Source organism: Jaculus jaculus, chromosome 2 (genome assembly GCF_020740685.1).
Source record: "Jaculus jaculus isolate mJacJac1 chromosome 2, mJacJac1.mat.Y.cur, whole genome shotgun sequence".
NCBI classification, from domain to species: domain Eukaryota; kingdom Metazoa; phylum Chordata; class Mammalia; order Rodentia; family Dipodidae; genus Jaculus; species Jaculus jaculus.
This window is the reverse complement of record NC_059103.1, coordinates 112,017,895-112,162,073: the sequence shown is the minus strand read 5'-3', so window position 1 is coordinate 112,162,073 and position 144,179 is coordinate 112,017,895. Positions and strand designations below refer to the sequence as shown.

General features: G+C 40.4%; 1 non-coding gene and 2 pseudogenes across 1 annotated transcript; 2 read left to right on the top strand and 1 right to left on the bottom strand.

Annotated features, from left to right (window-relative positions):
• The first annotated feature begins 59,350 nt into the window (after positions 1-59,350).
• Positions 59,351-67,209, top strand: LOC101602418 (annotated as a pseudogene).
• A 7,666-nt stretch (positions 67,210-74,875) lies between these two features.
• Positions 74,876-74,979, bottom strand: LOC123459091. Its single transcript, XR_006636010.1, has one exon. It is a non-coding gene; the product is annotated as a U6 spliceosomal RNA (small nuclear RNA).
• Positions 74,980-83,190: 8,211 nt separating this feature from the next.
• On the top strand, positions 83,191-128,275 carry LOC123458682 (annotated as a pseudogene).
• Positions 128,276-144,179: the final 15,904 nt, after the last annotated feature.

Sequence of the window (144,179 nt, the reverse complement as noted above, 5' to 3'; positions counted from 1 at the left end):
AAGAAAGAAAGAAAGAAAGAAAGAAAGAAAGAAAGAAAGAAAGAAAGAAAGAAAGAAAGAAAGAAAGAAAGGAAGGAAGGAAGGAAGGAAGGAAGGAAAGAAAGAAAGAAAGAAAGAAAGAAAGAAAGAAAGAAAGAAAGAAAGAAAGAAAGAAAGGAAGAAAGAAATAAATAGAGATGGCTCAGTAGAGAAAGTGCTTTCTGTACAATCATGAGAACCAGAGTTTGGATTCCCATACCCCATGGAAATGCCTCCAGGGCAGACCAGCCCACTTGTAATCTCAGTGCTCAAGAAGCAGGGATGGGAAATCCACAGGACAAGTTGGCTAGTGAGACTAGCCAATAGTTGAGCTCTGAGTTCAAATGAGAGACCCTAACTCAGTAAATAAAGTGGAGAGCAATCAAGAAAGACATCCAATGTCTACCTGTGGCCTCCACATGCACACACACACAAAAAAATAGATTACATTAAAATTTTAAAAAGAAAATAACAACAAATGCTAGTGGGAGTATAAACTCATTCAAGCACTATGAAAATCAGTAGGAAGTGTCCTCAAAAATGCCAAATAAATCTACCACATGGCCCAACTATTTCACTTCTGGGTATTTACCTAGAAGACTCCAAGTCAATAAATCACAGAAATCCCTGCACAAAAAGGTGTATAGGAATGGAATTTCAAAGGGGAAAGTGGGGGGGGAGGGAGGGAATTAACATGGGATTTTTTTTATAATCATGGAAAATGCTAATAAACATTTTAAAAAAGAGAAGAACTAAAAAAAAATGTGTATAGCACCATTCACAATAACTAAGTTATGAAATCAACCTAATTATCCATCAACAGAGGAATGGATAAAGAAAAATAGATATTTTCTCAGCCACAAAGAATGACTCCATATGCTTGGACTGTAAGGTTATTGAGAAATCAAGCTGGTGCTGAGCTAAATACCTCCTCCCTATAGACCAGCTAACAGAATGCTGAAAATGGTTATACTGCATGCAGCACCATGGAAGAGAGAGGAGTCATCAGTGGAGATAAAGAGCAGTGGACACTGCAAGCCTTCAGTTTGGCCAGCCAGGCCAAATGAGCTAATGGATGCAATAGTGGCACGTCTGTTAGGGGGAAACCAACCACTCACTAATTAGACTGGAGGACTACTCCATGAAAGGAAATACATTCCTGGTACTGAAAACTTATGACAGGGAAGGTCATGAGCCCTAGAGGTATAATGCCTACTAGTGTTTGGCTAAATGCATATGTTATGTTCACCAAACTGCCCAGTAAGCACTTCACTTAATGTTCTTACTCATGTATTAATGCTATTCTCACTTTTCAGTTAGAGAAGCTTCTCTTTTCAGATGGCAGTGACCTCTGGGATGACTCAGTAGGTACCATAGTGCTGAGAAGAAGTAAAAGAGAAGTGTTAAGCACCGAAACATCTCTATCACACCCTCCAAGGCTCATTGTCCATTGCGGAAGAGGTGGTGGCAAGAATATAAGAACCCAAGGAAGGTAAGATGGCTTAATATGTAGTCTTTCAGACACAAAATGTCCTGGATATCCATGAACTTGCAATGGTACTAACTACACAGGACTCTCATCATAGGAAGAAAAGATAGTGACATTAAAATAAAAGAGAGACTAAATGAAAGGGAGAGAGGATATGATGAACCTTAGCCTACATCTCTTTTTTGTTGGGGAAGAAGAGGGCACTGAAATAGAACAGAGGGCTCATCTGTGCTTGACAATTACTCTATCACTGAGCACGACTCCAGTCCCACACACTTCAACATTTGTGTGTGTGTGTGCACATGCTCACATGCATGCACATGTGCACACACACACATGCATGCATGCATGTATATGAGGATGGGTACACATGTGCTCCAGCACACATGTGGAGGTCGGGGGACAACTTTGAATTTCCATGTTTGCCTTTTATCTTGTGAGGGTCTCTCAACCACCACTGCATTCACCATGCTACCTGGCCTGCAATCTTGCCTAGATGTGCTAGGATTACAGATGCCAGTACTTCAGTGTCTGGCTTTTATATATATTCTGGCAATGTAAACTGAGGTACTCACACTTGCACAGAAAGTCCTCTATCCAGTGAACCATCTCCCCAACCCAAACATTAACTCTTGATAGAAAGATAATGAAGTCATGTTTCCAGTAGTTATTGTGGTGGTTTGATTCAAGTGTCCCCCATAAACTTAGGTGTCCTGAATGCTAGGTTCCCAGCTGATGGAGATTTGGGAATTAACACCTCCTGGAGGCAGTGTATTATTGAGGATGGCCTTATGGGTATTATAGCCAGTTTCCCCTTGCCAGTGTTTGTCATACTCTCCTATTGTTGTTGTCTACCCAATGATGGCCAGGAGGTGATGTCCACCCTCTGTTCATGCCATCCTTTTCCCCTGACATCGTGGAGCTTCTCCTTGAGTCTGTAAGCCAAAACAAACCCTTTTTCCAACAAACTGCTCTGCCAGGTGATTTCTGCCAGCAATGTGAACCTGACTGCAACAGTTATGGACAGAGAAGAAGAAGGAATTATTGTCAGTTAATGATTTTAGTTCTTTACCAAAATTTGTCCACCCTAGGATTTATGTGGCTATTGTAAATATATTCAGTATTGTATTTTTATTAAAGTATATAAAATAATACTTTTCAGCCCAATTTACATATGCAAAAACTATGAATCAAGTACCTTCTCTCCTTAGTTTCTGAATTATTTTATTAATACTTCCTGTAGTCCATTGGTTTATTTCAATCAAATTGACCACCTTTTTAGACTAATGATTCTAAAATGAGGCAGAGACTGATAAATATTGCTTTATGAATAAAGAAGTATACAAACTAATTGTGCACTATCTCATTTTCCCATTTGTGGTACAGGGTCAAAAATAATCTCACCATCTTAGCACTTTTATCAAAATGAATAGCTGATGGATTGGGGGTATTAGTAAAGGAATTAGAGGCCATGACTGGGCTTGATCTCCACCCAGTGTCTAGGCTCAAACCCAAGGAAGCATTGAAGGAAGAAGGTAGTTAGTAAGGATTCTCAAATTAGTGTTTTTTTCAGCTGAAGCCAATGACATTTATGAGTGAGAAAAACTAAATTCTTTTTTTGTTAATTTTTATTTATTTATTTACTTATTTGAGAGTGACAGACACGGAGAGAAAGACAGAGGGAGAGAGAGAGAGAGAATAGGTGCTCCAGGGCTTCCAGCCTCTGCAAATGAACTCCAAACGCGTGCACCCCCTTGTGCATCTGGCTAACGTGGGACCTGGGGAACCGAGGCTCGAACCTGGGTCCTTAGGCTTCACAGGCAAGCGGTTAACCGCTAAGCCATCTCTCCAGCTCCGAAATTCTTAAAATAAATGTAACAAATTATAACAACATAGAAACTGTCAATGTATAAGACCTGGAGAAAAGAGGCATTTTTTTTCCTCCAAAACTTTATTTCAAAGAGATGTTTGCACATTTATGTTTGTACACTGAGTCAGGATATCAAATATATTTTAACAATGGATTGTAATCAATAAACTTCATAGTCACCAATCTAAATATAAAATATTTGCAGGCAACAGAACACATAGGCTATGTGCAATGTTTAAATATTTAATAACATATTTCCACCAGCTCTCATCAGCCAGAAAAGGTAACTCTTCAGTTGTCCATTTTCCTCCAGCATTATCTTAGCAATAGAGATTCAATACTCACTGGGCTGCATCCTTCTAAAATACAAAATTTGCAGTGGGATCCTGACAACTCTTAGCTTAGTTAATGAACTATATTTATTTGGTTGTCCTCTTATTGAGCTAAATCAAAATAAACTAATATTAGTATCAAAGCTCTCTTAAAGCCAGGACTATCTAGCTGATGCAGTGTTATCTAAAAGTGATTATGCATTATGAACCATATGAGAGTTGATATCTGACATTAAACTTAATGCTTAGATCTACCCACAATGTTTGCCTCAAAGATTATAATCATGGTATTTTATTTTAAATATTTTTACAGAAACTAAAGCCAGTTTTCCTTGTACTTCATCTTTCAAGACAAACTCATAGAAAATTTAAGGAATATCCTGTAGGAACCGGGAACTTGGAGAGCATGGCTTTCTCTCCTGTTACCTGGAGATGTGAATATAGAGTCACGCGTCTAGCAGTCTCAGTCATGCTGGCCCTGAAGGTAAACGTAGAGGGCTCTGAGTGTCCTGAATGCCCAAAACAAAGTCACAAAATTTGAACATTAAAATCCTTTTAGTTTCATTAGAACAGTGTTACTGGTTTATGTCTATATTGATTTTTTCTAATCACAGCACATTTGAGGAAAAAGACTATGAAAGAGGGTGCTGTTACAGGCAAGTATATGAGAAAAATAGTCATAATAGCTATACATTCAATGAGTTGCAAGATTAGAAATCTCTCACAAAACTGACAAGACACAAAGCCCACAGCAGCCTCAAGTCCCTTAGTAAAAAGAACAGTGTAGTCTTTTCTCTTAATATTTTAATTGTGTTTTCCAAAATTTCATATTCTAACAGTTTTATTGCTGGTCTATAGAAATAAAATTTATTTTATATGTTGGGCTGGAGAGATGGCTTAGTGGTTAAGCGCTTGCCTGTGAAGCCTAAGGACCCCGGTTCAAGGCTCGATTCCCCAGGTCCCACGTTAGGCAGATGCATAAGGGGGCGCACGTGTCTGGAGTTCATTTGCAGTGGCTGGAATCCCTGGCATGCCCATTCTCTCTCTCCCTCTATCTGTCTTTCTCTCTGTGTCTGTCACTGTCAAATAAATAAATAAAAAATGGATAAAAAAAGTTTTTTAAAAAATTATTTTATATGCTGACATTATATCCAGTAATCTAAATAATTTACTGATCAATTCTAAGGTTCAGTTATAAACTCTTCTGCTTCCTCTCTAGCCACAATGTTTGTTCTCTTATGGCTCCTTTCAAAATTCCCATGTCATTTTTCCTTGCCTTGTTTTCCTGGATAGGACCTAGCATAAAAGAATAAAACAGAGCCAGGCGTGGTGGTGCACGCCTTTAATCCCAGCACTTGGGAGGCAGAGGTAGGAGGATCGCCGTGAGTTCAAGGCCACCCTGAGACTCCATAGTGAATTCCAGGTCAGCCTGGGCTAGAGTAAAACCTTACCTCGAAAAAAATAAATAAATAAATAAATAAACAGAAGTGGAGCTAGAGAGTACTTCCTTGTCTCCTTTCTCATATCAGGTTAAAAAAAAAAAGAAAGCTTTCAGTATTTCATCATTACAAATAGTGTTTGCCATAAATCTCTTATAAATACTTTCATTAAATTCGGGAAACTCCCCTTTTAGTTGGCTGAGAGGTTTTGTCGATATTTCTATCAAATATTTTTCTTACCATTTAGATAACTGGATGGATTTTCTCTTTCATTCTGTTATTGTGGGAAATTACATCAATTGAAAACTCAAATGCTAAACCCATTCCAGAAATAAGCCAAGCTGGGTTGTGGTAAATTATCTTTTTTAGCCTACCAGATTCTACTTGCTAATAACTTAAGATGAAAGAGATTAGCCTGTAATTTTCCTTTACTATTATATCTTTGTCAATTTTACATAAAGCATGCATGATAAGAGGAAATGGAACACTTGTACACAGCTACAGGGACTATAGCCACTTTGAAAAATTACTTTGTAATATCTTCTTATATTGATCACATATATAATCTATGATCTAGCAATTCTTCTCTTAGTGTCATATGAAACAGGAATGGGTGCATGCACCAGAAAAACAGGCCTGTAACTTCCAGTACCAGCATGTGGCTATCATCCACAATGAGCTTTTGATCAGAGAGACCTACAAGGTTTCCTAAAAAAAGTAAATAAAAAAAAACAGATTTCTGTCAGAGTACTTGATGACCTACCAAAGGTTAGTGGTAAGACCCTACTGCTGAAGATGCCTTATGTGGTTGGCATGTAAAATGGAATGGCATGGCTGGAAGCTGGAAGAGAGTCAGTCCCCAGACAGTCAGCGTGTCTACTGCCAGAAAGTGCTACATGGGCAACTGGGGGAAAATGACCAATATCTGTCCAAGCAACTCATGGTCTAACCTACTTAGCAGCAAATAACCAGTCGTGATGCTCACACAAGCGCAATAGTGGCGCACAGCCATAGTGGGAAACAAACTGCTCTTGATTTGGCTAACTGATCCCCTCAGTGGTATGGTACCCATAGCTGGATCTGGGAAACAAGTCAAAAACATATCCAAACATAAGCCCACTCTCTATAAACAAGCTACCACCAATCATGGGCTACAAGAGGGCCTACACCTATTAAATTCTCTATTAAAAAAGTAAGGGTTATCTCATTTGTCTGGTGTTAACTTACTCTCCATTGGAGAATCTGCTTCTCTTTTTCAGATAGATGCAGATCCTAAGGAGAGAGCCACCCCATCATACCTCAAAAGGGCTCCTGCTGAAACTAAGAAAAATTGGCGAAACAAGCAAGGGTGCTGCTTTCTTGGTGAACCAGGTACCAGCACAAGGGTGAAGGAGATCAACACAGAGAAAATCAACTAACAAATCAGAAGTCCAGAGACCCAAAGGCCTCCAATACCTCATCACTGAAGCAGACCAAAAATGAACCCAACATGGCTCAGGGAAATTTTACAGATGAGGGGGCAGAAAGAATGTCAGAGCCACATGTTGGGTCATGATATGCAGAGATATTTATCCCACCCATAACTGTGGGGTAACTCCAGAATGCATGACCCATATACCTCAATAAGGAGGAGCCAGGGGGAGGGGGCAGGACATGGATGAGCCTAACAATGGTACCAAATTGACTATATTCACTGAGTACAAAACTAATTAATTAAAAAAAAAACATCTCTAGAACTCCTCAGTAACAGAGTTACTCATGTGGAAGACAGACTTCTAACCTGGAAGAAAAGACATAAGAAATTGATTGGGAGGCCCAAAACATTGCTAAGTTCAAAAAATCAAGTGAACAGAATATAAGAAAACTGTGGGATACCCTCAAACAACCAAAAATGTGGATCATGGGCATACCAGAAGGAGAGGAAATCCAGGCCAGAGGCATAAGGAACATTTTCAACAAAATTATTGAAGAAAAATTTCCCAATCTCTCAAAAGAAAGACCCATCAAGGTACAAGAATCCCACAGAACACCAAACAGACAAGACCAAAGAAGAAACTCTCCAAGGCATATCATAGTTAAGACGCTTAACAATGAAAATAAAGAGAGAGTGCTTTTAAAAGCAGCAAAAGAAAAACAGCTCACTACGTACAAAGGCAATCCCATCAGAATTGCCTCAGATTTCTCAGTGGAAACCCTGAAAGCCAAAAGGGCCTGAAATGAAACACTTCAAAGTCTAAAAACTATGGCTTCCAACCCCAGCTACTTTACCCAGCAAAATTATCCCTCACAATAGATTGTAAAAGGAAAACTTTCCATAAAAAGTCAAGTCTATGATTATATGAACACAAAGCCAAACCTACAGGGAATACTTCACACAGAAGAGTCAAAACACCAATCTCAAGAACCAACAAGAAGATCGCAATAACCAAAAATAGACCAGGCTCAAAAAAGTACAAAACAAAAGGAAGCACAAAACCCCATCATGGCAGGGCTTAATTCAAGCCTTCAAGTAATAACTTTAAATATTAATGGTCTTAACTCACCCATCAAAAGGCACAAGTCATCAGAGTGGATCAAAAAAGTTGACCCTTCTAACTCCTGTCTTCAAGAAACCCACCTCAATACTAAAGATAGACACATCCTCAGGGTGAAAGGATAGAAAATGATATTCCAAGCAAATGGCAATAAAAATCAAGCTGTTTTAATAGCTGATAAAATAGGCTTTAAATAAAAAGTAATCTAAAGGACAAAGAAGGCCACTTCTGACTCATCAAGGGAATAATCCAACATGAGAACATCACAATCATAACTCTATATGTGCCAAATGCAAATGCACCACAGTTTAAAAAATGAAACCTACTTGACAACAAAACAGAAATAAACACCAACACCATCATAGTTGAAGACGGCAATACTTCACTATAATCAATAAACAGATAATCCAAACAAAAAAACAACAGGGAAATAATAGAGCTCAACAACACCATAGATCAACTAAATCTAATGAACATCTACAGAACTCTCCACCCCAGCTCTACAGAATATACATTCTTCTCAGTACCTCATGGAACCTTCTCCAAATAGACTATATATTAGACCATAAAACGTGCTTCCGTAAATTCAGGAAAATTGAAGTAACTTCCCACATCCTATCAGATCACAATGCTTTACAGCTAGAAATCAATAACGAGAAACTCATCAAGAACTCCACCAGCTCCTGTAGACTAAACAACACATTTTAAAACAATAAATGGGTTGTGTAAGAAATCAAAAAAAAGGAATTGTAAAATTCCTAGAATTGAATAATAATAAAAACACAACATACCAAAACTTAGGGACACAATGAAGATAGTCCTAAGGAAAAATTCATAATGCTAAATGCCTTCATAACAAAGACAGATCCCAAATTAATAACCTAACTTTCCACCTAAGGGCACCAGAAAAACAAGAGGAATCCAACCCTAAGAGTTCCAGAGGGAAAGAAATAATCAAGATCAGAGCAAAAATTAATGGATTGAAAACTAAGAAAACAATTAAAACATTGATGAAACAAAGAGCTGGCTCTTTGAAATAACAAACAAGATGTATAAACCTTTGGCCAATTTGATGAAGCAAAAAAAGATAAGTTCAAATTAACAAAATCAGAAATGAAAAAAGAGAGGTCACAATAGACATCAGTGAAATTAAAGAATCATCAGGGTGTACTTCCCAGACATCTACTCCACAAAATTGGATAATCTGGAAGAAGTGTATGAATTCCTAGACACATGCCACTAAACTAAACTCAACTCAGAGAAGATTAACTCCCTAAACAAACCTATCACATCCATGGATATTGAAAAGGCAATCAAAAGCCTCCCCAAAAAGAAAAGACCAAGACCAGATACCATATCAGTCTAATTCTAATTCTACCAAACCTTCATTAAAAAACTGAACCAAGGGGCTGGAGAGATGGCATAGCGGTTAACTGCTTGCCTGTGAAGCCTAAGGACCCCAGTTCGAGGCTCGGTTCCCCAGGTCCCACATTAGCCAGATGCACAAAGGGGTGCACACGTCTGGAGTTCGTTTGCAGAGGCTGGAAGCCCTGGCGCGTCCATTCTCAATCTCTCTCCCTCTATCTGTCTTTCTCTCTTTGTCTGTTGCTCTAAAATAAATAAATAAATAAAAGTTTAAAAAAAAAAAAAACTGAACCCAGGACTTCCAGTTAAGATGGCAGCGTAGGTATCACACCAAAGCAGCCTGAGGGGAAAAAGACCAAAAAAACTCAGCAAAATACACACTTTTTTTTTTTTTAACTTATGTGAGAGCGACAGACACAGAGAGAAAGACAGAGGGAGAGAGAGAGAATGGGCGTGCCAGGGCTTCCAGCCTCTGCAAACGAACTCCAGACGCGTGTGCCCCCTTGTGCATCTGGCCAACGTGGGACCTGGGGAACTGAGCCTCAAACCGGGGTCCTTAGGCTTCACAGGCAAGCGCTTAACTGCTAAGACATCTCTCCAGCCCAAAATACACACTTTTAATAAAAAGTGAGGTATAGAGGAAATTGAAACAGCAGCAAAGAAGTAGAAGACATCCAGAGTATCCAGAGCTGGCATAGGCAGGCAAAAGCGGCCCGGCAGCTCCACCAACCACAGCGGCGGCGGCGCACCAGAAAGCGGCCAGACTCGGCTCCAGCCATAGGAAAAGCCAGGTGCGGGAGCTTCCCCTCACACCAGCGCTCTCCGCAACTCAGGAAACATGAAGGGAGAGCAGCAGTGAGCAACGGAGGAGCAGACCACAAGGTAGAAGAACACAAGGAACAGTGAGAGAACCAGAGCAGCTGTGGCTCCTTCCCCTCCCCCACCGCCTGAGCCCAGCTCCAGCAAACAGAGCAGCATCCCGGGACCTGGCCACGCCAACTTGGGCTGACAGCAGGACCCAGCAGCTCCGGCACCGGTAACAGAGGCCCCAACAGCAGCAGACCCAGGAGTGGCAGCAGCGGCAGACCCAGCATCAGCAGCTTCAGCTGCTGAAAGACCCAGCAGAGGCAGCTTTAGCAGCAGCAGTTCCAGCAGTGGGGGTGCTGATCTGCAGGGCCACAGTTGCCAGGCTCGGTTTGCCCTGCAGGAAAAGCCAGTGCCCAGCTCCAGAAACCAGAACAGCAGCCCAACGACCAGGCAGCAACTTGACTGAGACCAAAATCATCCAAGGTAACTGGGATTGCACCAGGGAAGGGTCCCACTTGGTCACAAGCTGACTTGGATCCCTCAACAGACCAGAAATCTTAACCTCTATGTTGATAGAGGACCTGGTTGTAGTAATAACCACTCTGGCACACATACTTGGAGCTGTTTTTGATTGAATGGGTACAGTGTTTAGTTAACTTTTAGAATCTACCTGTATTTTATTCCACTCAGCCTACTTGAATACTCCCATAGCAAGGAAATTCAACCCCTAGGAGCACCTTTGTAGATACTCTGTGAGTCTTAAGAGCCACATCTAACACCTTAAGCTCCTACCCTGAAAATATATAACATCAAATCAACTGATACAGCTAAGAATACCCAGCTAGCTAGAAAATACAAGCATTAACTTAATCTAAGATGCAAAAATATATACATTATAACACAAGAAACACTAAAAAGCAAGATAATATAAATACACCTAAAAGTATTAATGCATCAGAAATGACCTCCAGTGAGAATGAGTTAGAGGAAATGCCTGAGAAAGATTTCAAGAGAATGATTGTAAATATGTTCAAAGAAGTCAGAGAACAAATCAAAGGACTCAAAGAGGAACTTAAAGAGGAAATCAAAGGAATCAAAAAAGATGCAGGACACCAATTTCATGAAATAAAGAAGGCAATACAAGACATAAATAAGGAAATAGAAATAATAAAGAAAAACCAGTCAGAATTACTAGCAATGAAGAACACAGTTAATGAGATAAAAAAAAACTGTAGAAAATCTCACCAGTAGAATGGATGAAGGAGAGGACAGAATATCTAAGCTAAAAAACCAGGTGGCAGATCTAATACAGTCCAACAAAGAGAAAGACAAACTTATAGAAAAGTATGAGTGGGAATTACAAGATATTCAGGACACTATGAAAAGATCAAATATTAGAATTCAGGGCATAGTAGAAGGAGAAGAATTCCACTCCAAAGGCATAGTAGGTGTCTTCATCAAAATCATAGAAGAAAACTATCCCAAAATTGGGAAAGAGGTGCCAATGCAGATACAGGAAGCCTTTAGAACCCCAGCCGGACAAAACCTGGAAAGAACCTCTCCTCATCATATTATAATCAAACTACCAAACACACAAAGCAAGGAAAAAATACAGAAAGCAGAGAGAAAAATCAAGTTACCTACAAAAGCAAGCCCATCAGGATTACAGCAGATTATTCAACACAAACTTTTAAAGCCAGAAGGGCTTGGAGTGATATATTCCAAGTTCTGAAAGATAACAAGTGTCAACCAAGGTTACTGTATCCTGCAAAGTTATCCATTCAAATAGACGGAGAAATAAGGACATTTCACGACAAAAGCAGGTTAAAGGAGTATTTGAAAACAAAACCAGCTCTACAGAAAATACCTGCTAGAATCCTCCATGCTGAAGAAAGGGAAAAGCACACATATAAGGAACCTAGAAAAAACAAGCAATACTCAAATACTACTTAACACAAGAGAGCAAAGGTCAATGAAGAAATAAAGAAGGAAATCAAAAAATTTACAGAATCAAACGATAATGAGAACAGAACATATCAAAATCTCTGGGACACAATGAAGGCAGTTCTAAGAGGTAAATTTATAGCCTTAAGTGCCTATATTAAGAAATTAGAAAGGTTGCAAGTAAACAACCTAATGCTTCACCTTAAAGCCTTGGAAAAAGAAGAACAAGGCAAACCAAAATCAGTAGGCAGGAAGAAATAATAAAGATTAGGGCAGAAATTAATGAAATAGAAACAAAAAAAAAAGAACAATCCAAAGAATTAATGAAACAAAGAGTTGGTTCTTTGAAAGGATAAACAAGATTGATAAACCCTTAGCAAATCTGACCAAAAGAAAGAGAGAAGAGACACAAATTAATAAAATCAGAGATGAACAAGGTAACATCACAACAGATTCCAGAGAAATTCAGAAAATAATAGGGACATACTATAAAAGCATATACTCCACAAAGTATGAAAATCTGAAAGAAATGGATGCTTTCCTTGATTTATATGACCTACCTAAATTGAATCAAAATGAGATTAATCACTTAAATAGACCTATAACAAACATGGAGATCTGAACAGTTATGAATAATCTCCCAACTAAAAAATCCCAGGCCCAGATGGATTCACTACTGAATTTTACCAGACCTTTAAGGAAGAGCTTACACCATTGCTTCTTAAGCTATTCCAGGAAATATAAAAAGAAGGAATTCTACCAAACTCCTTCTATGAGGCCAGCATCACCCTGATATGAAAACCAGGCAAAGATAGAACAAAAAAAAAGAAAATTATAGACCAATCTCCATCATGAACATAGATGCAAAAATTCTCAACAAAATATTGGCAAACAGAACACAACAATATGTCAAAAAGATCATTCACCCTGACCAAGTAGGCTTTATCCCAGAGATGCAGGGATGGTTCAACATACGCAAATCTATAAATGTAATACTTATAGAAATGGGTTGAAGGACAAAAATCACATGATCATCTCATTAGATGCAGAGAAAGCATTTGACAAAATGCCAACATCCCTTCATGATAAAAGTCCTACAGAGACTGGGAATAGAAGGAACATATCTCAATATAGTAAAAGCTATTTATGACAAGCCTTCAGCCATCATATTACTAAATGGAGAAAAACTGGAAGCTTTTCCACTAAAATCAGGAATAAGACAAGGGTGTCCACTGTCCCCACTTTTATTTCATTTAGTTTTGGAAGTCTTAGCCATAGCAATAAGGCAAGAGACACACATAAAGGCATACAAATGGGAAAGGAAGAAATCAAGTTATCATTATTTGCAGATGACATGATTCTATACATAAAGGACCCTAAAAACTCTACTAGCAAACTGTTAGAGCTGATCAAAACCTACAGCCATGTAGCAGGATACAAAATAAATACACAGAAATCAGTAGCCTTCATATATGCTAACAACAAACAAACCGAGGATGAAATCAGAGAATCGCTCACAATCACGATTGCATCAAAAAATAAAGTACCTTGGAATAAACCTAACCAAGGATGTAAAGAATCTCTACCATGAGAACTTTAAAACACTCAAGCTAGAAATTGCAGAAGACACTAGAAAGTGGAGAAATATCCCCTGTTCCTGGATTGGAAGAATCAATATTGTGAAAATGGCAATCTTACCAAAAGCAATCTACACATTTAATGCAATCCCTATCAAAATTCCAAAGGCTTTCCTCATGGAAATAGAAAACACAATCCAAAAATTCATTTGGAATCACAAAAATCCTCAAATATCTAAAATAATACTGAGCAACAAAATTAAGGCTGGTGGTATCACCATACCTGATTTTAACCTATACTATAGAGCCATAGTAAAAAAAACAGCATGGTACTGGCACAAAAACAGACATGTAGATCAGTGGAACAGAATAGAGGACCCAGCTGTAAGCCCAAGTAGCTATAGCACCTGATATTTGATAAAAATGCCAAGAGTACTCATTGTAGAAAAGACAGCCTCTTCAGAAAATGGTGTTGGGAAAACTGGATATATATCAGCAGAATGATGGAAATAGATTCTTCTCTCTCGCCATGCACAAGAATTAAGTCCAAATGGATTAAAGACCTTAACATCAGACCTGAAACTCTGAAACTGCTAGAGGAAAAAGTAGGGGAAACCCTCCAACATATTGGTCTTGGCAAAGACTTTCTGAATACAACCCCCATTGCTCAGGCAATAAAACCACAGATTAATCACTGGGACCTCATGAAATTACAAAGATTTTGCACTGCAAAGGACACAGTGTAAAAAGCAAAGAGGCAACCTACAGAATTGGAAATAATCTTCGCCAGCTATATATCTGATAGAGGATTAATATCTAGGATATACAAAGAACTCAAAAAGTTAAATAATAAGGAATCAAACAAGCCAATCAAAAAATGGGCTATGGAGCTAAATAGAGCATTCTCAAAGGAAGAAATACAATGGCATATAAGCATCTAAAAAAATGTTCTACATCACTAGTCATCAGGGAAATGCAGATTAAAACTACATTGAGATTCCATCTCACTCCTGTCAGATTGGCAACCATCATGAAAACAAATGATCATAAATGTTGGGAGGGATGTGGAAAAAGAGGAACCCTTCTACACTGCTGGTGGGAATGCAATCTGGTCCAGCCATTGTGGAAATCAGTGTGGAGGTATCTAAAACAGCTAAAGACTGACCCAGCTATAGCACTCCTAGGCATATATCCTAAGGACTCATCTCATTTCCTTAGAAGTACATGTGCAACCATGTTTATTGCTGCTAAATTTATAATAGCTGGGAAATGGAACCAGCCTAGATGTCCCTCATCTGATGAGTGGATAATGAAGATGTGACACATTTATACAATGGAGTTCTACTCAGCAGTAAAGAAAAATGAAATTTGCAGAAAAATGGATGGACCTGAAAGGATTATACTAAGTGAGGTAACCCAGGCCCAGAAAGCCAAACACCACATGTTCTCCCTCATATGTGGATCCTAGCTATAGATGACTGGGCTTATGCGTGAGAATACTTAGTAGCAGAGGCCAGTAAGTTAAAAAGGAGACATAAAGGGAAGAGAAAGGATGGGAGGAGGGTGCTTAATAGGTTGATATTGTATATATGTAAGTACAATGATTGTTATGGGGAGGTAATATGATGGAGAATGGAATTTCAAAGGAGAAAGTGTGGGGGGGAGGGAGGGAACTAACACGGGATTTTTTTATAATCATGGAAAATGCTAATAAAAATTTAAAATTAAAAAAAAAACTGAACCCAATTTTTCTCAAAGTGTTTCACATAATTGGAAGCCAGGGAATCCTCTTCGACTCCTTTTACAAAGCTAGCATCACCCTAATACCAAAACCAGAAAGAGATGCAACAAAAGAAATAAGGCCTATATCCCTAATGAACTGAGATGCAAAGATCCAGAACAAAATACTCACAAACTGAATTCCACCAGCACATCAAGAGCATTATCTGCCTTGATCAAGTAGGCTTCATCTCAGGAATGTAGGGATGGTTAAACATGTGGAAATTGGTCAATGTAATACATTACATAAATAAACTTAGTTATAAAAACCACATGATCATCTCAATTGATGGAGAGAATGCCTTTGACAAAATTCAACACCACTTCATGATCAAAACACTGGAAAGAATAGGCATGGAGGGTTTATATCTCAACACAATAAGGGCTTTATATAAAGCACCCAAAGCCCAAATAATACTTAATGAGGAAAGACTCAAGGAGTTACCACTGAGATTGGGAACAAGACAGGAAGTACCCAATCTCACCACTGCTCTTCAAGAAAGTACTAGAAGTACTAACCCAAACAATAAGACAGTAGAAAGAAATAAAAAAAGGGATTCAAATTGGAAAAGAAATCAAGTTAGCCCTATTTGCAGATGACATGACCCTATGTATAAATGACCTAAAAGTCTCCATCTCAAAACTTCTAAAGGTGATTAATTCCTTCAGTAAAGTGTGGGATACAAAATCAATGCACAAAAGTCAGTAGTTTTTCAATATACAAAGGACAAATATACAGAGAAAGAAATCAATGAGGATGTCCCATTTACAGTAATATCAAAAAAATTAAATAACTTGGAATAACACTAACCAAGGATGTGAAAGACCTATGTAATGAAAACAGTTTAAAAAAAAAAAAAAACTCAAGAAAGAAATCGAGGAGGACTTGAGAAGATGGAAAGACCTCCCATGCTCCTGGATAGGTAGAATTAATATGGTGGAAATGGCAACCTACCAAAAGCAATATACAGATTTCCTATAATACCAATAAAAATACCATTATCATTCTTCACAGAGTTCGAAAAAAATGGTCTCAAACTTCAAACAGAATGGCAGCAGGACTCAGACATACAAACATATCCTCAGCAGAAAAACACCTCTGGAGGTATCACCATACCCAATCTGAAGCTATATTACAAAGCCATAGTAACAAAAACATGGTATTGGCAAAAAAACAGAAACATAGACCAATGGAACAGAATTGATGACTCAGACCTTAGCTCAAGCTACTTGATCTTTGACAAAGGAGCCAATAATTTAGACTGGAGAAAAGACAGCATCTTCAACAAGGATGAATTTGATGACTATATGTAGAAAAATGAAGCTCTCAAAAAAATACACAAAAATCAAGTCCAAATGGATTAAAGACCTCAATATAAGACCTGAAACTCTTCTACTAGAAGAAAAAATAGGAGGTACTCTCCATGATATAGGAGTGGGGAAAGACTTCCTGAACAAAACCCCAGTAGCCCAAGAAATTAAACAGTCACTCAATCAATGAGATCTCATGAAGCTAAACAGCTTTTGCACAAACAAACACACCATAAGCAGAGTCAATAGATTACCCACTGAATGGGAGAAAATCTTCACCAGCTATATGACTGACAAAAGCCTAATATCTAGAGTCTACAAAGAACTCAAAAACTAAACAATAAAAAATCAAATAACCCACTCAAAAAGTGGGGCAGAAAAAATGAACAGGGAGTTCTCAGAGGAAGAATTACAAATGGTTAATACACACTTAAGAAACTATTAAACCATTCATCCCAAACCATTAGGGAAATGCAAATTAAAACAACCATGAGATTTCACTTTACTCCAGTAAGAATGGCAATCATTAAAAAATCTAATAATGACAAATATTGGTGAGGACGTGAGGAAAGAGGAACCTTCATCCACTTTTGGTGGGAATGTAAACTTGTACAACCCCTATTGAAATCGGTTTGGAGATTCCTAAAAAAGATGAATATAGAACTACCAACAGACCCTGTTATTTCCTTACTGGACATTTATCCTAAATTCTCTATGCATCACTACAGAGAAATTTGCTTATCCATATTTATAACTGCTCAATTCATTATAGCTAAAAACTGGAATCAACCCAAATGCTGATCATTGGGTGAATGGATAATGAAGTTTTGGTACATTTACATAATGGAATTCTACTCAGCAGTAAGAAAAAAAATGATACAATGAAGCTGGGCGGGGTGGCACATGCCTTTATTCCCAGCACATGGGAGGCAGAGGTAGGAGGATCACTGTGAGTTCAAGGACATCCTTCGACTACATAGTGAATTCCAGGTCAGCCTGGACTAGTGTGAGACCCTACCTCGAAAAACAAAACAAAACAGAATGATACAATGAAATTAAAAAAAAAAAAATGGACAGACTTGGAACAGATCATACTCAGTGAACTCACACAATGACAGAAATACAAACACTGCATGGTGTCACTTACACGTGGTTCCTGCCCTGGACCTGGATGAGTTGCTGTCATACCTCACAGGCAACTCAAGGCCCAGACAATAAGGATTGAAGGGTTTTGGGGAAGGAAAGGGGAAAACAAATACAAAATTAAGTCCAAATTGAACTGATAGCATAGGAACCTTTATCCTTGGAGATAGCCTAAAAGATGTAACATTCCAAATGAGTAAGAGGGGAGCACCTGGTAAGTGGCTCTGGTGAGCGTGGGATGAAGCTTAAGCTTAAAAGAAAATTTTTTGTTTGTTTGTTTGTTTGTTTTCTGTCTCTGACCTGTAACTCCCAGTACCAGAGATTGGTTGCTACCCACATTAAGCTGTTGATCAGAGAGACACTTGGGGTCCCCAAATCAAGACAGCTTTCTGTCAAAGCACTTGATTACCTGTCTGAGGCAAAAGCTAAGACCATAGTGAAGACCCCATATGCTGCTGACACAGAGTATGAAGAGAACTAGCTGGAACTCAGAAGAAAGCCAATCCCCAGCCAGCCTGTCTAGTGCTGGAAAGCACTACATGAGCTACTGGGGGGAAATGTCCAGTAACAGTCTGAGCAATCAGAATTCTAAGATACTTAGAAGTAATCACCCTGACAGGATGTACACACCAGTGCAATAGTGACACACAGCCTCAGTCGGTAACCAATAGCTTTCTGATTGGCTAAGAGATCCACTCAGTATAAAAGAACCCATATTTGGAATTGGGAACCAGATTAGAATCATATGGAGACAAATATTATGTACCCCAGGGTCAAGCAGTCACTAGTCTTTGGCTAAAAGAGGGGTTACATGCATCAAATTCTCCCTAAATTAATAATGCTTATCCCACTTAAACTATGCTGACTTCACTCTGCATTGGAGAATCTGTTCTTCTTATTCAGAAGGTAGCAAAACCAGAGGAGATAAACTACCCCTCACACTTCAGCCAAGCCACAGCTGAATACACAGAGAAAAGGGGAGATGAGCAAGAGTGCTGCCTCCCTTGCTATTCATGATAATCAACTCCAGGAGACAGATCATGAGGACATTCATCGCCTACCATAGCAGAGACCCAGAGGCTTCTAAGCACTCATTACTGAAGTAGATTTAAAACTCACCCACCACAGCTCAGGGAATTTCATGGAAGAGGGGGAAGAAAGATTGTAAGAACCACATGTTGAGACATCCTGCCCAGAAACATTCCCTACCACCAGCGCCCCGCCAAAAAATAATTGACTACTGCTCCCATAACGCATAAACTACAACCCCATGGGAAATACTGGAACATCCCCAATGGAATGGAGGCAGAGACGAGGGAAAAGAGAGTACTAACACATGATGTATCCATATGAAACATCTTCTTAATAATAATAATAGTAAAAATTAAAAAACATATTTTATTTTTATTCATTTGAAAGAAGCAGAGAGAGAGAGAGAGAGAGAGAGGCACACTGAGACCACCAGGTGCCAGAAACCACACACATGCTCCACCTTGTGCATCTAGCTTACTTGGACACTTAGAAATTGAACCTGAGACCTTTGACTTTGTAAGGTAAGAACTTTAACTGCTTAACCATCTCTCCAGACCATTTTCCTTTTTTATTGAAGTAGATCTTTTTGAACTTTAATATTTTCTAAATTTTATTCACTGTTTAAGTTAAAATATATATAGTAAGGGCTGGAGAGATGGCTTAGTGGTTAAGCACTTGCCTATGAAGCCTAAGGACCATGGTTCAAGGCTTGATTCCCCATGACCCATGTTAGCCAGATGCACAAGAGGGCACATACATCTGGAGTTCATTTCCAGTGCCTGGAGGCCCTGGCATGCCCATTCTCTCTCTTTCTCTCCCCCTCTTTCTCTCGCTGTCTGTCGCTGTCAAATGAATAAATAAAAATACTAAAAAAAAAAATTTAAATATATATATTATATAGTAAAATTAACTCTTTGTTTATTCTTCCATGAGTTTTAACAAATGCATGTAGTCATATAGCTACTATAACAATTAAAACACACATCAGTTTTCTCACCCTAAAAGTTCCTTCATAGAATATATCTAAAGTCAACCGCTCACATTCCTACTCCAGGCACCATTGATCATTCCTTTCCTAGAATAGAATTGAATCACATATATTATGTACTCTGTTGAATGTTAAGGCATTTGACATTAAATTATATTATTGTATAAATATTACTAAATAATATTCCATTGTTTGTTTATTTTATAATTTTTAAATACATTTGTTAGAGGACATGGGTTTGTTTCCACTTTTTTCTTTGTTTTTTTATAATTTTTATTAACATTTTCCATGATTAGAAAAAAAATTCCATGGTAATACCCTCCCTCTCCCCACACTTTCCCCTTTGAAATTCCATTCTCCATCATATTACCTCCCCATCTCAATCATTCTACTTACATATATACAATACCAACCTATTAAGTACCCTCCTCCCCTCCTTTCTCTTCCCTTTATATCTCCTTTTTAACTTACTGGCCTCTGATACTAGGTATTTTCCTTCTCACACAGAAGCCCAATCATCTGTAGCTAGGATCCACATATGAGGGAGAACATATGGCTCTTGGCTTTCTGGGCCTTGGTTATCTCACTTAGTATAATCCTTTCCAGATCCATCCATTTTTCTGCAAATTTCATAACTTCATTTTTCTTTACCGCTGAGTAGAACTCCATTGTATAAATGTGCCACATCTTCATTATCCACTCATCAGATGAGGGACATCTAGGCTGGTTCCATTTCCCAGCTATTATAAATTGAGCAGCAATAAACACAGTTGAGCATGTACTTCTAAGGAAATGAGATGAGTCCTTTGGATATATGCCTAGGAGTGCTATAGCTGGGTCAATCTTTAGCTGTTTTAGGCACCTCCACACTGATTTCCACAATGGCTGGACCAGATTGCATTCCCACCAGCAGTGTAGAAGGGTTCCTCTTTTTCCACATCCCCACCAACATTTATGATCATTTGTTTTCATGATGGTAGCCAATCTGACAGGAATGAGATGGAATCTCAATTAGAACTAAGGTCACAGATAACACCAAACACACTGGTGGTGGGTGACTTTAATACCGCACTCTCATCAATTGGCAGGTCATACCGGGAAAAAGTAGCACCGAATATTTATGCAAGAGTAGTTATTATAACAACCAGATCCTCTATCAACAAAGAGGTTAAGATTTCTGGTCTTTTGAGGGATCCAAGTCAGCTTGTGACCAAGTAAGAACCTTCCCTGGTGCAATCCCAGTTACCTTTTTGGATGATTTTGGTCTCAGTCAAGTTGCTGACTGGGTTGATGGGCTGCTGTTCTGATTTCTGGAACTGGGCACTGGCTTTTCCTGCAGGGCCAACCAAGCCTGGCAACTGTGGCCCTGCAGATCGGCACCCCTACTGCTGGAACCACCACTGCTGCTCCTTAAGCTGCCACTGCTGCATCTGTCACCTCTACTGCTAAAGCTGCTGCTGCTGGGTCTGTCGCCTCTGCTGGGTTCACCACTGCTGCTGCCTCTGCTGTTACTGCTTTAGCTACCACTTCTGGATCCTCTGCTGCTGCTGCTGCTGCTGCTGCTGCTGCTGCATCTGCGACTTCTGCCTCTGAAGCTGCTGCTACTGGATCTGCCACTGCTGGGGCTACTGCTGCTGGTGCCAGAGCTGCTGATGTTGCTTCCAGACTTTGCTCCTTCTTGGGTGCCACTGTCGGCTCAAGTTGGCGTGGCCAGGTCCCGGGACCACTGCTCTGTTCGCTGGAGCTGGGCACAAGTGGTGGGGGAGGGGAGGGAGCCACAGCTGCTCTGTTTCTCTCACTGTTCCACATGTTCTTCTACCTTGTGATCTGCTCCTCCATTGTTCACTGCCGCTCTCCCTTCACGTTTCTTGAGTTGCAGAGAGCTCTGGTGTGAGTGGAAGCTCCCCTCACCTGGCTTTTCCTGTGGCTGGAGCCAAGCCTGGCGGCTTTCTGGTGCTCTGCCCCTGCCGCAGTCAGTGGACCTGCCGGGGCCGCTTTTGCCAGCCTGTGCGGGCTCTGGATCTCTTCTACTTCTCCACGATTTCCTATACACCTCACTTTTTAGTAAAAGTGTGTATTTTGCTGAGTTTTTTCAGTCTTTTTCCCCCCTAGGCTGCTTTGGCATGGTACCTAAGCCGCCATCTTAACGGGAAGTCTCTTGTTTCCACTTGTGAGAAATTATTCTTGAAAAACACTAAAATTACTTGCACACATATTTTTGTGGGGGCCAAATTTTTGCTTTCTTCATAGATAAATACATAGAAGTGGGATCTCTGGGTTTTATTGTAAATATGTTTCATGTTAAGGAAACTACAAGGATGGCAGAAAACACCAGGAAGACCCAAGATCCATCAGTATGAGCAGAAAAGAAAGCCTAAAGTAAGACAAGCCATGTCTACCATATCTTCCAGGGCCCAGGAAACATTACAAAGGAAGTGGCAGATTACATGAGTGTTGCTCTCAGGCTAACCTTGGACCCTTCTCCAGGAAGGTGGAGGTAAACACTAAGGAGAGTCAAAACTCAAAACACAATATCAGAGGCTGCTAAGAGCTTAACATTCAAGGTGATTTATAACACACCTTCCAAGGCTCTGGGTTGTGGAAGCGGGGGGTTGAAGATAGGGTGAGAATATTATATGGATGGGGGTAAGACTGATTGATGCATTCATGACTCCAGAGTGAACACTGACAAATCCACTGAGGAGGGCCATCAGTGGCATGAGGGTGGGAGAGAAGAAACACAATAGTATCATCCAGGTAGGTATGGTAGCAAATGCCTTTAGCCCAGCACCCAAGAGGCAGAGGTAGGAGGACTGCCATGAGTTCAGGGCCACTCTGAGATTACATAGTGAATTGTAGGTCAACTTGGGCTAGAAAGAGACCATAATTGGAGAAGAAAAAAAAACATAGTATAACCCAATGGGAATATGACCAATATGCAATATGTCCTTACAGTAAAGTTCTCAATTAATAAATTTAAAATTAGTTGTGGAGAAATGGATCAGTAGTTAAGGTGCTTATAGCAGTCAGATTTGCATTACTGGCAGAAAACACCCAATCAAGAGCATTTGGTGGGAAAAACAGGTTTATTTTAGCTTACAGACTCGAGGGGAAGCACCAAGATGGCAGGGGAAAATGATGGCATGAGCTGAGGGTGGACATCACGTTCTGGGCAATATCAGATGGACAACAACAACAATAAAGTATGCCGAACACTGGCAAGAGGAAGCTGGCTATGACACCCATAAGTTCTCCCAACAATGACTCTAGGAGGCTTTAATTCCAAAATTGCTATCAGCTGTGAACCTAACATTCAGAACACCTAAGTTTATGGGGGACACCTGAATCAATCAACATTCTGCCCTGGCCCCCATAAACTGATAACCATGCATAATGTAAAGTGAAATGCATTCAGTCCAATTTTAAAAGTCCCATAGTTTATTAATCATAATGATGTTCAAACATCTCTATAATCCAAGGTCTTTCAACTGAGCCATAATACCAAAAAATGCCCCCAAAAACCATAATGGCACAGAATAAACATTCACACTGCAAAAGATGACATTGGGCATAGCAAAGAAATTTTCAACCAATACAAATTTAGACAGGACAAACATCAAACTCTGCAGCTCCAAGTCATACAACTCATTGACAAGTCTCTGAAGTTCAATTCCATCCCTCCAACTAGGCTACTTACAGTTCTGGAAAACTTCATCTGGTACCAGCAGCTCTCCTTGGCAGCCATCCCATAGTCTTAGCATCTCCACCTGGCCGCCATTGCAACTCATGGTCCATCCACATGCATGGCTCCATCAGGCATACATGCAGGTAATCCCACAAGCCTGCTTCACTCTGCCCATGGCCATTTCCAAAATACAAAATCATGTTGCAAAGTCAATAACCCTCTCTTTCCTGAGTTTGCTATACTCCATAATACTAAGTAAGCTATCAACTTGCTAATTCAGGGGGGGATAAATCAAGTTTTGAAGAATGGGACACACCCTCAGCATTCAGTCCCCTTCCAAAGAGTCTGCACTCTTCCTCTGTCCCAGTGCAGGTCAGATGGACCAATATCTGCTCCAAAGCCACAGAGTCAGGTTTCTAGCAGCAATGATCCCATTTCTTGGTACCAACTTTACTGTTGTAGTCAGGTTCACATCTGGTAGAAAACACCCGTCCAAGAGAAGCTTATGGGGGAAAAGGGTCTATTTTGGCTTATAGACTAGAGGGGAAGCTCCATATTGGCAGGGGAAAATGATGGCTTAAGCAGAGGGTGGACATGATCTTCTGGGAAATATCAGATGGACAAAAGCAACAGGAAATTGTACCAAACACTGACAAGAGAAAGTTGACTATAACAGCCATAAGCCCACCCCCCAATAATACACTAGCTCCAGGAGGTTTTAATTCCCAAATTGCTATCAGCTGGGGACCTAGTATTCAGAACACTTAAGTTTATTTGGGGCACCTTAAGCAAACCACTATAGTACTTGTCTGCAAAGCCTAAGGACCTGGGTTTGATTCCTCAGTACCCATGTAAAAACAGGTACACAAAGTGACAGATGTGCCTGGAGTTTGTCTGCAGCAAGTAGAGGCCCTGGAGCACCCATTCTCTCCCTCTCTCTCTCTCTCTCTCTCTCTCTCTCTCTCTCTCTCTCCCTCTCTCTCTTTCTCTCTCCCCTTGTAAATAGAGAAATTTTAAAATAAGTAAATAACATTTAAAACAAATAAACTTCATATATATATTATTATTATTAAAGAAAAAGAAAAAAACTGTCTGTTGTTCCACATTCTTCTTAGCCCTTGGCATTGTTAGGAGGGTTGTTTGTTTTGGGTTTGTAATTTTTAGCTATTCTAATAAGTGTGTAGTACTATCTCATGCTGTGTTTAATTTACATTCCACTAATGACTAATGCTACAGAGCACCTTCTTTTTTATTCATTGCTGTTCATGCATCTTCTTTTGTAAAATAACAATTCAAACAATTTTAAGTACCAGTAGCATATATTTCAATCCATGAATAAAAGTCATCTTTCTATCCAGAAAATATGTAAAGTTCTGAGTTTCAGGTGTTCATTTTTATCTGAGAATCCATGGAAAAACTTTTTTTAATTTTTTTGTGTATTTTATTTATTTATTTGAGAGTGACAGACAGACAAAGAGGCAGAAAGAGAGAGTGAGAGAGAAAGAGAGAGAATGGACACGCCAAGGCCTCCGGCCACTGCAAACGAACTCCAGATGCATACACCACCTTGTGCATCTGGCTTACATGGGTTCTGGGGACTCAAGCCTTGGTCCAGGGTCCTTAGGTTTCACAGGCAAGTGTTTAACTGCTAAGCCATCTCTTTAGCCCTGGAAAAACTTTTAAATACAGTTTCCTTATCTCTGTTTAGAATATAAATCTGACAGTGCATGCAATTTATATGACTTGTTTATAGGGCTGGTTCTCAAATTTAAGCATTTCAAGTCATGTAACCACAGCATAGCACACGCACTGAACAAGCAAAGCAAATAGTAGCTTTGGACTGAATGTGCATCCATGCCAGGAGACATTAGCAAGAATTAGCCCTGGCTCATGCAACACATCAAAATCTTCAAAAATGTATACTTTTGATGTTTGCAACTATAAATTTTATATTTAACATTTATTATAAGGGCTTAATTAAGAGAGTATAGATACATAAACAAACATATTTATGAACACATACCCACACACATATGAGTGATGAATATAATATAATGGTCCAACAGCATCAAACTGTTGAAATAAACTATATGACTACAATGGTGTATCATGTAATCATTTAAAGAGGTGCCTCATCTTGGTGTGGCAGCACACACCCTATAATCCCAGCACTCAGGAGGTCAAGGTAGGTCACAAGTTCAAGGCCAACACGGGCTATGCAGCAAGCCCTTTAACAAAAAACAAGGGGATGCTGGAGAGATTGCTTAGTAGTTAAGGCACTTGTCTACAAAGCCAAAGGACCCAGATTTGATTCCCCAGGACATATGTAAGCCAAATTCACAAGATGGCACATGCATCTGGAGTTCATTTACATGGCTAGATGCCCTGTTGTACCCAATCTCTCGATATCTGTTTCTCTCTCCTTCTCCTTCTCTTTCTCTTTTTCTTTCTTTCTTTCTTTCTTTCTTTCTTTCTTTCTTTCTTTCTTTCTTTCTTTCTTTCCCTCTCTGCCTCTCTCTCTCTCAAATGAATAAATCAAATAAAAATATAGTAAAAAAAAAAAAAAAAAAAAAAAAGAGTTTGAGCCTGGTATAAAGCACATTAATCCAAGAACTGGTGAGCCTCAAATGGGAGGGATAGATAGGTGGAAGCTAGAGTGAGACTCTAACTGAACTCTGTGTGTGTGTGAGTTTGTGATAGATAATTAAGGTAATTAAGTATGGTTCTACTGACATTAAACAGAAATATTCATGATAATGCACAAAGAGAAAAATGTAAATGGCAAAAGATGCTGTATGTTCCTATATGCTAAAAAAGACGTGTGCAAATGTGTATGTATGGAAATATTTGTACAAAGAGCAATGAGCATAGTAAATGATGTTTTCTTTTGGTATTTTGTGATTTTTAATGGTTATTTCTTTAGTGGTGGGCAGTAGGGGTAGATGAAAGCCAAGCATTACAGACAAATAAAAAATATAGTCAACTATTAATAGTGATGGATAAATCAAGAAAAAGTTAAAATGTGCTGGTATACTTGTTAACAATGAAGATTCACATGAAATATTAAACTGTTGGATCTAATTTAGTTTCATTTATGTCATAAAGTCCTCATTCCTCGGCCAGTAATGGAGACCAAATGAGTTTTTGAGTATATGTTTGCCTGTGAAACCATGATGTTTGTGACTATCTTATTTCTACAAAATAAACCTGAAACAGACTTTTTCCTTAGCCATAGAGAAAATTTGACCTAGAATGTAATTCATTTCAAAGCCTACACCAAAATTGTAAAAATGTCCTGATTTGGGTTTTGCTACCAGGGTTGTGTTCACAGAGTAAACTCATGCTTCACCAGCTTCCCTTCATTTAGGTCCAGAGAGACCTACTTTATATTTCATAGTCAGACAGACCAGATGCACCTTTCAGCCACAAAGATGTGTCCCAGGGACATGCTATTCAACTATAGAAATTCCAGGCTTCCAGTGGTGGCTTTCATCACTTATAGAACTGTGTAAATGTCTTTCTACTTAAAGCTAGAAGGGTGATGCCCAGGGGAATTTGTCTGTTTTTTAATAATGTCAGCCTTGCTAACAACCAGACTCAGAACAGCAAGCATTTTGCTAAGTGTAAGGTATTTTCCATGTCATTCAAAAGCACTGTACTTTTCATACAAACCCCAAACAATGTCACAGCCAGTTACTTCGCTGTGAAGAGTCTAGTGATGTAAAGAAATGTGACCCAGGATGTCAGTCAAATCAGAAACACCACCCATAGCCGTGGACCAAGAAGATGCAAGATGAACAAGGAAGGAGTATCAGGCTCTCTCTGCTGATGCTATTGAAGGCTCCCCTGGTATTCTGAACAGATAAATGAATGGATAAATTCTACTAGGAGATAAAAGAGATTTGTAATTAATTCTAGTGGCACAAAATTGGGTGTCTCTTTCTAAATTATTAAGTACAGAGACCAAAACTCAAAAATGATTACATTCCCTGGGCAATATTGTTGGAAACAATCACAGCCTTTGACTCCTTTCTGTAAGTAAAACTTAGGCTTTGTCCATTTGCCCTTAATCAGCAGATTACAAAAATCAGAAATACTCATGGAATTTTGGAGTTAAATAATGGTTACATTAAGGAGTGCTAATAATCAACTTTGATGGCATAGGGTAGAACTTGCTATAATAATAATCCATGTAGTATAATTCTCAAAATTGTCCAAAATATTTAAATATTTCATAATGATTTCTCTTTCCATTTTATAAGGAAACTTTTTTTAACTTTTTTTTTTAATTAGTCTTCTATTCTGCAAGTACAGGTAGTTTGGTACCATTATTAGGCTCATCCGTGACCTACCCCCTCCCCATTGGCCCTTCCTTCTTGCGGTATTTGGGTCATGCATTGTGGAATTAGCCCACAGTTATTGGTATGATAAATGTCTCTGCATATCATGACCCAACATGTGGCTCTAACATTCTTTCCGCCCCCTCTTCCATAAAATTTCCCTGAGCCATCTTGGGTTCATTTTTGGTCTGCCTCAGTGATGAGGTATTGGGAGCCTCTGAGGCTCTGGGTCTCTGGTTTGGTAGGAGTTGATTTTTCTCTGTATTGGTCTCCTTCCCCTTTGTGCTGGTATCCAGTTGATCAGGAAAACAGCACCCTTGTTTGTTTTGCCAATTTTCCTTAGTTTCAGCCAGGGCCCTTTTGAGGTATGGTGGGGTGGCTCTCTCCTTCTGCATCTACCTGTAGAAGGAAACTTTTAAATATTTTTATTTATTTTAGAGAGAGAGAATAGGTACATCAGGGCCTCCAGCCACTGGAAACGTACTCCAGACACATACTCCACCTTGTGCATCTGGCTTACATGGGTTCTGGGAAATTGAACCTGGGTCCTTATGCTTCACAAGCAAGCGCCTGAACTGCTAAGTGATCTCTTCAGCCCTAGGCTGAAACGTTTAAGTATATGTCTGTATGTTGATTAATCTTTGCCTCACAACAACTGTTAGACAAACATTACTACTGCTCCAATGCCAAGGAAAACTAATGCATGGAAGATAGTTCATTAGCTGCCTAGGGTCACACATACTTAACAGGCATTCATCTTGTAATGTATTTGGCTGAAATCTTTGATTCCTTCCAGAAATGCAATCTTACTCACACAGTTGAAGTACAGTTTACTCCTCATATTCCCCAAAGAAATCATTATCCTGAAGATGGTTGGTGCCCTTCTGGCATGTGCTTGTTCTTACAAGCTGGTACGGAGTTATTTTGTGTGGTGCATTCTGCAGCTGCTTTTTTCAACATTCATTAACTGAATTATCATATTCCATTATACAAAAATGTCATAATTTAGATATTCATTATGCTAATAATAGATATTTAGGATGTTTATAATATATAACCAACTCGATAGCAGTCACTACAAAAAGAAGAAAACATAGCAGTAATGTCAGTTTCAATGACACTGTGTGTATGTATTTGTGAATTACACAGCCACTGTGATTTTTCCTTCACAAAGTACCACTATGAACAGCCTTTCACTGGTCTCCCTGAGAACGCGGATGGAAGCATTGAGTAATAGTCCTTGGGAGAACCTTCCATTCTGCCACAGCAGGCTTTGCATTTCCACCATGAACTTGTGGTACGATATTTGCTATTTTTTCCCATACTTAGATACTTTCTTCAATCAAGCTTTTAAATTTAAGGTAATGAACTGATATTTCTCATGTGAATTTATCATCCCCTAATTATTGATGCAGTTAATCATTTGCATATGTTAGCCTAAAGTTCCTCCTCTGTGAACTCACTGTTCATATCTTTGCTTAGGTTTCTTTTTGGTTGTTTGTCTTTTACTGGTGTTTAGACTCCTTTGTATATCCTCAGTAATCGCTCTTTGTTGGCTCAATGTATTGTAAATATCTTCTCTCACTTTTGGAACTTAGCTTTTCACTTATTTATGATGCACGTAAAATTTTTATAATGTAAACTGTCGTTGTTATATGGAAGTGAATTACTTGCAAAAATGTGCCATATAAACCAGGCTCTTGAAATATTCTTCCCTGGGCGAACTGCTTCTGTTTTGTATTTCCTTTCTTTGCTATGTATGCATAGCAAAAAAAAAAAAAAAAGAATCAAAATGAACAAATTTATAAGCATAATAGTAAGTCTTCCTCCTTCTCTTCCCCAAGATGTTCACTCAGTTCCTCTCTCCTGACAAACATTCATGTGGGGAAGGTTGTGTATGTGAAGAAAAGGTCGTGTATGTGTTTATAACTATTTATAAATATATAAATATATTCTTTTCTACAAAAGAATAGAAATATGCTTTCCTATTGCATTTTTTATAATCCTTTCACATAATATGTATCTTAGAAGAATATAGATGTGTATATATATATAGTGCTCTCCATTATCAGTAGAATACATAAAGTGTATTTTTCCTTTTTTTTATGCCTGCCTATAATTTCACAAGCCCAGAGAAAGCTATGACAGTAACAATGTACCACCTCTGGAGCACAATTAAGTTTCAGTTTCATTTGTTCACTTTGTTAGATGCAAGTTGGTTATCTGTCTCGATGTCTTAGTTTCCCTTTTGTAAAATGAGAATAATAAGGTTTTCTAGCTCATATTCCTGTGAGAGTTAAATTATATTATATAGGTAAAGAGTTGAGTATAATTCTTGATACACAGTGAACACACAAAAAGTTAGCAGCTCTCATTCTCACAAACCACTAACCAATATTCTATTACAGGACATTTGAATGACTTCTAAATGTTTTTAATGTACAAACAAAACTGTTGGCAATATTTTGTGCATATATTCATTTTGTACATATATCAGTACACTGTCAAGCCAATACACAAGAAATATACAGGGCTATAGAGATAGATGGCTCAGAGGTTAAACTTCTAACCAGTAAAGCCTAACAACCTGGGTTTGATTTCCCAGTACCCATGTAAAGCTAGATGCACAAAGTGGTGCATGTGACTGGAATTTGTTTGCAGTGGCTAGAGGCCCTGTGACAACCATTCTCTCTGTGTTTGTCTCTCTTCTTTCTGTCTCTCTCTGCTTGAAAATAAAATAAATAAAATAATTTTTTAAAAAAAGAAATATATAGTATGATCGAAAGCTATAGCTCCTTACAAAGGTAGTGCTGTAATTCTCCAAAGAGTTTGCATTAATTGATTCTACCACAAGTAATGTTTGAGTATGTTTTCATATGTCTTCCTAACCTTATATTATCAAGCTTTTCATATTTGCCCCCTGTAGCAGACAGATTCAGGTTCGCTGAGATAAACTTCCAGACCAGGCACAGTTATGGAGGAAGGGATTTATTGAAGCTTACAGATCCAGGGGAAGTTCCATAATGGCAGAAGAAACTGGCCTGCCTTCACAGGACCAAACAGAGGCAGAGAAGTATAAGCCTAAAGCCAAAAGCCACGCAGCACAGCACACTTCAGGAACTCCAGCTAGGCACACTTTGTGTATCTTTAGATTGTAATCTGAAACCCACCACAACACCTTAAGGTCCACCCAGTGATACTGCATCCAGCCATGTGTAACTGCAGATGCAAACTACAACCAAACAACTGAATATATTGGGGCCATCTATTCTATTCAAACCACCACACCCCCTTAACATATAATTATTATTTTTTTTATTTTTTTAAAATTTATTTATTTGAGAGTGACAGACACAGAGAGAAAGACAGATAGAGGGAGAGAGAGAATGGGCGCGCGCCAGGGCTTCCAGCCTCTGCAAACGAACTCCAGACGCGTGCGCCCCCTTGTGCATCTGGCTAACGTGGGACCTGGGGAACCGAGCCTCGAACCGGGGTCCTTAGGCTTCACAGGCAAGTGCTTAACCGCTAAGCCATCTCTCCAGCCCCCCTTAACATATAAATAGTAAAAATATGGGATGGGGCGAAGGCTCAGTGAGTAAGAGCACGTGGCACAAGCATGAGGGTCTCTGAGAGGACCTAAAACCACTTGAATTCAGTTCCCCTGAACCCATATAAACAGCTGGGCATGGCCATATGTGTCAGTAATCTCAGTACTATGGGGAGCAGCAGAAATAAGAAAATTGATGTAGCTCACAGAAAACCAAGCTCCACGTTCACACAAAGACTAGTTTCACGGAAATACACAGATAAGTGGTAGAAGTACACTAGATGTTCTCCTCTGGCCTTCTCATGCCTGCAAGCACGTCTGCACATATGCATGTAAACACCCACCATACATCTCACACACAGAGACACACACCACCACCACACTAGCACACGAAGAAGTGCAAAAAGTATGGGGGGGATTAAGAGAAACTTAACAAGAAGACAATGAGAACTAGATAAGCAGCTCTAGAACCTCTACAGACATCAGCCCACAACCTGCCAACCCCTTCCCCAGGAACACTTCTGGAGATTGCAGGACACCAAATGATCCTAGTCACCCCTCCCCATCCATACCAGCTGATCCAAAGGGTTGGCCAACCTAAACATCTCAGATGATCCCATCATGCACTAAAGAGGGAACTGGATTTACAACTCACTATAGGTGAAACAGAAATTTACCCCAAAATAGAAGCTTCACTTTTTTAATATTTTATTTTTATTTATTTATGTGAGAGAGAGAGATACAGAAATAGTCAGGTAGAGAGAGGGGAAGAAAATGGGCATCCCAGGGCCTTAGCCGCTGCAAACAAACTCCAGATTCATGCATCCCCTTGTGCATCTGGCTTACATGGGTCCTGGGGAGCCAAACCTGGGTCCTTTGGCTTTGCAGGCCTTAACCGCTAAGCCATCTCTCTAGCCCTAGAAGCCTCACTTTTCAGATGGTAGTGACTACTGGGGAGACTCAAAGTTCTGAGAAGTGACAGTAGAGTGGTTAGCAATGGGAGACATCTCTATTACACCTTCCAAGGCTTGGGGACCTTGCAGAAGAAGTGGCAGAAAGAATGTAAGAGCCAAAAGATAGAAAGGAGTATGTTGGGATCCTGTCTTCCAGACACATAGTGGCCATTGCTTTCTTGACCTCATGATGGCAGAGGCTACCTACACAAGACCTATGTAGAAAGAGGCAAATAATAATAACAACAATAATGACATCAAAATAGGAGACTAGTTGGAAAGAAGGGGTTCAATGGATGGCGAACAAAGGAGTATGGTGAGAAGCATTATATTATATATAATATGTGTATGGAAGTTGTCAAGAAAAAGATTTCTTAAAGAAAAATAAACGAAGCCTGGGCAGAGCACTTACCTAGCTCATGAGAAGCCCAAATTTGAATCACCAACACTGCCAAGAAAAAAAGAGGAGAAAGAAAGAAAACAATGTATAAAGATACAGTTTCAGTTCTCTTTTCTGTATCGGTCCTAATCATGTTTAGTTTGCTTCTTGTTGAAATTTAGTCACTTTTATGATAGTTCATAGCCTTGCTATTAAGGTTTGGTATATTTTATATATTAATAAATATATAAACTTTCAGAGCTGGGATGATAGCTGAGATGTTAAAGACACTTACTTGCTGATTATATATCACTTTTGCTAAATATATTTCAAAGGTTTGTCTAGATTTATTTTATTCTGCTTATGTTTTTAGTTTTTGTTTTTACAGCTTTCATTATATTGAGCTTAATTACTTTTGCTGGATTTCAGGCATTTTGTGTCATTTGTACAAAGGCTTTACAAAAACTAGGGTTGTAGAGCTTCCTCCAATTATTCTCATGCTAGTCTGGTTTTTATCGTGTTAATATTTATGCTTCTCACTCATTTAGACTTTTTTCAGAGGTATGGAAGTTAACCACTCTGTTTTCTTCAAGAAGCCATTCTTTTGTTCCTAATAGTATACTGAATAAAGAAATTTCTTTATACATCACTTTTTATTACAATCTCACATCTATATGAGTCACAGTTTTCTGTACTCTACTCATACATCAATACTACACTTTATTGTAATGTGTGTGTGTGTGTGTGTGTGTGTTTTCTACAAATCCTCTGGTTATTTTGTGGTTTTGGTTTTTGAGATATGGATTCATTTTAGCCCAGACTGACCTGGAGCTCCTTCAATACCCTGGTCAGGTCTCAAAGTCATGGTGATCCTCCTACTTTAGCTTCCTGATAACTGCAATTAAAGGCATGAGCCACTATGCCCAGATTTTCTGCCTTATTTATTACAATTTCCCAAGTGGCTATTCCTTGAGTCCTTATAAATTTTAGTCAGCTTGCCTGAGTCTTCTAAAAATCTTAATATTTTATCATACATTGATGGGTTAACCCCTCTAATACTGAGATCTAGTATATAAGAGCCATTTTTGTCTGCTGACTGTACAAGTGTTCTTTAGCAATTTTTGACTTTTCTTGTAGATATGATGATGTTTTTATTCTAGGTATTTCATTTTTATTACAGTTACGAACAGGCATTTTCTTGAAACTCATGTTCTGAATTGCCCTTTCCTTGTTCTTGGAGTCTCATTTTCTTAACTGCAGATCTCATCATTTGTGACATGTTCTCCCAAGGAAATTACCCCAATATCAAAGTCATCTGAAGGTTTGAATTTAGCAAGTGCTTAACAAAAGCACTAAAACCAGCACTATGGTTGTGAAGGCAGCAAAAGCCTCCTGTTTGTCATAGAGCCTTACATTCCAGCTCAAGAATGCTTTGTTCAGAGCCACAGACTGTCAGGATGGGAACACATGATAAGGAACAAAGATTAAAACCCTAAGGCATAAAAGAGTCATTTAATTAAATTATAGCAGAAAAGTTTCAAACCTGTAGAAATAAATGGACAAGTAAAAGACACATTTTGAACCCCAAAGAGACATGACTATAGAAGAAATGCTCTGTGACATACTGAAGTTACCATGATAAGACAGAAAAAAAGGAACAATGTTAAAACTAGCAAGAGCAAAATACCAACTTGCTTACCAAATAACAGCACACCTTTTAGCAGAAGTCCTACAAGTCAGGAAATCATGGAACAATATCTTTCACACCTTGAAAGTAAATAACCATCAACCAAGATTACCACATCCAAGATTGTTGGAGAAATAAAGACCTTCCAAGATAAGCACAAATTGCAGAAATTCATGATTACTAAGCTAACATTGTGTTAGAAACCTAAAGTAACCTGTAGCTGTTACCTTCTTGTTGCAGGAACAAAACACCCAACAAGAAGGCAGTTTATACAGAGAAAGGGTTTATTTTGATTTACAGTTTTGAGGGGACTTTTCATCATGGAGGGGAAAGCATGGCAAGAACAGATAGCAAGGTATCACATCTTGCCACACTAGCAGAGAGGAGATGGCAAGAATGAAGTGACCTGTACTGGCAAGTGGGTATGATTTATAAAATCCAAAGGCTAACCTCCCAGTTACTCTCTTCATCTAGCAAGGCTCCACCAGCTGAGGACCAGGTAGGAGGTTTAACCACAAAATGCATGAGGCTACAGGGGACATTTTACACTAAAATCACCACGGAATTCTACACACAGGAGGAAGAAAAAGAGAGTTATAACACAAAACCTCAGGAAGGAATACATTTATTGAGAGCCATAATGAGTAAAATGGAACCAGGGAAAAAATCTATCATGTCCAACTTAATAAACAGCAAAAATTAAATATAAAAAGAAAATAACAAATAATATTCAAAACAACAAAAATATTGTAGGGCTAAAAAAAATCTCTCTCATTAATAATCCTAATGTAAATGGTCTTACCCCTTTAATTAACAAAATAGAGGCTATCTGAGTAGGTTGGAAAACAATACCCAATGTTCTTATCCACAATAAGTACACCTCACTAACAAAGACACACATGAACTGAAAATGGATGAATGAAAAATTATGCATCAGGGAAGTGAAAGCTAAAAACAAGCATTATTAGCTAATCACACCTAACAAAGTAGACTTCAAGCCAAAATTAGTCAGAAGAAAATGAAAATATTATTAAAGGCAACTATCAAAAATTCCTCAATTATAAACACATATATGCTGATTGTTGAGACATAAAATTTCAAAAATATACCTAGACATAAACTGATACAGACATACAGATATAGAAACAGTGGGTGACTTTAATTCTCCAATCTCAGCTACAGATAGATATATAGTTTAGATTTAAAAAAAAAAAATCAACAAAGGAGCCAGGTGTGGTGGAGCATGCCTTTCATCCCAGCACTCAGGAGGCAGAGGTAGGTGGATTGACATGAGTTTGGGGCCACCCTGAGACTACACAGTTAATTCCAGGTCAGTCTGGGCTAGAGTGAGACTACCTCAAAAAACCAAAGAAAAAAAAAGTCAACAAAGGTACTTTAAACTATACCATATGCCAGATGGATTTAATAGGCCTATTTATACATGATATTTCATAAAATGCTATAGGATATATATTGTTCTCAGGAACATTCTTCAAAATAAATCACATTTTGAGCAATAAAGAAATGTAAACAAATTTTGAAAATTGAAGTAATCTCACATTTTATCAAACTATAATGAAATAAAACTAAATCAATAGTAACAAAAGCTCTATGGACAAAGTGCCACATGCACCTGGAGCTCATTTGCAGTGACAAGGGGCTCTGGCATGCCTATACTCTCTCTCAAACAAATACATAATTTTTTTAATTCAATAATAAAATGATGACACACCTATTCAGAACCTTTGATATGCATTAAGATCAGTTCTAAAAGGAAAGTTTATTGCTATGGTTGCTTATATTTAAAAATCAGCAAAAACTAAAGTAAATAATGATACATTCCAAAAGTCTTAAAACACACGCACACACAAAATCTAAGAATCAGATAATGGAAACCAATAATAATAAAAAAAAAACTAGGCAGAAATTAATGAAACACTAAAACATACAAAGAATCAATGAAACAAAAGATTAGTTCATTGTGGTGGTTTGAATTGGGTGCCCCCCATAAACTCATGTATTTGAGTAATTGATTCCCAGATGGTGGTACTTTGGGAGGTGGAACCTTGCTGGATGAGGTGTGTTGTTTCGGGGGCAGGATCAGGAGTGCTAAAGCCAGCTCTCCATCCTAGAGTGTCGCTCATTCTCCTGCTGCTGTTACCACTTACTATGGTAGAGGTGACGTCCAGCCTCTATTCATCCCATGCTTTCCCCTGTCACCATGAAACTTCCCCTCAAAGCTGTAAAGCATCATAAATCACTTCCTACCATCTACTGCTTCCTGTTGGGTGTTTTGTCCCAGCAATGCACAGGTAACTACAACATTCTTTGGAAAAAAATAAACAACATCAACAAACTATTGGTGAAACTAATCAAAAGAGAGATAACAATGTCTTCTGGACATGAGATGGCTGTTACATTCATGAACTCACCATGGCTGTCATTACCAACACAAGATTTGCACATGATAAGGCCCATCAACGTTTCTTCATGGATGGTGGAAGAGATGACCTCACCACTCCTTGAAGAGTTATTGATAGTTAATGGTTGATGAGGGAGAGGAGATATTATCCTTAGTATGTAGCAGCTGGTAAATTTTAAACAACTGTAACCCTCATCCATGCTAATGCAAGAAACCCTAAATAAACTCAGCATTCACAAAAAAATAAAAATAAAAATAGACATGTAACTAGTTAGGAAGAAGAAGTTCAGTGGAATAAAGGGGATAATAGGAAATAATTAGAGATTAATATGATTAAAATTCATTATATACATGTATAAAAATAAGAATGCAGAAAACAATGAACAGATATCAATAAAATCCAGAGGAACCTCATATAAAACTTTGAAAATCTTTATTTCAAAAAGCTGGAAAATCTAGAAAATAAATAAATAAATTCCTAGACACATATAACCTGCCATAATCAAATCAAGAGGACACATATAGCTGAAACAAAGACATAACAGGCAACAAAACTAAAGATGTAGTAGTTTAAAAAACATGCACTAGGGACTGGAGAAATTGCTCAGTGGTTAAATCACTTGCATACAAAGCCTAACAACACAGGTTCAATCCCCTGGTACCCACGTGAAGCCAGATGCACAAAGTGCCACATGCATCTCAAGTTTATTTGCAGTAGCTGGAGGCCCTGATGTGTCCATTCTCTCTGTCTCTCTTTGTCTGTCTCATTTCTCTCCATCTCTCTCTGCTTGAAAATTAAAAAGCAAACCCTAGGACTAGACAGGTGCACTGATTATTCCATGAAACAAAAAGAGAAGGAACACAACAAAACTCATTCTATTAATTTTTGATCATCAGAGAAATGCAAATCAAAAGAATTCTGAGATTCCATCTCACTCCAGGTAGCATGACATGCATCAAAATGTCAAATCACAACAAATGCTGGCGAGGCTGTGGGGAAAAAGGAACCTTACCCACTCCTTGTGGGAGTGCAAACTTGTACAACCACTATCAGTTTGGAGACTCCTGAAAAAGTTGAAATTAGAGTCACCATTTTATCCAGAAATACTACTTCTGGGCATAGACCCTAAGACCCCTCTCTTTACTACAGTGACATTTGCTCAGCCATGTTTGTGGCTGCTCTTATCACAGCAGCTAGGAACTGGAATCAGCCCAGATGCCCATCAACTCATGAATGGATAACGAAGATATGGTACATATATACAATGTAATTCTACTTAGCAGTAAGGAAAAATGAACAATAAAATTTACTGTAATGGATGGGAAAAAAAATCATTCTAAGCAAGGTCACACAGGCATAGAAAGACAATCACCACATGTACTCTCTCATCTGCGGTTCCTAACTGGGATCAACTAGAGGTGAGTGCAAATGGTAGTCAGCACCAGAAACATGGGCATAAAACTAGAATTAGACCAATAGAGAGAAGAACTAGGGAGAGAAGGGTTGCCTGACAAGTCAGGAGAGAGCAGAATATTGGGGCTGGGAGAGTCTTGGAAGGATAGAGAGTGAAAAAGGTGGGGAGAGAATTACATAAAAGTTAAGACAACACGAATCAGTCCCATAGAAATCCTAATTCTGGGTTGGAGAAATGATTTAGTGGTTAAGGAACTTGCCTGCAAAGCCAAAGTACCCAGGTTCAATTCCCCAGGACCCATGTAAGCCAGATGCACAAGGTGGCACATGCATCTGCAGTTTGTTTGCAGTGGCCAGAGCCCTGCTGTGCCCATTCTCTCTCCCTCTCCCTCTCCCTCTCCCTCCCTCTCTCTCTCTCTCTCTCTCTCTCTCTCACTCTCTCTCTCTCTCTCTCTCTCTCTCGTAAATAAATAAGTTTTAAAAAACAAATCCTTATTCTGACTAGCATTCTACAAGTTATAACCACCAATAAAGGGGGAGGGAAGAAGTCCAGACAAAGATAGAAAAGGCTTAAACTTCCTAAAAGCACAGATTCTCGACCATATCTCCCAGGCCCAGAGTTGGGTTTCTCTCCACAGGGAGCTGTTGGCAAAGGAGACCCAGGAGTTCCCCAAAACAATGTATAGCATTGCCAAAACACTTGATTACCTGCTAGAGCTAAAACGTAAGATGGTATTGCTAAAGACACCACAGACCATAGTCACAGGACATCGGAATAACATGCTGGAACAAAAGGAAAACTAGCTCCCTCCTGGCTAGCCCCCATAGTGTTAGAAAGCACTATAGGAGTGGCTGGAGAAAATAGTCTCCCATAGCATGAAGAAGGAGGAAACCATGTAGACTATAAAATAAACTAGCCGGACAAGAATTACACACTTGTGCAATAGTGGCACACAGCCTGTGCAAGTAAACAACTGTTTTCTGATAGGACATGAGGCCTACTCAGTGGGAAACAACTCATATCCGGTACCGAGAACCAAGTCAAAATCCTATAATTAGGAAACTCGGACTTCAAAGAGAAGCCCCCACTGTTCTCTGGAATAGAAGAGTGGGCTTTCACACCAAAAATCTCTCAAATACCTTTTCATATCTCCTTTAACCCAAGATACTTTCACTCTTGGTTGGAGAATCTGCCTTATTTTACAGATGGCAGAGAAAATGTAGGAGAGTCAAAATCCATGGATAAGACAAAAAGATAGCCATCTGCCCACCACAAGACATGCCACCTCTACCACATCTGCCAGGGCCCAGGAGAAATTGCAGAGGAAGTGGTGACATGAACACTGCTCTTATGACTAGTCTGACATCCAGTTCCATGGTGATGATGACAGATATGATGATCATATATCCAGAAGCTACAGAGAGCTCAACACTAAAGTAGACTTAAAACACACCCACCCTGGCTCAAGGAATTTGGTGGAAGGGGGGAGCAGAAAAATTGTCAGAACCACAGGATGGGAAGGAATATCCAGAGGCATTTCTACCCCCATAAGAACTGATTACTGCTCTCACAACTCATAACCCACAACACCATGGTGAACACCAGCAACCCCACTGAGGAGGGCCCTCAATGGAATGGGGGCCGGGAGGAAGGAAATGGTGCTACCAACACATGATGTGACCATACAAAGTGTTTACTTGATAGAAAAAATATATAACTTTAGTTTAGGTGAAAAGTTAAAAACCAAGAAGTTACATTAATATAATCAGACCCAAAATAAACCGTTAGTTTTGTTCATCAAAAAAAAGAAAAAAGTGTGTGCAGGGTTGGGGAGATAACTTAGTGGATAAAATATATGCAAGTATGAATAACTGAGTTCAGAACCCAGACCCTATGTAAAAGTCGAAAGCTATGGTTGGTTTTTTTGTAATGCCAACATGCTAATGACAAGAGGAGAGGTGGAAACAGTAGAATTTCCTGCAGGCTTGCGGACCAGCTAGCTGGCCTGGTGAACTCAGCAGTGAGCCACAAACCACAAGAAAGCCGGGAAGGCAAAGACTGAGCCCTGAAAGTTGTCCTCTGACCTGCACATGTGCCCTGTGGCAGACACATGCCTGCACTCCACAGCATAGATGGATACACATACACACATACATCTGCACACACTGAAAAAGAAAATGATAATAAAATGTTTCCAGGATGACATGAAAGGGGAAGTAGAACCCAGAACTGAAGACATCCAAGCAAAGACTTGAACTCATCAGAGGGAGGGTGACTTGATAGCACAGGTGCTTTGGTGTGAAACAAACCTCTGAATTTGGTACAATCTAAGGATCTGGTGACTGAGGAGGAGAGAGGTTAAGGGTCAGAGGAAGACACACACACACACACACACACACACACACACACACACACATACACACACACATACACACAGTGCTTCTTGGGGATGAGGGCATGTCTAGGGCCTGACTGTGAAAAAATGAAAAATAAGGGCTGGAGAAATGGTTTAGCGTTTACTCGCTTGCCTGTGAAGCCTAAGGACCCCAGTTCGAGGTTTGATTCTCCAGGACCCATGTTAGCCAGATGCACAAGGAGGCACACATGTCTGGAGTTTGTTTGCAGTGGCTGGAGGCCCTGGCACGCCCATTCTCTCTCTTCTCTCCCTATCTGCCTCTTTCTCTCTGTGTGTTACTCTCAAATAAATACATAAAAATAAACAAAAAAATTTTAAAAATGGAAAATAAATCTGAGACATGAACATGGAAAGACAAAAGTACACAGCCCTCACAATATTCCCAGGACATGGCTAGTGACGTTACCCCTGGTCACATGCAAGTGAAGAGTAGGACATACGGAAGGAGGAAATAGATGCCTGAGATGCTAGAGCTGATTGGATCTGGCCCCAGGTCTCCAGCTCACCCACTGTCTTATTAGATGAGACCCGAGGCAGAACTAAGCCAAACAGACTAGGCTGGTTATGGTGGGGAAGGGTATGCAACTGAATCTTTCTGTGACTTGGTGCAGCAGTTACATCAGTTACATTCTCATTGCTGGGACAAAGCAACTGACCAGAAGAGCTTAGGAGAGAAAAGGGTTGAGCTCAGGATTACAGTTTTGAGGGCAAGTTTCATCATGGTGGGAAAAGCATGGCAGAGCAGAGGCTGGGAGGTAGCAGCAAGTGTGAGGGAGCCAGAACTGGCAAGCTGGGCTAGTAAACTTCAAATCTGCCCCTAGCAACACACCTCTTCCAGCAAGGCTGCGTCTACCAAATTGCTACCCGCTGGAGACTAGGTATGAGGCTTAATCACAAACACATGAGATTTGGGGGGACACTTTAGATTCAAACTACTGCAGGTGGCAAGCAGCCATCCAGGCATTAAACTCTTGCATTTCATACTCCCTTTCACTCTCATCTTGTGAGGGAAAGAAATTATTATGGGCATGGAAATAGCTGTAGCAAGAGGGGGAGAGAAATCCTTCTTCCCTCTTCTTTTTCTCTCCCTAATTCTCACCTCCTACTTCCCTTTCACACACACAAACATAGACACACACTCAACACTGGAAGTTTCTATAACTTATTCCCTGATATTTATTGAGCATAACTAGAGAAAGTTGGCAGAGACATTAAACTCAAAACATCACAGCAAGCAAGTCAGACAGCTTCCTATAAGCTGATCTTGCCTATCAAAATAGCTTTAATAACAGCTTTTTAATTAGTTTTAAAAGCTATCCTCTACAGTATATAATTTGAGATTCTCTAAAAAGGCTTATATGCCACAAAATTATCTCCTTTTGTCAATCCAGGTATCATTATGTCTATCATCAGATCTTCTTTCATTTAAGTATTGCAAATTTTAAACTTTGAAGATTTCCTGTGGGTTTCAGCAGATGGAGGTACAGACTGTAACAACATGCAGAAATACTAAATAAAGGGCTAGGAATGGAGCTCAATGGTAAAGTGATTGTTGAGCATGCACAAGACCCTGTATTTAATCTCCAGCACTACAAACAAAGGAAAAAGAAATAATGGAAAGAACATACCTCCAAGCTCACTTAAGTACATAGCTAGATAATAATATGTTAGAAAGGTAAATCTTAGACTGCAGAGATCACTTAGTGATTAAGGCACTTGCCTGCAAAGCCTAGGGCCCAGGTTTTATTCTGCAATACCCACGTAAGCCAGATGGACAAGGTGACACATGCATCTGGAGTTCATTTGCAGTGCCTAGAGACCCTGGTGCATGCATTCTCCTCTCTCTCTCTCTCTCTCTCTCTCTCACTCACACACACACACACACACACACATATGTATACATTATTATTTTTAAAAACTAAATCTCCACAAAGCCTAAAGAAGCTGATACCATCTATGGATCTAGAGGGCAGGGCCTGTAGAGATGGCACAGAAAAACAAGTCCTGGGACAGGTTGCCTACATCATAGTTAAGTCAAGCAATCAGGGGAGTAATTCTTATCTTCATGGGGAATTAATATGTGACCATGATCACGTTTAAACTTCATCAAAAAGGGGACATAATAATTTAAATGTTAGTAGGACATTTAACCAAAATCGTAATTAGATTTCTATCTCATAGACTGCCAACTCTTCACAGGATATAAGAGTATTTTCATGGAATTTGGTTAGAGAACTATTTCTTAAACCTAGCAGAGAGAGGGGCTGAGCTGTTCCTCTTCACTGGACTTCCCTGTGGGAGACCATATATTCTTACCCCTTGTCAATGACTTTGAATAAAAAAAAAAAATGTAACAATAAAGCAATTATTGTGTCCAGCAATGAGAAAGTTCCCAACCCTGTCTGTGGGTCTTCTGTCTCTCTTTCTTCTCTGCCACAAAACTGGCAAACTGAAGATAGCAGCTGCTTTGCCACCTCCAGTCCCTGGAGGAAAGGGGACGTGGAGCAGAGCCTGCCAGCCCATGAGAATGTGAGGGATAAGTTCTCTGGTTGCCACAAATGCTAGGACGTGGGGTTCTGAGCCCCGGGTATGGTTTAGCATAAGCGAACTAAGACATCTGGGTACATTCAGACTAGTAAAGAAATATGAAAGAGGGCACTGGTGTGGAGTGAGCACCTGCTGCAAGTCCCAGCAGACAGAACAAGTCAAAATGGGGTCACTCGAACTAAAATGGAGTCACTCATGTTAGATGCCATGTAAATGAGCTACCTTCCCTAAAAGCAGGAGAATCACAGACCAATCCAGAGAGCCAGATTACCTGTGCAGGTGACAAAGAAGTTCCCCATTTGAACCCATAAGCAAAAGAAGATGATCAATTTGCCTTTTGTTTCCCATTTCTGTTTTCTGCTCTTTTTTCTGCCTGTAAAGTCAACCTTCTGTAACCTTTTCAGAACAGTTGTATTTGAAGGTATTGCTTGATTCCAGAATCAAGCAATTATGCACAAGTCAATTAAGTCTTAAGCCAAATTTGTTGCAATATTGCCTTGTGTGTGTAAGTATCTATGTGCATGTTTGCATGTTCACATTGTATGAACACATGTGTATGGCTCAGTATACATGCATGTGTGTGCATGTACATGTGGTGGTCAAAGGTCAACGTCAGGTGGGGCATCTTCTTCAGCTACCCTTCCCATCATTCTTTGAGACAGGATCTCTTGATGGACTCATTCAGCTAGACAAGCTAGCCAGCCAGTCACAGAGGTTCCACATCTCCACCTCCCCAAGACTTGATTACAGGGCCAAACCACCATGCCCAGTATTTGACCTGGGAGCTAGGAATCCCACCAGGTCTTCATGCTTCCAGAGTAAACAGTTTACCCACTAACCCATATCCATAGGCTCTAGTTTCATCTTCTAATAAAATACAGGAAAAACAAAAAGGTTGAGGTAGATGGATCTCAAATTTGAAGCTAGTCTGGTTTTCTTAGTTTGAGGTCAGCCTGAGCTATTTAGCAAGATCCTGTCAAATGAAAGAAAGAGAAAAAGAAGGAAGGAAGAAAGGAAGGAAGGAAAGAAAGAAGGAAGGAAGGAGGGACGGAGGGAAGAAAAGAAGGAAAGAAGGAGGGAAAGAAGAAGACAAATATATGAACATATGTATGCATATATATGCAGATATGGACTACATATTATATAATTAATGAATTAACTTATGAAAACCTTGAGGAACATATGGAAATCAATAAGGAAACTATACTAATTACTTTTCTCATTGCTGTGACAAAACGCCTAACAAAAGCAACTTAAGGAAGAGAAATATCTGTTTGTTTGTTTGTTTCAGGTTGAAGATACAATTCACTGTAGCAAGGAGGTCATGGCCGTAAGAGCTTGAGGCAGCTGGTCAGCCAGGAAGCTACAGACAGATGGATGCTCATGCTCAGTCCACAGCCCTCACCCATGGACTGGCACTACCCACAGGTAGAAACCATCTTCCCATCTCAATTGGCCTACTCTAAAAGCTGTCTCAAAGATATGACTAGAAGTTTTTTTCCTAGATAGTTATCCATCCTGTCAAGCTAACAATATTAACCACTACAATTAAAATAAATGACTATACAGCTGGAGAGATGGCTCAGCACTTAAGATGCTTGCTTGCAAAGCCTACTGTCCAGAGTTCAATTCCCTAGTCCCCATGTAAAGCCAGATGCACAAAGTGGTGAATGCATCTGGAGTTTGTTTGCAGGGCTAGATGCCATGGTTCACCCATTCTTTCTCTCTCTTTCTCTCTCTCTCTCTCTCTCTCTCTCTCCCTATAATAAATAAAGTAGTTAAATAAAGTAGTTAATCATGAAGCACATATACAAATCAGTAAGAAAAGAAAATGACTCAAAACAAAATGACAAAAGAATTCTTGTAGTTATGTAACAAATGAAAAACTAAGTGGTCTACAAAAATAAAATAAAATAAAAATAAAGGACTCGAGGTGCAGCTCAATGGTGTAAAGTACTTACTTGGGGGTATACGAAGGCCTGGGCTTAATTCCTAGCACTACAAAAACAAAATCACTAAAACAGTACATAGTAAAGTAAGCCCAACTTCATTACTAATCAAGAAAAAAAAACCAGAAAGTTGTCCAGATTCATTCTCAACAATATGAGGGAAATGAGTGTGTTATCCATAATACATATTTTAAAGTTTTTTTGAGCTTATTTCTTTTTTAAAAGTGCCTATCAGTAGGGTGGCTTTAAATATTTATTTATTTATTTATTTATTTATGAGAAAGAGACACAAAGACAGAGAAAGGCAGAGAGTGGTGGCCCATGCCTTTAATCCCAGCACTCAAGAGGCAGAGGTAGGAAGATCGCCAAGAGTTGGAGGAGGCCACCCTGAAACTACATAGTGAATTCCAGGTCAGCCTAAACTAAAGTGAGACCCTACCTCGGAAAACCAAAAAAAAAAAAAAAAGAGTCAGGGAGAGAAAGAGAGAATGCCATGGCATCTAGCCACTGCAAGCTAGCTCCAGATGCATGTGCCACCTTGTGCCTCCAGCTTTACATGGGTACTGAGGAAATCGAACTTGAGTCCTTTGGCTTTGCCTCAAGCTCCTTAAGTGCTAAGCCATCTCTCCAGCCAACATATTTCTTCTTAAAATGTTTTTGAACAAATATTTCAACTCTGAAATAAGTTTCCATTTTCTAAATTGAATGATAAACAGGAAATACTGGATTTAGATAAGCCCTGTGATCCTGGAATGATCAGAGAGCTCCTGACATCTTCTTCTGTGTTCCCAAAATGGATCACTGAAAAGACCCACCAGTCGTTGTTACATTATGTATGGTTCACAGCTGTACCCTTTGTTCATCTTTGGATGCACCTGGACACTCCAGATTCCCATTATCAACTCACAAATGAGATGTTCTGCTTGTCTCCCCTAATGAGTTGGTACAAAACTTTGATTTAGCTTCTCTCCTCCCGAGCTCTTTAACTTTAGCCAACACACATCTCCTCCCTTAAAGAGCCTATTAATACCTGCCTTTGAGGTGAAATGTTCTCTAATCTGTGTCTGATCTTGCTAGCCTCAACCCTCTTCCCCACAGCTGGATGCTTCTGGCTCATTTAGTCCTCTCTTTAAAAGAAAATCCCTATATGCCAAACTCTTCAAATGCCCACAGATCTTATGGAAAGCATCGCCCCATTGCGTCATCCTTTTGCCCAACAACCCTTCCTTTCAAATAAAGTTTTTAATAAGTCTTGATTTAATGTTTTATTTGATAATAGGGACATATATACTTTTTTATTTTAAAATATTTTGTAGACAAAATAAAATTTTAAAGCTCTTCATTAAATACAAAACTAGACATTTCAATACTTGTAGCAGATTTTTTGTTTCTTTCCAGAATGTCTTGACAGTATGAGGAGGAAAAAAAGAAAGCAATATAACTCAAGCCATATCACCTTTCTACCAGAAATAGGATTAAAATTTCCTGTTGACCAGGCTGGCCAGAAGATTCACAATGGAACACACTCAGGGTACATTAAATCTGGGAAAGAAATGTCTTAGAGGGGTCAAGAGCTACCTTCAGATACAAAGGTTGTTATGAGAAAACAGAATAGAAAATTTCTGTGTGCTGCCATGAAAATTCTGATTAATAAATGGGTGTTTCTGGGAGACATAAGAGCCATCTAATAAAGACACATCTAACAAACTTGTGCTGGACTGGGCTCCCCAGTAGGTCACAAGTTCCTCCCCAGTTCCAGTATCCATCTGTCTAAGGACACTGTGATGAGCAGCTTGTTGAATTCAACTTCTGCCTCCTACTCACAGGATAATGCACAGTACCAAGGTGAACTTGATCTTAGAACCAGACCATGTCTTCATTGCAAAGATTTTCCAATTTCCAATAATTTCTGGCGTGATGAAGCATACGTGGCAGAGGATATCGTAAATGCATTCCATTGTGACATGCATGCTTTCATAATTTTGTACGGGACACATGAGAGAGAAAATCATAACCATCTGTAAAAGAAAGAAGCAATCCTCTCACCAAAGTGAGCACACAAAAGGAAGAAAAGAAATCTGACCCACGAATGCAAGACGTACCTTATTCCTGTCTTTGATGTTGCTGAATTCATTTTAGTGCTTTGATATCATTGATTAAAGCAAAGAAGGCCTTTTTCTCAAAGTTAGAACAGGACACTGAATGGATATACCAATCAGTGCAATATCATCTTGATAATACAAGGCTCTGGAATACCTGAAGAAAACGTAGCCTGCTTGAGATGTAAGCACTCTTTAGTCAAAAATAAATACTGTTTTGTAGATGTTTTTCTCAGTAATTTTCCTGTGCCAGCGCTCTGTGACCATGAAAGTCACACTAGGAAGTATAATTACATTTCACAGAAGCTGTTCTTGTTTTAAATCTGCCCTTAAAATAAAGCAGTCAACAGAGGAAATTCTATTTAATAAGACATCTGGCTTCTAAATGAAGACATAGCTCATTTTTATTCTAAAATAATTTTAATTTGGTTTGTTATTGAAACATGAAGTTGCTGTCATTTGTAACTTCCTGTCCCAGAAAATTATATTTAGAGAGAAAATAAGGATGCTAGAATATTTTTATGGTGCAGTACTATGCTTTATCTAAAATGTGACAAGTCTGAATAGACATATCGACATTAACATTTTCTAAGAAAATTTCACTTTCATGAAATGTGTAATTTATCCTATACTTTTTTAATTTTTGTTTATTTTTATTTATTTATTTGAGAGTGACAGAGAGAGAGAGAGAGAAAGAGGCAGAGAGTGAGAGAGAGAATGGGCACGCCAGGGTCTCCAGCCACTGCAAACGAACTCCAGACATGTACGCCCCCTTGTGCATCTGGCTAACGTGGGTCCTGGGGAATCGAGCCTCGAACCCATGTCCTTAGGCTTCACAGGCAAGCGCTTAACCGCTAAGCCAACTCTCCAACCCTATCCTACACTTTTTACTTTAATGCCATTTCCTTATCTTTTTATTCCTTTCCCTTTCTCTAAATTTAATCCTTTGACTTAGACCTTCCTCTGGTAAATGAAATGTCGTTGCCTTGTTGCTTTTTTTCTCTTATTTTTTTTTTTTCTCCTTTTCTCTCATCTCTATCTTGTTCCTTCTTTATTCTCTGTTTAGGAAAGAATTGAATATTGGATAAAGAAGATGGATTGCATTTAGAAAGGAAACTGCTCTTTTGTCGGAAGAATTTTCTCCTTAAAATATAATCAAACAGGAGAGTTAAGAGATAATGCAAAAAATCACAAGGGATTGTGAAAATAAAGCAAAGCAAAAACCAGGATCCATGGGCTGGGAGTGCAGCTTGGTCGTAGGACTTGTGCTTTATAAACACGGGCCTTGGGCATAGGCCCCAGAAGCACAGCAGGGAAACACCAGGTTCCTCAAAACTAGAAATTAAGATCAGTGACCTTATCAAAACAAAGCCAATTATATGTTCCATTCTCTCTAAAATATTTACTCACATTTTTATTATGAATTAAAAAATAAAATATGCAGCATATATAAAACCAATAAAATCCATTAAGAAAGAAGCATTTTATTTTGTGTCTCAAGTGGTCTACTCTTTCCTAATTTCTCTCTTAAAATAAGAACTCATGGAGTTTCAAAGGGCAGGTGGGGGGAGGGAGGGAATTACCATGGGTTATTGTCTACAATTATGGAATAAAAAATAAATTCAAAAAAATAAGAACTCATGAAAATTGAATTTAGTTAAAGCTTATCACCAAAACCAATCCCCCTAAAATAAATGGTGCTCAAAATAAATCTTCTTTAAATTGTATATGATTATTCCTGAGTTTATATTTCAAAAGTAGAAATATGTTTACAATTTAAAAAGAAATTAATTATATGAAAAAGCTTAGATCTTCCAAATGCAACACATTTTACCATATTATTCTTACCATCATATATGCTATAATACAGATTTGGTAGAACTGAAATTTGCTAGCATGTGGGGAAAGCAGCTGGCTTAATTAAAATGCCTGAGCGATGTTTTTGCCTGCAGCAGAAATTGTTATATAATTACTATAAGGCATCTGCTATGTTTTGCTTTTGTTTTTTAACAAAGATAAACCCAGGTGATTTCTGAGTGTCTCTCTAATATGAAATGAGAATGATGATTATAGAACTAAATGTATAAACAGACTATGTGCAACTGAGAAGTCATTCAAGAATTTTGCCTTTGGATAAAATTACAAGCATTTGCTTTTTAAGAGTTTAGAAGGTTTATTGTGGTTATTGAGAAAATTTCATGGCAACATTCATCAAAAATAAACCAAGTGTCATAATAAACTCATTATATATACACCAAATTTAGTTACATTACAGAAACTGGCTATACATATATCAAATTCTAGTATTTTTTTAGCTAGTCTCATCTTTAGTAAACATTCTAAGAAAAAGTTTTCCTTTGTTTAACAATAGAACACTAAGAGCTTGATAGTAGAAGTTCATTTCAGTTTAATTTTACTTTTTTACAGACCAATATTGATGTCTTCTACAGTTTTATTTTACATACTGATTTTAAGCTATCAATTATAAATGGTATTAATGGTTCTTATAATGTAGTCTTCACATATTTATGGTAGCTAATTATTAATGGTGTCCTCAATTAACCATCTGTGAACACTGGAAGTGAGTGATGTTTTTTCCTGCAGTTTTTTAAAAATTCAAACTATAAAAAATAGCCACAGACCATAGATAAACAGCAAGATTTTAAAATATATAAAAGATAATATAATAAGCTTTATAGGGGACTGAATTTTTTTCTCAAGGGAAAGGATGTCATTTTTGATCTATTATATAAGGTAATATATAAAATATATATGATATAATATATAATAATAATTATATATATCATACTGACCATAAAAATGTGATTTCTAGCCAGGCGTGGTGGCACACACCTTTAATCCCAGCACTCAGGAGGCAGAGGTAGGAGGATCGCAGTGAGTTTGAAGCCACCCTGAGACTACATAGTGAATTCCAGGTCAGCCTGAACTAGAGTGAGACCCTACCTCAAAAAACAAAACAAAACAAAAAAAGTGATTTCTTTAGAAGTTATACATAGGGCCTGTGAAAATTTAACTATCTTCTAAAATCTTCACTTAGAAATAGTGGTATTAATGGTGAAGAATAGGAAACAGAAAATGGCTGGGCTGTTTAGAGTAATGGGGCCTCCAAAGTGAGTAATTTTTTTCCTTTGCTAAATGTTGTAGTCTGGTTCACATTGCTGATAGAAATCACCTAACCAAAAACAGGCTTGAGGGGATAAAAGAGGGTTATTTTGTCTTACAGGCTTGAGAGGGAAGCTCCATGGTGGCAGGGAAAATGATGACATGAGCAGAGAGTAGATATCACTCCCTGGCTAACATAAGGTGGACCATAGCAACAGGAAAGTGTGCCAAGCACTGGCATGGGGAAACTGGCTATAACACCCATAAACCCACCCCCAACAATACACTCCCAAATCTCTATCAGCTGAGAATCTAGCATTCAGAACACCTAAGTTTATGGGGGATACCTGAAGCAAACCACCCGACTAAACATGGGAAATGTCCTTGAACCTATAAGAAGAACATAGTTTTTTTCCTTATCTCTTTCCTGGAAAATTTCTTCCAAGAAACATTCCTAGAAAATAAGTCTAATCCAAGAAGATATCTGCAACGGCTATCCCTATCTAGAAACCTGGTTAATCATGCCTTTCTTCCCAAAAGGAATTCTCCTTCCAATAAAAACTCCAATCAGAGTGGCCTTGTGGGTTCTTCTTCCCCTCCCATTCTATAGAAGTTATTTCCTTCTCTTAAGTTCCATAATAAAAATCTGTCTAAACTTTACCCTCTATGTTCTGTGGATTTCAACTGTGGAATTCAGAAGACAAAAACCTGAAGGCAGCTGGGCATAGTAGCACATGCCTTTAACCCCAGCATTTGGGAGGCAGAGGTAGGAGAATCATAGAGAGTTCAAGGCCACACTAAGACTATGAGACTACATAGTGAGTTTCATGTCAGCCTGGGCTAGAAAAAATCCCTACCTCAAAAAAAGAAAGAAAAAAACCATGAAGGCTACTGACTCAGTAGAAGTTTTAGGTTATAATGAATAACTGGCACCCTGACTCCTAAGTTACTTCCAACCAAGACCCATAGCTCCCAAAGATGCCCCAATCTCCTGTAACATTGATAAATGTTGAAATTACAAACATGGTATTGCTACTTTGTTGTCAAAACTGGCCGCTTTCTAATAGACATATCATGGCAACTATAGATTCTACCTTAGGGCAGTGAGACTAAGCTTTTTGTGTTTATGTGTTAGCTTTTTGTATTGGTTCTCTAGGGGAACAGAACCAATAAAATGAGTATATATTATTGTGGTAGTTTGAATGTGTGTCCTTCATTGACTCGGGTGGTAAAATTAAACTTGTAATTTAGATCTCCAGTCTGGGGGCTAAAGAAAATGTCACTGGTGGATAGATCCTGGAATCCAGCCCAAAGTTGTATAGAGAAAGAAGTTTGAGCTCTAGTATTCCTGCTTGCTGCTGGTTCATGCTTGCTGCTTTTTGGTATTTGCTGGCTGATGGTATCTCTCCCTGCTGGGATTAGTGAATGAGAGCCAGCTTTTTCTGCCATTGAGGGAATTTCTTCTGTATCTATAAGATTGAAATAAATCCCTTCTTCCCATAAAACTGTGTTTGGTTGGATGTTCATCCCAACCTTGTGAAACTGTTTATGTTAGGATTTTGTACCAGAAGAGTAGGGTGTTGCTGTGTGAAGAATCTGACCATGTAGATTTTGGTCTTTTGGAACTTGTGTGCTGGACTTGGTACTTATGACCACAATAGCATCACATTGTGGTAACCCAAATTTTATGGGTTATTCTGATGAGAGTTTGAAAATGCTAAGTGCAGAGAGAATTGTATTTGGAGGCCTTGCTTATGAACTTTCAAAGGGGAAGAACAGACCACAAAAATTTTTGTTGGAACTGGGATGCTGACATAAAGGTTAGCTGCATTATGTTGTTCATGTCTAGAGAGCTTCATCAAAGTTGAATTCAAAAGCATGGACTGGTGTGCTTGGCAGAAGATTTAAAACTGAAAGATGTACAATTTAATGTTGGAAAAATTCAAGCAAGTTTAAAATTACTGGCACAGAAACTGACTTTAGGTTACTAAAGCTGGTAGTGTCAAGGAGATTACCACCACTATTAAGTATTGGCCAACTACTTTGTATTTAAACAATAAAAAAAGTACCTGACGTTAATTCAACCAGGCAAAGACTGAATGGTAGAAATGCAAACTCTTTGGAAAGATGACTAAAAGGAAGAAACTTGCTCTTTAAGATCAAAATTTATTTCCTCCATTGATTAACAAAACAGCTATGTCACTGCATACCTGATATTGGTTTTGGAAACATGAAAAATATATGGAAGCAGGCCTTGAAGTATATACAGTTCCAAGAACCACTGCTGAGACATACCTTGTGAGACAGGGTGATTTCCCTGTGTGGCCAATGACACCATTGTCTGAAGTTGAATAGGATCTAGGATCCTCTGGTGAGATATGGAATGGGAATCAGAATACTCCTATCTGAAAGGATAAAAAAGCCAGTGTATGTAGAAAAAAATGGACTATGGTTTTCATTGGAGACCTAAATATGATTTGGATATACCAGGACTATTCAAAGGCTATGATGGAACACTAATGGCTAAGGATGAAAGTTTTCCCCAGTTACTCAGCCCAGCTGGAGGGGCAAAAATGGAAAACCCAGAGACTGTCATCACTGGTTATGGATGTTGGACTTAAGCTGCAGATGTTTGATGTTTACCTAGTGTTTAATTGATCTTGCATTGGTCCATCCTCTCCTTATTATGCCTTGTAGCAATGAAAATGTTTACTCTGTGTCATTTTACATTGGAAATCTGTAACTTGTTTCTATTTTACAGGATACACAGTTAAGTGATAATGCTAAAGTTTCTAAGGACTATGGGAACCTTAGAAGTTGGAGTAAATGCAACTTACAATGTGAGATGATGATAAGTCGAAGGGCACCAAGGATAGAATGTGGTAGTTTGAATGTATGTTCCCCAGAGACTCCGGTGTTGTATTACGCTTGCAACTTAGGTCTCCAGCCACCTGGCTGGAGGAGGTGCCACCTGGGATCTGGATCTTGGAATCTATCCCAAAGGTCTGTTTAGAGGTGGATCTGATTCCCGCCCAAAAGTGTATAGAGAAAGCAGTTTGAGCTCTGAGGGTCCTGGTTGCTGCCAGTTTGTGCTTGCTGCTGTCTTGTGTTTGCTGGCTAATGGTGGTTTCTATCTCTGCTTAGATTTATGAATGGGAGCCAGCTTCTGCCATTAATGGAACTTCCCCTGGATCCATAAGCTTGAGATAAATCGTATTACTCCCATAAAGCTGTACTTGGTTGGATAATCATCCCAGCATTGTGGAGCTGTATTAAGGGGATTTATTAGATTAGCTTACACATTACAAGCTGTACAGTCCACCAGTGGCTCTCTCCAGGCTGGAGAGTCAGAGAATCTGCTTGATGCTCAGTCCATAAGGCTAGCTGCTTCAGAAGGCCTAGAGGACTCCTCGGGATCTGTTGGTCTTCAGACAATGCTAGCAGGCAAAGTAACTCAGTTCCACTGTCCTCCAAGGATGGTAACAACAGGGTAAATGTACTCTTCAGCTAGGGGTAAAGGCAAACAGGAAAAAATGATGGGGTTTTTTTTTTCCCCTGCAACCTCTTTTTTTGTTTGTTTGTTTGTTTTTCAAGGTAAGGTCTCACTCTAGTTCAGACTGACCTGGAATTCACTATATAGTCTCAGGATGGCCTCAAACTCCTGAGTTCTGGGATTAAAGGCATGCATCACCATACCCAGTGTCCTGAAACCTCTTTGTATATAGGCTGCTATGGGAAGAGTTACCCACCATAGGGAAAAGCATCACCATTTGCTCAGTCCTTCTTCCTTATGCCCTCCCAGAACTGTCCTAAAGGCATACCTCTTACTCAATTCCTGATCTAATCCAGTTGACAGTAGACATTAACTGCCACATTTTTTAAAAAAAGAGTAAACATGTACTATACAATGAATATGTTCTAAATTACTCTGAGAATTCCACTCAACCTATTGAGTATATAGAAGAGGTTTGCTTTTTTCTTTTTTTTTTTTCTTAAATCTTTTTCTTTTTTATGAACATGCTATGGCCTCGAGCCACTGCAAATGAACTCCAGACATATGTACCACCTTGTGCATCTGGCTTACATGGGTCTTGGGGAATTGAACTTGAGTTTTTTGGCTTTACAAACAAGTACCTTAGCCACTAAGGTATCTCTCCAGCCTGGAGATTTGATTTTTTCATACAGACATATACCAAGGGTCTCAAAGATGCAAAGTACAGTCTGATTCACCTAGAAGAATCTTGTAATTAGAAAGAAGTCAGGAAATCATCTTCCTTTCTTTCTCTACCACTAGCCTAGTGTTTCTGTCCCTCACATACAACTCCCCACCTGGCCCCCATACCACCCACCTCTAGAAAACTAGCCAGCTCATCAGAGTTTCCTGCTTAGGTTCTCGACCTCTAGTAAAGTGATCTAAACTGATTCCATCCTGGCAATGTGAGAGCTCTTCCAGGTCCACCTTTGGCCACTACCAAAGTCATGGGGAAGAAGGACTTATTTGCAATTTTTCTATGATTGTGGGAATATTCCTTTCCTTCAGAAAAAAATATGACACCCAGAGAATTGAAGTGATTAGAGCAGCTTTCATGCTATCCTTCAAAGGAAAGACTGAATAGTAGGAATGCACTCTTTTGGAAGGAGATCTGAAAAGAAGGAATCTGCTCTTCAAAGTCACCAATTTATTTCATCCCTGAATTAGGAGTATGGCTGTGTCCTGCATACCTGGTATTGATTTAGAGAACATGTAAACAAAATATGTGGAGTAGTTCAAGAAGTGTAAATAGTTGAAAGAGCCTCTGCTAAGAAGTGGTGTGAGGCAGAGCATGATGACCCTGAGGAAGAGGCTGGCGAAGCCACTGGAAGATGGACCATGGTTTGCATGGAGACTCAAAGATGTTCTGGCTATACCAGGACTCTGTAAGGGCTACCATGGAGTGCTGGTGACTCAGTATGGGAAGTTTTCCCTGGCTATTCAACCTAGCTGGAGGGGCAGAAATGGAATTAAGTTAGCTACTGGTTATGATATTGGATTTGAACTAAAGATGTTTGATGTTTGCTTAATGGTTATTGAGTTTGCTTCGTGTGTCTTTATATGTTGAAAGTATGTAACTTGTCTTGATTTCACAGAACTCACAGCTAAGATACTATCTTAAATCTCAGGTGAGACTTGGTACTTGAGAACTATCTTAAGATGGTAAAGACTTTGAAATATGACTGAATACAATTTACAATGTGATATCATTATGGATCTATTGGGGTCCAGGAGTAGAATGTGGAAGTTTGAATGGATGTCTCCCATTTGATGCAGGAGTTTATTGAAGCTTGTAATTTAGATCTCCAGATACATGGCTAGAGGAAGTGTCACTGTAATTGCATTGTGGGTCCAACCCTAAGGTGTTTGGTGGTGGATCTGGAATTTCCAGCTAAAGATAGGCAGAGTGCCTGAGTTTTTCCATTAAGGGTTTCTGAGTGTGCTTACTGTGGTGGTGATGGTGGTGGTTTCTCTCTATGTGGACCTGTGGAAGTGGGCCAACCACTGCCATGATGGAACTTCCCCTGGATCTGTAAGCTTCAATAAATCCCTTCCTCCCATAAACTGTGTCTAGTCTGAGGTTCATCCCAGCAACACTATAGCTGACTATGACAAAAGTTCAAATTGCAGTAATTGTTAATGGACACTCAGTAGTTGTCTTCCAAAAGCACAAATATGCCCAAATATTAGTCAGCAATCTCTAACATACATTGTCTCTTGCCGAGGTCCAGCCTCAGCAGGGCTGTAGAATTCAAAGGGGATGTGTGGAGTCAGCATTGTGATAAAATGACTTGGACCAGTAATTCAGGTGAAGCATACTGAATGCAGAGCAAAACTCTGCTTCTTTATTCATACATTATTTTTTTTTAATTTTTTTTATTTATTTATTTGAGAGCGACAGACACAGAGAGAAAGACAGATAGAAGGAGAGAGAGAGAATGGGCGCGCCAGGGCTTCCAGCCTCTGCAAACGAACTCCAGACGCGTGCGCCCCCTTGTGCATCTGGCTAACGTGGGACCTGGGGAACTGAGCCTCGAACCGGGGTCCTTAGGCTTCACAGGCAAGCGCTTAACCGCTAAGCCATCTCTCCAGCCCCATACATTATATTTTTTGCAAACAAGACATAGCAATTTATTCGTGTGGCTTCTATTCTCTAAGAAATCTTACACAATATTTTTCTTTTCCCTTGGTTTTCCCAGCTTCTGCTTAACTCATGAACCTCTTATGCCATAGACATTGTGATAACATCTTAAACAAGAAAGCCAAGTTGTTGCAAGGTTACTGAGAAATCCTGCTGGAGCTGAGCTGAAAACCTCCTCTATGTAGACCAGCTGACAGAAAGCTAGAAAAAAGCCACACTGTATGCAGTTCAATGGGAGAGAGAAAAATCACCAGTGACGATACTCAACAGTGGACACTGCAAGCCTTATATTTGGCCAGCCAGGCCAGATGAGCCAATGGGTGCAACACTGGCATATCTTTTAGGGGATAAACCAACCACCCTCTATTTTGAATGGAGGCCTGCTCCATGGGAAGGAATATATCCCTGATAATGAAAACCCATAACAGGGGTAGTCATGAACCCTAGGGGTGAAACATCTGCTGCTGTCTGGCTAAATGTATATACTATGTTCATCAAACTGCCCAGTAAGCACTTCTCTTAATGTTCATACCCATATATTGATGCTACTCTCACTTTTGGTAGAGAACATTCTCTTTTCAGATGGTAGTGACCTCTGGATGACTCAGAAGGCACCATGGTGCTAAGCAGAAGTGACAGAGGAGTGCTCAGCACCGAAATATCTCTATCACACCCTCCAAGGCTCAGGGTCCATTGCAGAAGAGATGGCAGAAAAGTTGTAAGAGCCAAAGAAAGGACTCCTTACAACATACTCCTCCAGACACAAAATGGCATGGACATCCATGACCTCACAGTGCCTGGTACTACCTACACAAGGCCATCATAATAGGAGGAAAATATATCAGGACATCAAAATTAAAGAGAGACCGATTGAGATGGGGAGAGGATATGATGGAGAGTAGAGTTTCAAAGGGAAAAGTGAGGGGAGGGAGGGGATTACCGTGGGATATTGTTTACAATCATGGAAGCTGTCAATAAAAAATAATTAATTAATTAATTAATATTTTTAAAAAAGAAGCCAAGGATTGCAAGCTAGGTAATATGTTACCCAGGCTCATGGAAACTAGCCAAGAACCCTGGCAGGCAGCTCTTGCAGTTAAAAGGTGATAGACATTTTTGACCTCAGAAAGGGCAGTTATTTTTACTTCTTTATTGCTGTGTTAGCCCCCCTCTACATAATATTAACTTGCAGCCTAAATAGCAATATATTTCTCTATTGCTAACCCAGTACTGATTTAACTGTCTCTCTATGACCTTTCCTTGTTGTCTATTTTACAGTTTGGTCCTGACCTTGTAAGTTTCTCCATAAAAGGATGATTTTGATATTTAACTCTTTTCCCATCTTTCCAGACCATCCTTACTCCATTAATGTATGCCCCTGTATATGGTAAAGGTTGATCTATCCAAGCAATGTTTTGCATTGATGTCTTTCCTTTAGGAGCCCACCAATCTCTATTGTTAATTTTAAAAGTTATATATTCTGTTTTCCTTGTGTGGGCCCAACCCAATTATTTGAAAGATGTTTATTTTTGCTCCCTACCATTTCAGGCTCCTTTTTAGTAAGTCATCTGTAGGTTCAAGAAATGTGCCTATTAATTCCTGTAATCATCTCGACAGTAAGAATTTTCTTGTAAGTAATGTTTCTTGGGAACAATTGGTAAGGCATGTAGCTTCGCAAGGAACATATCTCATTAGGTGAAATATATATTTGGGGTGTTAAGAAATGTTATTCATTCAAACTACTTGCAGTTTCAGGATTCACAATCTGTTTAAATATTACAGCCTCAGAAATTTCTGTAGAAACATTCTTTTCCTGTTTTACTACGGGTGGCTGTATAAACACATCTGAATTGGATTCCCCTATAACTACTGAGAAGGGGGAAATGAAAGCAAAAACAAGCAGTAATAAACTTAGAATAACTCCAAAAATTCCAAGGAAAAGATAGCAATAGCGCAAACTGTCAGACAGCAGGCGCTCCAGGAGGTTGCTGAAAGACTTCTTGGCCCTGCCAAAGAACATCTCCGATACCGCAGCCTGGCGGAACCGTGTCCCATCAGCGTCACGCTCCAGAGCTGACCATTGCTGCTGCCGTTTGGCCACTGCCAGTCCCTGGTAAAGTACATTGAAAATATTTTCCTGAACCAGACATTCTACTAGTTTCCAACAATATTTCTTTTCTTTCTTCATCATTGCCTTTGACCACCTCACAGTTTAAGTCCAAATGTGAAACATGGGCTGAAGGCAGAGTAGTCATAGACACAGCACCTGACACAAGAAAGCATTCCAAAGCTTGATGAGCCATATTAAACACAGGAGGAGACAAATCCATGAGCATATTCTGACAGTTTGCAAGAATCTTTATAAACACTTCCCTCCACCCTGACACAGGAAAGAAAACAGACACTTGAAAATTAAGAAAATAAAATTTGTAGACCTGAGCTTTATTTTATTTTTGTTTGTTTTCAAGGTAGGGTCTCACTCTAGCCCAGGCTGACCTAGAATTCACTCTGTAGTCTCAGGGTGGCCTTGAACTCACAGTGATCCTCCTACCTCTGCCTCCTGAGTGCTGGGATTAAAGGCATGTGCTACCACACCCGACACCCTGAGCTTTAAAATCTAGTTTCTCCAAGCAAAATCAGATTTCAATTCCTATAGCTCAATTTAACAAACAGGTCTTAGTCCCCCAATTTTTTTGCCATAGAAGTTGTGAAAGCAGAGAAATAAAGCCTTTTAATAATATTTTTCAAATAACTACTGTTCTCACCAGCTAAAATTCTACTTCTACAACATTTAGCCATGTAATTTTTCTTGGCTCACCTCCTAATTAGTCTCCATTAAAAATAGTTAGTGGTGCTCACATCCATTATTTGAGTGTTGTCCCTGGCTGAGACATATAATGAAACCTTCCAGAAGGCTCCAGGAGTGAGTTAAGTGCTTAAGGAGATTTGCTTGTTCTTAGGGCTGAGCAGCCACTTTGTCTACTACAATGGGTGGGAAGCATGAACGACAAGTCTGTGGTGCTAGAAACAGGTGCCTGAATGTGGTTGTTTTATAATTTTAAGAAAGCGAGAAATTCAAATTAACCCCATGCAGCCATCTGTTAGAACCCACAGATCTGACAGGCAGAGCAGTGAGAACTTTCTGTTCAGTTCTGGGTTGTCTCATTTCCCTAAGTGGGTAGCCCTGACTTGCTTCTCTTTGCTATTTAAAGTCAAGTGCAAATAAAGCATGGAGTTTTACCAATTCTAAAGGAAAAACCACAGGAGAGAATAGCAGTAATGAAAGGAAAGGCGGAAACACTTGAGTTCCTTCAAATTCAAATTTTTGAGAATTTAGAATTTCTTCCACAGTACAATTAAAGACAATATTTTGAAGATAGAGGCTTTTTTTTAATGATGTAATGCTGAGATTGCTTACTCACACACACATACACACACAAAAAAAAATCATAATAACTTCAGAAGTTACAAAAGGAGTGTTTTATTTCCAAATGATACATGTAGGAATTGTTTTGTGTCTTGTGCCTAACACAGGTATAACTGTGGATTATAAACTGAAAATTTTGAATGGTTTCCAAAATTTTGCGCTATTGGATGTCATTTCAAACAATAGTCAGTTCAATATAAATCCTGTTTGTAGAAAGAAATGCTTTCCCAAATACCACATTCCTCTTTTCCTTTACTTTTTCTATACTCCTTCTAGTTATGCCATGGTTTTGAGGCGGGGGGCCAGAGGGGTGAGATGCAAATGAAAGGAGAATGAGACAAGAGAAGACCTAAGGAGCTCCTCCGACCCCCCCCCAACAGACTCTGTCACAACAATATGAAATTTATTATTGATTAAATAACCTCTTATGGAGGTGCACGCCTTTAATCCCAGCACTTGGGAGGCAGAGGTAGGAGGACCGCCGTGAGTTTGAAGCCACCCTGAGACTCCATAGTGAATTCCAGGTCAGCCTGAGCTAGAGTGAGACCCTACCTTGAAAAACCAAAAAAAAAAAAAAAAAAACTTTTCTAATAGATATTGTTTGGACAAAATTAATGATCAGAAGCATCTACAAATTATAGATAATAAATTCAGTAAGCGTTTGGACTACATTATCACATACCAGAATCATATTCCTCACCACTAAACTGCTCATCCTTCCAGAAGGCATTGAAATTTTACATATGTGCCCAAGAGAATAAGGCACTCTGGCACTCTGGGTTATGCCTAATGAAACACGGAAAGCAAGAAAATTCACATAAATCTCTACTGCCTGACAAAGACTTGAATAGACTCAATTCCCCTTGCTCTTGATTTTCTTTCACTTTTTTTTTTTCATATTATTTGTGTGTGTGTCAGGCTGTGATGGTCAGCTTTCCAAAGAATTGATTCTCAGTTCAGATAGTACAAGAATTGTTAGCTATACAGTGGGGGTTAAAATGTGCAAATGCCTGCAGCCATTCACTCCTTTGACTAAGCTGTCAAAACATTGAAATTATGTCCCTGTCACTTCTTCCTTCCTTCCTCTTCTGCCCTCTTCCCAGCAGGCCTCCCAGCACTGATTCTTTGTCAAAAGAGAAGACACTGTCAGCTAGCATGGGGCACCTTTCTGAAAGGCTTCCTCCCTTCTCTGTGCTGATTGTCATGTTTGTTTCTTTATATTTTCCTTTGTAGAATCCTTGATGACTCTTTTCAACTTAAGTTGGCGAAAATGACAGTTTAGGTCAGTTAGCAATTTTTTTAAGTTATTATATCCAGTTATGTCTCTTTTAAAGGACATATTTGGTTATGTTTCTTTGAAGAGAAATTTCCCAGGAGCTGGACTCATTGTTCCCTTTGTTTGAACAGTGAGGTAAGTAAGTAGGTTGCAGATCAGCAAGAATGGAGAATGAGCTGCAGCAGAGGCTGCACGACTCATGCTGCTCAAACTCTGAATGTGCACAAAGGAACAAGGGGCAAGCAAAGATGCCAGGCCATTGTAGGAATAATTAGCAAATAATGAAGCAAGAATACCTGGATTAATTGGTGAATAATTAAATAATAGTAATTATAATAGAAGATACATAATATATATCTCATACAGACATTATTAATGTGCTGGAAAATATTTATTGAATATAAATCAAGACTCAAAATCTATAGCTCAAATGCATTTAATCCTTAACAAGTCAGGCATTTTGTAATGGAAGTCTCGGGGTCCTTGCCAATGCACCAGTATATGCCAACACATCAATAAATTTGGAGTGTCCCTGGATGCTTGTCTTAAGAACTTAAAGAATAAAATCCACAGACCAGAAGGTACAGTTTAGAGAGACTTTATTAGATTCAGAGAAGGAAGTGCAGAGAGCCTGCCATGTGGGAGACAGCAGGGAGTGAAGACCCATGTGTGATTAGGAGTCCCCTCCCTCCCTTGTCCCAGCCCAACTCAGCCTTCAGGGAAGATGAAGAGCCAAAACGAGTCTGTGCCCACCTGGTTAGCATCTATTTATAATCTATTCTGGTGGGCTTCACTCTCGGGCTCAGCTGAGTTCTGAGAGAGGGCTGATTGGTCTGGGATCAGGGGCCAAGCTTAGGAAAAGGTCAGCACATCTGAGTAGGAAGCAAGAGAGAGCTGCTTGTATGAGACTGGATCAGATGCTGAGCTCTGGACCTACTGAAGCAGGTGCTATGAAGTCCATGTTGGTTCCCTCTTTGGGCCCTCTCCTAGCTGGCTCCCTGACTGACCCCTCCTCCATTCATTGAGTGTTTGTACTGCTACTGTAACTGGAGTCTATAAATCTTAGCTCCAGCAACCCCAACAAGCTAACCTCATCAAGCTCTCCCCATGACATAAATTACAAATAATGAAAAACAGAAGGGTCCAGTGATGCCCAAAGTGTCTTTGGGATCCTTAAATACAAGAAGAATTGAGGCAAGAAGGGGAGTGGTATGCATAATTAAGCAGTCCTGGTCAATTGCTTAAGGGTTCCCGCAATAAGTACTTCTGCTCCAGGATGTGGCCTTAACCTCACCAATAATTACCCTCAGGGTGTGTAGGGAAGAAGGGCCCCTGTCCTGTGAGGTTCCACTGCTCCTAGGATCTGAGATGACTCAACATCAAGGACCACTTATCTTGTGACTCCTGCCAGTTTAAAGGACACAGAGATACAAAATGAAAGCAGAGATATCAGGCTTTCCTACTTCCTGTGGGCTCAAATGAGGAGTCAATACATTTTTAGCAAAAGCAGTTATTAAGTGCCTGTTTCGATGGTATTTTTTTATTTTTTTTTATTTATTTATTTATTTGAGAGCGACAGACACAGAGAGAAAGACAAATAGAGGGAAAGAGAGAGAATGGGCGCGCCAGGGCTTCCAGCCTCTGCAAACGAACTCCAGACGCGTGCGCCACCTTGTGCATCTGGCTAACGTGGGACCTGGGGAACCGAGCCTCCAACCGGGATCCTTAGGCTTCACAGGCCAGCGCTTAACCGCTAAGCCATCTCTCCAGCCCTCAATGGTATTTTTAATAACAATAATTATAGCCACCCTTTACTGAGTGCCACCACTTTTTATAAGTCATTTTCATTTGACACTCAAGAGATATTACAGAAAGCAATTACTATCCACACTTCCTATACAAGATAACTCTGATGGTTTCAGTGTGAAATGTCCCCCCCCAATAGCCTCATGTATTTCTGATTGAGCCTCATAGTCAATCGCAGCCAGTGGAGCCTTTGAAAGGTGGAACCTTGCGGGAGGAGGTGTCACTAGGGGCAGTCCTTGAGGGTTATTAGTTCAGCCCACTAGATGTTCAGAGCTCACTTACTGTTGCTGCTACCCACCTAGCTGATGGGTCAAGATGTGCTGCCCCGCCTCTGCTCTGCCATTCTTCCCCTGCCATGATATAACTTCCCCTCAGTTGCTATGAGCCAAAATAAGCCCTTTCCTCCCACATGCTGCTTTTGGCTGGGTGTTTTGTACCAGCAACAACAGAACAACTGCTATAATAACTGATGCTCACAAACTTTAAGTACTTTGTCCAGGTCATGTTGCTCTCATATTTCACCCTATTTCTCATAGTAATTGTGGGTATGTGGTTAAGAGCAACTGTTTGGGGAGAATAGAAGTTCAGAAAACAACCTTTCAAAGTGAAAGCCTCAGAAGTAACCCCAGTTTCTCTCTGATCTTCATCTGCACTCCTGTCTCTTGTTCCTTATTCTCCCCCAGGATAAGCTGTAGACATTAGCATTTCTCCACAGTAACCAGATCCATATGTCCAAAGCAAGCTATAAAGTCTAAAGGTATTATTCTAACTGACCCTCACCTTTTTATATACAAGCTACCTATAAAGAATCAAAGTCCTCATTCAACAGCCATCCTACTCCAGAAGTAGAAGGAAGAAATATTACTGTGAGCCACTAGATGAGACAGATACCTTTAGAGGCCAACTCCTGAACTGATGCACCTTCAAACTGTGATCAGATTTTATAAAGTGAAAGCCTGGACTGCATCATTCACAGCAAGTTAGGCTCAGCCATCCATCCCCAGTATGCCAATTAAAGAGAAAGCAATAGTAAAAACCAGAGAAAGGAGATTTTGTCATTATGGCCACATGGGAAGAGGAACAAATAAAGAAGTCTAGCGTCACCCCAAGTCCATCTTCTAGATAAGACATAAGGCATGAAATTTAGGTTTAAAAAGAAGGCAGGAGCTTACATAACTAAGCATCAAGGTGTGGTCCCACCCATCACTGCCTCCTAATTGTCTCTGACCCAGTCTGCCCTGCATGGTAGTCTGCTAAATCCTCAGAAGTGTGTGAAATCTCTCCCTCCTCTTGCTCACACAGAGCCTTAACCTTCTCTGTCCCCCAGTATGAGATGCCTAGGGAAATTTTAATTCTTTAGGGACCCATTGTTTCAATAGTTAGATAGCATAAGTGGAGCTCTTTAAAATGTTTTCTCTCCTGCCAACACAGTCACAAAAATGTACTTTTCCCTTATTTTCAGCTAAAACTTGATGATGCAAGCTGAGCATGCATTCTTTCCTGTCTACTACTATATTAACCTTTGAACAAGTATCCCATGACCTTGAGTTAAGCATGCCTAAACTGAGCATACCCAAGAATTTACCCCTTAGTTCTAAAGTGTCTTCCTATATGAAAACTTCTAGGCTCCCCAAATGAATCCCTCTTACTTCTTCTGCTCAAGGAAGACACTGCTTTGGTGACAACTTCTGCATTGTCCTTACCTGCTACAGGTTATAAATAAGCTAAGTAAACCCATTATGTTCAGTTACAAATTGGCACCCCCATGAAACATTCTCTTTAAAGGTTTGTAGGTTTTTGCTGTTTCTTTCCTGACAGAGGGCAATGAAGAAAGGCTGCCTGCCTTCAGATGACCCCTTGACCTGCTGGAAACAAATCCCAAGATGGGAAGACACACATGCTGGAGCCTGAATGAGTGTTTAGACACTGTCACTGTGTTCCTGAGTGAACTCTGTGGCTGCTCCAAACCTTTTATTTGGAAGTTTCCCTGGAATGATGGATGGTTCTGGACCCTTGAATCAGCTAATGGAGTGAAGAGTCTATTAGAAACCACATTAGGTTCAGCCACAGGTTTGGAAGGTTGAAAGATTACCTCCACCCACACTGACACTAGAGGTCCAGTACATTAAAGGATGTCTCCATTTTGAAGGGGAGACTTTTCAGGGATAGGATACATGACCATGAAAAGCCTCAGAGAAAATTTGAGAGATTGGAAAACACTAAACAAATAAACAAACACACACTCTGGTCTTATTGCTATCAATTCAAGTTATGGGAGGTCAGAAAACATTTTCTCTTATGAAGATCAACATAAAAGTAAAGAAGCTCTGACAAGAAATGTGGGGTTTGGATTTACTTGACTGTCTTTTGCTGTTTTCTTCTTAGATCCCTCCCAACCATCCCAACATGTATACTTTTACAATGCTGTGAAATACCAAAGTCAATTTTTTTATCTGGATAATGAATTGCAAAGTTTGTGTTTTGACTAACCATTTTTTTCCACACATCAGCAGCACTTAGAGTCTGGTTTCCAGGAGATTGAGAGAGATCAGCCCTGGGAAGTCCAAACTCATGACAGGGAGTCAGTGATGCTATGAAGACCTAGCTGGAACTTGTCTGGAACCAGAATCTAGCCTTGGCAACAAATACTGTCCAGTTATCATATGTATCAATATACCCTGTAAAACCTTAATATTTTACCTAAGAACTCTCTCTTTTTCTCTCCTGTGGCTTCCTTCCTTGCACTCTGAAAAGCCAGTCCATGGCCTCTAGAGCTCTTCATCTTAACCAGTTCCTGATCTAATAAAGGAGGCACAAAGGTGTCCTTAGGTGGCATCTGTAGGGTTAAAGTCCATGATACATGCTCCCGCTGGAGAAATAATTTCTGGGCCAAATTAAAGAGGCTTCCTTAATTTTCCATGGTACATCCAACCTCATGGGGCTGCAGGATATCTTCTTTGGTGTTGGCCTGATAAAACAAAAAGGAAAAGCTACAAAATTCAAACCAGGCTTTCCCATTTTGGAAGAGTAGTCTTTGTTCTGTGCATTGAAGGGACAAATTGGTTAAAAATGAGTGAAATTAAAAGCAGTTTGTTATATAGGTCTCCCAAGTATGGCTCTGACATTTAAGTTGACTACTTTTAAAGAAATTTTCATTTGTAAGGGCATGGCATTTCCCTCTCTAGTGATTATCCCCAGAAATAGGAAACAATATCAGCTCTCCATTACAAGACACACACTGACCTTTTGCTTTGACTGGGCCTTGCTTAAGCCTAACTCTATTATGTTGAGGTTAAGCCCCCCCCCCCCTTTTTTTTTTGCTATTGTTTCAACTGAGTGCCTCACTTTTAAAAGGGCAGATATGAGATTAAGGGTTTCATGGGGCGGTACAATAAATAGTCAGATCAACAGTGAAAATTTAACAAAAACTGACAAAAATTAGATCTAGGGCTAGGCATGGTGGTGCACGCCTTTAATCCCAACACTCAGGAGGTAGAGGTAGGAGGCTCACCGAGAGCTTGAGACCACCCTGAAACTACATAGTGAATTCCAGGTCAGCCGGGACTAGAGTAAAACCTTTCCTAGAAAAAAAAAAAATCTAAAAGCTATAAAATCTTTGGGTTTGTACATTTTATGTATACTTGAATGGGTGTATGTATATGTATGTCTGTATTTCTATTATTTGCATGGCATAGCACCTGTTTACAGATGCCTGTTCACATAAATTAAAACTGTTGGGGTTGGAAGTGCCGCCGGAGCCGCGGATGGTTTGCTCCTGGCGTTGGTGCTCCGGGCCGAGCCCGCGCCGCCGTCAATCCCGCTCCCTGCGTCCCCGCGGCACGTCTCTGTTCATCAGTAACGCGGCAGGTGACACCAGTACCACATCAAATGAAAGCCAAGGAAGGAAGGAAAGTTCATGCTATGATGATTATGATGGATACTGACATTCTAGAAGCCGAAGTCACCAAGGAGTCGTTCTTTCGATTACAACCATAGAAGATCTCATAGTCCTAGAAACAGAGCGACAGGAAGGCCATTCCAACAATGATAGATTCAAACACCGAAATCGATCTTTTTCAAGATCTAAATCCAATTCAAGATCATTGTCCAAGTCCCAGCCCAAGAAAGAAATGAAGGCTAAATCACGTTCTAGGTCTGCATCTCCCACCAAACCTAGAGGCACCTCTAAAACAGATTCCAAAACACACTAAAGTCTGGCTCAAAATGAAGAAACCATGCAGGGAAGAACCGCCTAGATCTAAACCTCAGTCAAGGTCACAGTCTAGGCAAAATCTAGGTCAAGGTCCTGGACTAGTCCTAAATCCAGTGGCCACTGATAGTGTAAATCTAGGCATGTATCGTTCATTTACTCATAGTTTTGTATACTTAAATTATCAGGAATACACACTGTTGCAATGATGTGTAAAAAGAAAAAACACCTGTCAGTTTCCCCAGTTCCAGGCAATGGTTATAATTAAAATGATATGAGGTTGAGAAGCCACTCTTAAAAAGTCCAGTTTGTTTAATGTTAAAGATTCTCATTTTTTATGCTTGAAGTTTTCGGTGAAAAGATGTTGGTTGACCATCATTTGCAACATTGTCTTATTAAAGATAAATTTTCGGGGCTGGAGAGATGGCTTAGCGGTTAAGCGCTTGCCTGTGAAGCCTAAGGACCCCTGTTGGAGGCTCAATTCCCCAGGACCCACGTTAGCCAGATGCACAAGGGGGCACATGCGTCTGGAGTTCGTTTGCAGGGGCTGGAGGCCCTGGAGCACCCATTCTCTCTCTCTGTCGGTCTCTGCCTGCGTCTCTCTCTCTCTCTCTCTCTCTCTCTCTCTCTCTCTCTCATATAAATAAATAAATAATAAACAACAACAACAACAAAAAGATAAATTTTTATAGCCGTATTTGGTAGGACTGTTAACCTAGAAATGTAGCTTGCTGATAAGACAGACTGATGCAAGTGATACAAAAGTGACGTTGCAGCCCCATTTCAGCACAGACTCCTCAGAGACATTGAGATTCGGGGCGCACCTTCACATCTTGTCAGAATGCCTAGGTCCATGATAATAGATTATTTAAGATGCAGTACAGAAGAGTGCCTTTGTTAACCCCACTCATGGGCAATGATGCCAACTGGGTTAAGTAGAATTATCAAGGAGATTGAGGGGTTTCTTTGAACTGAAACATGGAGCCTTTGCTGCTTCCCTCCCTCCTCCCCCCCCCCCCTTTTCTAAGATTTGGGACATAAAAACATCAGAAACATTCCCCTTAAATTTTAAGCATGTCAATGATGACAAATAATTTTAAGGGGAAAAGATGTTCTTAACTCTAAAATTTAAGGAATATTGTTGCCCATTGTTATTTAGGTTTTATTGGATTTTTTTTTCTTACTGCTTTAGAAGCAAGTAAACTGTTTGAAAGTTTATTTTGTTTGTTTTTGAACATAGTATAAAAACCTGATCCCTATACACTTGGCATGTGTGCATTTTTGTCAAGGTTGGCAGACCTCTTCACCAGGAAGGCTTGCTCTTTTCCACCAGGCCAGTTGAAAGACGGCACTCTGCCCTAGGTGATTCTGCAGGGCCATGACATGGACATTTAATATTGGAAAAATGGTTAGTCAGTTTTAAGCAAGAGCCTCACTACTTATTTTTTGATAATCAGTGTAGAACATGGCTAAAAATAGGAATACCCTTAAATATTTATAATTTCTACTATTTCTCTGGAAGTTTATTTAGGGGGTAAAAAATTGACATGAACTGTCCAACTTCATTTCAAAATAAAAGGCTACATCTTTAATAATCTCAGGCTGCTTGCTTGGAGATATGGGTGAGAAATACTGTGAGGAAACAATTCCTTTTAGAGGCTTAGAATTTTCGGTTTTGGTTTTAAAAATGTAGGCCTTGCCTATGGAGAACAAAGATGGTTTTTAAATACTGTGTGTGGAATGTGTTTAAGAGGATTGATTCTAGAACCTGTGTATATTTCATAGCATTTTAACTGTCATTTCTTTACTGTTTGCAGTTAATGTTCATGTTCTGCTATACAATCATTTATATTTTTTAGATTTTCCTGGATGTATAGTTTAAATAACAAAAAGTCTATTTAAAACTGGAGCAGTAGTTTGCAGTTCTAGCAAAGAGGAAAGTTGTGGGGTTAAACTTTGTATTTTCTTTCTTATAGAAGCTTTAAAAATGTATTTTTACATGTTCTTTTTAACAAATATTGTGTACAACCTTAGAACATCAATGTTTAGATCAAAACAAGACCCAGCTTATTTTCTGCTTGCTATAAATTAACATGTCATAATAAAAACAAAATGAAGGAAAAAAATTAAAACTGTTCAATTAGTCCAAGGGTCCTTTAGTTCACATGATAAGTAAATATTTACCCAATAAATTTGTTAAATTTTGGTAAGATATAAGTGCAGATATTTTTTAAATCCTTAGCATGTGTTTATTCCTAGGCCACTAGACAATCAGGATTATAATTACCTGTTAAACATTTAAGTTACAAAGTTTCTTGCTGTCCATGTGACAAATATAATCAACTTTTAAAACTTCTTCTAAAGAAAATAAGCTAAGCCGGGCGTGGTGGTGCATGCCTTTAATCCCAGCACTCTGGAGGCAGAGGTAGGAGGATTGCCGTGAGTTTGAGGCCACCCTGAGACTACATAGTGAATTCCAAGTCAGCCTGAGCCAGAGTGCGGCACTACCTCGAAAAACCAAAAAGAAAAAAGAAAATAAGCTAAAGTCTGATACTTTTATTTTCAAAGGAAGTCTAAAATAGCTATTCAAAGTAAGTAAACTAGATAAATTTGAATTTTAAAAATATTTCTAAATGTATACATCTTCATGTAATTTAAAATCTACGAGTTGTATGATAGATAAGAGATGAGTTAATTTTAAGTAAGTTAAAATACTAAATCATTAGCTGGTCAAGGTGGTGCATGCCTTTAATCTCAGTACTTGGGAGGCAGAGATTGGAGGATCACCATGAGTTCAAGGCCACTCTGAAACTACATAGTGAATTCCAAGTCAGCCTCGGCTACAGTGAGACCCTACATCAAAAACCCAAAATTAAATAAATCATCAATTGCTAAAGAGAATTCCTTAACTTGTACTTTTAAATTCTAAAAACAGAACAACATATATTTTGGCCTATTGATAATTTGACATTTTGGAGACCTAGTTGTGAAACGGGAATCTGGGGGCTCCTTGTATATCAGTATGCCAATGCACCAACAAATTTAGAATACCCTGGATTCGTGGCTTATGAATTTAAAGAATTAAAATCCATAGACCAGAGGGTAAGTTTTAGAGAGACTTTATTAGATTAAAGAGAAGGAAATAGAAGAAAGTACAGAGAGCTCCTGACATGTGGAAAGCAGGAGGGGGTTGAGAGCCCAAGTGGGAGTAAGGTAGGGGGATCTCCCCAACTCTTAGTCCAGCTGGACGCAGTCTAGAGAAGCTTACCAGAACCTCCATGCTTAGGAGCCAGCCAAGAGAGAGGCTTATCCTCTGGCATGTATTATTGATAACCTTACTGTGGTGGTGGGTTTCACCTTCAGGCTCACCTGAGCCTGAGAGACAGCTGACTGGTCTGTGCTAAGGGCTCGCTCAGGAATCGACCAGCCATGACACCAAGGTCTGGAGGCTGAACTAGATCAACCACAAGGTCGGGATTAGATTTCAAGTCCAGAAAAGGGGACCTCCCTCCCAGGAGGAGCTCAGGTTGGTTGTGGAAAAACAGATCTAGGGAAGTCATTTAGCCAAGAGATAAGAATTTAGCTTATCCAAGCTGGGCATGGTGACACATGCCTTTAATCCCAGCACCTGGGAGGCAGAGGTAGGAGGATCACTGTGAGTTTGAGGCCACCCTGAGACTACATAGTGATTTCCAGGTCAGCCTGGTCTAAAGTGAGACCCTACCTTGAAAAACCAAAACAACAAAAAAAAAGTAACTTTTGAGCTGAATATTTCCACAATATACTCACATTCTATTTTTAAAAAGCAACAAAATCTTGAGCTCTTTTTGATGGGCTAATTTTTCATTTTGGGGTACTGTGATATTGAGGAAATGAATAATATGATCATTGGATAGCTGTGGGGAGTTGTTAAGAAATGTGGGAAAAGATAAAAATACAGAAACAGGGAGATAGGCAAATAAAATTCTACAACAATAATGGTAGAAAAGTTCATTTAGATAAAAGAATTATGAGTGGATGCAAAATCCAGGGGGAAATTTGCCGAGGAGTAGGATATACGCACACAGCCCCAAAGTGTCTCCCCACAGACTACTTAGGGGATGAAAGAGGGAACTAGTAACTATAGAGGGGAGAAATCAGAAAAACATCTTGCTAAACTGATCAAATTAACACCGCCATTAAGGAGCAGACAGACATTATGCTCCTGAGACATACAGGACTCTGCAGAGAATGCATTGCTGATGTCATAGGTAGGAACGCAAGCCTGTTCTGAATCTAATCATCAGGAAACAGCAACAAATCCAACATGATCAGCATTCTGTACAATAGCCACCTTGCATCCTCTGGAAACGTGTGTGTAAAGAAAAGCTGGGGTGGTGGGGGGCGGCGGGGGGAGCCTTCCAGATTAAGATAATGAGGACATGAAATGTGGGATCCTGACCTGGACCCTGCCTTAGGGGGAGAATCTCTAGCAAACATTAGTAAGGCCACTGACAAATTAGATTATGGACTACATATGGGATAGAAGTATTGTTTTTATGCTGAATTTTCTAAATTTGACATAAAAATGTTAAAAAGTATCTATTTTAGGAAATAGCCAATATAGCACTAAGAAATGAGGGAATGATATATTAAGATACTCTGAAATAGTCCTTAAAATAAACAAAATGGTATGTAGGTAGGTAGGTATGTGTGTGTAAAAAGAGAGAAAATATGATATACAAACTGTTTTGCTAAATCTAGGTAAATAATAGGCAAATTGTCTATCAAACTATCAGGCAAGTCCCTTTAGCCAATGAGCCATCTTCCTAACCCTAGTCTTTCAAACTTTCTAAAGCTAGACAGCATATGAAACTAAAATGTTTTTAAAACTCAAATAAGCAAAAAAGACAAGAAAAGGAGTGCAGGGTGATGTTTAGTCCAGACAACAGAATTTGATTTTAAAGTAGATTGCTCAATCATCTGAAAGACAGACATAATTGTCTTCATTTTACTAAGGAGAACCGGGGCCAAGAAGAGCTGAGAAGGGGAGAGGGAATAAGAGAGAGAGATAGGAAAGAGGGAGAGCAAGAGGGAAATGTGTGGTGGAAGAGGGGGAGATGGGAAAGGCAAAAGAGTGAGAGGGAGATGAGATGGAGGGGGCAGGGAGGAGATGAGAGAGGGAAAGAGGGGTCCAGGGAGACTAGGGAGGGAGGGAGGTAAGCTCTTCCCCTGGCTCCACTTGCAGTCTTCGTTCAGTCTCTGGAGAGATGAGCTCATGGAAGGAAAAGCAGCTCCCTCACACATTTCCACTTCTCCCCTTATCTGAAATAATGTCCTGCTTGGATCATTAATCATCTCATTAAGGTTCCAGCCAGCACAAGTCAATAATAAAGGCCACAGGCAGTGCCTCTTATTCTCTTGACATAGTCGATCAAAAAGCCTATTATAAGGTGTCTCACTCTTACCACAATTTTCCACCAGGGAAACAATACCACTTTGTCAGTGTATAGTTTCAGCTTTCATAAGCATTGTTCCTGGCTTTTTCAAGTTCCTTATATAAAAAAAATATATATATATTGGCTTGGTTTTTCGAGGTAGGGTCTCACTCTAGCCCAAGCTGACCTGGAATTCACTATGGAGTCTCAGGGTGGCCTTGAACTCACGGTGATCCTCCTACCTCTGCCTCCTGAGTGCTGGGATTAAAGGCGTGCGCCACCACACCCGACTATATAAATTTTTTGAGTGTTCCCATTCAGGTAATGGGAGGGTAATACTAAGTCTAGATGACTGGCCTACGCTAAAATAATATCTAGGTCTATCTTATAGAATGCTTGAAAATATTCTAATAAGAATGTGTCCTTTAGTCACCCATGCTCTTTTCTTATATCAGTTTTCAATTTCTCAGCAGTTTCTAAACCTACCTTTGGTTTCAGAATTGGCCTAATCAATACTGTCAGGGTTTTTTATACTACACAATGGCAATTAGTTAGGGGCAGCCCCAGCTAGATCATCTGTTCTTGTCACTATTCCCTCCTCTATACTGTGCTCACCTCCCTCTCCAACCTCAGCCTAAAGTCCTTCAGCAGGGGATTCCTCTTCTCCTCCTCATGGTGGAGCCATCCCATCAAAAGGAAGAATTCAGAAGGACAAACACACACACACAAAAGACATCAAAATGGAGGGGATAATTGGAAAGAAGTGGTTCAGTGCAAAGGGGAAGGGGAGAATGAGAAGGTAACAGAGGGGATTATGATCAAAATACATTATATACATATATGAAAACTGTCAATAAAGAGAAAGAAAGAAAGGAAGGAAGAGAGAGGGAGGGAGGGAGGGAGGGAGGGAGGGAGGGAGGGAGGGAGGAAGGAAGGAAGGAAGGAAGGAAGGAAGGAAGGAAGGAAGGAAGGAAGGAAGGAAGGAAGGAAGGAAAGAAGGAGATTCCACTTCTCTACCCTTGAATCTGGGTTTTGCCATGGGACATTATTAATAAATGACAGGCTTGAAAAGTACCTATGTGTCTGGATGTGTCCTCTTACTGCATCCAGAAAGCTGAAACCAGCACTTTGGGGTCAGTTCTACCTCATTAGAAGCCACTGGGTGAGAGACCACTGGATCAGAGACAGGTTACCCTAGGCAGCAACAGCCCAACAGCTGCCAGACACATGTGGGAAGCCAGATGAGACAGGTCACTCGCCAGCCGGCCCATCCCTGTATGCCAAAGAGGCAGATGACTGCAAAGTCCTCAGGAAACCCAACCTTACTCCAGACACATGCCCTACCTTATACATCTAGCTTACGTGGGTACTGGGGAATTGAACCTGGATCCTTAGGCTTCACAGGCAAGTGCCTTAACTGCTAAGCCATCTGTCCAGGCCACAGAATGAGAGCTGTGTTAAGCCACTAAGCAATGGGTCACTAACATGTACTCAAGTGCCTCACAGAAAGTGTTGTTCTCATCCAACCTGCTGGGACTGTCCCCTATCCCTGGCACAATGGGTTATCTTTTCTCTAGCATTTCTAAGAGAAAACTCATGTCTTATCCAGGCATGGTGGTACACACCTGGATTTCCAGCACTTGAGAAGCTCAAGCAGAGGGATCATGAGTTTGAGGCCAGCCTGGGCTACATAGCAACATCCTGTTTCAAACAAAGCAAAACAAAATATGCCATAAGTTTTGGGACCTTTAAATCCTTGACTAAGCTGAGGAACTCATATGAATTAGTCATGTAATTAACTTAAATGTAGTCACTAAGACCACAAATTTAGCATCCCCAAAATAAGCTTCCTCACTTCCTCTGTCATTCTTTCTCTTGTGCAATATCTAGTTGATAGCAAGAAATGAAAGGAAATTTTTCATCTGAAATAGCATTTTCAGATTCCATATGTTTGTCCCTTTTTCCTCCAAGGAATAAAATGTACCCATCGTTATATCCCCTAGCGATAGAGTCTGTCCAAATGTTCTAGAAGAAATGACTGTTCAACTCCTACCAGCTTCTTCCCTTCCATGTCATCAAATCTGACTGATTTCCAGTTTCTCCACAAAACCACATCTTTTCTTTTTGTAACAAAAATGTTAGTCACAACGGGCTGCAGGGATGACTTAGCCATTAAGGTGTTTGCCTGCAAAGCCAAAGGACCCAGGTTTGATTCCCCAGGACCCATGTTAGCCAGATGCACAAGTGGGGCACACATGTCTGGAATTCGTTTGCAGAAGCTGGAGGCCCTGGCATGCCCATTCTCTCTCTCTCCCTCTCAAATAAATAAATTAAAATAAAATATTTTTTTAAAAAATGCTAGTCTCAAAGACTCTCAAAAAGATGGAATGATTCATGAATTTTTGGGCTATCCTTGGGCAGGGGCCAAGTTAATCCTTGCATCATTTCACTTTTAGTTAATATGTTGCCAAAGCAAGCACCAAAATCATATCTTGAGTGTTCACCAACTCATTCTTTTAGTTAAGTCCTCAATGACCCTTTCCTTTGTTCCTCTATCAGTATGCAATTACCCTGTCTGAAAGCATCACAGTTTGACAAAATACTCCAAAGAACACACCTGTCTTATGGTCTACATAATCCTGAATGGTTAACAAGTCACAAAACATTCATTTAGCCTCCAACCTCCTGGCTATTCTATCATTGTTCTTTCCTGGATATGTCAATACAATGAATAGCGTGTATGCCTATTCCTATTTTTTTATGTGTGTATGCACATATTTTTATACATGTGGAAGCATATGGGTGCAGGTGTATCCACTCTTCTTTGTGCAGAAGGTTGGTGTCAGGTGTCTTCCTAGGTCACTTGCCACTTTATTTACGGGTGCGATGGTTTCAGTTAGGTGTCTCCCATAAACTTGGGTGTTCTAAACGCTAGGTTCCCAGCTGAAGGAAATTTGAGAATTAACACCTCCGGGAGGCAGTGGACTTATGGGTATTATAAACAGTCTCCCCTTGCCAATGTTTGGCACACTCTCCTGTTGCTATTATCCATCCAATGTTGGCGAGGAGGTGATATCCACCCTCTGCTCATGCCATTGTTTTCCCCTGCCATCATGGAGCTTCCCCTCAAGTCCATTAGCCACAATAAACCTTTTTTTCCCAAAAGCTGCTCTTGGTCAGGTGATTTCTGCCAGCAATGCGAACCGAACTGCAAGAGTAGGTCTCTCACTGATTCCAGAGCTCTCTAACTGCCCACACAGCATTTGCATGGGTTCTGAGGACCCAAACTCTGGTCCTCACACTTGTACAGCAAGTGTTTTATCAACTAGGCCATCTCCCAGCTCCTTATATGACTGCTCTGCCAGTGTATCCACTGCATGGTCTCTCTTCATCCCAATCTATGTAGTCTCAGGGTGGCCTTGAACTCAGCAATCCTCCTACCTCTGCCTCCCAAGTGCTGGGATTAAAGGCATGCACCACCACACCCAGCTTCCCACTCCTTTTTTTTTTTTCATTTTTTCTTTTTTTATTTCTTGTTTTACCCCCACTCCTTTCTTTTTTAAAAAACAATTTTTTTGTTTATTTTTATGTATTTGATAGCAGCAGAGAGAGAGAGAGAATGGGTGCACCAGGGCCTCCAGCCACTGCAAACAAACTCCAGACATGTGCGCCCCCTTGTGCATCTGGCTAACAGGGGTCCTGGGGAATCGAGTCTCAAACCTGGGTCTTTAGGCTTTACAGGCAAGCACTTAACCTCTAAGCCATCTCTCCAGCCCCCCACTCCTTTCTTAATACCATGGGTCAACAAGAAGCTGAACTAATGGGGCTGCCCAATCTTGGACTTTCAGTCTCTAAAAATATGAGACACAATCCTTTCTTCCTTATAAAAGTATTTTATTATAGCAACAAAAATTGTCTAACACAGAAAACTGGCACCACCAAGTAAAGTTGTTGCTAGAACTGTATCTGACAATACAGACAAGCCTTTGGAACTGGGTTGAGAGCAGAGATAAGAAGAATTTAGAAGAGCAGACCAGAAAATATCCAGAATGCTATAAGTGGTGTGCTAATAGTGCTTCTGGCCAGGGCTTAGAAGACCAGGGAATTTGTCTATGATGGAAATGCAAGTCCTATTGGAAACTGGAGTAAAAGCCATCCTCATGAAGTAGCAAAGAATGTGGCGAAAGCCTGCCCTGCGCATGCCCTGGATGAGCTGTATGGAAGCCCCCAGATAAAAGGATAAAAAACTGATGGAAGAACTATCTGGAAAAAATATATATATATATACAAACTGCTACTTCATTAGTTTTTACTGCTTTTGCTCTGATTGAACAGCAGAAGGAAACAGAGCAGAAAGATTTGGAATATTTGCAGCCAAATCAGGAAAGGCACAAGGCAAAAGCACGTGAGGGTATAGCAGAGCAATTGAATACTTGCTGAAGAGACTAGCACAGATGCTAATCAGCTGGACAGTTAGCAAAAGGCCTTAGGGGTGTCTCAGAACCCTCCAGCTCCATACCTGGCCCTCGCATCACAGGTCCAGAGGCCTAGAAGGGCAGTTACTTCAGGGACGAGCTTCGGAGTACTGTCCCCACACCTAGCAAACAGAAATCCAGACCACATACATTTCCAATGACAGCTTTAGAAGGAGCTCTGTTTCACACAATGAAAGACTGTTAGAAGATTCTGGCTGACAAAATGATTAAAATCTGACCCAAGAGTCTTACTTTTATTCTAACTTTAAAGCTCTAAGTCATTAGAGCTGTCTTGAAATTCTAATGTCTTTTAAATTTTTCTGGGAAAAGCTCTTGAATTTTGCCACTGCTCTAAAATGCTGGACACAGTTTGGCATCAATAATTCAATGTTCTACAATTTATGCTAATTTTGATCTAACTAAAACTTGATTTAGTAATAAGAGATTATTCTGTAATATCTTTCTTAAGAAGGCTTAGCTATAGTCTAAGATTTCTTTTAATTTAGATTAGAAGTAAGGTACAGAAAGTCTTCTTAGGAATCCAAACTATTAAGTCTCACTTCAGATGAAGCCAGGCATCCCCAGACTACTCAAAGTAGTTCAGGTTGTACCTCAGCTGTAAACTGAGGCTGACATGCAGGCTGGTTTGGTTACCTGAGGATGGTAAAGAGAACTGTTGACTAATACATAGATAATACTTTTAAATAACATGATAAGAGAGGTTTATTGATTTATACAGTTGCTAATAAAAGCGCTAAAACTGTTTTGATACATTTTAATATTTTAAAACGAATAACTTCAAATATACTTAAAAGTAAATAAAATACTTTAGTGAATTCTAAGGCACTAATACCATGGCCAATTCAATCGTACCCACACCACCTCCACTTGTCCCATCCCACAGCTATTGGAAGAAAATTCTGGATACACAATTTTATTCATAAAGATTTCAGGATGAATCTCTAAAAGACCATGGCTCATCTTGAAACCTAACTAAAGCATCACCTGTCAATAGCAGAATCATAGCCCAGCAGGCCAGGGAGTTTCCTTCCCCCTTAAGGGCCACCACACAATAAAGCCTAAAGCCAGATCCTTAACAGCACCGCAGGGAAGAATTTCAAGAAGACCCAGATTGAAGCAAAGTTAGTGAGTTAAATAGTTAAGGAGAGAAGTGTGTATGAAAAGGATAGTGCAAATCCCCAAGACACGAGTGCAGACTTTTCAAGAGTCACGCTTAGGTTGTCTTTACAGTGGCTATATATGTGATCCATGATAAGGGTTTCTCTGCTTATGACTCCCCTCCAATTTCCCCTGTCTTTCTGTCCTGCCTCACCCTTAAAATATCTAGTCAGCTTTTCAACTGTCTCATACATTAGAGATATTTTCATCAGGATGGGAAAAAAAAAACAGACATAATACATGAATGAAGCAATTTGAATCTCTTAAGATTCCACTTTCATTTCTGTTTCCACTCCCTTGAAATGTTTTGAAGAAGTATGCTTTATGTCCTCTCGAACTGGTGGGCTGGAAGCGCGGGTCAGTGACGGAGCACCTGCCTATCATGTGGGAGGGCCTCAGTTATACCGTCTGAAGAAAAGGAGATGGAGAAAGAAAGTACGTCTCAGCCTGGGTTTGTCTGATTGCATCTCCTTATGTGTTCTCCCATATTCTGTATGTCCTTCTGACTTCTGGAATCTACACATTGTAAGTCAGACCTAGACACTTGGTAAAGTTCAGATTTAATACTTTTTGTAATATATTATCTTTAAATATTATTTGTTTATTTATTTGAGAAAAAGACAGACAGAAAGAGGCAGGCAGAAAAAGAGTGAACACAGCCGCATCAGGACCTCCTGCCACTACAAATAAACTTCAGATGTCTATGCCACTTTGTGCTTTTGGCTTTATATGAGTACTAGGGAATTGAACCTGGGCTGTCAAGCTTTGCAAACAAGCACCTTTAACCATTGAGCTATCTCTCCAGCCCTGTAATATTGTGGTAGTTTGAATGTATGGCCCCAGTCAACTCAGGTGTTTGGTTAAAACTTGGATTTCCAGCCACCTGGCTAGAAGAGGTGTCACTGGAGGAGGATCCTGGAGTCCAGACGTAAGATGTCCCTTGGGGGCGGATCAGACTTACAGGCCAAAGGTATGCAGAGGTTTGAGGTCTGCCTGGGTCCCTGCTGCTTGTTGCTTTGGATGTGTGCTGGCTAGTGGTGGTTTCTATTTGCTTGGATCTGTGAAGGGGGTGGGGGTGCAGTCTCTTCTGCCATTATGGAACTCTCCCTGGATCTGTAAACTTGAAATAAATCCCTTCTTCCCATAAACTGTAGCTGTTTGGAAGTTCATCCCAGCAACGTGGAGCTCACTGCAATAAATATATTCATTTTTACCAAATATATGGCCAGTCTAGAATTCTCCAAGATAAAACCACCAATAAACAGGGAGGGGAGACAGTCTAGACAGAAAGTGGGAAACGCTTAACCTTAAAACTATGTGCTCTGGCCAGGAAATCCCAGGCCCAGAATTGGGTTTTGGCTGGAGTGAGCTGTTGGCGAGGAAGACCCATGAGGTCCCCAAAACAATGTAGGCTATTGCCAAAACACTCGGTAACCTGCAAGAGCTAAAAGATACGATCCTATTGCTGGAGACGCCACAGATTTCACTCATAGGACATCAGAATACCATGCCGGAACCACAAGGGAAACTAGCTCCTACGTGGCTAGTCCTCATAGTGCTGGAGAGCCCTATGGGAGCCGCTGGAGGACAACAGTCACCAACATCATGAAAAATCAAAGGACCCTACAGACTATGAAATCAACCAGGCAGACAAGAAGCACATGCTTTTGCCATAGTGGCCCACAGCCTCTGCTCATAACCAACTGTTCTCTGATTGGACATGAGGCCCACTCAGTGGGAGAGAATTCTTATCTGGTGCTAGAAACCAAGTCAGAATCCCATTGTTAAGAAACTCTAGAGGGCTGGAGAGATGGCTTAGTGGTGAAGTGCTTGCCTGTGAAGCTTAAGGACCCCGGTTCAAGGCTCAATTCCCCAGGACCCAGGTTAGCCAGATGCACAAGGGGGCGCATGTGTCTGGAGTTCCTTTGCAGTGGCTGGAGGCCCTGGCTCGCCCATTCTCCCTCTCTCTCTCTATCTGCCTCTTTCTGTCTGTCGCTCTCAAATTAATAAATAATAAAAAAGAGATTTAAAAAAAAAAAAGAAACTCTAGAGAGAAGCCCCCACTGCTCTCTGGAGAAGAAGAATGGGCTTGTACACCAAAGTCTCTCAAAGAATTCTGCATGCCTCCTTTAACCCAAGCTCCTCTCCCTGTTGTTTGGAAAATCTGCTTTATTTTACAGATGGCAGAGGAAACAGATAAGAACCAAGATCCATTGATAAGACAGAAGATAGTCAACTGCCCACCACACAATGTGCCTCTAGCACATCTGCCAGGGCCCAGGAGAAATTGCAGAGGAAGTGGTGCCATGAATACTGCTTACTTCTGGCCCTACAACCAGTTCCAGGGTGATGTTGACAGTCAAGGTGATCAGCTGAGACCTATCAAAGCAGAAAGCCACAGGCTACAGAGGACTCAACATTAAATCAGGCTGCCAACAGGCTTGCTGTGGCTCAGGGAACATTGCAGAAGAGAGGGTGAAAAGCTTGTAAGAGCCACAGACTGGGTAGGACTACCTTGAGGCACCCCCTACACACACTATCCCACAAGGACCGAGGCCTTCCTGACCCCACAGTGAATACCAGAACCCCAATGCAGAGGGTCCCCAAGGTAACAGGAGCAGGGATGAAGGGATAAAGGAGTATAACCTGTTATAATATATATAATTTTTAAAATTACCATTACTCTGGCTTCTGCCAAAAGCCTAAGTAGTTCTTTTATCTATAACTAGTACCAGAATGCATTAGCTGAAGATAAGACACTTTGTGTAGAAAACATACATACATGCACACAAACATCATTAAAAATATATGCAAAGGAAAAAGTTCAGGTAACAAGAAAAGCTCAGAAACATAGCAACAACAAATGAAAACAAATCCGATCATTAAAGGAATGACAAAATATGAGATTAATGGCATGTTTATGTCTATTATAATTAAACCCTAGATGCCCAACCGCCTATTTCATTTTTAAAAATAAGTTGTACCCAAAAGGAGGACTATTTCTGGGGAGGAAGGTGACCAAAAACACTTATCAGGAGACAATGAGGAGGTCAGTGGAGAAGGAAGATGAAGAAGAAGACTTAAGTATGAAAATTCCAGAATTAACCCCATCATTTTGTATGCTAACAATATTTAATTGAAAACAATAAAAGAAATACAATTTTTAAAGCCTGGAAAAGGAAATCCATACACCACACGGTTGTTGTTTGATTCAGTTACCACTAGAGGGAAGCAAAGGTGCATCTGAAAACACACTCAAACCTGGGCTGCAAGTCTGACAGATTGAAATTTAAGGGTGTTTTTTTGTGTTGGTATTAATATCGAATATAGTCGTCATTCACAATGACAAATGTGTTTTACGTTACAATTAAACACACTGAGGTGATTTTATATCCGGGCTCTGCCTGTGATGCGAAGAGGAAAGGAAAGCCCTTGTGCACTCTATACAAAGCACACAAACCAGAACCCGAGGCTTCTGACCTTCACAAAACATGGAGAGACACAAGTAGCAATTAGTCCACAGGGACTGAATTAAGGCTTTGGAAAGAATCTAAGCACTTTTAGGAATGAAAACTAAACCTTCAATATCTTAACTTCTTTCAAGTCACTCAAAAAAATTAAAGTATTAAGGCTGGAGGGACAACTTAACAATAAGGCACTTATTGGTAAAGCCAAAGGACCTAGGTTCAGTTCCCCAGGACCCACGTAAAATGAGAGGCACAAAGAGTGCATGAATTTGGAGATCATTTGCACATTTGCAGTGGCTAGAGGTCTTGTCACACTCATTCTCCCTCTCTCTCTGCCCCCCCTTCTCACTCTCTCTCAAATCAATAAATATCAATCAATAAATAAATAACTTTGTTAATTTTGAAAAAAAACTATAAAATGAACATAAAGAAATTCAGCAAATTTATATTTTTTAATGGGTTGGGGTGGAGGAGAGGGGACAAAAGAAGATGACAGAAACATGATCAAATTTCAGTATGTTCATATATTGAAGTTCTCAATTGAAAAGAGTAAAGTTCACATTCACAGTATTTTACTTGCCTTTTGAAAGGCTTTCCCGAAGAATCTAGGCTGGAATGCTTTGTTGGGTTTCCATGTCACAATCTCCAAGAGCTAAGACTATTTAAGACCATCAGACTGCATTTCCTTACCTCTCTCTTTTCATTTACCTTGAACCAGAATGCCTTTACCTTCCTCTTTGTCTTTACTCTTCCTGCTTCCACTTACTTTTCCCTTCTCTACTTTTTCTCTATTAATTCAATATTAATCACGAGTCTTACTCTGCACTTTCTTTTCCATTCACAAACATATGATACCAATATATTTGTACACACACAGGACTATTAGGGTTTCATTAATCATTGAATGATTGACATCTAAGGGTAAAAATTTTTATTTGACCATTATTGTATGTTCATTGTTGGCCTACCCTTGATGATAATTAGTTTTTCAGCCAGTATTCCACTCTCAGAAGAATACTGGAGATTGAGCCTGGTGCTTCCGACACCAGTCTAGCAGAAGAAAATAGCATGTCAACCCAGGTATAAACTAGTTCCTCTTGAGCATTACCAAAGACTTCTACTGAAAAATTGATCATTTAAAAAAAAATCCAGGGCTGGAGAGATAGCTTTGTGGTTAAGCAAAACCTATGAACCCAGGTTCAATTCTCCAGGACCCATATAAGCCAGATGCACAAGGTGGCACTGCATCTGGAGTTTGTTTGCAGTGACTAGAGGCCCTGGCATCATGCCCATTCCCTTTCTCTTTCCCCCCAAATAAATATATATGATAAAACCCAGGGCTTGAGAAATAGCTCATACGGTAAAGTACTCACTTTTCAAGCATGAGAACCTGAATTTGATCTCCAGAGCCAATATTAAAAAACAAAAAAGCTAGGCATGATGGCATATGTTGATAATCTCAGAACTAGGAAGGTGAAGAAAGGAAGATCCTTGGGACTCATTGAGCAGCCATTCTAGCCTACTGTTTGAGAGCCCCAGGCCCATGAGACACCCTGTGTCATACAAAAGCATGAACAGTGTTCCTGAACAGCAATATCCTAAATGGTACTCCACACAGACACATACATCCATGCAAACACACACACACATGCACACACACACACACACTAGCCAACCAATTACACAACCCCAGACATACACCTCAATACAAAAACACAAGAAATATGAAAGACCAAAGCAACAGGACTCTTCCAAAATTACTAATCCCGAGGTAATGGCATTCACTATGAAAGAATGAGATGAAATTCAAGAGAAAGAATGATTAAGTCAGGCATGATGGCACATGCTTTTAATCGCAGCAGAGGATGCAGAGGTAGGAGGATCACAGTGAGTTCACGGCCACTCTGAGACTACATAGTGAATTGTGAATTCCAGGTCAGCCTAGGCTAGAGTAAACCCTAGAGAAAAAAAAATGATAGAAAGACATCAAAGAGGACAAAAATGAGCTCTTCAATGATTCTAAGAAAACACAAATGGCTTATTAAAATAAGGAAGTTGGGCTAGAGAGATTGCTTAGTGGTTAAGGCATTTGCCTGCAATGCCTAAGGACCCATGTTCTACTCTCCAGATGGCACATAAGCCAGACCCACAAAGGTGAGGCCAACACAAAGTTGTATATGCCCACTAGGTAGCTCAAGTGTCTGGAGTTTGATTGCAGCGGCTGAGGCCCTGGAGCACTAATTCTTTCTCTTGTTCTCTAAAATAAAAAATACATATGTGAACATGAAATTTAATAAAGATATAGAAATATTTAAAGAAAAACAAACTGAAATACTAGAAATAAAACTTTTAATAAGTCAAATAAAAAGGTCCACCAATAGAATGGACCAATTAGAAGAAAGAACATCCAAATTTGAAGACAAGAGAGAGGAATTAAAACATTCAATGACAAATATGAACTGATTTATATAAGCACTACTAGAGATCTATAGAACACTATGAAAAGATAAATCTATGAGTCATTGGCTAAAAGAAGGATAAAAAGACCTTATGGAAAAGGCATTGAAATATTTTGAATAAATAAAAGCAAAGCAGAAAATTTCCCAAGTCTAGGGACAAAGATGCCTACTCAGGCAGAGAAGACATTTAGAATATGAAACTGGCCCAGAAGAAACAGCCACACATCATTTTACTTAAGGTACTTACTATGTGACAAAAGAAAGTGTACTGAAAGCTGCAAGAGAGAACATCAAGTAACAATTAAAGGCAGGTCCATCAAAATAAGAACAGATTTCTCAACAGAAATTAAAAGCCAAGGGTAAGAATGATGCACTTCAAGCTCTGGAAGACAACAACTGCTAAGTCAGGCTGCTATAACCAGAAACACTGTCTGTCAAAAGTGAAGGAAAGATTTGGGTAGAGAAGCCCACACCTTTAATCCCAGCACTAGGAAGGCTGAGGTAGATCACCATGAGTTTGAGGTCATCTGGGCTACAGTGGGATCCAGGTCAGCCTGGGATAAACTGAGACACTGCCTCAACACACAAACAGAAAGGAGAATGAAAAACTTTCCATAATAAAAGCAGGCTAAAAGAACCCATGCCACTAATGAAGCTCTCCAGAAGACACTTACTGGAATCTACTGGAAGGAAGAGAAAGACGAACACATATGTGAGGCTACAGGGAAGAACAAAGCACGTTACAGCAGTACAGAAGCAGATGAGGAACAGGAAAACATCAAACACTACAAAATGACAAGATTAATGAATACCTTTCAATAGTGACCCTGAACCTTAGTGATTTCAATTTCCCAATCTAAAGACAGTAGACTGGATCATAGACTCATAGATTTGATCAATAATAGAATCCAAAAAGCACATCTTACCATGGAAGAAAGACCATAGCTGATTTTAAGATATATTATGGGGCCATAGTAATAAAAATAGACATGAAGCTCAATGAAATAGAATAGAGGACCCAGATGTATGCCCAGGTATAGCCATCTGATTTTTGACAAAAATTCCAAAAATATTGACTAAAGACAAGACAGCCTCTTTAAACAAATAGTGCTGGAAAAACTGTACATCTATATGGATAAGGATGAAAATCAATATTTATCTTTCCATGCACATGAGTCAAATCCAAATGGATCAAATACCTTACTTAATATCAGCCCTGAAAATCTGAAAGTGCTAGAGGAAAAGGTAGGGGAAACACTTTAGTATATAGGCATAGACAAAGACTTTCTGAACAGAATCACAGTTGCTCAGGGAGTAAGACAACTTAATCAACCATTAAGACCTCATGAAATTAAAAGGCTTTTCTACAACAAAGGACACTGTAAATAGAGCAAAGAGGTAAGCTACAGGATGGGAGAAAATTTTGCCAGCTATACATCTGACAGAGGAATATCTAGAATCTACAAAGAACTCAAAAAAACTAAATAATAAATAAAAATAACAAAAAAATGGGCTAATCTCTGGGATCGTGGCTGCAATTGCAGGACTATAATGAGGGGTTTCTAGGCAACCAAGGGTAGTTGTTTACAAAAGAGATAAAATGTGATCCAAGGGGGGTTATATTATGAATGACTTCCAAGAGAGTGTGGAACTCCTCAGAATTACCCCAGTAATGAATCTGGCTATAGACAGACCAGAGAAGACCATTCTGTAAGCCACATGAGGGATGGCTTTACAAGTTCCTAGACTCTTCCCATTGTTCAAGAGAATAGTCTTTCCATCAAAGAGATCCTCCTTTATTCAGAGACTTGCCTGTAGGGCCAGCAGGACTCCCACACAGTAGATGTGGCTCCAGTGTCAGCAGTAAAACTATTGATTTTCCAGAATAAAGCAAAGCTACGTTTTCCATCAATCTCAGCAGAGAAGTGAAGAGAGACCCATCTAGTCTTTGAACACATCAAGAAACACTTCCCACTCAAGTTCTTCAACAGTTTCTTCATCAAAGGTGTTAGATATACCAAACAGGTTGAGAAGGAACTCACTGGGGCTGCAAGCAAGAGGATTGCTGAAAAATGAGAAAAGTCAGATGAAAATTTCCAAGTTTGTGACATGAACACTCGAGGTGAACACAGTGGACTGCATGGAGTTGGTTGAAGGCGGCCAGCAGACCAGTTGCTCTAAAGCAATAGCATCAAAACCTGAAGAGACTGATCAGACATATCGCAAGACTGTGAGACTTTCGATGGTGCTGAAGACACTGACTGCAAAAGATCCTTCATTAGATACATCTGAACAGGGGGCTGGAGAGATGGCTTAGCCGTTAAGGCATGTTGCAGTCAGGTTCGCATTGCTGGTAGAAATCACCCAACCAAGAGCAGCTTATGGGAAAAAAAGAGGTTTATTTTGGCTTACAGACTCAAGGGGAAGCTCAATGATGGCAGGGGAAAACGATGGCATGAGCAGAGGGTGGACATCACCCCCTGGCCAACATCAGGTGGACAATAACAACAAGAGAGTATGCCAAACACTGGCATGGGGAAATTGGCTAGAACACCCACAAGCCCACCCCCAACAATACACTCCCTCCAAATTAATTCCCAAATCTCCATCAGCTGGAAACCTAGCATTCAGAACACCTAAGTTTATTGGGAGATGCCTGAATCCAACCACCACAAGGTGTTTGCCTGCAAAGCCAAAGGATCCTGGTTTGATTCTCTAGGACCCATGTAAGCCATATACACAAGGCAAGGAGGGGGGGTGGAGGCAGGTTCCTGGAGTTAGTTTGCAGTGGCTGGAGGCCCTGGTGTGCCCATTCTCTCTTTCTCTCTCTCCCTTTCTCTCTCTCAAATAAATAAAATATATATTTTTTTTAATTTTTTTTTTATTTATTTATTTGAGAGCGACAGACACAGAGAGAAAGACAGAGAGAGGGAGAGAGAGAGAATGGGCACGCCAGGGCTTCCAGCCTCTGCAAACGAACTCCAGACGCGTGCGCCCCCTTGTGCATCTGGTTAACGTGGGACCTGGGGAACCGAGCCTCGAACCGGGGTCCTTAGGCTTCACAGGCAAGCGCTTAACCACTAAGCCATCTCTCCAGCCCAAATAAAATATATTTTTAAAAGTGAAAGAAAAGTCGGGCATGGTGACTCATGCCTTTAATCCCAGCACTTGGGAGGCAGAGGTAGGAGGATCGCTGTGAGTTCAAGGCCACCCTGAGACTGCATAGTGAATTCCAGGTCAACCTGGGCTAGAGTAAGACCCTATCTCAACCCCCACTCCACACCAAAAAAAAGAAAAAGAAAAAAGAAAGAAAGAAAAATACGAATCGTTTGCACTAAGGCAGAATTTCCATGAAATAAGTGAGAGGTGTGTTGATAACCTCAAACATTTCATTGCTGATTATGACAAGTCTACTCGAGATCTTGGAGGGGTTTTTCAGGAGAATAAGTGTTCAGGTCAACAGAAGTTTCTAGATTCTCCCTTCCCAGATCATGTAAATCCTTAATATTTTGGGATGAAGAAAAATACTTTATTATAGCCAGCCATTTCTCCTATCAAATAAACATCCAAAGTGATCTGTTTAAAATATCTGAATCAGGACTGGAGAAATGGCTCCATGTTTAAGGGGCTTGCCTGCAAAGCCTGAGGACCCAGGTTCAATTCCCCAGCACCCACATAAAGCCAGATAGACAAAAGTGTATTTATCTGGAATTTGTTTGCAGTGGCTGGAGGCCTTCCATGCCCATTTTCATTCTCTCTCTCCTTGTAAAAGAATAAGAGCTTTTTAAAGAAACTTCAAAATATATGAATCAAAAAATGTTTTCTACACATATTGTCTCCTAATATATATTCATACCCCTCCCTCCAAAAAAATGATGGTCATTTAAACTTTTTAAAGTTTGAAAAAGTAGCTCTGGGAACAGCCAGGATTCTAGGCATGAACCACCATGCCTGGCTGCCAGCTGATTTTCAACAAAGGGACCAAGAACATGCATTGGGGAAAGTGCAGCCTCATCAGCAGGAGCTAGGAAGACTGGACAAAACTTCCAAGAAAGAGAAAGAAAGAAAAAAAAAGGGTTAAAGAGATGGCTTAACAGTTAAGGCACTTGCCTGCAAAGCCTAAGGACCCAGGTTCAATTCTCCAGTACCCACATAAGCCAGATGCACAAGGTGGTGCATGTGTCTGAAGTTCTATTGCAGTGGCTAGAAGCCCTGGCACACCCATTCTCACTCTTTCTCTCCCCCTTTCTCTCTCCATCTCTCTCCCTCTCTCAGATAAATAAATAAATAAATTTATGGGCTAGAGAGATGGTTTAGTGGTTAAAGTATTTGCCTACAAAGCCAAAGAACCTAGAGTTGATTCCCCAAGACCCACGTAATCCAGATGCACATAGTCAAACATGCATCTGGAGTCTGTTTTCAGTGGCTGGAGGCCCTGGCACACCCATCCCCTCTCTCTCTCTCTCTCTCTCTCTCTCTCTGTCCCTCCCAACTTCTCTCTCTCTCTCTCTCTCTCTCTCTCTCTCAATAAATAAACAAAAATAAAATATTTAAAAATAAATTTTAAAAGGCTGGACAGACATATGTAGAAGAATGAAGCTAGATGCCACCTCACACCATATACACAAGTGAACTTAAATGTAGGACCTGAAACTATGAAGCCAAGAAAAGAAAACTTAGGGGAAAGAATTTAAGACAGTGTGCTAAGTAAAGATTCTTTGGATAAGAGCCAAAAGCATAGGCAACAAAACCAGACTAAACTAATGGTGTTATATCAAACTAATGAGCCTCCACACAAGAAAGGAAATAATCAACAGAGTCAAGACACAACATACAGACAAGAAAAGTTTTGCAAACTATTCATCAGACAAGGGATTAATAAATACCCAGAATACCTAAGAAACTCAAATAACTTGGTAACAAAAAAAATAAATTAATAAAAAAGTAATCCAATTAAAAATTGTCAAGTGATTTAAAGAAACACCTCTCACAGTATATACAAATAGCCATGAAGTGTATCAAAAAGGCTCAGTATCATTAATCATCAAGAAACACAAAGCAAAACCACAGTGAGATATCCCAGTGAGAAGACTATGACCAAAAATAATAAGTAAATGCTGGTGAGAATTAAAAAAATTTTTTTTTTTTTTTTTTTTTTTTTTTAGGTTTTGGTTTTTTGAGGTAGGGTATCACTCTAGTAGGCTGACCTGGAATTCACTATGTAATCTTAGGGTGGCCTCAGATTCACAGTGATCCTCCTACCTCTGCCTCCCAAGTGCTGGGATTAAAGGCATGCACCACCACGCCCAGCTGAGAATTAGGAACTCACAAACACTGTTGGTTTAAAAAAAAAAGGTGTTGCCTCAAAAAACTGAAAATGGAATTATCATATGATTCTAACATCATCACAGTATTTCTACTAGGTTTTTTTGTTTGTTTGTTTGTTTGTTTTTTTATTTTTCGAGATAGGGTCTCACTCTGGTCCAGGCTGACCTGGAATTCACTATGGAGTCTCAGGGTGGCCTTGAACTCACGGCAATCCTCCTACCTCTGCCTCCCGAGTGCTGGGATTAAAGGCGTGCGCCACCACGCCCGGCTCTACTAGGTTTACATCCAACAAAAATGAGCTTAGTATATTAAATGGGTGCCTGCACCGTGACCAAGGTATGAAACCAACCAAGATATCCATTGAGATACAGACAGATCAAAGCCATGTGGCATGTATAGATCACAATATTATATAAACATAAGGATAAAATCCTGTCATTTGTGGCAACAGGAATGGAATTGAAGGGCATCATATTATGTCATAAGTTGGCCTGAGAAAAACAAACATCACATGTTGCATTCATTTGTGGAATCTGAAAAAATTGCTCACATGGAAATGGAGAGTAGAATAAAAGTCACTAGCAAATAAGAAAGGGGATGAGAGAGGAGGTGATAGGTACCAGGGGCAGCTCAAGTGGGAGAACTTCTAGTTTTATAAAGTACAATAAAGCAAGACAACAATTAATTATGCATTTCAAAGTAACTAGAGAAGGATTTGAAGGTTATCTATGCACAAATACGACCATTTCAGAGGTGGAAATGCTAATTGTCATGATTTTATCATCACATGTATACACTTATTGAATCATACATTGTAGTCCATAAATAAATACAAATATTATATGTCATTTAAAAATAAAAATAGGAGCCGGGCGTGGTGGCGCACGCCTTTAATCCCAGCACTCGGGAGGCAGAGGTAGGAGGATTGCCGTGAGTTCAAGGCCACCCTGAGACTCCGTAGTGAATTCCAGGTCAGCCTGGACAAGAGTGAGACCCTACCTCGAAAAACCAAAAAAAAATAAATTAATTAAAAAATAAATAAATAAAAATAAAAATAAAAATAGGGCTGGGGAAATGGCTTAGTGGTTAAAGCGTTTGCCTATGGAAGCCTAGGGACCCTGGTTCGATTCCCCAGGACCCACATAAGCCAGATGCACAAGGGGGCACATGCATTGTTTGCAGTGGCTAGAGGCATACCCATTCTCTTTCTCTCTATCTGCCTCTTCCTCTCTCTCAAATAAATAAAATATTTAAAATAAAAATAAATATAATTTTAAACTAAAATACTCATTTCAAGCAAATATTAGCACTACCTGCACTTCAGATTTCTCCCCATATTAGTGTGTAGGGGAGTACAAAGTAGGCAAAACTCAGGAAAACACAAACACTCCCATAGAGCTCCACATTCCAGGTTGTGGTAAGCAGGCGGTGCGGAGATCTGTGCCATCTTGGCACGGCCTTACTAACTGGCAGCAACTCAGCTCCAAGCACACCAAGAACTTAAGTTCATGACCGAAAGCAGGGTGGGGAGAACTCAGCAAAGAACACTGCCAGACAAGTCTGCTGATGCACTTGTTGGTTCGCGTATGTTCTTGCCAGGGCTGTGCACACACACCCATAGGCGGTGCCTCCAAATCATGAAATGCAGGGAAAATGTGGCAGTTGCTCTGTCAATATCAGCAAGACCAAAAGCCAAACTATATAAATCACTTTCCAAAGGGACTTTTTTGGTGGGTTTTTTTTTTTTTTTTTTGGCTGATTTTGCCTTCTTGTATCCAAAACCAACCAGTCACCTTTGCGACATTCATTCTCTCTTTCCTGAATAAAAAAGAACTTTGATTTTAGTCCACGTACTAAAGTACATGTGCAAATGGCTGCACTTACCATTCTCTCCTATAATCATTTGTGGCTGATGAACAGTAAATGGGCCTTTAGATAAAGCCCTTTGGGACAGAGAGCACGAGCATGCTTTTATGTCCTTCATGATCCGAGTTGGAACATGTTTGTGATGTCTGTAGCTCAAGTAATCTTGTTGGATCATAAGGACCTGCAGGATAAAAACCGCTCATGCTATGGATGGGGCAAAGGAAAGAGAAGGAGGCTGGGTCCTTGTTGGCACGTTGGGGCTGTCATTCCACCCTGATGTGTTTCTCTTCAATTTTTCCTTTATGAAAGAAAAACAAAATGCAGTTCCTGATCTGTGTTCCCAGTACTTGATTTAAATTTGTAATTGATGTGTTGGCTGCCTGAGTTACCAGATTGCTTGATTAGTTACTGTTGGCTGCCTGCTTCATTTGTCAAGATGGAGACAAATCTTTAAGATTAGCCGTAATCGCTGTGGTGATTTGGTTCACAAAACCAAAAATTAGGTCACAATAATGAGATCAATGTGAATCCACTTATGGGAGAAGCAGGACGACTTATTTGAAATCAGGCCTTGCTAGAACACCCAGATCATATGATTTCACTTGAGTTATTCCGTTCAAGCATGACCTGATTTTCCACTTCATCAGAAAAAAAAAAAAGGTAAACTCAGGTAGTGAATGCACCCTCTATTAACCAGTAGCACCAACTTAGTGCCTGCTCTGAAATTAATTTTACAAAAGTTCTGTCTTGTGAAACTCATGCTACAAACCTGGGTATTGGGTAGAAACAACACTGTGCTTCTCCACCTTTCCCCAAGAAGCGTCATTAGCACTTTTATCATACCCTTGGGTCTATATATTTAATACCTGCCTCACCTAAGCCAAGACCCCCCAGACCTATTTCCCCATAAAAGGATAATAATACTAACCTTTCCTCCCAGCTATGTTGTGATGAGATGTTTAATGAATGTTTACAAAGTATTTAGTGGGCTGCAGATGAAAGACACTTAGTGAGCTTAGAGCAATGCCACTGCACTGACTCATTGCTAACCCCATTAGTTATGTGAAATGAAAGCTACATTGCTACAACTCAACTAGTTATAGATGCACATTAGGTCAAATACAAATGCAAGAACAACATAAATATATGGATTGCACTTACAAACCAAGTCCCTGAATCTCCTCATTGAACAATGTGCTTTATAATGTGCTAAGTACTTGCAGTCCATTAACATTTAAAATATAAATTGATTAGAAGACTATGGTAATGGCTAAGACATGATCTTTTAAAGATGTTCTTTCTTTTTCACAAAAAATGCTTTTGTTTATTTCATTTGTTAAAAGGTTTTATTTTTTGGTTAATTACAAATTTTGTTGTATGGACAAATCAAGTGTTGGTTCCATTCCCCTTCTCCCTGCCCTCATTCAACTGAGGGGCCTCTTCATTTGGATTATTTACCTTGCAGCTATGGGTTATATAAGAGCAGACCTCAGGGCTGTAGAGATGGCTTAGCGGTAAAGCGCTTGTCTGTGAAGCCTAAGGACCCCAGTTCGAGGCTCGGTTCCCCAGGTCCCACGTTAGCCAGATGCACAAGGGGGCGCACGCGTCTGGAGTTCGTTTGCAGAGGCTGGAAGCCCTGGTGCACCCATTCTCTCTCTCTCCCTCTATCTGTCTTTCTCTCTGTGTCTGTCGCTCTCAAATTAATAAATAAAAAAATTTTTAAAAAAGAGCAGAACTCAGTCATTATGTGGGGGAGGGGAGGGCAATGCCTCTGGATTCTCCTTCACACCCTGTGGTTCTTACAGGCCCCTCTACCTCAATGTTCCCTGAGCCCTGGCTGGTGTATTATAAGTCTCTGTTAGTGTTAAGTTTTCAGCAACTTCTGGATTTTTGCTTTGATACAGTTTGAGTGTGCATTTGAGTGTGGTATCCAGGGGTAGGATCCACCCAGGATCCCTCCTATGGGCTGCAGCCAAGACTAGCACTTGGGGGTGAGATCCATTTAGGGGACTCTCCTGAAAGCTAGGGATGAATCTCCAAGATATTCTTTACACTTAAATATATAGAGGAAGATTCAATCAATACTGATGTGAAATGCTATACAATCTGAAAAAAAAAAAAAAAGAAATCTTACTTTATTCTTTTGTAATTGAAATTACCATGATGGCATGGATTTCATTGGAAATGAAACAACGAATTGATAAATTCAGCATCAAAAACAAACCAAATTCAACTGGTCTTTCTTGAGTTCCTATGTGCCCTGTGGAAGTGCATGCTACTTTCTGTACAGTCAGTGACTTTCACCTGAGTATATAACTATAACAAGTACATACTCGGCTTTTATACATTTCAAAACTAAGGAGTCATTTATACTATGTCTTCTGTTGTAGGATATTGGGACTGGAGAGAAGGCTCAGCAGTTAAAAGTGCTTGCTTGCCAAGCCTGAAAACCTGATGACGTGGGGTTCAATGTCCCAGTGCTCACACAAATCCAGATGCACAAAGTGGTGCACGTGTCTGGAGTTTGTTTGCAGTGGCAAGAGGCCCTGAAGCACCCATACTCATTCTCTTTCTGCCTATCTCTCTCCCTAATTTTTTTAAATTAAAAAAGACTAAAATATGATTTTATTTTGTAGCATGTTCTTTTTCAAACTTGACTGGCAAAATGTTCTGATCTGTATTTTTGCATGGTAGAAATTGGGGAATAGGAGCTGGAGAGATGGCTTAGCAGTTAAGCACTTACCTGTGAAGCCTAAGGACCCTGGTTTGAGGCTTGATTCCCCAGGACCATGTAATCCAGATGCACAAGAGGGCTCATGCGTCCGGAGTTCAGTTGCAGTGGCTGGAGGCCCTGATATACCCATTCTCTCACTCTCTCTCTCTCTCTCTCCCTCTTTCCTTCTCTGTCTGTTGCTCTCAAATAAATAAATTAAAATTAAAAAAAGAACTTTGGAAATAGGAAAGCACTACTGATTAGAAGAGTTCAGTCATGTATAATTAGCTTCAGTAAATCTGCTGTCCATCCACAATTTATTCCAACAACACAGTTCAAAGTGATTAAGTCACAGAGCAAATCACAAATGTTCACACAGGTGCCCCCCACACACACTATGATGCAATCAAGAAACAGCCTCAATCAGCTCTGAAGGACAGACAGATTGATCCATTATTGCATTGTGTCTTATCATTACTTCTGTGTTAGAGAAAGAAATGATTGTTCCTGACTCAAAATGGAAATAGCTGAGATGTTCTTCCAAGTTCCCACAATTTGGTCAATTTGGGAATCAATAGTCTAGTCAGGTCTACATGGAAAGTAAAGAAGACTCATCAGTTTTATCCCCAAACACAAAGTTAATATTTTTTTGAGTTGAAAGTAAAGACTGTTACTGAAATTGATTAATTCCTTGCCCAAAACAAATAGCTCTGCAAAATAAGACTAGAGAGACTTTTGAGATAGGGGGTCAGAGGTTTTGAGACAGAGTCTCTTGCTGTGCAGCCAAGTTAGCCTAGAATATATGATCCTCCTGCCTCAACCTCCTGAGCACTGGGATTACAGGTGTGTGCAACTATGCCAAGCAACTAGAAGGATTTTGAAAGATCGACGAATATGATGTCATTCTAACCAATCTCGCCATAAAAGTTATCCAAGTGTTAGAATTACTCTGGAATCATTTTTCACTACTGATAAGTACTATTCTCTCTCTTAATTTCATCGTCTAAATATATGACCCATAAGTTCATAACCTGAATTTGTAGGAATACCCATGTCCCTCTCCCTGTATTGCATGTACTATGTTGTATTTATATTATATTTAAAGGGTAAGGCTCTCCATCCAGCATAAGAGGGAAAAACAGCATCCCTTGCACTCCCCCATTCTATCTTTTTGAAATCTAAATAAGTCTGTTTTCTATTCTAAGTCCCTTTCTTCCTCAGACTTCTTATTTCTGCAAATTCTCTCATGTCATCTCTTCTGCATCTTCTCTTAGCTTCAGTGCATAGGAAACTGTCATGTCTCTCAAAGCAATAAGTCATATCTCATTACAATTTAAGAGTGGTTCTATATCTCTATTGATAACATAAGGTAATATTTAGAAATGGAGTCAGCATTTCTACTTCTCTAAGATGTGTGTCTTTCCCATCTCAATATTTCTGGAATTTTTAAATCAATCAATCTGTACACTTGGTTCCACTTTTTTCCTGAAAATTCTTTACCAAATTGACAGTATATAATATTGTCCATTGTATTCTATAATCAAAGAGCCTTGCTTAAGCTCCTGTCCTATTCTCTACTTCAAGATCCCACTCCCATCCTTTCCACTTCTGGGTCTCTCTTGGTACCCAGGACTCCTCTAAATATTCTTGCAAAACCCATAAAGTATCTTGATTTATCTCTTGCTAATATTGTTCCTGAGACCAACCACAATATGCTCTGACTTTCTGTACTACAAGGTGGTCCATCAGGTGATTGACTACACAAAGTGTTCCATTTTTTATGTTTTTTCATTATTATTATTAACAAGGTATTTCATATGGATACATCATGTCAATCCTTGACACCCACATGCCACCTTTCTTCCTATGAGCCTTGGCTGCTTTCTTCTATCGTATGTACTGATGACCCTCACATAAAGCATCCCTTGTTTTTCTGTTTGTGAGCATTGGTGGTAAGTGTTGGAAAAAAATGCCTTTTAAGAAGGGAAATATAAAGTCCAAAATATTAAAGATATAGAAATTGAAGGCTAAAATGTGAACATCATTTGCTATAAAACTAGATTAAAACATCCAAGAGGAAGAATATAAAATAAAAGAATGTTGAGGAAGTTACCAAGGAGGTAATAAAGAGGCTTTGAAGATTTTACAGGGACGTGATATAGCATCAGTGTTGTGCTTTATGAAAATTGCCTATTGGTAGTAGTCAGTGGGAAGACTTACATTATTAGATGAAAAAAAAAGCCCCGAGTAAAGATGGAAGATTGTGTGGACTAGAATTAGGGAAGCAAAGGTCAGAATAAGAAAGTATTTGTGAACCTGGGTAGGAAAAACCAGAGAACTGAAGGAATATAGGTTAGGAGAGACAGTAGAGTGGAAGATACCTCTTTGACATAGCGTGGCTGGGAAGTTCATGGACTCAATGACAAAGGAATTCTCACCTCTCCAGCCCTGCTGTACCCACAACACTCTTCTTGCTTTTACCTAAGGACAAGAAACAGGTTCACATTGCTGGCAAAAATCATCAGACCAAGAGCAGCTTGTGGGGAGGGGGGAGAAGAAAAGGTTTATGTTGGCTTAGATATTCAAGGGGAAGCTTTATGATGGCAAGGGAAATGATGGCATGAGCACAGGATGGACATCACCTCCTGGCCAACATCAGGTAGACAAAAGGAACAGGAGAGTATGCCAAATGCTGGCAAGGGGACACTGGCTGTCATACCCATAATCCCGCCCCCAACAACACACTGCCTCCAAGAGTCATTAATTCCCAAATCTCCATTAGCATTCAGAATAGCTAAGTTTAAGGGAAACACGTGAATTAAACCACTACATTCTGCCCCTGGGCCCCATAAACTGATAACCATACATGATATAAAATACAATGTATTCAGTTCAACTTCAAAAGTTCCCATAGTTCTATCAATTCCAGTGATGTTCAAACATCCCCATAATCCAAGGTCTTTCAACTGAACCATGATACCAAAAAATAAACCTAAAAAAACCTTAATAATAAACACACTGCAAAAGATGGCATTGGGCATACCAAAGAAATATTCAACAAATACAGGATTTAAACAGGAAAAACATCAAACTCTGTAGCTCCAAGTCCAACAACTCTAGTCAGTGACAAGTCTCCAAGTCTGATAATTCTAACCAGCAACAAGTCTCTGGAGTTCCAGTTTCACTGCTCCAGCTAGGCTACTCACAGTCCTGGGAAACTTCATTCAGCGCCGGCAGCTCCCCTTAGCAGTCATCTCATGGTCCCAGCATCTCCACTGAGTCTGCACTGAAAACCACAGTCCCTCCTTGTGGTTCCATCAGGTCTCTATACAGGCAATCCAGAAACCTTCTACATACTGCTCATGGCCATTTCCAAAACACAAGACCGTGTTGCAAATTCAATGACCCTCTCTTTCCTGCATTTCTCATCTTCCATAATACCAGGTAGGGTGCCAATTTGTTAATCCAGGGGGAATAAAGCAGACCTAGAAGAACAGGACACTCCTTCATTCAGTCCCCTTCAAAAGACTGCACTCTTTCTGTTGTCCCAATGCAGGTCAGCTGGCCCAAACTCAGTGGTTAAGCTCTCAATTGCAGCTGAACAAACAGAGGTTTTAGCCCCAAAATTTCATTTCTGTGTCATATCCCTCTGCTCACACCAGTCCATTTCTATGTAGAGTAATCCTGCACAACTTCTTAGGACATGGGTACAATAGCAAACCTCTCACACAAACTGCTTCTAGCCCAGTCCAAGAAAAGCTCTTTCTCACCCTCATAAGCCAAAACTCACAATCCATAGTTCTTACTGCATTCAGGTCTTTCAACTCTGACCAGAATACTCCATTAAGCTCTAATTACAGCACTGCAAGGTGTCTCTTAGGCTAATATTTCAAATCCTTCCACATGCCTCTTGAAAATCAACTCCAAAAGGCCAAAGCCACACAATCAAACGTCTAGGAGCAAATGACCCCACTCTCAGTACCAACTTTACTGTTGCAGTCAGATTTGTATTGCTGGCAGAAATCGCCTGACCAAGAGCAGCTTGTGGGGAAAAGGGGAGCTTATTTTGGGTTACAGACTCAAGAGGAACCTACATGATGGCAGGGGAAAGTGGTGGCATGAGCAGAGGGTGGACATCACCTCCTGGCCAACATCAGGTGGACAACAGCAACAGGAGAATGTGCCAAATACTGGCAAGGGGATCCTGGCTATAATACCCATAAACCTACTCCAACAATACACTGCCTCCAGAAGGTGTTAATTCCCAAATCTCCATTAGCTGGGAACCTAGCATTCAGAACACCTAAGTTTATAGGGGATACCTAAATCAAACCACCACAGATTCTAAGAGTACAATCACTATTAAGCAAGAGAACCATAATCATTCTCCAAAATACTAGAAATCTCTCTGTCCCTGCCAAATGAAGCCACTGTCTCTTCAGCAAATTGTCCCTAAGCATCCACACCTGTGCCTTTGCTCACATTTATGCCTTTACTAGCAAGACTGCCCCTCCTCTTTCCGCCCCACCCTTCAACTGCTCGCCTTTCCAAATCTCAAATTGTCATCATCTACACCTGAGTGAGCACGTCGCTAAATGAGAGCTGGCACTGAGACTCAAGATGCCTGCCCAGGGTGAGAACTGAGAAATAAGTGCCCAAGGAAGAAAAAAAGTGCTGACAGACTTAGCTATAGGACTCTCAGGTCCAACTTTGCCTGCCTGCTGGCTTGCCTAGATCCCCCTTTGAAGGGGGTTGAATGTCCCCCAAAAAACCCTCCACTCAGCAAAGATCACTTATTATAGAACCCCCACACACAAATGCTAAGTACAATACTCTTTCTTTCTTTCTTTCTTTCTTTCTTTCTTTCTTTCTTTCTTTCTTTCTTTCTTTCTTTCTGAGCTTCCTCCTTCTTCTGGGAATAAAGTAGCCAGATTTAGTGAAGAAGGAGCATTTTTGTGAATAGCAGATCCCTCCAGGATGGTAGCCAAATATCTTCAGAGCAATATCAATAAGCTCAATTTTAACTCCATTATTTTGCAACACAGAAACCACACATACTGTACCTTAAACATCTAATAGGAAAAATATTTTAACAGACCTGGTTCTGTAATAAGCATTTGAAAGACACCAAAATTTTGATCTTTTAATTGAACCTGTAAGGCATTTGAGAAAGCAGAGTTGAACTTTGGCATGTTTGTTCATCTTTAAGAACATCTATGTAATGTTGCCATAAGCACGAACAAACATTATCTTTCTAAAACCATTTCTCTACTAATGTAAAATATATCCCTGCAGTAGTGCATATTTTTTTAGTGGTTTTAACCTTTGAGCTGTTTATTGTTCCCTTGTCACAGAACCAGAGGCTAGCTTGGCCCAGGACAAGGGCCTTGGAGGACACATGAGCTAAACCTGCTGAAATAGGGGAGCTTACTCTGCTCTCAGAACCAGCTACCAACAGTTTAAACAGCACATGACAATTTAGTAATATACTATTCATTATAGTTATCAAGAAAAAGCAAGAGAAAACATACAAAAGCCAAAAATCTCAACATGCTAACCCTGATTTAAAGACTCAATAGCCTTTTGTGGCACTTTTATTTTGTGAGAAAAAATATGTGACTTGGGTCCTCGAAATCTTGCCCCCAGCTGCAGGTCAGTCAGCTCCTGTTGTCCCCTGGCAGGCAAGGGTGCTGAATTGATACAATGCTCTCTGCATAAATCTGAGATGTCTCTAAGAGCAAAAGAAACCTGTACATAAGTCACTTCAGACCATCTACCTTTCTTTTTACAAAAAAATCCAATTGTGAAATCTTATTAAATTAATACTTCCAAAAATTAAGACTTTCTAACTGAGGCCATTTTTTATATCCTCCGGTTTATATTTAAACCAGGTACAGAAAAATATCAGGTGTTACTTTTAAAGGTCTTTGGCTCAAAGAGCTCCTGATGGGTACACAGTCTAGGGAAGCCTATGATGAAGATGTAAAACAAAAGACAGTATATTTGCCATATGCAGTACAGAAAAGAATATTCTACTCAGCCAAAGCAAAAGGCAAACAAGAAGACATCAGGCAGAAGACCATCATTAGGACCCTGTGAGCCTGAGTCTTTCAGTTTCCCCTCCAAGTATACTGACTCCAGGTTCTACCCGAACACACTAATCTTGCTTTAGCAGTTTATCAAACATGCAGTAATCCCAGGCACTATCTGAGCCTCACTTAGACTCAGCTTTGGGCTCATGCAAGTCAGTATGGGCCTCCCAAGTTGAGCCATCTCAAAATACTAGTTCCTCTGGCACCCACCACTGTAAAGTGCTTTTTTAAAAAAAAATGTTTTGTTTATTTTTATTTATTTATTTGAGAGTGACAGACAGGGAAAGAGGCAGAGATACAGAATGGGCAAGCCAGTGGTTTCCAGCCACTGCAAACGAACTCCAGAGGCAAGCTCCCCCTTGTGCATCTGGCTAACGTGGGTCCTGGTGAATGGAGCCTCAAACCTGGGTCCTTAGGCTTCATAGGCAAGTGCTTAACCATTAAGCCATCTCTCCAGCCCCCCCTTATTTTAAACCAAGGCAGAAGCTCAGTCAGTGCTCCACATAGCACAGACATATGTATACTGTTCCTGACCTTACAAGTTGACAGAAAGAGAAAAAGTGAAGAAAGTTTAGTCTGGTCTCCCATAAAATTCTACCAGATCTACCATCTACCTAGTTTTAAATGTGCCCTTTACCCAAGCCAAAGAGAATTGCAAAAATGAAAAGGGATAATTAAGAGATAAAACTCCTGACAATTGCTGAGGTAGGCAAGAAGGTGCTGAACATGAGGTAAAGTTAAAGTTAAACTTTGGTCAGTGTACTCACCCTCCTTCAGTTTACTGATAATGCATCAGAAATGATATAAGAATGTGGGTATCTTTGAGAGTGATGGAGCCCTTCTTGTCTCTTGACTGGGCCTTAACCCAGGAGTTATGGTACTAGATGCTCATGGCCACATAAAACTTCCAGTAAGTCAGTGACCACTGTGCCCTTTCTTGTGAAGTTAAAGAATGAAATCCACAAACCATAGAAAGCAAAGTTTAGAAAAATTTTTATTTTAGAGCTTAGGAGAAGGGAAAACAGCTATAATGACCTCCTATAAAACAGGAGTGAGCTAGGCATGGCAGCACACGCCTTTAATCCCAACACTTGGGAGGCAGAGGTAGGAGGATCTCTATGAGTTCAAGGACACCCTGAGACTGCAGATGAATTCCAGGTCAGTCTGAGCTAGAGTGAGACCCTACTTAAAAAAAAAAAAAACAGACAAACAACAAAAATAAAACAGCAAATAAAATAGGAGGGCTCTTGAGTGGCCAATCCCTTAAAAAAAAAAAAAAGACAACCTTCATAGATAGATGCAACGAATGCCCCCTGGTCATAATCCCCTGCCACCACCTTTCTCTGTCCTCCCTCCTACAGTCCCCCTCCACTGGACCCCTTCTTTCTTGTCACACTGGAATTATTTCCAAAGCAGTTCTCACCCCAAGAAAAAGAAGCATGCAGATTTTACTTGAGAAGTCCATACATAATAATATAGGAAATTGCACACTGAGGGCAGGGATGTGTATATTTCCAGTATGCTCAGTTTAAGGTCATAGTCCAAAAAGGAAATATAGCAGAAACACGTGGGCATGGGCAGCTGACTACTATAACGATATTCAGACATAGAGTGGATCCAGCCCAAGAGAGAGGCCATGTGTGCAGGCAGCAAGGTATAGGGGCAGGGCCAACTGGGGGGCACAGCTCTGGAATTAGAGAAACTAACCCTTGAAGTTATTTACTCCAGTAGCATAAAAGAATGAGTCAGAGTGGTTCTGTGACTTTGGCTCATTCTCTTTAGTCATTGTTAAAAACTGTGAAAACATATTAATGCAGGAGTCTACCCCTGAAGTGCATGCTTGGCAACAACTAACAACTTAAAGAGTGCCCAAAAAATCCCTGGTGAGAAACTGAGAAAGGGGAGTCAGGGAAGGGAAGTCAGAATACAAAGGGCCTATTATTACCAAGTACTGTCCTACAAACACAGACACCAGATGCAGTGGGAAACTGGGAAGAGCCTGGGCAAAGATTTTTAAAGGAACAGTAACCCAGAATAAACTATTTTTTTCATTAGTTATGGACATACTTAGTATGGAAACAACACATGTTGGTGCCATCCTTTTCCTCATCTTTGCCCCTTTTCCAAAGGGGGCCTCCTCACTGGGGTTGCAGGGTATCACCATGGTGATTGTGGGTTGTACACTGTGGGAGCAGCAGTCAGTTATTGGGGGCAGAATAAAATTTTACAAATATATTAAAAATTACTATTCTGAATATACAAAAGTCTCATATAGATCTAACATCAAATCAAATCTCCAAACTAGATTAAGAGATATGAATATATAAAGACTGCTTCAATAAAAGAGTATCTGAACAGAGAGTCCTTCTGTAGTTTTCCCTGCTTAAACAGGACTGCCTAGGGAAATGTCTTTCCTTCTCAGTTGCTCAGGTACTTGGAAGCCACTGGAACTATGGTGAAAGGGAGCCAAGCTATCTTTTTTTGTTGTTGTTGCTGGCACAGCCTGTGTCATCCCCAAGCTGCAAGTTTGCAGACATGCAAAAATACAAGAGTTGCAGGATTGTGGAGGCTTACACCAAGCTTTTGGAAAGCATATGAGACCAGGCAATGTGTAGCAAAATCAGGTTCCTTAAAAAGAATCCTGACATGGGAAACAGTAAGGGTAGACCACGAGTAACAATGGAGACCACAAGATTTTGGAGATGCCAGGAACATTATAAATCTACTGAGGAGAACTTCACCCATAGAGTGGAACCAGCCCAAAAGAGAGGCCACATGTGCAGGACGCAAGCTTGTAGGGCCATGCCCAACTGGGGGTCACAGCCCAGGAATTATATAGTAAATAACTCTTGGAGTTATTGACTTGAGAGTGGGCTAGATGCTTCTAGAAGCAGAGCTTGCGGGAAAGGAAACCATTGGAGTTGTTTAAACAAAGGGTGAACCTGCTGCCTCTGCCGCTCTGATGTCCCTGTGGCCATACCTTCTGCTGACAGGCACTCGTGGTGTTTTTATTAAACAGCCAAAAAACGTTAGTACATGAATAAGTTGGACATTGCATGGGCAAAGGGCAAGGAACTTTTTGACTTTGAATAATCCTTCAACATTTGTTAAAGGAAGGGACTCTGCTGATCCAGAACATACACATACTGTGTTCACAAATGTAATTATATGAAGCCCACCTGTTGTCTTCAACAAATCTATGGCAGGTCTGTGGGCAATTCATTATTGACCATACCCTCTTCAGTGCTATGGCCAGCACCTCTCGCACATGCACATTTGCTCTGGGTCAAGAGCGCAGCCAGGTTACTGAAGAAATTGGGCAAACAGCATTAGCTTAAGATCAGTCAGCATCTCTAAACATTCATTGTCAATATTGGTCATCTGTGCTGGTCAGGCCAAAGGTATACCAAGGCAGAGGAAACCTGGTCACTTTGCTTACAGTGGGTGGTGCTTTAAGCAGTTGTAAAATTAACTTCCAGGCAAGTACAGGTCATGAATTTAAATAGCATCTCACAGAAATATTCTCCAAAAGAAAGTTATTTGGTTGTTTTTGAATATTTTTGTTCATTTTTATTTATTTGAGAGTGATAGAGAAAGAGGCAGATAGAGAGAGAGAGAAAGAGAGAATGGGTGCACCAGGGCCTCCAGCCACTGCAAACGAACTCCAGATGCATGCACCCCCTGTGCATCTGGCTAACATGGGTCCCGGGGAATCTAGCCTCGAACCGGGGTCCTTAGGCTTCACAGGCAAGTGCTTAACCACTAAGCCATCTCTCCAGCTCCCAAAAGAAAGTTATTTGTAAGGTCCATAAGAAATATCCCCATGGTTCTTTCCAATATTTAATTCTTATAATTCATTTCTACAGGTTCCCCCCACTTTTTTTTTTTTGCCTTTTTTGAAAAAGAAAATCAATGGAGATCATCTCAGGTTGAAGTGATCTGGTCAGGCTAGAGAAATCCAGATGGGTGGCATGGCTCAGCATCACTTCTGTCTGGCAATTCTTTGGAAGAAGTGGCAGAGGCAGGAAAGGATTGTGAGCCATGGTCTCCTGCACAACTTGTCTCTGGTGGTGGAGTTAGCAGCAGCAGTTGAGGTTCAGGGAGGGTCTCCTGTCTGCTGCCAGTTCATGGTCTCTGGCTGCCGACTCATAGTATGGCTTTACAAGTCACACTGGGATTCAAAGACGACCTATGAGAGAATGCACAAAAAGGAGAATGTCTACCCCGGATTATGGGAGGAAGCTTATCTGAAACTGTACATTTGAGTAAAATTTCTTTCTTTCTATGTTTTTTTATGCAGGTGTTAATGACAGAAATTGAGAACACCAATTTAAAATTGCTTTTTAATTTTAAAAATGTAAAGAATAAGTTGTTGGGGGTTTTTGTTGTTTTGTTTTGGTTTTGGTGTTTCAAGGTAGGGTTTCACTCTAGCCCAGGCCAATCTGGAATTCACTATGTAGTCTGAGGATGCCCTCAAACTGATAGCAATCCTCCTACCTCAGCCTCCTGAGTGTTAGGATTAAAGGCGTGTGCCACCATACCCAGCAAGTATAAATTGCTTTAGGAAATTGTCCCTTATTCCCCTTTTTTGTTTATGTAATTGATTTTTTTTTCCACCAAGGTAGGGCTGGAATTCACTATTCACTATGTAGTGTTATGGTGACCTCAAACTCATGGCAATCCTCCTACCTCTACCTCCCAAGTGCTGGATTAAAAGCATGTGCCACCATGCCCAGCTTTATGTAAGTGATTTTTGAGTAATAAATGGGCCTATTCTATTATGGCTTGTCCTTGAGGGTTATAAGAAATGCCATGAGGGATATGAGTTTCCCAAAGTTGACAAAAAGATGTAAAATTTTAAATGTATAAGCTTAATTTGTTTTCGAATTCTCATATCAGAAAAAGCCATTAGTCAGTGTTTACAAACAGCCCAGGCAGAGTGAGCAGTAGCAATAATAAACTCTGTAAAAGTATCAACACAGATATGAACAAGTTTTAAAATGACAAAATGGGGCTACAGAGATGGCTCAGCAGTTAAAAGGCACTTGCTTAAAAGTTCCCATATAAAGTCAGATGCACAGTGGTGAATGCACCTGGAGTTCATTGACAGTGGCAAGAGGTCAGGGCATGCCCATTCTCCCTCACTCTCTCTTTCCCTCCTTCCCTTGCAATAAATAAATAAAATATGTAATTGATCAATAAATAAAATGACAAAAAGTCCAAAGTAATTAATATAGTTACATCCATTTGCCAAAATGCATCAGGATGAACACCTCTTGGACTTACTCCCTATGGGATGGTGGGTCCTAGTGACTGACAGGATAGGACTGATGAACTTGTTCAGCTTGAATCTGTGACAACTGGAATTGTTTGTGTAAAGCTTTTGCTCCTTGGTGAAAAAAAATGAATAAGAACTTGCTTGATGAAAGAGAGACATGACTAGGTAGTCTGGGAGATGATTATGCTCTGTAAGAGGGCCAAGGCAATTCTGTATGGGCTTGAAGGTGTTGAACAAAAGCAAAATCAGACCTTTCATGGAGAATGCTTTGAATAAAGTGAAGAGAATAAAAGGCAATCAGAGGTATAAGCAAATATGGCTTGAAATGAAAATAGGATGGCTTGAGCCATATAGTAAGAGTCCATAATTAAAGGGTTGATTAGAAAGTTGTTTAAAAACAGAAAAGGAAGTTAAATGTTCTGCCCCTATGGTGGTGGTATCTCTGGGGGTGATAACATTATCATAATAAATCTTGCATTAGCATACCAAGTAATGGTTCTTTTGCCTGATTTGTTGGCTCCATCTGAAAAAAAAAAGCTGTTAATAGATTAGAAATAGGGTGTTTACTTATAGGACAGAAAACATGAATGGGAAATAGTGAAATCCCACATAAAGTTTTCATCAGAAGAAATTTGAATTGTGAAACCAGCAAGAGCTATTTGCCATTCCTCTGAGGTCTTTAAAAAAATTATATATATATAATATTAATTATATATATATATAATATAAATAAAATAATATATATAATATATATATATATTACATTTATATATATAAGAGTAAGAGATTATCTTGAGATAAGGATGAATAGATAATATCAGGATCTTATCCAGTAAATTGAATAGTTTGAGTTTTGCTCTGTTGAATAAGATGAATTCTCTGTTGGTTTTGAGCATATTTTTGTTTAGGGGTATTAGGAAGGAACAACCATTCTATAGTAGCAAAACCATGAGTTCACTGTCCAATAGCTGCTGTATGAGAATGAGGAGTGTTAAAAACGAATAAGCAGAGAGGTAAGGCTAGGCGTCTGTGAGGGAGCGGTTTCTGTACGAGTGCCTGGGCTACTAGCTGTGACTGCTATAAAGCAAGGTGAATCAAGGTGTGTGGCGAGTCAGATCAGGGTCCCCTTTAAAGGAGGTAAACATTGTACAAAGATTTTGTAATAGTCACCATGTGTCAAATGTTCATACAAAGAAACAGACTATGCTAGTTACTGAATGATGGTTCGGTGTGGGTAGACTTAAACTGTCTTTGTATTAGTTGTTGTAGAAGGTTAAATTAGTCCCCTTTAATTTGGCCACTCATCTACCCAAACAAGGAGGCTCAGGCCCAGACAACAGGGATGGAAAGATTTGGGGCAAGGGGAGGGGAAATGGGTGGGTAGAGGAAAACAAACACAAAACTAAATCCCAGATGAACTGGTACCATAGAAACCATTCTCCTTGGAGATAGACTAAAAGATACAACCCTCAACAGGAGTAAGGGGGGAGCACCTGAAAAGAAGGGTCCTGGAGAAGGTGGGATTAAGCCTAATTTTTTAAATTTATTTATTTGCTTATTTACTTATTTATTTTTGTCTCTGGCCTGTAACTCCCAGGACCAGAAATGGGTTGGCAACTATAATGAGCTATTGATCAGAGAGACCTTTGGGGTCCCCCCCCACCCAAACAAGACAGGTTTTTGTCAAAGCACTCAATTACCTGCCTGAGGCAAAAGGTAAGTAAGCCTGTCGGTGGCTAGAAAGGGCTACATGAGCTACTGGGGGAAAGTGGCCAGTAATGACCTGAGCAATCAGAGGTCTAAGCTACTCAGAAGCAAACACCCTGACAGGATGTACATACCAATGCAATAATGGAACTTGGTGGGTAACCAATAGCTTTTTGATTGGCTAAGAGATCTGCTCAGTGTAAAGCAACCCATATCTGGAACTGGAAACTAGATCTGAATACTATGGAAACAAAGGCTATGCTCTCCAGTGTCAAGCTTTCACTAGTCTTTGGCTAAAAGAAGGGTTTACATATACCAAATTCTGCCTAAATTAATAATGCTTATCCCACTTAAATGATGCTGTCTTCACTCTCCTTTGGAGAATTTGTTCTTCTTTTTCAGAAGGTGGCAAGACCTGAGGAGATAAACTATCCTTCATACATCAGCCAAGCCATAGCTGAAACCACATAGGAATTGGGGACATGAGCAAGAATCCAGCTTCCATGGTGAACCTGACAATCAGCACCAGGGTATAGGAGACAGACCCTGAGGATACTCAACACTGACCAAAGCAGAGATTCAGAGGCTCCTAAGAGCTCATCACTGAAGTAGAGTTAAAACTCACCCACTATGGCTCAGGGAACTTTGTGGAAGAGGCGACAGAAAGATTGTTATAGCCACAGGTTGAGACATCATGCCCAACTCCCTCCCCCACCCTTAAAAAACACAGACTGCTGCTCCCATAACACATAAACCACAACCCCATGGGGAATACCTGCAACCCTACTGAAGAAGGTCCTCAGCAGAATGGGGACAGGGATGAGGAAAAATAGGGTACCAACACATGATGTATACATATGGAGTATGTGGTTAATAAAAATTTTAAATTTAAAAAAGAAAGATCAGACAGATGCTTGTCAGTGGCTCCAAGGCAAAAGGATTTCCTATTACAGATATATCCTCACCCATTGAGACAAAACATCTCTATCCCAAAGGGAGAAAGACAGAGGTTAAAACGTCTGGCTGAAAAGTGGAAGTTTTATTTTGAAAAACTGCATATAAGGTGTCAGCACTTTGGAGGGGATAACTTCTGCCACCAATTCCATGAATATCTAAAGCAAGAGATGGCACATACCAACCAGAGGGTCAGGAATGCTGAGCTATCATGGATGCATCTGTGTCTATAACTCCCTTTATAGAAACCTGGTTGACTAAAAGTCTATCAAGAGATATAGACTGGGCCTGGAGAGATGGCTTAGCAGTTAAGACACTTGCATGCAAAGCCAAAGGACCCAGATTTGATTTCCCCACATAAGCCAGCTGCACAAGGTGGTGCATGTGTCTGGAGTTCGTTTGCAGTGACTGGAGGCCCTAACGTGCCCATTCTCTCTCTCTCTGCCTCTTTCTCTCTCATTCTCCCTCTTTCCCTCCCTCCCTCCCTTTCTTTCCAAAATAAATAAATAAAAATAAAATATTTTTTAAAAAGAGATGTAGACTGGATCCAGTAAGCATTAATGGCATTATGACTTTGATTTTGGCAGTTAATGTCAATGGCTTGGTAGGCTTGAGAAAGAATAATAATTAACTATGTCAGAGCTGGAATTTCTTGAAGCAAATGAGAATAAATCATAATATAATTTTGTAATTTTTATTTGGTTATTAGAGACAGAGAGAGGGAGGGAGAGAGATTGAGAAAAAGAAAAAGAATGGGTGCGCCAGGGCCTCTAGCCACTGCAAATAAACTCCAGACACGTGCACCACCTTGTGCATCTGGCTTACATAGGACCTGGAGAATCAAACCTGGGTCCTAAGGCTTTGCAGGTAAGCACCTTAACCACTAAGCCATGTCTCCAGTCCCATAACATACATTTGATCTGTATAATAACCTGAATCAATAACATCTGGGCAAACAAAATTTACTTTTATAGTCTAATTGGATTTTCCTAAAGTTAAACCAAAAACCTTATCAGAAGAGGCCTGTCCCCTACCCCTCCCACCACCACCACACCCATTCCCCACTCAGCCAGGATCTGGAGGGAGCTCTTTAAGTGGAAGAAGGTCAGAAGAAAAGAGCATGGGCAGCCAAAGTTCATGTGTGAGATTTATTTTTCTTATCTGGCTCTCTTGCTGTTTTCTGAAATGATTGTAAAGCTAGCTACATTTTACTCCACAGAGTTACATGTTTTAGCCTAACTAGTCCTGTTAATTTAATTGACCATCCGGTTTTCCCCCATCTAAATGTAATGTTCCACAAGTTGTGTATCAAGGACAAGTCTTTTGAATAATAGTCCAATATTATAAATTTCTTTTAAAGATGCTTTAGCTACAAAGCCCTGAAGTAAAGCTAGTAGTTACTCTGCATGAGGAGGAGCCTCAAGGGATGCTGTGTTTCCCATAGCAACGACAGAAGCTGACAGTAAGACAACTGAGCACTAGCAGCCAGAGTCACTAAATGGGTTCGATAGGAAAAGTGGATAATGATGAGAGCCGTAGGGAAACCGCTTTACTAGTTGTTCAGTTTACCTTTGAGCTGACGAGGGGGAGCTCCAATGTCTCCCTTTCTCCTCTGAACTTTTCCAATACCACTAAGAATAACCCTGAATTACTCAGGAGTAATTGAGTCTGTAAGACTCAAACCCAAAGAAAAAACGAGTACTCCACACAGGGTACCACCGGTGCCCTCACCCAGGGCACCAAATACTCAAATGGGGGCACAGCCCTGGAGTTACAGAAACTAAGTCTTGGAGTCATGCACTCAAGAATGGGTTAACTGCTTCTAGGAGCAGAGTGTGAGGGAAAGGAGAGCTAGCCCTTGGAGTTACCCAAGAGCCAGCCAACTGCTTATTATAGTAGAGCCTGAGAGAAGGAGAGAAAACTGACCCTTGAAGTCGTTTAAACCAACAGTGAACTGTCTGTGTCCTCCATCACTGCTGCTCAGCTATACCTCTCCAGGCACTCCCAGTGTTTTTACTGAACAGCCAAAACAACAATATTACATGAACAAGCTGGACATTGCATAGGCAAAGGGAAAAAAGACTTTTTGACTTTGAATAATACTGAAATATTTGTTAAAGGAAGGGGTTCAGGGATATAACCTATTGAATTCTGCTGATCCAGAATATACGCATACAGTTCACAGATATAATTACACTAAGACCTCCTGTTGTTTTCAGTAGTTCTGTGGCAGTTCTGTGTGCAATTTGTTACTGACCATGTTGTCTTCAAGGCTATGGTGAGACTTCTCACACATGCACACTTGTTCGTGGTCAAGAGTGTAACCAGGTTACCTAGGAAACTGGGCAAAGAACATAGCTTAAGATCAGTCAGCACGTGAAGACTTGTCAATATTGGTCATCTGTGGCATTCAGGCCAAAGGTACACCAAGGCAGAGGAAACCTGGTCACATTGCTTTAAGTGGCTGGATTACATGGTAGATTAATTTCAGGGCAAATTACAAGTCAGAAACTTAGCAGAAAAAGCATCTCATACCAAAATTCTCAGAAGAGTTATTTGTAAAGTCCCTAAGAAATGCTCCTACCGTTCTTTCCCATAGTTCATTTCCATATTTCATTCTTACATTTCTTTTTTTTTTTTTTTAATTTTTATTTATTTATTTGAGAGCGACAGACACAGGGAGAAAGAGAGAAAGACAGATAGAGGGAGAGAGAGAGAATGGGTGCGCCAGGGCTTCCAGCCTCTGCCAACGAACTCCAGATGCGTGCGCCCCCTTGTGCATCTGGCTAATGTGGGACCTGATGAACCGAGCCTCGAACCGGGGTCCTTAGGCTTCACAGGCAAGCGCTTAACCGCTAAGCCATCTCTCCAGCCCTCATTCTTACATTTCTTGCCTACACTTTGTTCTTATAATTCATTTCTGTAGGGGCAAATCCTCCTCATCCCAGTATAGAGCAAATGATGCCACTATGAGCCCCAGATTCTGGACATGGAGCTACAGGACTTGGTGTTTGCTGCTGGGTTTTGGTCTTGTTTTTATCCAGTCTTTGCTTTTTTAATCCTCCTACTTATCCCCTTCGGAATAGAAATCTTTCTCTGTGTATGTATATTGGAAATACATGACTGGGCTTTTTTGTTTGCTTGTTTATTTGTTTTTCTACAGGGGATCACAACTAAAAGTTTGTCTTGCGTCTTTGAAGAGACTGCAATTTTGAGCAATGTGGAAACTATTGAGTTTACGGGGATCTTGGGAGTTAGACTGAATGCCTCTTGCATTATGAGATGAGATGAGTACTTTGGCCAGGGGAGAATATAATGAGCTGAATATGACATGTCCTCCATAGGATCTGTATTTAAACAGCAGTGGTGCTGTGTTAGGAGGTGGAAAGAACACCAGAACATGGGCCCTGCGTGGAGGAAGTGAGTTACTGTGATGCAGGCCTCAAAGATTCTTCCCCAGCCACGCTTCCGGTCGGGTCTCTCTCTCTCTGCTTCCTGCTTGGTGCCCTGTCAGAAGTCTCCATGAGCCAGCCCCCCACAGACAGAGCCCTGCCAGCTGCTAAACCTCCCCTGCCATGGTGGGCATATTTCCTGGACCCTAAGCCAAAGAAATCCTCCCTTAAATGGCCCTTAAGTTGTTCTGTTAAATTGCCAGGTAATTTGTCACAGTGAGGAGAAAAGTAAACCCACACATTTGGCGTGACAGATCAGTTAAATTTGTTCAGGTCTTTGGATACATTTTCACTTTGACAAGTGTCACCCTTCAGTTCTATCCTATTCCATGACCAGAAGATGGAGCTCCAAACATGTAAGCATTTTTCTGTTTATTTATGCATTTTTTTTTCCTGCTCTGCTGTTTCATTAGAGTCTTGTAGAAGTTGTGGTTTTGCTTCTTTAGTTCCCACTCTTTTCCTGCTCCATCTAAACGCTTCCATTTTCACTTAGCTCTCAAACAGTCAAGACTACATTGCTAATGGCAGAACGGATAAGGAATGCAGAGAAACCACACGTGAAGTATGAGTTTTGCACTTTTGAGGACTTCTGATCCTATGCCCTAGTTCATACTGATTTTGTTTTGTTTTGTTTTGGTTTTTGGTTTTCCGAGGTAGGGTCTCACTCTAGCCCAGGGTGACCTGGAATTCACTATGGAGTCTCAGGATGGCCTAGAACTCATAGCGATCCTCCTACCTCTGCCTCCCAAGCGCTGGGATTAAAGGCGTGCGCCATCACATCCAGCCCTCATGCTAATTTTTATTCACACCTTTCTACTTTGCTCCTCTCCTCTATAATGGAAAAGGAAGAAGAACAGGAAGTGATTTTTTTTTTACTTTATCCTTGAATATGTTTTGAATTTTGTGACATGTTCACATATAATTATTTTTAATCTTTTAATCAAAAGTTTTAAGCTTACTAAAGAATCTCAGGGGCTGAAAAGCTATTCAGTGGTTAAAGGTGCTTGTTTGCAAAGCTTGATGGCCTGGGCTCAATTACTCACTATTCATGTAAAGCCAGAGGCACAAAGTAGTGCATGTATCTAGAGTTCATTTGCAGTAGCAAGAGGCCTAGGCCACTACTCTCTCTCTCTCTCTCTTTCTCTCTCTTTATTTCTCTCTATCTCTCTCTCTTTCCCTCTCTTCTTTCCTCCCTCTGCTTATCTGCTTAAAAATAAATAAATAAATATGTCAAAAAAAATTTAAAGGGGGCTGGAGAGATGGCTTAGTGGTTAAGCACTTGCCTGTGAAGCCTAAGGACCCCGGTTGGAGGTTTGATTCCCCAGGACCCACGTTAGCCAGATGCACAAGGGGGCGCATGCGTCTGGAGTTCATTTGCAGTGGCTGGAGGCCCTGGTGCGCTCATTCTCTCTCCCTCTCTCTCTCTCTCTCTCTGCCTCTCTCTCTTTCTGTCTGTTGCTCTCAAATAAATAAATAAAAATGAAAAAATTTAAAGGATTTCAACACACGGTGGGGATATAATGGCAAATAAACACTACTTTCCTGCTGGAAATCCCACATGTATACATGGAAAATTTCAACCCTACTACACATATATTTTGTCACTGGATATACCCAGAGGCATGCCCTTGGGCAAATGTGTGACAAAGCCAGAATATACATTTGGGGCTAGTCTCTAGTCTTTATGCTTTCCCAACATAAGTTCCTTATCCACAAAACTTTTTCTGTTCATCCTGAATGTCTCATAGGAAACACTGATTGTTCTAAACGTTCCTGTTCTAAACGTTCCTCACATCTGATCTATTGACTTCATGTTAATATTATTAATATGCTGTATCTGTAGTTATGTATTCAATGTTAATTCATTTATTCACTTATGTTCTCATTAAATATTGAGTGATACTGCAGCATTACTCAGGGTTCTAAGTTGGTGAAATACACACACATACACACACACATACACACACACATACACACACACATGGACACTCCCAGCCCCCGTTATAGTCCTCAGTGTATTTGACCAGGAATAGAGAAGCTACAAGAGTCAGGGGAATCTGACAGGAAGCATCACACACAGGTTAAGAATTTTCCCTTGCTCCTTGTCTGCGCCAAGCACAGAGGTAACAGTGACTCTGGCAAGGTTCTGAAAGAGTGATGGAAGAAATGTTCTTACATTGCTATTCCCCGTTTTGTGGGGTTTTTAAGTTGTTGCTGTTGGCATTTTAGAACTTAAATTTACTAATCAGGTAGATGTTAACAATTGCACATATCAGTGGGGTAATGTGTTATTTGCATACATGCATGCCTTGTGTATTGTTTAAATCAGGCTAAACATAAGTTGATTTTCCAATGTCTGTCAGGCCTTCAGGACCAGCTCAGTGGTACAGTACATTCTAACATGCTCAAGGCTCTGGATTTGCTCTCCATCCCCCAAACAAGACCAACCAAGAAAATTGCCATGTTTTATTATGCAAACATTACCATTTTTTTCTTCTAGCTGTTCCAAAGGTGCGGCACTTGTTATCTCTACCTCGTACTATGAAATAGTCCATGAGAACATCTTGTGATGTGGTCCTCATGCTCAAGCTCACATCCCAATTTGAAGGCACACACCATGTGTAGGAGAACATTTTTATTATTTTGACTCCTCGAATATTTTTGTAATCCACATCCAGTATCTAGAAATACCTGCCTTCACCCTTGGCAAATACCAGCTATTCTAGCCAAATCTATTCCTGGTTTCCAGAGCCCTTTTGCTTTGGTTTTGTTGGTTAGTTCTCTTTTTCTGTTGCTTGGTTTTTGAGACGAGGCTCCTGGTGTAGGTATCCCAAGCTGACCTTAAACTCACAATGTAGCCCTAGACAGCATGGAGCTCATGATTCTCCTGCTTCAGCTTGCAAGGACTGGCATTTCAGGAGTGGGCCATGACCCCCAGGTCCCAGAGGGTGTCTTGAAAGGCTCACATGTCTCTAGCTACCAAACCTCTCCCAGGTGCTAAACCTTTGTCTCTAAACATCTATTGGGTAAACTTCACCAAGTTCTAATCTGAACTTACTTTATTTTCCTGTCTCTTTCCTCCCCTACACAAGCCTTTTTCCCCAGCTTTATGGAGATCATGTTTCTATAATAATCTACAAAGTGATGTTCACAGCTTTGCAAGAATTGCTTTTGATTTCACTTCACTTTCCATATCCAGTTTGCAGATCCCACCTTATTTACATCCAGTGTCCCCAAGACCAGTCCTGGCTCCTCCATTTGTCAGAAACTCTCCTCTCCTCTGTACTTCAAGCTATTTCCATTCTCTTCCTCTTTACTATCTTATAAATCTATATTGACATCATACTAGGGCTTTCAGGAAAAGTACAGGACATGCTGGCTTCTTGGTATTAAAATCTGGTAGTCTTATATCATTCTCAACACTTTTTTTTTTTTTTTTTTTTTTTTTTTTGCTGCAGTTTAAGCACTCTTCTTTTGTATGCTGAGCTTGGTTTTATTAAAGGTGTTGTTTTAGTTTCATAGCCATTACTGAATCAGTCCTGCTCCAGTGGCCCAGGTGGTTGACATGCAGTACTTACTTGAGTCCATCGTAACATCTGTGGCTGAATCACTCATTGACTATTTCAGTTGCTAGCTGTCTCGTACGAAACACTCTGGTTTGAGTTGTGGCACATATGTCCTTAGGGAGTTTGCATAACAAAATGGTCACTAACATGAAGAAACATGGCAAATATCTAATGGGAAGATCTAATTTAAGGTAGAAAAATGGAAGCAAAGAGCTGGCCAGGTATGTGATCTTATTGCCTAGATTTGAATTCAGCCTGAGGTCCGAGAAAATAACTCACCCATATCCTACTCCTAAAAAATAGTCACTAACATGAGTCAACATATCATCCTCCAGGCCGGCCTGCAACAACGTTTCATAGCTGAGGAAAGTGGGTATAGAGCTTGCATGACTTTCTCAGAATCCTAAATAACGTGACAAGCCACAAATGGAAGCCAACCTTCATCAGAAGAAACACTAATCTTGGATCAGGCTCTGGAAATCTTCAATGAATGAGCCAAGTTTATTTCAAAAATCAAAATACAAAGAATAATCAAAACATGAAATAATATAGAAATAATTCTTTCAAAGGTTAAAATTTAAAAGCAAAACCTTGGGATTTCCTGAACATCTGCTTCTGCAGACTTTTAGGTCCATGTACATGCATGCATGTGTATTACTGAGAATTGAACCCAAGGCCTTATTAAGCATGATCAACAAGCACTCTGCCATGAGCTGCTGTGGAGTTTCATACACTCTGATTCATGGGGGGGGGGGTCACAAAAAATAATGATGATGGGATACTAGATAGCGTCTGGTAACAGTTTACAAAAGATAAACCAAGCCAGGCATGGTGGCACATGCCTTTAATCCCAGCGCTTGGAAGGCAGAGGTAGGAGGATTTCCATGAGTGTATAGCCATGTAAAGGTTGTTTTTTTTTTTTTTTCACATGTGTCAAACACCATGTGCCTGTTGAATACCAGCTCCCCCCAAAACACCTTACCTGATGCCAAGCTTTTTAAACAAATATACTTATTGGAACAATGTCACGCAGATATTTCAGACTCATTTCTGTTTGCTGGTGCCCCTCAGTTTCCTAGTTAACCAAGGAGAGGTTAGACCTTCAGTCTGAGACCAAAAGCTGCAGAAGTTTCATGGGGATGAGGAATAAGGTGGGTGAGGAGAATGTGTTCCTGTTCTTTACGCCCTCTGGGCCTCCTGTTCCTGAGTGTTGGCCCCTCTGCGTTGGGACTCGAAGGAGAAAGACAAGAAACCTGAAGGTCGAGACTAGGCTCCGCTCCGTGATAGTCCTCTCCTCAGTTGACTGACACCACCAGTCCAGCCCCTGTCTGTAAGCTCAGTGGGGACCAGTGGGGGCTCCAAGGTTCCTTTCTTTTTGGTTTTTCAAGTAGTCTAGATAATTATTTATTAATAACCAATAATCTCTTTTGTAGCCTGTACTACAAATACAAGTGGTGATAAAATTAAAAATTAAGGAATTAAAAACATTATGGGAGGCCTGGAGAAATGGCTTAGGCACTTGCCTGCAAACCCTACACACTCAAGTTCCCCTCTCCACCTAAGTCAGATGCACAGTGACACAAGCATGCAATGTCACACATGCGCACGAGGGGGCCTATGCATCTGGAGTTCAATTGCAGCGGCTGGAGGCCATGCCAGTTCTCTGTTCATTTAAAAAAAAAAAAAAAAGGCCGGTCTGTTCAGCTTATCTCAAAAAAAAAAAAAAAAAAAAAACGGAGGGGGGGAATTTAGGGCACAAAATTATTTTACTTAAGAATATAAATAGGGGCTGGAGAGATGGCTTAGCGGTTAAGTGCTTGCCTGTGAAGCCTAAGGACCCCGGTTCGAGGCTCAGTTCCCCAAGTCCCACGTTAGCCAGATGCACAAGGGGGCGCACACATCTGGAGTTCGTTTGCAGTGGCTGGAGGCCCTGGGGCGCCCATTCTCTCTCCCTCCCTCTATCTGTCTTTCTCTCTGTGTCTATCGCTCTCAAATAAATAAATAAATAAATAAATAATGGACAAAAAATATTTTTAAAAAAAGAATATAAATAGCCTCAAATGGCTATCATATAAAATTTTCACTTATTTATTTACATATTGATGAGGTGATTATAATTTATTTTTCATTCTTTTTTTTTAAGTTAAAATCTTTATACGGAACACATCATGTGTTGGTACCATAATTTCCCTCTTCTCTGCCCCCATTCCATTGACAGCCCTCTTCCGTGGGATTGCTGGGATAGCGGGTTATGAGTTGTGAGCGCAGCAGTTAGTCACTGTGTGTGGAGGAGGGGCAATGCCTCCCACCTGCTAGCTCTTGCATTCTTTCTGGCCTCTCTTCCACAAAATTCTGAGCCTTGGTGGCTGGGGTTTTTTGGTGTTTTGTTTTGTTTTGTTTTGTTTTTCGAGGTAGGGTCTCACCCTAGCTCAGACTGACCTGGAATTCACTATGTAGTCTCAGGTGGCCTTGAACTCTCAGCAATCCTCCTACCTCTGCCTCCAGAGTGCTGGGATTAATTGGTGGATGGGTTTCCAGTCTACCTCGGTACTGAGCCCTCTGTAGCTTCTGGATTTCTGCTCCGCTACATTCTGAGTATCCTTACTGTTTGTCTCCCTCACCCTGATGCAAGTTGTCAGAATCCCTGTGGAATCAACACTTCCCTGAGTCCTAGCTGATGTGCCCAGGGGTGGTTCATCTGGTGCCCGAAGTCAGCTACTGATTCTTGTCTTGTTCATACACAAGTTCTCCTTATTTTGTGCTTGGAGCACACAGGTCCCAAATACATCATACCCTCACCAGTCCTGAGTGAGCAGACCCCCTCCAAACACAGTGGCACCTGAACACAGAGCCCCAAATCCACGGTTCCTTTCTGCCCATTGCTGAGTTGCTGGCATTCCTCACTTGAGACCCTCTTTATCCTTCACATGGCATCTGCCACCTAACAGACTGTGTAGCTCCCAGTCTCTTATTATTAAGGCCAATTTGGGTGTGCAGGTCTATGAGGACTAGAACCCCTTTGCCTTGAAAGAGAAAACCAGGCTCTCTGCCCTCTCCACCTAGATATCACTCCACTGTTCTTATCTCCATATTTTTCTCTGTCCACATCCATAAAAGTGCTACTTCAGAAGGTCACACCGCCAACGAACACAGCGTCTGTTTACTTTTCTGATCAAGTGGCCTGCAGGAACTCCGTCGCCCACATACTTGAGAGAAGGAATAGATTCTCTGCGCCCACTCCTAAGAGGCCAGCTTCCTCTCCCACCCTCGCCTGGAAGGCGGGGACACTGCTGCACGGTTGGTCACTTCCCTAACTAGGGGCCTGTAATCACAGGCCCCACAGAAGGGTGCTTGGCCTCAAGTTCGATGGTGACTGCATAAATTTCGAATATGGAACGTCCCATGCCCTGTGTCCTCAGTTTGGACCTTAGCAAAAGCAAGTTTCTGTTTGGCCCCGTGAAACCTTGTCTGCATGCTTGAGTTTCCATCATCCACATCTGAGTCAGACGCCCCCACAATTTCAGTTCCAAATGATTGGGACAGTTTTGGGAGGTACAGTTCTCAAAACTGGGGAGTTTACCTCGGAAGCCTTTCTTGGAGAGGGGGTAAGGAAAGAGCTTATTCTGTGGCCCAGACTGTCCCCAAACTCTCACTCCCCTGTCAGCCTTCAAATGCTCGGACTAAGCCAGGATTTTGAACAAAAATGTATGCCAGCACAGCCAGTCTTTTTCTTTCTTTTTTTTTTTTTTTTTTTTTTGTACTTCTTTAGCTTCATCCTAGATTCACTTTATTAGAATTTCCAGGGCTAGGCCCAGTGTTTTAATTACTTTTCTCTTTTCTGTGATGAAATACCCACAAAAAGAAACTTCAGGAAGGAAAAATTGATTTCAGCTCACACTTCAAGAGGGTCCAGTTCATCATGGAGGGGAATCAAAGCAGCTGGTCAGACTGCACCCACAGTCAGGAAGCAGAGGGACTCCGCTGCTTTCTCCTTTTTATTCCGTGCAGGATCCCAGCTCACAGACTACGCTGTGGTACTGCCCAATTAGGGTGGGTCTTCCCATCCTAGTTAACCTAATATAGAAACACCCTCACAGACATGCCCAGGGATTTGTCTCCTAGGTGATTCTACACCCTGTCAAGTTCACAATATGAATCATCACACCCAGAGAATCTGCAATCTATTCAAATATAAGCAGCTTAGTCTGGGGTGTGGCTCAGCAGTAGAACACTTGCCTAATCCTTGTAAGGTCCTGGCTTCCCTCACCAGCACTGGGGAAAAAAAAAAAAAAAAACATAAGCAGCCTGGAATTAGGTGTCTTTGGGTGAGAACTTAAAAATAAAAATAAAAATAAAAATAAAAATAAAAATAAAAATAAAATGAGTCACTTTTGGTTAGAGAAGCCCCTCTTTGTAGACGGGGGTGACCACTGGGGTGACCCAAAACTCACCAAAGTGCTGAGAAGCGACATCTCTATCACACTCTCCAAGGCCTAGGGACCATTGTGGAAGAAAGAGCCAACGGAAGGGGAGGGACACTTACAATACTGTCTTTCAAACACAAAGTGGCCTTGATATGCATGGCCTCACAATGGCTGATGCTAACTGCACAAGATCTGATAAGAGCAGAAAAAAATTATGACATCAGGGTGGAAAAGAGATTGGCTGGAAAGAAGGTGAGATTCAGTGCAGGGGGGATTTGGGAGGAGGAAAAGGGAGAGTGGTGGGAGGGGATTATGATTATGGTATACTGTCTATATTTATGGAAGTTGCCAATGAAAAGTTAAAAAACAAAAAAAAAAAAACAGGGCTGGAGGGATGACTTAACAGTTAAGGCACTTGCCTGCAAAGCCCAAAGAACCCAGGTTTGATTCCCCAAGACCTACATAAGCCAGATATACAAGGTGGCACATGCATCTGGAGTTCATTTGCAGTGGCTGCATACCCTAGCACACCCATTCTCTCCCTCCCTTCCTCTCTCCCTCCCTCTTTCTCTCTCTCTCTCTCTCTCTCTCACTCTCTCTCTCTCTCTCTCTTACTCTCAGGTAAATAAAAATAAAATACTGAAAAAGATAAAAGGAGCGTATGTGTAAGAGACAAACATAATTATATATTTACATATATAATTATAGATAGCTAGGGAAAAACATCATTGGACTTGCACATGCCAATCAAAATCTTGTCAAATATATTACTCTCTACTGCTAACAGAAAGTACTAGACATATTTATAGGAAGCCTCAAAGCTACCAGGTAGTCAAACAAACACAAAAAGAAAGTGAGGAAGATTAGACAAGTTTTATTTTAATCTGACAGACTTTTCTGTAGAAGAGCCTGCGTGTACAGTTGCAGGCATTAAGAAGTTATTCTTGTTGGCTGTGTGCTCCGTCACGTGCTCAGGAATCCACAGAACATATGCAGGAGTCACTGACGACTCATTCCTTCTTCACAACCTCTGCTTTCAGCTGCCACAGAAAGGCGACCGGTGTGTAAAGTCTGGCTAATCTGTTATCAGATTTCTCTGCAAATCTTTCCCTTCCTGTTAGGCCCAGGAGAGAAAAGCCTGTGTGATCTCAGCACATCATTACTGAAATACCTTCCCCACTGGTTAACCAGTCTTCATTTTCTCCACACGTCCTGGTCAGATTCATCTTTAAAGGTACAACCTTGGCCATTTTACTCCAAACCTCCATCAAAACCTCCAAATCGAGTCACCATCCGTTCCATTCAGAGTGTTTATGTGGAGGAACTAAGTTCAGAATCTCGTGCTCAGCGCCAGAAGGAGCACTACCTCACGTGAGAAGTACCTGCCTCAGGAAGACACTACTGTCAAGCAGTTCATACTGGCACAGGAGACGCCACCATTTCTCAAGTTGAACGGCAAAGCAGGGCTGGAGAGATGGCTAAGCGGTTAAGCTCTTGCCTGTGATGCCTAAGGACCCTGGTTCGAGGTTTGATTCCCCAGGACCCACGTTAGCCAGATGCACAAGGGGGCGCAAGCATCTAGAGTTTGGTTGCAGTGGCTGGAGGCCCTGGTGCACCCATTCTCTCTCTCTGTCACTCTGAAATAAATAAATAAATAAATATGAACAACAACAAAAATAAAAGGCAGCTGGGCGTGGTGGCGCATGCCTTTAATCCCAGCATTTGGGAGGCAGAGGTAGGAGGATTGCCTTGAGTTCAAGGCTACCCTGAGGCTCCATAGTGAATTCCAGGCCAGCCTGGGCTAGAGTGAAACCTTACCTCGAAAAACCCAAAAAAAAAAAAAAAAAAAAAAAAAGCAAACCAAGCTCTTTTAATCAAAATTTAAGGTCAAAATTAGGGATAAGGGATTTGAGACAAAGGAAAGGATAGAGTTGCTTGCTTGCTGGTGATGCCCATTCCATACAAAATAACTGAATCGATCATTTGTCAGTAAGTGTAGTTTACAAGCTGACCTCACCAGTGTGCTCCTACCTCCTTCAGCATTCCCTGCAAACCCTTGGCCTCAGCAAAACTGGCCTGTGCCTTGCAGTTCTCACTCCTGTCTTCCCAAATATCCACGACTCCAAGGAAACCATGACCCCAGATCTGCCCAAATCCCTTCCATTTACACACCAGTAGCATTTCCTGGGCCAGCCCACCTCCTCATCCTCCTCCTCCTTAGCAGTGAGTCCAGTGGTTTCTCCTCAGCATCTGAGTCACTCACCGCTCCTGTTTTCTTTCCTTCCACTTTTCTGAATCTACCATAACCTCCATATGCACGTCCACTCTGGAATCTAGAGAATTACTAGACCCTCCTGGCCTCACATCTCCACCCCAGTCCAGCATCCCAGACTCACATCCCTGTGGCTTGGTCCTCATTGCTTGCATCCAGTGTGCTCTGCCAGGCCCTCACTCCCCATCTCTGCCTCAAGGACCTAAACAGGTGGGACCTTGTTTTGGAGAGCTCAGTATCTTGTTTCTACTATTGTGTGTGTCTTGTGTGTCCTGTTGGCTACCTCAGCCTATGAAATAGCCTCAGGAGGTGGGGCTCAGCATGATTTGGCTGTGATTACTTTAGAAATATAAGTAAAACACAGACTGGGGAAATGGCTTAGTGGTTAAGGTGTTTACCTGTGAAACCTAAAAACCCCAGTTCGACTCCCCAGGACCCACATAATCCAGATGGACAAGGGGGCACATGTGTCTGGAGTTTGTTTGCAGTGGCTAGAGGCCCTGGAATGCCCATTCTCTGTTTCTCTCTGCCTATTCCTCTCTCTCTCTTAAATAAATAAATATTTTAAAAAAGAAATATAAGTAAAACACTATAGCATTGATGAGCCTTGAAAACATTCTGCTGCATGAAATACACCCTACACAAAAGGAAAAGTTTATTATAATTCCACTTATACTTAGTTAGAGACATAAAAGGGGCTGGTGAATGGGGAGATACCTATGGGTACAGTTTTAACATAGGATAAAGAATAAGTTCTAGGGCTGAAGAGATGGCTTAGTGGTTAAGACATTTGCCTGCAAAGCCTAAGGACTCAGGTTTGATTCCACAGGACCCACATAAGCTAGATGTACAAGGAGGCACATGTGTCTGGAGTTCCTTTACAGCATCTGGAGGTCCTAGAATGCCTATTCTCTCTCTCTCTCTCTCTCTCTCTCTCTCTCTCTCTCTCTCTCTCTCCCTCTCCCTCTCCCTCTCCCTCCCTCTGTCTTTATCAAATAAATAAATAAATTTTAAAAAATAAGTTCTAGAGATGCATAGTAATGATGGCACAACACTGTTGAGTTGCATTCAGAAAAAAATGATTAACATGGCAAATTTTATTATATATTTTATCATAACAAATTAATTAATGATTTTAAATGAGTCACTCAGAAAGTACAGAACACAGGGTTTGGTACAAAATCAACATAGAGATCTCCACCAGCATACATTCCTCTTATGATACTTAACTAGTTGGCACAATATCTCCTTTACAACAATTGCATAATACTGAATATTTACCCTGCATGTACCTTTGTTCTTTCTCATTCTTGGCACTAGTTTATTCTAAACCACTTTGTGGCCTGACTGTGAATGTTTCTTTAAAACCTAGTACATAAGCAGCTTGAAGCCAAAAGCTACTGAGCAAATATATTTCATCAAAGTATTGCTTCCTACTCACAGCCCTGCTGTTTGATTTTCCCACCTCTGTGGATTTCGGGTCACCATGGACTCAACCTCATTCGCTCTCTGACTCATTTCTCCATTGAGAGGGCCAAAGAACTGCACTCCTCCAGGGTACCTTCTTCCATCCTCTCTCACAGAAACAAGTTACCTGCTTAGAATCACTGATCCTTGGTACCTCCCAAGATACAGCCCACTAATGCCTCTCTAAGGATGCTGTTGCCATAGTCACTGGATTTATTTACCTTACAGCTCCCAAGGTTCTTCATTAATACTTATCTTTCCCACACTTAACATTTCCTTGTTTTGACTCCCTAGAAGGCAGAGACACTATATTGTGCATCTTTATATACTATGTGGTGACTGACTATGCATGTTATTTTTTTATGTATAAGTAAGTATTGCTAAGGTATTTTCAGGAATCATGCTACAATTGCCAATCTAACAACAACAAAAAAAAAAAACCCCTTGGTTGTTAAATTAACCACAAAACTTTTTTCAACATAAATCTACTACTTTTATATTTTCTTTCTGTTTACCTGAATTCCAGTAAATTTTATGGCTGGTGTTCTCAGAGTCCACTGAATTCCACTCAAGCATATCTCAACTATGAATCATAGAGAGGTAATGTACTCTAATTTTGATAAATCCTCCCCACTGAAAAGAAAATTCCCAAGATGATATCATCTGAGAGCTCTTATTCATCCTGTAATTCACTTAAATGCCTCTGACAAAAGTTTCATAAAAGTCCTCGGTAGGGTAGTTTCCTGTGAGATTCCTAGACTTTGGCTCATACTATTGATCACTATTGTGAAAGCCGTCTGAGCACTACATGCTCATGTTTCCCCAGATACTTGGAATCCATTAGAAGAATGGATTTGAATGCCATTCTCCAGTGAAAGAAAGCAAGATCCCTCAGGGGAAAAAAAAAAGTGCTAATTGTAGAGCTGGGGCAGGATAAACAGAATAACATAATATAAATATAATATAAGTGCTTCTTGTAGTAGCAAAAAGCTCAAAACAGGATGGAGAGATGGCTGAGCACTTAAGGCCTGCAAAGCCCTGGGACTCAGGTTAGATTCCCCAGTACCCATGTAAGCCAAATGCACAAAATGCCACATGTGTTTGGAGTTTGTTTGCAGTGGCCGAAGGCACTGCTGTACCCATTATTTCTCTCTCTATCTGCCTCTTTCTCTTTCTCTAATAAATAAGCAAATAAAATATTTTAAAAATAGACTCAAAAGAATGGTAGCATGCCAAGAATAGGAGCACAGAAGCTAACTTGAAAGAGTGCACAATAGCCAGACCTGGAATTATTTGAGCAATAAACTAAATAACAATACTAGATTAGAACCCAGCACGTAAAATGATTACTCACGTGCTTCTGCTGTATAAATGAGTGAACAAACAAATGAATAGATAAGAAATAAAATTAATTCTAAAAATAGTATATATAAAGATAAGTTTTCCACTTATCTCCTCCCACGTGAGTGTGAGCTAGAGTCAGTGACTTGTTTCTAAAGAATAGATATGAGAAGTAGAATCGTGACTTTACCATGGAGAAGTCTGACAACTAGAAAGATGAGCATCACCAGCGTTAGTCACGATGAGCGTGTATCCTCCTGATAGGACGTGATGACAGGGTGCTGCTTCCCCCAAATCAATTACTTCAATGTAATCATGAAAAAAAACAGGCACCTCCAAATCAGGGGACTTTTCTTGGTGTTTTAGAAAATATCTAACCAGCACACCACAAGACTATCTAGGTCATGAAAAACATGGAGAGACAGAGAAAATGCCACAAACCAGAAGACTAAATGACATGACAATTTAACATAATATCATATGCCAAATTAGGTCCTGGATAGGAAGGGAACATTAGTGGAAAAAACTAGTGGAATATAAATAAAGTCTAAAGTTTTATTAATGGTGATGTTATTGATGTTGGCTTCCTAGTTTTTAACTATTTTATTTATTTATTAATTGACTTATTTATTTATTTATTGGAGAGATACAGAGACAGAAAGAGAGAAAGAATGGGTATGCCAAGGCCTCCCGCCACTGTAAATGAACTACAGATGCATGTGCCATCTTGTGCATCTGGCTCACATGGGTATCTGGAAACGGAACCTGAGTCCTTAGGCTTCGCAGGCAAGCACCTTAACCGCTAAGCCCTCTCTCCAGCTCCAGCTTCCTATTTTGTTTGTTTGTTTGTTTTGTGTTATGTTTGTTTTGTTTTGAAACTCCAAAGGATTAAAGTCAGGGATGAAGATATTATTGTTAAGGAAAATGGCATAGGAAGTATATGGGACCTCTATTATGGTTACAAAACAGTTCAAAAATTAAAAGATACTTTTATGGCTGGGGAGATGACTTAGCAGTTAAGGTACTTGCCTGCAAAACCTAAGGACCCATGTTTGACTCTCCAGATCCCATGTAAGCCAGATGCACAAGGTGATGTAAGTGTGCAAGATAATGTGTACAAGATCGTATCAATGCCTGGAGTTCAATTGCAGTGTCTAGAGACCCTGGTGTGCCAATTCTCCCTACCTCCCCAGTCATAAAAAATGCTTAAAAAGAGAGATAATTTTAACTAGTATACGCCATCTCCAGTTATCATTAGAAGCAAAGGATACATTCTCTAAATCTTGCTCCTGGAAGAAGCCTTTTCTGTCCTAAGGTTTATAAAGCCAAATCCACAGACTAATATTTATCTGAACCCATGTGGGGTGCGATAGAGTGTGGCAGTAGAGAAGTTTCCTAAGATGCGCAAACACCCTGGGTCCCATCCCCAGCACCACAGAACAAAAATATTCTATCATAACTGCAGGGTTAGGCTGTTTTTTCCATTTGAGTTTGGTTGGTAAGTTGGGAGAACAATTTTTAAAGGCCCCTTGAAACTTGTGTCTGAAAAATGGTCATCAAAGATTCTCATGCCAAAGCCAGAAGATTCCAGAAAAGTTTTACAAAGTCCTAATGTCCACTAGAAAGTCATACTAGCAAAAAAGAAATAAAGGGAACTATTAGCTAATTATTACTTGAGTATATCTAACAATTCATTAAAAATGGATAACTCTAGTAGGGCACGGTGGCACTCGCCTTTAATCTAGCACTTGGGAGACAGAAGTAGAGGTAGGAGGAGATTTCAGGTCAGTCTGGGCTTGAGTGAGACCCTACCTCAAAAAACCAAAAAAAAAAAAAGGACAGCCCATAAAGACATAGCTAAGATAATAATTCCTTTCTATCAACAAAATACTTAATTACTCAAGCAATGCACGTAAATAAGTGCACTCCATGCTAAGAGATTTCTATAGGCTCTTCAGTTTACCTTGGTCATGAAACAATTGTCAAGGGAAACATACAAAACTGGCCAAGCTTTTGAATTTGATCTACCAAATTCCAAATGTGGAAATTTCAAAATATTTTGCTTGCCTGTTATAACAAAGCAAAGGGAGGTACTTCAGCACGCTCTATTAAATGTGACAAAGGAACCCCAGAAGCCTTCTATCAGGTCCATGCCCACTATGCTATTTAGGGGGAAAGGAAGAACCCACAGAATTCTTAGACATGTCCCAGAAGTTAACAGTTACTCTAAAGTAATGCAATAAGGAAGAACTGTAATGAGAACATTTTATTCCCTCATGTTCCCAGGAACCGACAACTGTGAGGTGTTTTGTTTTTTGAGGTTTTTGTTTCTTTTTTTGAGGGGGGAGGGTTGTCAATTGAAAACTGATGTAAGAAAGCTGAAAGAGATAGTCTGGGTCAGAAAGGAAATACTTCAATGATGTACAGGAAAGCACAGTCATCACTAAAAAAACTGAAAAGTCAGCAGGCAGTTTCTTATATAATACTTGTAATAGTAAATATGCTCGTATAAATCCATGCTTTCTTTAGACAGCTTTTGATTTTCCATGTTTAATTTTACTTGACATACTTCAAAGAAGTGGAGCCAAGGGTAAGAAAGGGTTCTTTTGTTTATTTTTCTAGATAGAAACAGATGTGTATTAGAGACTATCCTTCCTGTACCCATAGCATATTCAGCCACACAGCCAGACAAGATTGCTCTTATTTATCCTGAGGTTTCATATTTGAATGAACAGCTTTCCTTGTTTACTTTTAGGATCCCTTTAGTTGTCCATTCTATTCTGTCTTCGTAAGATAAAACTTCAGCCCTATTAAAATTCAAGAATATTGTTTTAGTTGCAGATGAGTCTCACATAAATTAGCATTTCTACTCTCAGCCCTTCTACCACTTGCTTTAAAAATGACAATAACATTTTTTAACATTGCGCATTCTCAGAAAAAAAGGCATTTACACCTAAAGGGAGGTCATGTGACGTCTCACAGAGCATCCTCAGTCTCTTCAGGTGCCAGGAGCTGATTGAAGGGGCAGCAGAGACAAGAGCTGGAGGACCGGTGGAAACCAAACTAAACTTTCAGCAACTTTTACATCTGTTCAGAACTAACCATGACCTCATCAGACTAATTTCCCAGATACTTTTTTTTTTTTTCTATTCTTGTATCCATGCCTTGCTACTTCCGCTGGGAATCATCTTCCTCTCCCTGTGATCTATAATTTCTGAAAGTTTTCCCTGGCTTGTTGGAAGCAAACTTCTCATGCACCAAAGGGATGCATGACACGAAACTCTGGCCCATGTCTGAAGAGACGTCTAACTCACTAACTCACGGACTCCAAGGAACCCAGAAACTCCCAGCCCTTCCTCTCTGCGTTGCAAAACTCTACAGTCCGTTTATTTTGCTTACCCAACTTCCTAACCTAATGGAGGGGAAGGAAAAAAAAAAAAAACAGAATGCAAATGAACTGAGTAATCTAGTTCCAAGAAAAAAATGAATTTTTAAAACACAATCAAGAGAAAAACTTGAATCTGAGCACAGAAAAGTTACGGTGAAGCACCCTCGCGACCTTGGCAGACACATAAAGGGGAGGGCGAACGCAGTGAGACAGCGGAGGAGTGGGGCTCAGGCCAAAGAAAACAGGAGATGGGATCCGAAAAGACGAAGTGAGTCACCGAGTGAAGAGAAACCAGGACAGAACCCGCGCAAAGAAAAACGCCACGCCGCTTACAAGTTCATCAATTAAAATAAGACTGAAGAAAAGCAGAGTTAGTTTGGTGTTGCTGCGCTGCTGATGAGGAGGGAGAAGATGGAGATGTAGGGAGATTGAGGAATGAAGGCAATCACGCCTAAAGAATGCCTCACAAGGGTCTTTCCGCTAGGGATTAAGTCATTAATCCCAATCCAATAGATCATACATTGTCTTTCGGGTGCTTAACACTCTAATCCGTGAGCAGAAAGAAATTTTCCAATGTGAAGCAGGGAAAGGAGCGCGCACAAAGGATAAAGACCTGTCATATGGGTAGGAATTAGCATCAAGAGAGCCATTTTGCTGGCTAGTCCTTAGCTAAGGACTGGCCCATGGAAACATGTCTGCCACCTTGCCTGCTGTGGCAAGACTAGAACCCCTGTCTGATCCCGTCTCATCCAAGGTGGCTGAAGGCAGCAACTCGTCAGCCAACAATAGCAGCTTCCTGTTTCTTCCTTAGTTTGGACGCTTCCCCTTGGAGTCAAGGTTCCTCTTGGGCCCACCAAGCAACCCGGCTTCTCCCTAGACATCTGAGTGTGGTGATGAGGTCAGCCTATTAGGACGTTGGATTCACAGCAATGGGCCTGACTCACTTGTGTCACCTCTCTTAGGGCTTTACCCTCTACTCTACCTCCAATAAGTGGGAGATCCTCTTGGTCTCCCTTCCACTCCCCAGCAAAAAGAAAAATTTCTTTTTGCCTGGCCTTTTCTGCTTTGCTTTCCCTCTAAACCCTAACTCCCTCTGAAATAAATTCCATAATTTACCCATCCCATGAGCCTGCATTTTCAATTCTTTCCCAATGTAGATAAGAACCGGAGATTTGAGAGCTGCTAATGTGGGAGGTCTAATTCCACAGATCTCTATCATATCAATATCTTATGATTAAAAAAAAAATTTTTAGCCACAAGTGGTGGCGCACGCCTTTAATCCCAGCACTCGGGAGGGAGAAGTAGGAGGATCACCATGAGTTCAAATCCACTCATAGTGAATTCCAGGTCAGCCTGGGCTAGAGTGAGACCCTACCTGGGAGGGGCGGGGGAGGTTTTCCTGACAGTGGAAATAAAATAATGCTGACCTAGAAATAAGGCACCACAGGAAACCACAAACATCTTCTAAAGTCCCTTTCCAGTCTCTCCTATTTCACTATTCCTGTCTCTCTTTCTCATGTCTCTTTCTCTCTCTCTCTCTCTCTCCAACTGCTTCAAGTCATGATTGTAGTTTTAAGTCAGTGAGTCTGCAGCCTGATGGACTTACATGATCCACTTACAAATCTTTCACCATAATTAGTTCAAAGGCAAGCTAATTTAACAAAGGAAGATATACACACACACACACACACACACATATACACACACACACACACACACACACATATATGTACATAGAAATGATGCTACTTTAAGACAAGTATACTGTCTCAGTTATTAAAAATGTACATTTATTTTCTTGCTGCCAATAGGAATTTTCTGGCAGCGAGTCTTCTGATAAGCTTCAGAGACAATAGTTCCATTGAACTATTGAAAGGAAGTTGTTATGACCAGATTACTTCCTGTGGTGAACAAAGGGCTTTTGCTGACAGAAAAGCTTGGTTATTACAGACACGAGCCAGTCTTTCAAAACTGACAGTGGGTTGGTTGGGATGGGGGCAGCAGTCATGTCACTATTTCCGGGTTTCAAGAGGAAACAGAATCTTTAAACTTTAAAACTTGCTTCCTGGGGGGTTTGAAAAGATGAAGAGATGATGGGGATAAAAGGGAAAATGGCAAGAAAGAGCATGGGAAGCAGGAAGCAAGAAAAGGCATGACCCTGATTCTTTTTTTTTGGGGGGGGGAGGTTTCGAGGTAGGGTCTCACTCTAGCTCAGGCTGACCTGGAATTCACTATGGAGCCTCAGGGTGGCCTCAAACTCACGGTGATCCTCCTACCTCTGCCTCCTGAGTGCTGGGATTAAAGGCGTGTGCCACCACGCCCGCCTATGACCCTGATTCTTAATGTGGTTTGTTTTCTGTTATGAAATAGGAGGGCTTGGATAAGAAAGGAGCCAGAGGTGTTCCAATGCCCATGATAAGTAAGAACCAGAGTTCTGAAATGAGTACAGGAATTTGATTATCTGAAAACTTAGAAACATTTCATTTTTAATTTTTGCTTTCGTATGTATGCGTGTGCGCAATGTGGTATGTGTGAGTATGCACAGGTATGTGCCCTTGCAAGGCCCATATGCTTGCCTATGGAGGGTTCACTAGCCTGTGGCAGCTAAAGTGGGAATGTTCAGTGATCTGCTCCATTGCTTTTCTGCCTGGTCATGTTTTGAGCAGGAGTCTCGTGTTTTTACTGATTTTGGAGCTTACAGAGCTCAAATGAATCTCAGTTCTCTGCTCCCCTGTGATACTGGGGTTACAGACATGTGTGCATCATGCAGCTGTTTTACATGGGAGCCAGAGATTTGAACTCAGGCAATCTCAGGCCCATTCAGGCCCTCATGTTTACACAAGAAGTGCACTTAGCCACCATCTCTCCAGTTCCACCATCCCCCCTTTATTTTTCAGTGAATACTCAAGGCCTTGGACATGCTAGGCAAGCACTGTGCCATTGAGCTACACACCAAGCCCACCTGGAGAATTTAAAAGGAGGAAAAATCAATGTCACACAGGCCAAGTTTTGAGAATAAGAATGTGAAAAGGTGGGGTACTTTCTCATGCCTTTCTTTTCTCTCCCATCATCCTTAGCATGGAAGGAGGAACTTTGGTGACACGGAATAACACAGGCATTTCAGGTGGGTGTGCTCGCTCCTGAGCACTTGCTCCAAAACTCCTATCTCTTCCATGGTGTTGAAGGCCACCATGATGAGCTCTCAGAGGAATAAAATGACATCTCAGGTCACTATGGTAGTAAAAGGCAAACTAGGCAACTGCTTGCTGCATATTCTGTGGTGGGCAAATGTGGGACCTTGGGGAGAATGACTGAGAGAACTCCTTTGAGCAGCAGGAGGCTCTAAGGGACAAGAAGGTCAATCAACAGGACAATTCCAATGTCTGTTTAGCCTCAACTCTGGCCTTAAGACATTTGGTATCTAAAAATAGGGCTGGAGAGATGGCTTAGCAGTTAAGCACTTGCCTGTGAAGCCTGAGGACCCCGGTTCGAGGCTTGATTCACCAGGACCCACGTTAGCCAGATGCACAAGGGACACACACGTCTGGAGTTCGTTTGCAGTGGCTGGAAGCCCTGGCGCGCCCATTCTCTCTCTCTCTCTCCTCCTCCTGTCACTCTCAAATAAATAAAATTTTTTAAAAAAAGTTTTAAAAATAATGAAGGAACTCCAATTCCACCACAGAAGTTGCTTTAGGCAAAGGGCAGAGGTTTATGCAGAGATGTATAGCTGGCAAAGTTGCAATGCATAAGTGACCAGTGTGTGCTCTGCCCTGAACATGACATCTAAGCCACCTCCTCCAAGGCTCAAGGAGCCTCTCAGAACAGAGGTGGGAAAGTTGTAAGAACAAGAGGTTGAGTAAGGGAGAATGGAGAATGTTGCCTTCTGGACCATTACACTCATGAACTCACAGCACAAGATGGAGCCTGTCAATATATCATCATGGGCAGAGTAAGGGCTCACGGACCCCACACTTTCCTGAGAAGCTAGTGGCAGCGATGGCTGGGAGAAAGTCATGTTCTAAATTTCTGACATATTTATTAGCAAAGAATTACCATAAGTCTAGCTTGTAATGTGCTATAATTGTTACCCATTCTCCTTTGTCCAAAAGGGTACTTATGTTTTAGTTATCTGGAAAAGAGAAGCAAATACCTTGTTTAGTTTGTGGGACATTAGACCAAATTTGAACTGAGTGAAGAAAAATATACCTCACTTTAGATCCTGACCTATGAGACACTTATCTGCCTAAGGCTTTGGGTTATCCCTTAGAAGACAGCATCAAATGTGTTTCTTAAGCAGGAGAAGGGTTTACAGAGAAATTAGGTGGTATGAGCAACAGACACTGACAAGGTCTCATGATGTTGTTCCAATAAATTCTATAGAAACAGAAGTCTTTGTATTATGTTATTTATTTATGTGAAAGGGAGAGGAGAAAATGGGTATGCCAGGGCCTCCAGCCATTGCAAATGAACTCCAGACACATGCACCACCTTGTGCATCTGGTTTACGTGGGTCCTGGGGAATTGAACCGAGGTCCTTTGGCTTTGCAGGCAAGTGCCTTAACCACTAAGCCATCTCTCCAGCCTGGAAACAGAATTCTCAATGTTAATCCAGATACATGGCCATCTTAAGTAAAAGCTGGAGTTCCCAGAGTCCTTTGATATTAAGTGCATAATATTCTGATCATGTGGCAAAATGCTGACAAGAAGTTGTAGACATTTCAGGAAGAATTCTTTTGTTTTGTTTTGTTTTGTTTTTTGAGGTAGGGTCTCACTCTACCCAGGCTGATCTGGAATTCACTATGTAGTCTAAGGGTAGCCTCAAACTCATGGCGATCCTCCCATCTCAGCCTCCTGAGTGTTGGCATTAAAGGCATGTGCCATCACAGCCAGCTCAGGAAGTATTCTTAAGAGGAAAAGACAGTCTTTCTCCGTATCTTCTCCATGCTAATTGAGCTTCAAATGTGATGGCTAAAACCTAATCTGGGCACATTAGCCTACATGCTAAAAAGTCATCCAGTGGATTCTGATTATTCTTAAGAAAAAAGCCTTTAAAAGAAACTGTATAGCTTAGGTGTCTGGTCCACTTTTACCCTCACTCTGTTCATGTTCCTGCCTTGTGGGCATCTAGCAGACTCTGGCATGCCACTCCCTCATGCTACACAATCTTTGCTTCTGGGACTCTCCCAGTCTGAAGGAGAGCTTCCATTCCTGTCTTCAACCCATTTGCTTTGTTGATTCCCATTCATATTAATAAAATCAGGAAATTTTTCTTCTCTTCAATATGGTTTTACACCATCATATATATTCTCACATAAATTATTTTTTCTTTTAGGATATAATCTCAATTTATAATTAAATATTCATGATTATGATCCTTTTATGCCTGTGATAATTGAGAATAAATCTGGTTTTGTCATCTATTCTATTGCTGGTGATTAACATAGTCTCTAATTTTTATTTTTATTTATTTATGTGAGAGACAGAGGCAGAGAGAGAGAGAGAGAAAGAGAAAATGGGTGTGCCAGGGCCTCTAGCCACTGCAAGCAAACTCCAGTTGCATGTGCCACTTTGTGCATCTGATTTACATGGATACTGAGGAATCAAATGTGCGTCCTTAGGTTTTGCAGGCAAGTGCTTAAACCACTAAGCCATCTCGCCAGCCCAAGTATGTTCTCTATAAGATACAAGTTTGCAATAATTACTGGTTGAAACAATTAATGATTATGCATCATTATTTTCATTTATAAACATGCTAGTTTAAGCACTTAAGCACCTGAAATACAAAGGAATCCAACTTTATTATCACATGACACCAAAGCTGGACTCTAGTAAGACAGGTAGTAATATCCAGAGCTGCCTGAAAACAGAGAACTTTGTGTCCACAGTAACAGCACCATATTAAAATTACCTAGATCTAATGGAGAGAGGGAGGGGACATGATGGAGGGCAGAGTTATGAAGGGGGAAGTGGGGGAAGGGAGGGAAATACCATCGTTTGTTGTCTGTAAGTATAGAAGTTGTCAATAAAAATATATATTTAAAAAATTATCTATATATGTAACATTTTATATAATTTAACCTCACTCTTCTAGTATTTATAATAAAAAAAAAAGATGAGCAGTTAAGCAAACTGCTTATGTATATGTGGTAGTCCCTCAAGTCAGACCGTCTTATTGATTATTCTTATTACTACTATTTAGAAATCACATGGGTTGAGGCCAGGTTCTTGCCCATGCAGAACACACTTTACCATTGGGTTACATCCTTAAGGTCATCATTTATATTATTCTATAAAAGTTAATGTTTTCTACTATTTGATGAGCACAAGAAATCTATTGGGCAGTAATGTCCATTTCTTTTAAAAGAACATTTTTTTTTAATTTTTTTATTTATTTATTTGAGAGTGACAGACACAGAGAAAAAGACAGATAGAGGGAGAGAGAAAGAGAATGGGCGTGCCAGGGCTTCCAGCCTCTGCAAACGAACTCCAGACGCATGTGCCCCCTCGTGCATCTGGCTAACGTGGGACCTGGGGAACCGAGCCTCGAACCAGGGTCCTTAGGCTTCACAGGCAAGCGCTTAACCGCTAAGCCATCTCTCCAGCCCTAAAAGAACATTTTATTTATTTATTTGCAAGGAGAATGAGAGAGAGAATAATTATGGGCATATCAGGGCCTCCAGCTGCAGTAAACAAACTCCAGATGCATGTGCCACTTTGTACATCTGGCTTTACATGGGTACTGGGGAATCAAGCCCTGGTTATTAGGCTTTGGCAGCAAGTACCTTAACCACTGGGCAATCTCTCCAACCCCAGTAATGTCCATTTCTTAACTCTGGCTTTCCATTGTCTATGAATTCTCTAACTAGGTAAAGCTAGATCAAATAACTTTAGTTATGATTTTTGGAATTCCCCTTACTCATCTCATAATTGTAGCACAGTTTAACCCATAACTAGTGAGTCAACTTTTGTCCAAAAGATCATTCTTGGGCTGGAGAAATGGCTTAGCAGTTAAGGCACTTGCCTGCAAAGCCTAAGGACCCATGTTCTGCTCTCCAGATCCCACGTTAGCCAGACACAGAAAAAGTGAGACAAGTGCAATGTTTCACATGACCACTAGGTGGCAAAAGCATCAGGCAGTTAGATTTCAGCAGTTGAGGCCCTGGCACACCAATTCTCTCTCTAAAATTAAAAAAAAAATGTAAAAGATCTTTTTGTTTGTTTGTTTTTGTTTTGGAGGTAGGGTCTCACCTTAGCTCAGGCTGACCTGGAATTCACTATGTAGTCTCAGCGTGGCCTCAAACTCATGGTGATCCTCTTACCTCTGCCTCCCGAGTGCTGGGATTGGTGTGTGTCACCACGCCCAGCCAAAGAAGATCTTTCTTACTTTTCAACTTTGTTTAAAGTTAGTGAGCTATAATAACATGAGCTGAACTTTTCCTAAAGATGTCCTTGCAGTGTTCTAGTGCCTGGGCAACTATAGCTTGCCTTTTTATTTTCACCAGTTTAAAAGTCAATATTTCTTCTGAAGTTAGTCATTGAAGAATATCAACTCATTAAAATAATTTGAATGGAGTAAATTATATCTCAAAAAGGAACAAGGAGTAGAAGAAAAAAAAAAAAAAAAACAAAGAAGGAGTTTAAGAGAAGAAGAGCCACACTCAGAACCTACTTACTGGGAGACAATCCTCCACAGATCGCTCATATTATTGCATGTCTTGTGAGAAGAAAAACTGACCTTCTCCTCTCGATTATCTTTGCAATGGTGTTTGTATAGAGAACAATCTGGGAAGCTGAGAGTATCTCTCTTAAGAGAATGAGGTAGGTACATTTGCTCCCCAGTACAAAGAGAATGTTTCCTTCCAGGACAAAGGTTGGCAAGTTTGGCTCTTACCCTCTTGCCAGTGACTGGGCTTCCTGTGTTAAGAGTCCCTGAACAGAGGTGAAAACCAACTGCAGGTGCAAATGCTGCACCTCACATCTACAAGACCCACGGGGACTCAGATGGCATGAACATGAAGCACACATTGCCTGCTGTGCTGTCAGTAATGAAACCCTTTTCCCTGACACATGAGGTTCATGTCTTTTGCCAGGATCTACAAACCTGTAGTAAGATAATTTGACAGCTTTTGAGAAGACTAGGATGCTTTCTGGAAAGGAAAGGATCAGGGATCTTGATGACTGAGTGACTCCCCAGAACCTGCCCGTGAATGTTCAGAGGTGGCATATTGTGCAGATGGGAAGAGTAAAGGACCTCCCAATGGCCTATTCATGGATGTGTAGAGTCTGAGCATCAAGCTTAGAATGAAAGAGTCACCCAGACAGTATTTCAGTTATTGCATACTCTCTGCTGTGAACAGGAAAAGAAGGTCAAGGAGCCCCCAAAGCTGATAAAGACTTGAGTAATCCAAAAATACTAGAACTCAGTTGCAGTTGAACTTTGAGAAGCCAGTATGCCAGTGCAAAGCCAATATGGTTTGTTTACTGGCATGGTCTCTCTCCTTGGGCACCCAAGTCCTTCCTCCCTCCCTCTCCCCTGACCTCAGCTGCTTAAAAGAAAAAGGCGATCAGAGAAAAAGCCAAGGTCTTCCTGTTGCTGTGGAGAAATCTAAGCTACAAGCATACTTCCGCACTGAAGAATTTAAGGGAGGTGATGTACTTAACTCCCCTGCTGTGTCAGGTATAGACACCCAGTGGGACGCTCCGCTCAGTTTCTTGAGGGCAGGATGCATGCAGACTCAGCTTACACCTTTTAGTTAAGGTTTACAGTAGGGATAGAAAACTAACATAGCCTTGTGTCACACTTTTCCAAGTCGCCTTCACTTTTCCTTCTCTTTCAATAATCACGTCTTAAATCAGGACTCCTTTAGAGAAAGTGAAGAAGAATGCAAAAGGGTGGCATATTTACCCATGAGCCTTAATGAAGGAATATCTGAATTGCTATAAATAGAGGTAGGCTGCGAAGGGTTGAGGATGAATAAGGAACACTGTCCTAAATGCTGATGCCTTCTAGGGTTTCATCCCTCAATCCTGGACCTGCTATGTTTTCAGATATATGATTACATTCACAGTCTGGAACCTACTTATATGCTTATGGTTCCTAGGTCTCTATAACCAGTTCTAACTTATCTGTCTTCAAGTTCTAGAACTTTAAAATGCTTGAAAACTTGGCTGTGCCATAGTTACTTCAGTCTAACATACCTTTTTTTTCCCATTCCATTTTTCTCTGTGTGTGTGTGTGTGTGTGTGTGTGTGTGTGTATGCACATGCATGTTATTAAGGACTGAACCCAGGGCCTTGTGGATGCTACACAAGTACTCTACCACTGAGCAATGCCCCCAACCTTTAATACATTTTTTTAAATTTTTTGTTTATTTTTATTTATTTATTTGAGTGCCACAGACAGAGAAAGAGGCAGAAAGAGAGAGAGAGAGAGAGAGAGAGAGAGAGAGAAAGAATGGGCGCACCAGGGCTTCCAGCCACTGCAAACGAACTCCAGATGCATGTGCCCCTTTGTGCATCTGGCTAACGTGGTCCTGGAGAATCGAGCTTTGAACCAGGGTCCTTAGGCTTCACAAGCAAGCGCTTAACCGCTAAACCATCTCTCCAGCCCTTTAATACATTTTTTAAAGGCTGAAATGATAATAATCACCCTAAATAGTTCCATCTGGTTAAAGGAACCAGTGTTCATAGATTTTCCAAAGGAAAGGAGGGAGGGAAGAAGAAAGGAAGGAGGGAGGGAGGGAGAACAATGTTCTTGGGTCTTTCCTCTTCTTAAGCAACTACATCCAAATCCTGTTACTTTTATTTCAGGCTGATATCCAAAAATCTGACCATTTTTCTCCAGTTCTACAACCACTAATTCAATTCAGGCTCTTATGACTTAAGTCCTATACTTATGCCATGTTGTCCTATCTTGTCTCTTTCTCACAGGTCTGTTCTGCAATCCCTCTTCTTACATTCCTGTTACACCAAACAAATATGATTATATCCTTCCCATTGTCTCCAATTTCCCAGTAGTTGTGTCATAAAGTCAAGCTCTTTTGTCTGGTTACTGTGCCCTTAATGATGTAACTCAAAGATGCTGTTTCAATTTCATTTCCTTCCACTTCCCACCACAACCCTAGTACTCTAAGCCACAGGGAACTTCTCATATATCTTTTCAAAACTTCATGCCTCTGCACATTTCTCTCTTTGCCTGAATTGCCCTTTCTTCCTCTTCCCATACGAGCTTCAGCCTTTCCAAATCTACCCTCTGTCAAGCCATCATGGACTTGCATAGGGCCTGCCACTGTACTTGTTTCTGTGCACTCAATTGGTCATGTGTCTTCCTCTCCACTAGACTAAATCTGCATCATACATCTTTCTTCTTTTTGTATTCTGAGTACCTAAGCAGATATGTCTTGAATATTGATGAATAAATGGTGATTGGCTTTAAGTTGAAACCAATTTTTGAGTAACTCAATGTTGGTATTTTATGTATTTTCTTCTTATACTTTTATTTTACTTATTTATTTGCAAGCAGAGAAAGATAGAGAGAAGTGAGACATACAGAAAGACTAGGTGCACCAGGGGCTCCAACAGCTGTGAGGGAACTCCAGATGCATGCATCACTCTGTGCATATGGCTTTACATGAGTACTGAGGGATTGAATCCGGGTCATTAGGTTTTGCAGGCAAGCACCGTAACTGCTGAGCATCTCTCCCACTCATGACATTTTGTATGTATTTTCATACTCTATATCACATCAATGTAGTCTTTGTATCTTTCATTCCTGGAGAACCTTCATTTTGGTTATTTATGTCCACACAATGAGCTATCATATGGGAAAGTACTGAAGTTTAAGTTTGATCTTGTTAAAATGAACTGGATAAGAGAGAATATTGAAACTAAATTATCCCTGTATGCCCCAGGGTCATGAAAAATTAAGAATCTGATCATTTAATTAAAGGTGAATGCACAGCACGTCACCCATTAGATCATTGGGAACTCTACCAATACAGTAGCACAGCTGGGTGTAGGCTGGAGGAGGGAGGGTTGTTTTGAGGTGCTGAGCATTGAAGGTGGGGCTTGTGCATGCTAAGTGTTCCGCGTCCCCACCAAAAACAAAGGATTTTAACTCGAAGGTGTGAATAGATCATTCTAGCTGCTACGCTTAGATTGTGTCTAAAAGGTAGGTTTCAGTAGTTTGAACCATAGCATTTTACAACCTGTGGTGGTTTGATTCAGGTGTCCCCCATAAACTTAGGTGTTGTGAATGTTAGCTCCCCAGCTGATGGATATTTGGGAATTAATGCCTCCTGGAGGGAGTGTATTGTTGGGAGGTGGGCTTATGGGCCTTATAGCCAGTTTCCCCATGCCAATGTTTGGCACACCCTCCTGTTGCTGTGGTCCACCTTATGATGGCCAGGGGGTGATGTCCACCCTCTGCTCATGCCATCCTTTTCCCCTGCTATCATGGAGCTTCCCCTCGAGCCTATGAGCCAAAATAAATCTCTTTTTCCCAGAAGCTTCTCTTGGTTGGGTGATTTCTAACAGCAATGCGAACCAGACTGCAACACAACCCATTACATTTTATTTAGTCCTTTTTATCATATTAAGTACCTCGTACCTCTTCCTGTGTCTCAGAAATGCTTCAGTGGGGAGTGAGGGGCAAGAAACAAGTCATGAGCAAGGATGAGAAAGAGAACTAGAGGATGCATTTTTCTTACCTTTGTTCTCTTTTTATTTTTTTCATTTCAATTTATTTCAATCAATTAAAACTTTAAAAACATACATATTTGTGAGGTGGTGCCATATCACCATGTGATATTTGAGTACACACGCACACACAAACGTGCACACACACACACATTGGGTTCTAGGCTGAAGTACAGCATATCAATCTCCTCAAACATTTCTTTTTTTAAATTTTTCTGTTCATTTTTTATTTATTTATTTGAGAGCAAAAGAAACAGAGAGAAAGGCAGAGAGAGAGAGAAAGAAGGGGTGCACCAGGGCCTCCAGCGTGTGCGCCCCCTTGTGCATCTGGCTAACGTGGGTCCTGGGGAATCAAGCCTCCAGCCAGGGTCCTTAGGCTTCACAGGCAAGTGCTTAACCGCTAAGCCATCTCTCCAGCCAAACATTTCTTATTTACTTATGGAAAGAACATTCAAAATCCTTTGTTCTAACATTTCAAAACATCCAGAACATCATTATCTGAAATCACTGTACTATGCAAAAACATACCAGAACGGTTGATTCTCTCTAATGATAACTCATTCCTCATTGAGCAAACTTTCTCCCTCCACCTCCGTACTTTACCTCATGTTTCGATTTTGTTGTTGCACTTGTTATTTGAGGCATAATCTCACTGTAGTCCAGGCTGACTTGGAACACATTCTGTAACCCAGGCTAGCCTTGAGCTCATCCTCCCACAACAGCCTTCCAAATTCTAGGATTAAAGGCATGTGCCAACATGCCTATCTTTCTTCTCTGCTTCTTAAAAAAATCATTCTAGGGCTGGAGAGATGGCTTAGCCGTTAAGGTGTTTGCCTGCAAAGCCAAAGGACCCAGGTTTGATCCCCCAGGACCCATGTAAGCCAGATGCACAAGGAGGCACACACATCTGGTGTTTTTGATTGCAGTGGCTGGAGGCCCTGGTGTGCCCATTCTCTCTGTGTGTGTCTCTCTCTCTCTTTGCCTATTTCTCTCTCTCTCTCTCTCTCTCTCTCAAACAAATCAATAAAAATAAAATATTAAAAAAATCATTGTATTCTAAACTTCTGGGAAGATCAACTTTAGCAGTCCATATAAGAATAAGATTATCCAGAATTTGTCTTTTCCTGTTTGGCTTATTCCGTTTAATATAATGACCTGACTTAGCCATGATGTCATAAATGATAAGAGAACATGTATTTTATATTAAAGGTGACACACTATGTATGACTAGGTTGATGAAATCTGAGGAAATGTGAATTATCTATATATTAGCTACTCTAGTAATTACAAGGTCCTTCTTGACACAGAGCTTTTATTAATCCTTTCCCTCTCCTGGCAAAATATTGTGAATACACCTTTGTTGAAGTCTAATAAATGGAATACTTGGCCTTCCCTTTACAAAATGCTACATGATATTCTAGTAAAATCTATACACCTATTAAATGACACAAAAATGTCAGTCATGAACATAAAAATAAAAATGCTTACTTTTACTCTTATGCAATATTTAGCAAAAATGAACAGAGAAATACTTCCAGACGATCCTAGGGCAAAAGAAAAAAAAAAAAACCTTAAAAGTAATTACTGATTGAGTCACTGGGATGAAAACAGTTTATTGCTATCAACTGAAAGAGATAATACATGAAAAAGACGTGAGAGTGACTTCCGGTTAAGATGGCGGCGTAGGTACCACGCCAAAGCTGCCTAGGGGGGAAAAAGACCAAAAAAACTCAGCAAAATACACACTTTTACTAAAAAGTGAGGTGTATAGGAAATTGAGGTGGCAGCGGAGAAGTAGAAGAGTTATAGAGCATCCAGAGCCTGCACAGGCGGGAAAAGCGGCTCCGGCAGCTCGGCCAACCGCCGCAGCCGCGGCGCAGCAGAAAGCCGCCAGACTCTCGGCTCGAGCCGCAGGAAAAGCCAGGTGCGGGATTTTCCCCTCACACCGCGCTCTCCGCAACTCGGGAAATGTGAGGGGAGAGCGGCAGCGAGCAGCGGAGGAGCAGACCGCGAGGTAGAAGAACACGTGGAGCAGGAGAGATCCAGAGCAGCCGCGGCTCCCTCCCCTCCCCCAACACCTGAGCCCAGCTCCAGCGAACACAGCAGCGGCCCGGGACCCGGCCACGCCAACTTGGGCTGACAGCGGGACCCAAGCAGGAGCAGAGTTCGGCAGCAACTTCAGCGGCTCCAGCACCGGTACCAGCGGCCCCAGCAGCAGCGGACCCAGGAGCGGCAGTGGCGGCAGATCCCGCAGCAGCGGCTTCGGGGGGAGCAGCGGCGGTGGACACGGCAACGGCAGCTTCAGCAGCGGTGGTGGCTCCGGTGGTGGCAGCTACAGCAGCAGCAGAGGCAGCAGCAGCGGCTCGGTTTGCCCCGTAGGAAAAGCAAGTGCCCAGCTCCAGAAATCAGAACAGCAGCCCGACGACCCAGGCAGCAACTTGACTGAGACCAAAATCACCCAAGGTAACTGGGATTGCACCAGGGAAGGGTCTCACTTGGTCACAAGCTGACTTGGATCCCTCAACAGACCAGAAATCTAAACCTCTTTGTTGATAGAGGATCTGGTCATTATAATAACTACTCTTGCATACATACTCGGGGCTGTTTTTGATTGAATGTGTACAGTGTTTAGTTAAATTTTAGAATTTACCTGTATTTTATTCCACTCAGCCTGCTTGAATACTCCTATAGCAGGGAAACTCAACCCCTAAGAACATCTTTGTAGATACTCTGAGAGTCTTAAGAGCCACACCTAATACCTTAAGGTCCTACCCTGAAAATATATTACATCAAATCAATTGATACAGCTAAGAATACACAGCTAGCTAGAAAATCCAAGCATTAACTTAATCCAAGATGCAAAAATATATACATTATAACACAAGAAACACTAAAAAGCAAGACGATATAAATCCACCTAAAAGTATTAATGCATCAGAAATGTCCTCCAGTGAGAAAGAGTTAGAGGAAATGCCTGAGAAAGAGTTCAAAAGAATAATTATAAATATGTTCAAAGAGGTCAAGAACACATGAAAACAATCAAAGAAGAAATCAAAGAGGAAATCAAAGAGGAAATCAAAGGAATCAAAGAAGAGGCAGGACACCAATTTAATGAAATAAAGAAGGCAATACAAGACATAAATAGGGAAATAGAAATAATAAAGAAAAACCAGTCAGAATTACTAGCAATGAAGAACACAGTTAATGAAATAAAAAACTCTGTAGAAAATCTCACCAGTAGGATGGATGAGGGAGAGGACAGAATATCTAAGCTAGAAGACCAGGTGGCAGACCTAATGCAGTCCAACAAAGAGAAAGACAAACTTATAGAAAAGTATGAGTGGGAATTTCAAGATATTCGGGACACTATGAAAAGATCCAATATAAGAATTCAGGGCAAAGTAGAAGGAGAAGAACTCCACTCCAGAGGCATAGTAGGCATCTTCAACAAAATCATAGAAGAAAATTTCCCCCAAATTGGGAAAGAGGTGCCAATACAGTTACAGGAAGCCTTTAGAACCCCAGCCAGACAAAACTCAGAAAGAACCTCTCCTCACCATATTATAATCAAACTTCCAAACACACAAACCAAAGAAAAAATATTGAAAGCAGTTAGAGAGAAAAATCAAGTTACCTACAAAAGCAAGCCCATTAGGATTACAGCAGATTATTCAACACAAACTTTTAAAGCCAGAAGGGCTTGGAGTGATATATTCCAAGTTCTGAAAGATAACAACGTCAACCAAGGTTACTTTATCCTGCAAAGCTATCCATTCAAATAGATGGAGAAATAAAGACATTCCATGACAAAAGCAGGTTAAAGGAGTATTTGAAGACAAAACCAGCTCTACAGAAAATACTTGATAGAATCCTCCATGCTGAACAAAAGGAAAAGCACACATATAAGGAACCTAGAAAAAACAAGCTATACTCAAATACCAGTTAACAGAAGAGAGCACAGGTAGAACCAGTAACACACACACACACACACAAAAATGGCAAACATAAATACACACCTTTCAATAATATCTCTTAATATCAACGGTCTCAATGCCCCAACGAAAAGACATAGATTTGCAGACTGGGTTAAAAAGCAGGATCCTACAATTTGTTGTCTCCAAGAAACTCACCTTTCTACAAAGGATAGACATTATCTTAGGGTGAAAGGTTGGAAGACGGTGTTTCAAGCAAATGGGCCTAGAAAACAAGCAGGGGTTGCTATCCTAATATCAGACAGGGTAGACTTTAGTCCGACGTTAGTCAAGAAAGATAAGGAAGGTCACTTTATATTGATTAAGGGCACACTCCAACAGGAGGACATTACAATCCTAAACATATATGCACCTAACATGGGGGCTCCCAAATTCGTCAAACAAACACTATTAGAACTAAGGTCACAGATAACACCAAACACAGTGGTGGTGGGTGACTTTAACACCCCACTCTCATCAATTGACAGGTCATCCAGGGAAAGAATAAACAGAGAGGCATCTGGACTAAATGAGGTCATAGAAGGAATGGACCTAACAGATATATACAGGACATTTCATCCAAA